The sequence below is a fragment of the Pseudophryne corroboree genome, chromosome 6 (assembly GCF_028390025.1).
Source record: "Pseudophryne corroboree isolate aPseCor3 chromosome 6, aPseCor3.hap2, whole genome shotgun sequence".
Lineage (NCBI taxonomy): Eukaryota > Metazoa > Chordata > Amphibia > Anura > Myobatrachidae > Pseudophryne > Pseudophryne corroboree.
Window position 1 is genome coordinate 77,499,371 of NC_086449.1, and position 144,179 is coordinate 77,643,549.

Below are 144,179 nucleotides of genomic sequence, written 5' to 3' on the forward strand. Positions count from 1 at the left end.
TATAGTTATGTACAAAAGTAGATTATGAACATTAACTGTATATGCTGTAAATTACACATGTGGCGGGAATCCAGAGGATACCACCCACAAGAGCAGTTGGGGAAGGACATCGCCTACCTATTCAAATCCACCTATGACCTTTGCTGTAGTGTAGAGACACATCCCTGTGTCCAATGAACAATGTGATTACAGGGACCATTGTATTGTATATGCACGTTGTGTATAAAAAGACCACTGTTGCCTGGCCGGACAAAAAGACTCTGAAGGTTTTCTACCTGATAGCTGAGGACTGGTCCAGGACTCGCTTGCGAACGATTCCCCACGTATGTATATTCTCTGTAGCCATTATTCTCTATTATTCTGTTTAGATTTCCTTGTTAGCCTGTAGTGTATAACTTGTATCTGTTTACCCCTTTTCTCTGAATAATCCGCTGCGGTGTTAGAGCCCAGTGGTTTACCACAAACCGATGTTGTGTTTTCACTTTCCTGCAAAGGGCTTTTAGCGTATTAATCGGTATGAGGTGTATGCACTGCGGGTACTTCATACCGCCAGCGCTACTTAAGGTTTTAAGGTATTACATCGTTACAGTACTAGGCTGCTAAGGTTTAAAGTATAAGCATATCCTTACATTGTTTCATTACTTAAGGTTTTCTGTATATCACTCTGTGTGCGTCCGCGCCGTGTGCGTATCAATACGTTACTCAGTACGCAAATAGCGTGCTTAGTACGTAGCGTGAATCCGTGTGCGTACGTGCCGCATGTGCGTCGCGCCCACGGCACAGCGTCTGATACGCTAAGTGCGTATCAATACGGTACTCAGTACGCAAATAGCGTACTTAGTACGTAGTGTGTGTAATAAGTTTAGCGGCCATAGCGGATCCACGGTAATAGTGTATAGCTTTATGTTTTAAGATAATATTTGACATTGTCAATTGGGGGCATCATCCGGTCCTCCTCATATCCGCAGCCTAGCAGGACAAGGCAGACTTTATCTATCAGCAAAGGGCGGGAAGGTATAAAGGTATCCCCTGTTAGCCTTCTCATGGTAAGGTGGATACACTGGTGCTGATTAGATAAGCGTCTGCTCCGCATGGTTTGTAGGGATGCTGGTGGAATCCGAAAGGTAAGAACGTAAAGTTTTTGTTTTTTAAGTCTGTGAATTTCTGTTTGGTGCCAACTGCGCACGCAACACACGTAACACACGCACACACCTGTATTTTATTTGTGTATTTTACATATCTACCCGCTTGTTGCCATTAGCATTGATTATTAGACCCGTGCTGAGAAATTTGTTGCTATTTAGTTAAAAATATAGAGTAATATTTAAGGGAGTACGTGTAAAACACACACACAGCCTGGCCTAGTTATAAAGGTTTATACAGGAGATACTGTGTGGTGTTTAGGAAGCGATTATAGTTAAATATCGTTTACATTTATAGAAATGTGGTATTTGTATTACTGCGGACGTATACGGCCATTGTACACGTGTTTCGGAAAAACGTTCGAGACTGAGTACGCAACGTAAAGGCCTACACACGTGGCGTATTTTACGCAACGTGCGTACAGATACGCCCACTTATTACAAATCACACAATAGCATTGTTTCAGTTTAGGCGATACGGTAGCCACGCGACAATAGCACAAATTTGTTCAGTTTCCAATATTTAGTTTAAAAGAACCTTCTCTTTTTGTGTCACCTCTGGGACTAGGCTGTTTCACCTGAATGAAAGTTAATTTTCTGTACAGAAAAATCAAAGTGTATATGAGTGAACGAGCGTGAGTGTGCAAATAAAGGTTTTGTGAACCCAGAATTCGGGATCCCGTAGAAGACCACATCAGGTGAGTGGACACTTGGTGGCGTGGGAGTGGATTTCTCACGTTAACATTGTATAAGGTATAAAGGAGCAATTAGTATAACAGCAGACCAAGAGGTCAGCGAAGTCAGAAATCCGCTGACTAAGTCAAGCGAAGCTCTGAAAACCGTGGCCTGAGAAAGGTCAGCGGTGAGAGCGCAGCCCCGGGGGTTTGCGTAGTACCCATATAGGCCCGCTCATATACGCTCCGGCTGAGGTTTCGCAGCCTAAACAATCGATTCCATTGGTCGTATAGCGGATAAGTAACAGTTACTTATACGCAGTGCGAATGTACCGCGCGTTAGTGTGTGCAATAGTTAGTTCAACTTGATACCCATTACGCCATTTGCGTAAAATTGCGGGATCATAGACGCTAATTGTAAATGCAGACGTGATTTGTGTAACAGGTTTTTTTTTATTTTAAGGGAGTTTCTCTGGTCACTCAGGAAATCTCCAACAACTGATATTTACTGGGAGGGGTAAGTCACTCCCACACGCTCTCAGTAAATAGAGGTTACGCAGGGCCCTAGGTTGGGTACGACCAGCATTGGGCACAGTGTGTGGGTCTACTGGCCAACGTGGGCGTGAGTGGGTGAGAGCGCTCGGAAAACTTTCACCGTCGCCTTAACCTCTGAGTAATTTGGTTTTTGTAGGACTAAGACAATACCTGCAAAGAATGGGGGCCAGTTGCTCAAGTAAGGGACGATCAACCAGGGTTCAGGTTGATATTCCGCGGCCCAAAGGGTCGGCGAGGTACATAATGTGTGAGAAATACGGATCACACGCAGAGGTTTTATGCAATGAATGGGAACGTATGACTGTGGAAGATAGGGAACTGTTCCCTAAGGTAGGCAGTTTTAGTCCTGAGGTGTTGCAAAATTTAAGGAGAAGGATATGTCTGATAAAATCCGGAAAACAAAGGATTAGACATTATGATTGTTTACAGTTATGGCAACAGGAGGGTGAGATACAACGGGGATTAGCTCAAGCAGCTGGTTCCAACCCTAGCCGGAAACTGATAGCAACTGCACCACCACCACCGTACATTACAGGGGAGAAAATGGCTACAGAGAATGGCATACTGATATATACGATAAGAGTGCACTTAATAAATTTATTAATGATGATAAGAGTAAAGTAGATAAATGTATTAATGCTAATGCTAACCCGTGCAAGTTGTATCCCATCTTAAACTTCCCTCAGGACTGCGACCAAGAAGATGAGCCCAGCACGATATCGGCACTCTCTCTAGCAGCCACCATACAAGATATTAAAGTGGGCACAGCCCAACCAGTAAGAGCAGTAGCAAAGGCCCCTAGCGGAGGGACAGGTGAGGTTGTGTCCACAGGTAAGTACGGTACAGTACATTATGCAGAGACAATTGCACCTCACATTGTAGAAGCAACCCAGAATGATGTAATTGAACTGAATCCTGTCAGGGTGATCGCAGTCCCCAATGGGAAGACTGACGCTCTGGGAATCACTGCCGTCAGGAACATTGCTATGCATTGCCCCTGGTCCCGGACAGAATTGAGGACAATTATGTCTGAATTTCCCGATCCCAGGAAAGATCTAGCCGCATGTCAGAGGTTTATTAGAGAACTAGGTAACGCCACCGAACCCAATAACAAAGATTGGCGGACAGTGCTAAGGGCATGTTTGCCCTCCAATATTGACCCTGTGAAATTCATTGCTGACTGTAAATTAGATGCAGAATTACCTCTCACTGATGAATACAATCAGGAGAACGTAAAACAGATCAATCTGCAGTTAGGAGTATATTTCCCAACTGTTGTCAAGTGGAATAAAATCTTCTCCATTGGACAAAAAGAAGGTGAAACTGCTTCTGACTATTTCCATCGAGCACTGCAGGAAATGGCTAGATATACTGGGATCGAAGACATTAAGGATAATGTACATCATAGGGAGGTAGCAGTGTCCGTATTAATGGACGGGTTAAAGGAAGTGTTGAGAACCAGGGTACAAAACACTCAACCTAGCTGGAGAGGTATCTCGGTGGCTGCGTTAAGAGAGTCCGCTATTGAGCATGATCGGAACATCATTAGGCACAGGGAGTCACAGGGGGATAAACTGATGACAGTAAGTATAAAAGCCCTGACAACGAAGCCACATCAGCCTAAACCCCAGACCCCTGGTGGTAAGTCGTATATGGTAAAATGTTTTAACTGTCAGAGAGAATGACATTACGCACAAAACTGTAATTTTAAAGACCCACATAAGGTATATCGACCCCCTAGACCAGAACATGACACACAGTATGACGCACGTAATTGGGATCAGGGACCGCAGAGGAGAAGTTATGAACCGCATGCAGGGGAAACAAAGAGGTACCCACCAAAGAGAGACTGGCAGGTCTCTGAAAATTCTCAGTTACCCCCCTCACATATTGTAGCTGCCAGCGCGCTGCGGGGGGGGGGACACCACACACCATAGGGGTAGGGCCACACCTGTAGTCTGCAGCCAGTGAAATTAATTGCGAGCCTTGGAAGTGAACCTGAGGTCACAATTGATGTAGCTGGTAGATCACTACCCTTGCTTGTAGATACGGCGGCGGCCAAGTCAGTGTTAAATTCAACGGTAGGTATGAAAACCACGGGTAAAACAATTTCAGCAATGGGAGTAACAGGAGTAGTACAACACTACCCTTTAAGTAAACCAGCAGAGATTACGATAGGGCCTTTGCAGACCAAGCACTCCTTTTTGCTAGCTGCATCGGCTCCGACTAATCTACTTGGGAGAGATTTACTGTGTAAGATGGGGTGTGTCATATATTGTACTCCTGAAGGTGTTTTCTTAGATATACCCGAGAATCACGCTCAGGAAGTGCAGGATATGTTAGACTCCCCACAAAGGTTAATGTCACACACTGCTGTTACAGACAGGTGTCCATCCAAGGTAGAGGAAATGATCTCCCAGATACCGGAGTCCCTCTGGACCAAAGATGGACAAGACACTGGATTGATGGCAAATGTAGCTCCAGTAGTAGTGCAAGTAAAAGATGGTAGGATAGCTCCAAAAATCCCACAGTATCCTCTGAAGCCAGAGGTGGAGTTAGGAGTGTACCCAATCATAGAGCGCTTGCTGCAACAGGGCATCCTAGTTAGGACGTCCAGCACTGCCAATAGTCCCATCTTCCCTGTGAAAAAGAGTGGGGGGAGGGGTTACAGGCTAGTGCAGGATCTAAGGGGGATCAACAAAATAGTTGAGAGCCAATTCCCCGTAGTGCCAAATCCAGCTGTCATCCTTATGCAAATCCCTCCTACTGCGAAATTTTTCACTGTTATTGACCTCTGCTCCGCCTTCTTCTCGGTCCCTCTGCACCCTGACAGCCAATACTTGTTTGCATTTACATACAGAGGAGTACAGTACACCTGGACTCGTTTACCACAAGGTTTCATTGACAGCCCAAGTATTTTCTCTCAGGCTTTGCATGACTGTTTACAATCCTTTCAACCTGAGAGCGGATCAGTATTAATACAGTATGTAGATGACTTACTGCTGTGTTCTGATTCACTCGAATCGTCCTTGAGAGACACGAAACAGCTGCTGTTTCACCTTTCTGATACGGGACACAAGGTTTCAAAGGACAAGTTGCAGTTATGCCAGACCAAGGTAAAATATTTGGGATATTGCTTAACACAAGGACTGAGACACCTCACCGCTGATAGAATACAGGCGATTCGCGACATGACTCTGCCACAAACCCAGCAACAGATCCGCACTTTCCTAGGAATGTGTGGGTATTGCCGAAACTGGATCCCAGAGTTCTCCATACTGGCTTTACCTTTACAAGAGATGGTCTCGTCAAACAAACCGTATCGGATATCGCACACAGATGAGTCCGAACTGGCATTTGAGAGACTCAAACAGTGCCTATCACAGGCACCAGCATTAGGTATGCCAGATTATGGGAAACCCTTTGAATTATACGGTACGGAGAGTGCTGGGTGTGCGGTAGGTGTTTTAACCCAGAGACATGGTGATGCCAGCAGGCCGGTAGCTTACTACAGTGCACAATTGGACACCGTAGCACGGTCTCTCCCCACATGCTTGCGAAGTGTTGCAGCGATAGCATTGCTAGTGAGTAAAAGCGAAGATGTAGTGTTAGGACACAACCTGACCATCCATGCACCTCATGCAGTGTCAGCCTTACTGAATTCTGCCCAAACCAGACACGTCTCATCAGCACGGTTTACAAGGTGGGAATTAGCACTAATGGCCCCTGTAAACATCACCATAAGGAGATGCAGCGCACTAAATCCTGCAACGTATCTCCAAGGTGTGCCTGGACAGGCACAAAGGGTGGGGGATGAGAGTGATGGTGAAGGAGGATTTAGTACAGACACTGACACACATGATTGTATGGAATATTTGAACCAAATTTTCACTGCAAGGCCCGACATTAGTGACAACCCACTGGAAGGCGTAGATTTTACCTTTTACACTGACGGTAGTTGCCACAGACAGACGGACTCGGGAGACTTGTGTACTGGATACGCAGTCGTAGATGAAAAAGGTACCATAGAAGCGGAACCACTGGGCCCACCTCACTCAGCACAAGTTGCTGAGTTGGTCGCCCTAACCAGAGCGTGTGAATTGGCTAAGGGTAAGTCAGCCAATATCTACACGGATTCTAGGTATGCCTTTGGAGTAGTACATGATTTCGGGGCCCTATGGCGCCTCAGAAATTTCATGACGGCAGCTGGCACACCCGTGGCGCATGCGACCCACATCAAAAGACTTCTAGCAGCGATACAAGAACCTGACAGAGTGGCTGTTATCAATTGTAAAGCCCACACGTACAGCCAAGACCCAGTGTCACTTGGTAACAGCCGGGCAGACGAAGCTGCTAAATCAGCAGCCAGCACCCCCATACAGACAGACATCACACAACTGATGGTATTCAATACCGTCAACACACAAAAATTGAGTGAAATGCAAAATTTGTGTTCCCCACAGGAAAAGGCAGTCTGGAGGTCAAAAGGATATGGCCAGGAGTCCTCAGGACTCTGGACAGATGGACATGGTAAGCCAGTAGCTCCCAGAGCATACCATCCAAGTTTAGCTGAGGCGGCACATGGACTGACTCATCTAGGCAAAGAGGGTATGTGCAAGTTGGTAAGAGCCTACTGGTGCGCACCAGGATTCTCTTCTCATGCGGGTAAGAGAGCAATGACATGCCTTACCTGCTTGAGGAAGAATATTGGAAAGTCAATACCAACAGAACCATCCCATATCCCGCCAACAGACGGCCCTTTTCAGGTAATACAGATTGATTTCATACAATTGCCACCCTGTAGAAATTTAAAGTATGTGTTGGTTTGTATTGATGTGTTTTCAAATTGGGTAGAAGCGTTCCCCGCTGCCACAAATACTGCTGTGTTTACTGCAAAGAAAATTGTGCAGGAATTTGTGTGCAGATATGGTATCCCTAGGATAATTGAAAGTGATAGGGGTACCCATTTTACAGGTGAAGTCTTTCAGGTAATGTGCAAATTAATGTGAATTAATAGCAAGCTGCATACTCCGTACCGCCCACAGGCGAGTGCAAAAGTAGAAAGAGTAAACAGCACTATTAAGAACAAGCTGAGCAAAGTGACGGCTGAAACTGGATTGTTGTGGCCAGAAGCTTTGCCACTTGTATTGTACAGCATCAGAACCACTCCCAGGTCCCCTCTTAACCTATCACCCTTTGAGATTCTTTTTGGTCGACAACCCCATGTAATGATTGACCCCCAGGATGATTTGAAATGCAATAATGAAGTGACTGTAAAGTATTTGGTTAAGATGAGCAAGCAGTTGAGGAATCAAAACAGCAATCTAAAGCTGGTGATTCCTGATCTGGCAGACAGTAATTGTCATGACATTGAACCTGGGCATTATGTAATGATTCGAAATTTTCTACGCTCAGCTTGCCTTATTGACTGGTGGGAAGGACCATACCAAGTCTTACTAACCAGCACGACAGCATTGAAGGTTGCCGAAAGAGAGACTTGGGTCCACTCGTCCCACTGTAAGAAGGTCGCTGACCCAGAGAAAGCCCGTGACAAAGAGCAGAGTGTAGAGGAAACCGTATCACTGGAGTGCCTGTTCCGGGAAGGTTGAGAGGCAGGACTGTTGTCACAGCACCTGAGCACAAAGAACTACAAGATCAGAGGCGGTTGTCGCACCAGTTTTCTTTCCCTTCTATTGTCTTCTTTACCTCCCATTACCACTCTTTCTTTCTCCTCCTGCAAGATGGACTTACCCCAAGAGACTGCGTTCCGGGTTTTCCTGTTGACCCTGTTGTTGACCAGAACAGTCTATTTCGGTGAGAGTACCAGAGAGGTCGAGAAAGGATCTGGAATGGGTTCTGATGACAAGGACGGATTAGTAGAATTCACCGAGCAAAGGCGAGTATCAGAAAACGATCTGGTAGTCATGACACTAGGAGACATTGTGAAGGGTTATTGGCTGAAGAAAATTGTATATGTAGAAATTGTGAAAACATAGTTGAGGACGGGTGCATCCAGAGATGTCAGTCCAGCCTTAATATCAACATGGACCGTCATCCATTGAGTGACTATCACTCATTAGTGGGTAAGGTTTTAAACCAAACAGAATGCTGGGTGTGCTCATAAGTACCTCAAGGTCAGAGCAAGTCAGGACTAGTACCGTATCCCTTAACAATAGATGAGGTACTTGAATTAAGGGGTGGGAGACCGGTGGACAAGAAATTTAATATTTCTAGGCCACCTAGTTTGAAGCTCCACCAATATCATGTGGATAGGTCCTTAATATGTTTCAACATTTCCAATCCCCGAAAGCCGGGAAATTGGGAAGTGACATGGAATAACCAAACCATGGCATTTTCACACAGAGCCGATAGAATGCCTGTAGACCCTGAACTTATACGCCAAATAGCCGACGGTGGGAGGTATTTTCGGTACAGGTATACTCTAGGGAGTAGGACCATGCGGGTTGGAGAAGTATCACCAGGATACTGTGCGCATATCATACAGCCTGATACGTGTACTGAACAGATGAAAGAGTTAGGGATAGGATTTTTCACCTGGAAGGTTTGCAATATGGTGATGTCATATTCTGTCCCATATGTTCTCCCCGATGATGCATATTTCATATGCGGGAGGAAGGCGTATAAGTGGCTTGCCCCAAACTCAGAGGGATTGTGTTACATTCGAAGAGTGTTGCCAGAAGTAATGACCATTACCCATAATAAGATGAAAGACGTTCACCGCAATGCTCAAGCTCCTTACACTCACACTCACTACGAACACATTGTTAAGAGACACCTTATAGATAGGACAGAGCACGCAGCCTCTGATTTGATCCACGAATCCACCGGGATTCAATTCCTACTCGCGTTACATATCACCCATACCGCCAGAGGAATTATACATTTTAGGTATATTCATGCGCTAGCGAACCTGATAGACAATATCACCGAGATGTATGATGACACCTTCAGGTATACTGGGAGGGAATTGCAAGCTTACAAAACGGAACTGAGCCAGCACAGGATGGTTCTCAATTACATCACAGCGGTGACAGGCGGGTATTGTGTCACCCTAGCAACTCAGTATGGTGTGAAGTGCTGCACGTATATTACAAACAGCACTGATGACCCAACCCAGGTCATAGATCAAAAGATGGATGATATCTTGCAATTGAAATGGGAGTTCCGAAGGAGACACAACCTTACCCTTACTGCTGTGATTACACATTATCATATGAATGTATTTGTGATATGTTTCTTATCTTCATCTCTACAACCTTCAGGTAGTGACACACATAGTCGACAGGTGATACAGATACATATATTAGCATTCACATGTTTCTCCCCCTCCATGTATCATCAACTAAATGTGCACCCCATTTGTTGGAACAAGAAGCCGAAAAGAGCTCGGTAGTGTTTGTTGGCCCACTTACAGACCCTTAATACGGGATAAGAAGGATTTAATGTATACTTCGCAATACCTCGAAGCTTATCTAGAACATGTACAGCACGATGATACATGCCCCCCCCAGACATGAAGTTCATACATACATGCTTTTACTATCCCACTAGGCCATACATTTCCCGCCTACTCCTCTCCTCCCTCCACCCAATCATTTATAGGTATTTCATATGTATTGTATATTTTTCTGCTTAATTGTTTAGATAGTGGCAGTTATTGTTGACTGCCATAGGGTCGACTGTCAAAGTCAAAAAAATATTGTTATACATATCCTTTGTTCTAACCCCTCATGCACATGCACGCTGCTCGTGCACCTAGTCCCCCGTGCGTGCACATATCCGCAAGTTGCGTAAGAGACGCTCCGGCGACTCGTGCGCATGATATGTGTATTTACGGCGGAGTTTGTGAGCATGTAGCGTGCGAATCGAACATAGCATATTTAACCCAAATAGTGCATTTTGTAGATATAGTTCCCTTAGATCATGTCAGCGAGTAATGTTAGTTTAAACAGTTCCTGGACAGAGAGATTCGTCTTTGCATGATAGGAAGGGTCAGATAAAGGTTGGTAGGTGATGTCTAGTATCCAGCTGTAGAGTATTTTAAGAGTAACATTCCGGTGTCAGTTAGGAAAAGATCGCTTGCTCCTGCGTATAGTTATGTACAAAAGTAGATTATGAACATTAACTGTATTTGCTGTAAATTACACATGCGGCGGGAATCCAGAGGATACCACCCACAAGAGCAGTTGGGGAAGGACATCGCCTACCTATTCAAATCCACCTATGACCAATGCTGTAGTGTAGAGACACATCCCTGTGTCCAATGAACAATGTGATTACAGGGACCATTGTATTGTATATGCATGTTGTGTATAAAAAGACCACTGTTGCCTGGCCGGACAAAAAGACTCTGAAGGCTTTCTACCTGATAGCTGAGGACTGGTCTAGGACGCGCTTGCGAACGATTCCCCACGTATGTATAGTCTCTGTAGCCATTATTCTCTATTATTCTGTTTAGATTTCCTTGTTAGCCTGTAGTGTATAACTTGTATCTGTTTACCCCTTTTCTCTGAATAATCCGCTGCGGTGTTAGAGCCCAGTGGTTTACCACACACCGGTGTTGTGTTTTCACTTTCCTGCAAAGGGCTTTTAGCGTATTAATCGGTATGAGGTGTATGCACTGCGGGTACTTCATACCGCCAGCGCTACTTAAGGTTTTAAGGTATTACATCGTTACAGTACTAGGCTGCTAAGGTTTAAAGTATAAGCATATCCTTACATTGTTTCATTACTTAAGGTTTACTGTATATCACTCTGTGTGCGTCCGCGCCGCGTGTATGTTGTACCCACGGCACGGCATCTGATACGCTAAGTGCGTATCAATACGTTACTCAGTACGCAAATAGCGTGCTTAGTACGTAGCGTGAATCCGTGTGCGTACGTGCCGCGTGTGCGTCACGCCCACGGCACAGTGTCTGTTACGCTAAGTGCGTATCCATATGGTACTCAGGTCGCAAATAGCGTACTTCGTACGTAGTGTGTGTAATAAGTCTAGCTGCCATAGCGGCTCCACGGTAATAGTGTATAGCTTTATGTTTTAAGATAATATTTGACATTATCAGGGTGTTACTGGCGCTGGGGAGGAAATTGACAAGGAGGATTCTGATGGTGAGGTGATTTGTTTAAGTCAGGCACCCGGGGAGACACCTGCTGTCCGTGGGACGAATATGGCCATTGACATGCCTGGTCAAATTACAAAAAAAATCACCTCTTCTGTGTGGAATTATTTCAACAGAAATGCGGACAACTGGTGTCAAGCCGTGTGTTGCCTTTGTCAAGCTGTAATAAGTAGGGGTAAGGACGTTAACCACCTAGGAACATCCTCCCTTATACGTCACCTGGAACGCATTCATCATAAGTCATTGACAAGTTCAAAAACTTTGGGTGACAGTGGAAGCAGTCCACTGACACTTAAATCCCTTCCTCTTGTAACCAAGCTCCTGCAAACCACACCACCAACTCCCTCAGTGTCAATTTCCTCCTTACACAGGAAAGCCAATAGTCCTGCAGGCCATGTCACTGTCAAGTCTGACGGGTCCTCTCCTGCCTGGGATTCCTCCGATGCATCCTTGAGTGTAACGCCTACTGCTGCTGGCGCTGCTGTTGTTGCTGCTGGGTGTCGATCGTCATCCCAGAGGGGAAGTCGGAAGGCCACTTGTACTACTTCCAGTAAGCAATTGACTGTCCAACAGTCCTTTGCGAGGAAGATGAAATATCACAGCAGTCATCCTGCTGCAAAGCGGATAACTCAGGCCTTGGCAGACTGGGTGGTGAAAAATGTGTTTCTGGTATCCACCGTTAATTCACAGGGAACTAGAGAATTGATTGAGGTACTGTGTCCCCGGTACCAAATACCATCTAGGTTCCATTTCTCTAGGCAGGCGATACCGAAAATGTACACAGACGTCAGAAAAAGAGTCACCAGTGTCCTAAAAAATGCAGTTGTACCAAATGTCCACTTAACCATGGACATGTGGAGCAGGGCAGACTCAGGACTATATGACTGTGACAGCCCACTGGGTGGATGTATTGCCTCCCGCTGCAAGAACAGCAGCGGCGGCACCAGTAGCAGCATCTCGCAAACGCCAACTCATTCCTAGGCAAGCTACGCTTTGTATCACCGCTTTCCATAAGAGGCACACAGCTGACAACCTCTTACGGAAACTGAGGAACATCATCGCAGAATGGCTTACCCCAATTGGACTCTCTTGGGGATTTGTCACATCGGACAACGCCACCAATATTGTGCGTGCATTACATGTGGGCAAATTCCAGCAGGTCTCATGTTTTGCACATACATTGAATTTGGTGGTGCAGAATTATTTAAAAAACGACAGGGGCGTGCAAGAGATGCTGTCGGTGGCCCGAAGAATTGCGGGCCACTTTCGGCATTCAGCCACCGCGTGCCGAAGACTGGAGCACCAGCAAACACTCCTGTACCTGCCCTGCGATCATCTGAAGCAAGAGGTGGTAAAGAGGTGGAATTCAACCCTCTATATGCTTCAGAGGATGGAGGAGCAGCAAAGGCCATTCAAGCCTATACAGCTACCTACGATATAGGCAAAGGAGGGGGAATGCACCTGACTCAAGCGCAGTGGAGAATGATTTCAACGTTGTGCAAGGTTCTGCAACCCTTTGAACTTGCCACACGTGAAGTCAGTTCAGACACTGCCAGCCTGAGTCAGGTCATTGCCCTCATCAGACTTTTGCAGAAGAAGCTGGAGAGATTGAAGGAGGAGCTAAAACAGAGCGATTCCGCTAGGCATGTGGGACTTGTGGACGGAGCCCTTAATTCGCTTAACCAGGATTCACGGGTGGCCAATCTGTTGAAATCAGAGCACTACATTTTGGCCACCGTGCTCGATCCTAGATTTAAAACCTACGTTGTATCTCTCTTTCCGGCAGACACAAGTCTGCAGAGGTTCAAAGACCTGCTGGTGAGAAAATTGTCAAGTCAAGCGGAACGTGACCCGTCAACAGCTCCTCCTTCACATTCTCCCGCAACTAGGGCTGCGTGGAAAAGGCTAAAAATTTCGAGCCCACCCGCTAGCGGTGATGCAGGGCAGTCTGGAGCGAGTGCTGACATCTGGTCCGGACTGAAGGACCTGCCAACGATTACTGACATGTCGTCTACTGTCACTGCATATGATTCTGTCACCATTGAAAGAATGGTGGAGGATTATATGAGTGACCGCATCCAAGTAGGCACGTCAGACAGTCCGTACGTATACTGGCAGGAAAAAGAGGCAATTTGGAGGCCCTTGCAGAAACTGGCTTTATTTTATATAAGTTGCCCCCCCTCCAGTGTGTACTCTGAAAGAGTGTTTAGTGCAGCCGCTCACCTTGTCAGCAATCGGCGTACAAGGTTACTTCCAGAAAATGTGGAGAAGATGTTCATCAAAATGAATTATAATCAATTCCTCCGTGGAGACATTCACCAGCAATTGCCTCCAGAAAGTACACAGGGACCTGAGATGGTGGATTCCAGTGGGGACGAATTAATAATCTGTGAGGAGGGGGATGTACACAGTGAAAGGGGTGAGGAATCGGACGATGAGGAGGAGGTGGACATCTTGCCTCTGTAGAGCCAGTTTGTGCAAGGAGTGATTGATTGCTTCTTTTTTGGTGGGGGCCCAAACCAACCAGTCATTTCAGTCACAGTCGTGTGGCAGACCCTGTGGCTGAAATGATGGGTTTGTTAAAGTGTGCATGTCCTGTTTATACAACATAAGGGTGTCCTGTTTATACAAAAAAAGAGGTGCAAGATGGAATTGTCCTTGGGCCCTCCGCCCAAGGACAATTCCATCTTGCACCTCTTTTTTCTTTCATTTTTCTTTGCATCATGTGCTGTTTGGGGACTATTTTTTGAAGTGCCAACCTGTCTGACACTGCAGTGCCACTCTTAGATGGGCCAGGTGTTTGTGTCGGCCACTTGGGTCGCTTAGCTTAGTCACACAGCTACCTCATTGCGCCTCTTTTTTTCTTTGCATCATGTGCTGTGTGGGGACAATTTTTTTTATCTGCCATCCTGTCTGACACTGCAGTGCCACTCCTAGATGGGCCAGGTGTTTGTGTCGGCCACTTGGGTCGCTTAGCTTAGTCATCCAGCGACCTCGGTGCAAATTTTAGGACTAAAAATAATATTGTGAGGTGTTCAGAATAGGCTGGAAATGAGTGGAAATTATGGTTATTGAGGTTAATAATACTATGGGATCAAAATTACCCCCAAATTCTATGATTTAAGCTGTTTTTGAGGGTTTTTTGTAAAAAAACACCCGAATCCAAAACACACCCGAATCCGACAAAAAATTTTCAGGGAGGTTTTCCCAAAACGCGTCCGAATCCAAAACATGGCCGCGGAACTAGTTATGTGCACCGGACATTTTTCGGGTTTTGTGTTTTGGTTTTGGATTCGGTTCCGCGGCCGTGTTTTGGATTCGGACGCGTTTTGGCAAAACCTCACCGAAATTTTTTTGTCGGATTCGGGTGTGTTTTGGATTCGGGTGTTTTTTACAAAAAACCCTAAAAAACAGCTTAAATCATAGAATTTGGGGGTCATTTTGATCCCATAGTTTTATTAACCTCAATAACCATAATTTCCACTCATTTCTAGTCTATTCTGAACACCTCACACCTCACAATATTATTTTTAGTCCTAAACTTTGCACCGAGGTCGCTGGATGGCTAAGCTAAGCGACACAAGTGGCCGACACCAACACCTGGCCCATCTAGGAGTGGCACTGCAGTGTCAGGCAGGATGGCACTTCAAAAAAATTGTCCCCAAACAGCACATGATGCAAAGAAAAAAAGAGGCGCACCAAGGTCGCTGTGTGACTAAGCTAAGCAACACAAGTGGCCGACACAAACACCTGGCCCATCTAGGAGTGGCACTGCAGTGTAAGGCAGGATGGCACTTCAAAAAAATTGTCCCCAAACAGCACATGATGCAAAGAAAAAAAGAGGCGCACCAAGGTCGCTGTGTGACTAAGCTAAGCGACACAAGTGGCCGACACAAACACCTGGCCCATCTAGGAGTGGCACTGCAGTGTCAGGCAGGATGGCACTTCAAAAAAATTGTCCCCAAACAGCACATGATGCAAAGAAAAAAAGAGGCGCACCACAGGTATAGAATGTAGATGGATAGTATACTTAATGACGACACAGAGGTAAGTACAGCAGTGGCCTTCCGTACTGCTATTATATAGTATACTGGTGGTCACTGTGTCAGCAAACTGCAAAACTAAAATGCACCACAGGTATAGAATGTAAATGGATAGTATACTTAATGACGACACAGAGGTAGGTACAGCAGTGGCCTTCCGTACCGTACTGCTATATATACTGGTGGTCACTGTGTCAGCAAACTGCAAAACTAAAATGCACCACAGGTATAGAATGTAGATGGATAGCAGTGCCGTAACTAGGCATTTTAGCACTGTGTGCAAGAAACGACAGTGGCGCCCCCCCCCCCATGTAAGATAGGGGCAGAGCGCGCCGTAGGCACGCCAATTTTTTTAGGGGCGTGGCTTCACGGGGAAGGGGCGTGGCCACAAAATAATAGCAATTCATACTACGGTGCACAGTAGTCTACATTATTCAAATTATGCTGCACAGTAGCGCCACTACACCAGGTAGAGCCCCTTTTATACATTACAGCAGACAGTGTCCCCCTTTTTACACATTGCGGCAGCCAGTCCCCCTTTTTACACATTGCGGCAGATAGACCCTTTTTACACATTGCGGCAGCCAGTCCCCCTTTTTACACATTACAGCAGCCAGTCTCCCTTTTAACGCATTGCGGCAGCCGGTCCTTCTTTTTACACATTGCGGCAGACAGCGTCCCCCTTTTTACAATTACAGCAGACAGCGTCCCCGTTTTTACACATTACGGCAGACGGTGTCCCCCTTTATACACATTGCGGCAGCCAGTCCCCCTTTTTACACATTACGGCAGCCAGTCCCCATTTTTTACACATTGCGGCAGCCTGTCCCATTTTACACATTGCGGCAGCCAGGACCCCATTTTACACATTGCGGCAGCCAGTCCCCATTTTTTACACATTGCGGCAGCCAGTCCCATTTTACACATTGCGGCAGCCAGTCCCATTTTTTACACATTGCGGCAGCCATACCCCTTTTTTACACATTGCGGCAGCCAGTCCCATTTTTTACACATTGCGGCAGCCAGTCCCATTTTACACATTGCGGCAGCCAGTCCCATTTTTTACACATTGCGGCAGCCATCCCCCTTTTTTACACATTGCGGCAGCCAGTCCCATTTTACACATTGCGGCAGCCAGTCCCATTTTTTACACATTGCGGCAGCCATACCCCTTTTTTACACATTGTGGCAGCCAGTCCCATTTTACACATTGCGGCAGCCAGTCCCATTTTTTACACATTGCGGCAGCCATCCCCCTTTTTTACACATTGCGGCAGCCAGTCCCATTTTACACATTGCGGCAGCCAGTCCCATTTTTTACACATTGCGGCAGCCATCCCCCTTTTTTACAAATTGCGGCAGCCAGTCCCATTTTACACATTGCGGCAGCCAGTCCCATTTTTTACACATTGCGGCAGCCATCCCCCTTTTTTACACATTGCGGCAGCCAGTCCCATTTTTTACACGTTGCGGCAGCCAGTCCCATTTTTTACACATTGCGGCAGGCGGTGTCCGAGAGAGAGAGAGACAGAGAGAGACAGAGAGAGAGAGAGAGAGAGAGAGAGAGAGAGAGGGGGGGAGGAATATACTTACCTTCTCCCCGCTGACAGGCTCCTCGTGCTGCTCCCTCGGTGGCGGCAGTGAGATGAGAAGGAGGAGGAGGGAGGGGGTGCAGGGAGCCGCAGCAGCGCTATGTTATTGGTAGTAAGCGCCGCTGCAGCATCCCCCTCTCCTTCTGTATTGGCTGCCGGGCAGCCAATACGGAAGGAGAGGGGGATGCTGCAGCGGCGCTTACTACCAATAACATAGCGCTGCTGCGGCTCCCTGCTCCCCCTCCCTCCTCCTCCTTGTCCGCTGCCTCCGGCGCTGGTCTCTCCCCTCCAGCGCGGCGCACGGCGCACACAGAGGCGGCATGTAATGAGTCAGCCCCCTTGGCACACACGTAGTTACGGCTCTGATGGATAGTATACTTAATGAATGACGACACAGAAGTAGGTACAGCAGTGGCCTTCCGTACTGCTATATATAGTATACTGGTGGTCACTGTGTCAGCAAACTGCAAAACTAAAATGCACCACAGGTATAGAATGTAGATGGATAGTATACTTAATGACGACACAGAGGTAGGTACAGCAGTGGCCTTCCGTACTGCTATATATAGTATACTGGTGGTCACTGTGTCAGCAAACTGCAAAACTAAAATGCACCACAGGTATAGAATGTAGATGGATAGTATACTTAATGACGACACAGAGGTAGGTACAGCAGTGGCCTTCCGTACTGCTATATATAGTATACTGGTGGTCACTGTGTCAGCAAACTGCAAAACTAAAATGCACCACAGGTATAGAATGTAGATGGATAGTATACTTAATGACGACACAGAGGTAGGTACAGCAGTGGCCTTCCGTACTGCTATATATAGTATACTGGTGGTCACTGTGTCAGCAAACTGCAAAACTAAAATGCACCACAGGTATAGAATGTAGATGGATAGTATACTCAGGGCTGTTTCTAGGCAATTTGGCTCCCAGTGCGAGATTTCAAAATGCGCCCCCCCCATGGCATAAAAAAATGTCCGTCCCCCCCCACCTAGATTTAAAAAAAACTTGTGCGCGCACCCGACAGGGGGGGCGTGGCCTCATCTAAATGGGTGTGGCCTCATTTAAATGGGCATGGCCTCGTCTGAAGAGACTACCTCACAATCCAGTTTTTGACTCTGCTCCAACAGATCACGACCACCGCAGGAAAAACAAATTCTACCATATTAAGCCCCACACAGTAATGCCCCCTGCACCATATTATGCCACACACCGCAATGCCCTTAATACATTAAATCCCCACACTACGGCAGGCAAGAGTCCCCATTTCACACATTACGGCAGGTGTCCCCATTTTACACATTGAGAGAGAGAATACTTACAGAGGCGAATACCGCTCTTCGGCCGCCTCACCAGTCGCTCCTCGCGCCGGCCTTTCCCTCTTCCTAACTTGTATCCCCCTCTGTACTCCGCTCGGGGGTGGGAGTTTCGCGGAGTGACGGGGTTGCGTCATGACATAATGATGCAACCGCGTCATTCCGTGAAACTCCGCCCCCCGAGCAGGTTACTCAGGGAGAAATAGGAGGGGGAAGCAGGGAGCCACAGTTAGTGCCGTGGCGGGCGCCCAGTGCGGTTGCACTGCTCGCCTGCCCCAAGAAACGGCCCTGAGTATACTTATTGACGACACAGAGGTAGGTACAGCAGTGGCCTTCCGTACTGCTATATATAGTATACTGGTGGTCACTGTGTCAGCAAACTGCAAAACTAAAATGCACCACAGGTATAGAATGTAGATGGATAGTATACTTAATGACGACACAGAGGTAGGTACAGCAGTGGCCTTCCGTACTGCTATATATAGTATACTGGTGGTCACTGTGTCAGCAAACTGCAAAACTAAAATGCACCACAGGTATAGAATGGAGATGGATAGTATACCTAATGAATGACGACACAGAGGTAGGTACAGCAGTGGCCTTCCGTACTGCTATATATAGTATACTGGTGGTCACTGTGGCAGCAAACTGCAAAACTAAAATGCACCACAGGTATAGAATGTAGATGGATAGTATACTTAATGAATGACGACACAGAGGTAGGTACAGCAGTGGCCTTCCGTACTGCTATATATTGTATACTGGTGGTCACTGTGTCAGCAAACTGCAAAACTAAAATGCACCACAGGTATAGAATGTAGATGGATAGTATACTTAATGAATGACGACACAGAGGTAGGTACAGCAGTGGCCTTCCGTACTGCTATATATAGTATACTGGTGGTCACTGTGTCAGCAAACTGCAAAACTAAAATGCACCACAGGTATAGAATGTAGATGGATAGTATACTTAATGACGACACAGAGGTAGGTACAGCAGTGGCCTACTGTACCGTAATGCTATATATTATATACTGGTGGTCACTGGTCAGCAAAACTCTGCACTGTACTCCTCCTATATAATATTATACTGGTGGTCCCCAGTCCCCACAATAAAGCAGCACACTGAGCACAGATATGGAGTGTTTTTCAGGCAGACAACGTATACTGGTGGTCACTGTCAGCAAAACTCTGCACTGTACTCCTGCTATATAATACAGCTGCTCCCCAGTCCCCACAATTAAGCAGTGTGAGCACAGATATATGCAGCACACTGAGCACAGATATGGAGCGTTTTTTTCAGGCAGAGAACGGATAACTGGTGGTCACTGATCATCAAAACTCTGCACTGTACTCCTCCTATATACAGCTGCTCCCCAGCCCTCCCCACAATTAAGCAATAGTGCACAGCACAATCAAGTTCAACAATAACGGAGAGGACGCCAGCCACATCCTCTCCCTAACATTTCCAATGCACGAGTGAAAATGGCGGCGACGCGCGGCTGCTTATATAGAATCCGAATCTCGCGAGAATCCGACAGTGGGATGATGACGTTCGGGCGCGCTCGGGTTACCCGAGCCATACGGGAGAATCCGAGTATGGCTCGGACCCGTGTAAAAAGGGTGAAGTTCGGGGGGGTTCGGTTTCCGAGAAACCGAACCCGCTCATCACTACGCGGAACCGAATCCAAAACCAAAACACAAAACCCGAAAAATGTCCGGTGCACATCACTAGTTCTAAGATATTTTCCCCTCTGTTAAGTTAAATAAATAAAGATGTATATAATACAGACGAGCAGGAATTCTAGGCATATACTATCCTTATATGTGCAGATACATATATACAATACAAACATCTCTACGTGAACTCTGGAGGAAAAGTGATAATGGATCTTTTTAGTCAATCGCTAGAAGAGGAGGAGAGTAGCACGTGCTCCTCTGCGGAGCTTGCGATCTAAAAGCGATTGCATTGCTTCACTATCTGTGATTCTCTTTCCTGGAGGACTGTCACCTGGATACTCCCCGTTCTGTTCCAATCTCACTGTTTGCACCTCATCAGCTGTTCACTCTCCCAAACTCTTCCCTGGTATATTACACCCAGTGACCTATCCTCTTTATTTTCCCCTTCATTTAACTTTGTAGCTCTATTTCTCTCACACACAGTCTGATTCTCCTCCCTCCCTTTAACCCCTTTGCAGTCCAATCCTACTTCACTTTTATCTCCCTGTCTCCCTCATTCCCTGTTTTTCTCTATCAGCCCCGTCTCCATTCCTCTCTTCCCTCTTATGCTTTCTCCTCCCCCTCTCTGTGCCATCATCACTCCAAAAATCCAAAGTTGGAAAATGTGACACACTCCTGATATCTCTCATTGTGTAAATATATATATATATTTCATCTTTCATTTTTTTTTTTTTTTAATACCAACACGTTGACATCAGAGGGAATTCTGTTCTTCCATTGGCCAGGGATTGGACCAATCTCTCATTCTTTCTCCAGACACACATCTCCCAGGGAATGAGACATTTAAAAACTTGCAGGAAAAGTATAGAGAGCATCTTCTGACGGAGCGAGGCAACAGAGACAGATCAGCCAACATGTCTACTCACTTTAACAGAGGCCCAGCCTATGGACTCAGTGCGGAGGTTAAGAGCAAGGTGAGGATTTTGACCCAAGAGCGTACACTCTATTCCCAGCTGAGACATATAATGTAATATATACATATAATGTAAAGTCAGTAATTGCTGTTACTGTACATTATGCAGCTATTTTTAATATGTGTCTATTTAACAGTCACAAAAAGTCAGTTCCTGAGTGATCCCAAGAGCTGACACTTCACTTAGTTAATTGTTTGTTACATTGTGGTGGGAATCAAAAATTTTAATTTGATCTGGTCGAAGGACAAACATTTTGTTCATATAAAGTCTTCTTTCCGCCCTATTTACAGAGACAAGCCTTTATCTGTGTGTCTGTCGTGAGCTGGTCTAAAGAGCCGACGCAATTTTATAATACTTTTCTATTGAGCTAACACTCTAGTCAACCATATCGTTGCTTCCACATTTGGGTATATGACACTTGACTAATCTGTTGATAAAATAGTTGAATAAACAGAATGTGTAATTCAAAGAGCTGATAATCTATTCAGATATAGTGATATATTGTGTCATTTTGAATATGGTGTGAAATTATCCTGTTACCGGTATTATGTATAACTGTCATAAGAGCTAAATTCACATTACTCCTAACTGACCCTCTGATATCAAGCTGTAATAAATCCATATACCCTAACCTGGACTCTTACGCACAAATCATTTCAGACAACTAAATCTAGCAGAGCGTATTCTTTATAGAGAATAGTCTACAGAGCTGGCACTTTATTGTACCTGCCACCTGTTCTTAGAGGCTGACACTCAGTTCAGGTGGCTGATGTAAATATTATACAAAGTAGATTGTTGTGAATACATGTCTGACCTGAGGAGCTAACATTCTAATCCCATAGGTACCTACCTGCCTGGAATGAATGGCTGATGGATGATAGCTGGCTAGTACTGTATATTATAACTACGCTACATCCTTTTTTCATTGGGACTCTAAGTATCAATTTGCCATTACTCTGGGAAATGTGCGGCTAATAGATTGTGTTGCTTAGTGTATAAACAGGGGTCCCAAACACAGAATCCAGAACTGCGGTTGGGATGCGACTCACAGGCGGTACCCCTCTGTTTTATTAGTGTATATAAAATTTAATCTGCAGATCTGACACTTTATAGAAATTGTTGACTTTTGATACCTGATCTGCAGAGCTGACAGTCTATCAATGATGGTCTAGCTGAATTGGCGGCAGTACTAACAGATCCCCATGAGATGACTCTGTGGCTTTGTAGTAGAATAATAAACCTGTTTGCTGAGAGATGCTTTGTTGTAGGATAAGACAGGTGATACTACTTTTACCGTCAGGGCAGAATCTCGGATCTCATCTGTAGCTACAAGACAACTACAATCTTTTATGTCAATTTTTAAATGTTAGTAAATGTCTGTTTTAGCCCTGGAAACCCAACACCGAACGAGAGTGATATTCATCGATCGATTAAAATGGTTAAAAATCACCCTTTAGTAAATATACCACCTAGTGTTGAGAATTCTCCATTTGGTGAAGGAACATACACAAAGCCGATTACAAGTGAAGTTAGTTGAGGTAGCGACAAATGAGACGGAGCACCACACATACCTCTACTCATCCCAGATACACCCACCACCTCCGCTGGTCCATGAAGTCTGTCAGATACCCCACACTCATATCCTCTAAAGTGCCCTCACAACCACTATAGACCTTGTATGATTCCCGAACCCGTCCTAAAGTTATTACAAAGTAAGCACCTCTTCCGATTTCTACAACCCAAAATCAACCAATGATATATAATATATATATATATATATATATATATATATATATATATATATATATAAAATCACCATCAAACCATTGCATTAATCTACAGCTTTCATTACCTTTGTTGGGGATGGGGACCTGAACCACGTTTCTCTCTGCCCTTTCATATCATACGCTATTTATAAAGATATTAGAAGTCACCATTTTGTGCTTGCCATTCTTCTAGTACAGTATGCAGACCTGGTGCTGTTCAGTTAACTTCTACCTTCCGTATTCATTTACCGTAAAACATCGTCTGGAGACAGAAAGTCCTCTTTGACGCACGTTTGACACCTAGTGCATCGCAACTCAGAGGGAAGAGAGAGCGCCTGTCCAGCCTGTGCCATATATGTAGCTACCTGGAAATATCTGTGTCTTATCTGGACTCACTCTGGCCGACTGAGCTCTAGAAAGGGTGTTGCCGCATTCATGGATAGAAGACTTAGGGGTCTATGTGCTAAGCCTTGGCGTGGAAAGTGGAAAGAGATAAAGTACCGGCCAATGTTACAGGCTGTGTTTGAGAAATTGGTTGGTACCTTTTCTCCCTTCCACTTTATCTCTCTCCAAGTCTCAGTACATAGACCACAAATGTACGCAATGGACAGTGAGCCAGCTCAGCACAACTGGAATTGAGGTTCTCCTGGGCCCACACCTGGCTGTAAGAAATGTGTCAGGAACTGATTTGCGGAGTGTATTTGATGCACTCACTTTCCTCCTCTTCACGTCTTCCTTGGATGTCCAACCTAGCTCCTGCTTGGCTAAGTTTCCACTCACCTCTCATCTGCCTGTCTTTGGACTTTGACTAATTCAGTCCATTCAGTAGTCACAGTAGCATCATCATCATCATACAGGACTAAAAGTCGGAAAAATCTCTATTGCCTCCAAGAGCTCATCCCAAAACAGTCACAGACTAGATCAATGGACCCTAGAACCCATTTCTCATACAGGTGTCACACATCTTGGTGACTGGTTGCAGCTGTGGCTCTACCACTATATGTTGAACAGAAGACAGTACAGCCGCCATGTCTCAAATGTATCAAACTTTCACAGGCACACTTACCCCCGGATGAGGTCCCCCAAGCCCTGTGGCCCCAACTATTCCAATTTTGTTTTGCCGTGTTTCCCTTTAAATATCATTGCCGGATAAAATTGTAGGGTCAAACCCACTGGCTGGTACATGTACCCCAATTTCACTTTTGTATTGTGGACAAAAATAATTCATCTAGCAGCCACGAACCACATAGATATGATATGCCTCTGCTAAAGTGCCTCATACCTCATCCCTCAGACAGCACCTCATTCAGAATATTCTCCAATGGGAGGTACCTAACTTTGGCCCTTCTCATTAACTTTAATAGAAGGAAGAGCAATGCCAAGGTGACAGGGTGAATTTACTGACTGCCAGTAAAGAAATTTAACATTTTCAACAATCCAGCAGAAAATAAAGAGGCCTGGATAATCACTTCTGATTTAAGTGGGCCAGTCCGGATTTCCCATTTTTCTGTTGGCAAATGCTGTCCTGGTTTCCCACTGAGGTAATGTTGGAAGTTACGCAGGATCCTAAGACATAAAGAAATGCCAACCCAGTATTGAATGAACCATAACCCCGTTAGTACTTGCTAAGGGAGTTCCATTCGGGATTATGAGGTCTATTTACTAAGGCTTGGATGGGTGTAAAGTGGATGGAGATAAAGTACCAGTCAATCAGCTCCTAACAGCCATGTTACAGGCTGTATTTAAAAAATAACACTTTGGAGCTGATTGTCTGGTACTTTATCCCCGTTTACTTTATCTCAATCGAAGGTTTAGTAAATAGACCCCTTAGTAAGCAGCTGCAAGGTGAGCCTTCCAGGCTTTGCTGAGTTCCCACTAGGTACATGCGCAGACGTATGTAGCGCACACGCACTACTCATTAGCCCATGGGCAGAGGTTGGCTGCCAGCAACAGTCACCATTCGTCAGAGAGGTAAGTTATGTTAAATAGCAGCAGCAAATTTGTGAGAATCACTGTGATATTAAGCTAAATATATTGGCGGTATCTAGTGTCGTTGTGCTATGGAGCCGCCAGATTACAATAATACCAAAAACAGATTTTTAAATAAAGTCATTTTTATAAAGTGTCCCAGTAAATTTAATATAGGAAGCTACACACTCCTGTAGATGGGTGTAGTATGGTATGCTGACGGCCGGGCTCCCGGCGACCAGCATACCGGCGCTTGAAGCCCGACCGCTGGCATACAGACAGCATGGCGAGCGCAAATGAGCCCCTTGCGGGCTCGTTGCGCTCTCCACGCTGCGGGCACGGTGACGCGCTACCAGCACCACGCTATTTATTCTCCCTCCAGGGGGGTCGTGGACCCCCACAAGGGAGAAAATGTGTCGGTATGCCGGCTGTCGGGATTCCGGCACCGGTATACTGTGCCCCGGGATCCCGACAGCCGGCAACCTGAAGACCACCCCCTGTAGATGATGGTACAGGGCATTTTAGGAACTTACTGTGACACCTATACTGCATAAGACTAACTGTCCTGATCCCAGCAGAATTTGGTAAGTCTCATTCACCACTGTTCTACATATTGGAGCAGAAGTGTCAGGATACCCAGCATTCACAGCCATCCACTGGGCAGCCAATACAGTAAGTTGGCAAGTATGAGTCAAACGAGAAAAAACGCAGGGCCGTAACTAGGGTGGTGCGATGTGCCACAATACACGTCAATTTATTCTTTTAATAAATCACGCTTGACAGCTTCCTCCTTTTTAAATCCCCGGCATCACCTGACTGCCCCCAGCTCTCCCTCTCATCCCTAAGCACCGTCAGTCACATGCTCCTTTATTTAAGGCACACATTATAAAATACTCTCCGACTTTCCATACAGGAGCGAATAGCTCCATGACTTAGGTGTCTGACTGTAATATGAAATGTCATGGGTTTGAATCCTGTGTATGACAGTATTTTGAAATGTGTGCATTAAATGAAGGAGGGTGTGCCTAAAGTGTGGCCACCTTGAAAAAGGCCCCTGGTAGGGTGTGCCATTGGGTATGGTAAAATAAATGTGGAACTTTTTTTTTTACAGTTTTTACACAAAGACTGGAGAGTGCATTCTTTTCCCCTCCCTGTGGATTACAATTGTATGCATTTGGATACCCTCCTTGGTTCTCCTTGGAGTGCACCACAGCAATTTACCATCTGACGGTGTGAGTGCGTCCCGCCCCATATTATTATTATATACAGTATCTATATCACTGGGTGCCAGGGCTCATCTTGTGTCCCTGTTTGAAACATTTAGGGGGGTGACAATGTTTATCTCTGGCCAGGGCACCAAAATGTGTAGTTATGGCTCAGAAAGAAGTGGATGGGGGGAGGTCCAGAATATTGGAAGCACTGGTTGTGCACCATGACATAAATGCTCTAGTTCCAATTCCGATGGGAGGAGATCTTGGGAGGTCTTCAGATACAAGAGAACTATGTGGCAGAGACATGAATGTGACATGTGACATGGGGTCTGCAGTCTCTCCCTCCCATCACATGTGACATGGGGTCTGTCCCTCCCACCACAGGGTAACACAGACAGGAGGGAGCTATGTGACATGGGGTTTGTCCCTCCCACCACAGAGTAACACATGCAGGAAGGAGCTATGTGACATGGGGTCTGCTCCTCCCACCACAGGGTGACACAGACAGGAGGGAGCTATGTAACGTGGGATCTGGCCCTCCCACCACAGGGTGACACAGACAGGAGGGAGCTATGTGACGTGGGGTCTGTCCCTCCCACCACAGAGTGACACAGGCAGGAGGGAGCTATGTGGCATGGGGTCTGCTCCTCCCACCACAGGGTGACACAGACAGGAGGGAGCTATGTGACATGGGGTCTGTCCCTCCCACCACAGGGTGACACATGCAGGAGGGAGCTGGCATTAATGGATGAGATATACCACACACAGCTGCAGCGTGACCTGTACAGAACGCATAGGACAGGGCGCTCTTCCTCCATCCTGACATGTAGACAGGGAACAGGTAAAATAACTCTGGTATAAACGACATATTTACCAGTCTGGGAGCGCACACTATGTAGACTTGGTTAATTTAACTCTGCGTGTTCCAGCCATGAACTGCAGGCTTTACAAAGTACATAATCTGCCCTGGAATAGAGGGCAGACCATATAAGGCTGCCTGTGCTCTCACATGAAATATCTCTACTATATAAGGGTATTGGTGAAATCGAGTCTATAAGGGGGATAAACCAGGTGTGAATTGACCCCCTCCTTCCCCTGACACTATGTGTTCACATCCCCCCCCCCCCCCCCCCCATTCATACTGTCTGCCCAACCTGTTAATTAGCAGCTGGTAATTAGCAGGGATCACGGAGCAGAACATTCCTGTATGGGAAATTCTCCATCGCCAGCCTCTGCAGCTATTCTTAGGAAGCTTTGTCACTTGGGGGGTAGTCTAAGAGAATATTTGGGTTCGCAGAGACTTTCCCCAGGACTGGGAGGAAAAGGGCCAAACATGAGATACTTATTGCCAGGGTTCTACAATTGCTGCCCCTGTATCTGTTTGGGAGAATTAAATGCAAAAACACATTATCTGTACAGTCTATGTAATGTAGCGGCTTAGATTATTATACATGGCAATATGAGCCTTGTGATGTATACTCAGGGTCATTATACAGTGCCGTGTGATCACTATCAGTGTATACTCAGCATCATTATACAGCGCAGTGTGATCACTATCAGTGTATACTCAGCATCATTATACAGCACAGTGTGATCACTATCAGTGTATAGATACTCAGTGTCATTATACAGCGCAGTGTGATCACTATCAGTGTATAGATACTCAGTGTCATTATACAGCACAGTGTGATCACTATCAGTGTATAGATACTCAGTGTCATTATACAGCACAGTGTGATCACTATCAGTGTATAGATACTCAGTATTATTATACAGCGCAGTGTGATCATTATCAGTGTATAGATACTCAGTATCATTATACAGCGCAGTGTGATCACTATCAGTGTATACTCAGTGTCATTATACAGCGCAGTGTGATCACTATCAGTGTATAGATACTCAGTGTCATTAAACAGCGCAGCGTGATCATTATCAGTGTATAGATACTCAGTGTCATTATACAGTGCCGTGTGATCACTATCAGTGTATACTCAGCATCATTATACAGTGCCGTGTGATCACTATCAGTGTATACTCAGCATCATTATACAGTGCAGTGTGATCACTATCAGTGTATACTCAGCATCATTATACAGCGCAGTGTGATCACTATCAGTGTATAGATACTTTGGGGGGAATTCAATTGTTTGAAAATGAAAAGTCAGTTGGACGTCTGATTGTAACTATCTAATAGACAGGAAAAAACAGACGCCCAACCAGCTTTTAAAACAATTGAATTCCACCCTCAGTGTCATTATACAGTGCAGCATAATCATTATCAGTGTATAGATACTCTGTGTCATTGTACAGTGCAGCATAACCATTATCAGTGTAGAGGTACTCAGTGTCATTATACAGTGCAGCATGATTATTATCAGTGTATATACAGATGGAGCCCTGCTCATCTATCCCTTTAATAGGATTAATTGAGCCAGTGCTGTCGGACATAATCCCCTGCTGTATTGTTCTCTCTGTATGGTATTGCCTTGCATCTGAGAACAATAGATGAAAGGCTTATGCTAATAAATCTTGGTGCACCTAGGCACAGCAGAGAAGGCTAGATGAGCGTGGCTCCAGCTGTATACTCAGCGTCATTATACAGTCCTGTGACAGCACTATTCTTGTATAGATACTCAGTATCATTATACAGCGCAGATATACCGACTCTGGGATCCCGAGGGAGGACACAATCCTGGCTTTGATATACCGACACCAAACGGGATGCCGCTGTCAAAATACTGACAGACGGAATCCTGATGGTCATGTTGCGCTCGGGGAGGTAGGCTTAGGCAGGAGAAGGGGGATTAGGGAGCAGGGATGGGAAGATTAGGATTAGGCAACTGGAAGGGGAGGGTTAGGGTTAGGCACCCAGAAGGGAGGGTTAGGGTAGGGAAAAGGTGAGGGCTAGGGGGCTTACTGGGGGGCTGTCGGGATTTTCATGGACAGGATGCCGCTGTCGGTATACTGACCGCCGGCATCCCGTCCATCGGTAAGACATACTGAACCCGTGCAGAGTGATCACTATCAGTGTATAGATACTCAGTATCAGTATACAGCGCAGTGTGATCATTATCAGTGTATAGATACTCAGTATCAGTATACAGCGCAGTGTGATCATTATCAGTGTATAGATACTCAGTATCAGTATACAGCGCAGTGTGATCATTATCAGTGTATAGATACTCAGTGTCATTATACAGCGCAGTGTGATCATTATCAGTGTATAGATACTCAGTATCATTATACAGGACAGTGTGATCATTATCAGTGTATAGATACTCAGTGTCATTATACAGCGCAGTGTGATCATTATCAGTGTATAGATACTCAGCATCATTATACAGCGCAGTGTGATCATTATCAGTGTATAGATACTCAGTGTCATTATACAGCGCAGTGTGATCATTATCAGTGTATAGATACTCAGCATCATTATACAGCGCAGTGTGATCATTATCAGTGTATAGATACTCAGTATCATTATACAGCGCAGTGTGATCATTATCAGTATATAGATACTCAGTATCATTGTACAGCGCAGTGTAATCACTATCAGTGTATAGATACTCAGTATTATTATACAGCGCAGTGTGATCACTATCAGTGTATAGATACTCAGTGTCATTATACAGTGCAGTGTGATCATTATCAGTGTATAGATACTCAGTGTCATTATACAGCGCAGTGTGATCATTATCAGTGTATAGATACTCGGTATCATTATACAGTGCAGTGTGATCATTATCAGTGTATAGATACTCAGTATCATTATACAGTGCAGTGTGGTCATTATCAGTGTATAGATATTCAGTATCATTATACAGCGCAGTGTGATCATTATCAGTGTATAGATACTCAGTGTCATTATACAGCGCAGTGTGATCATTATCAGTGTATAGATACTCAGTGTCATTATACAGTGCAGTGTCGGCCATCGTTGCAAAGTATCGATTTTCGGTACTTTGCGCATGTGCAGGGCCCATTCTGCGTATGCACGAACAGTTCCTGTGACACAGGACGCAGGACAGCATCAGGCTGACAATGATTGACAGTCTGCAGTCGTCTGGGGGGCGGCGATGGTTTCTCTTTGTGAAAACGGAGACACGTTGCCGCCATGTAGGGGTGTGGGTCTGGGATGAGGCCTGGGATCTCCGTTGTAAGGCGGCGATAAGCCGCCTGATGGTGGGAGAGAGATCCGATGCTGTCTCCTAGTACACGGCTGGGATCACTAGTGCAGCAGGAGGCGTCTAGTGACAGACGCCTCCTGCTGCAATTACATACAAGGAAGCAGCAGTGACAGCAAATCCAACCGCACCTGAGTGACCGCCTGTGATCACTGTCAGTATCATGATACAGCAGGGCTATGGATCTCAGGGTCGACAGTCATTAGGTCGACCACATTTGTTCAACATGGCAAAGGTCGACACAAAAAAGTTAGACACAGCATCTTTCTTTTTTTTGGTGTTGTTTTCGACGTCAAAGCACATGGAACACCAATTAGTGTACTGCTTTGCTCACCATGCTTTTTTCCAATCGTCGTACACATGGATAGAAAAGTATGAAAAAGTTGAACCCCTCCCCGCAAAATAAAGCGTATGAACCATATTAGTGTCGACCATTTGCACTTGTCAATCATAAGCACTGTCGATTTATTGGCACAAATATCATGTTGACATTTTGTTCATGTTGACCTAATGCGCGTCGACCATTAGTGGTTGACCTATTGACTGTCTACCTAATTAAGGTCGACCTAACATTCAGATACCATACAGCACAGCGTGATCATTGCTAGTGTCATTATACAGGGCAGAGTGATCACTATCAGTGTATAGATAGATACTCAGTATCATTATACAGGGCAGTGTGATCACTATCAGTGTATAGATATAGATACTCAGTATCTTTATACAGCGCAGAGTGATCACTATCAGTGTATAGATACTCAGTATCATTATATAGGGCAGTGTGATCACTATCAGTGTATAGATACTCAGTATCATTATACAGCGCAGTGTGATCACTATCAGTGTATACTCAGTATCATTATACAGTGCAGCGTGATCACTATCAGTGTATAGATACTCAGTACCATTATACAGCGCAGTGTGATCATTATCAGTGTATAGATACTCAGTATCATTATACAGCGCAGTGTGATCACTGTCAGTATATAGACAGTGCCAGATTAAGGTCCACAAGGGCCTGGAGCTGAAATTGTTGAAGGGCCTATTGTGTGCCACCACAGGGGCTTGACCAGTGCTGTGGTGGTGTGACTAATGATGTGATGGTGTGTCCTGTGCTGTGGGGTGGCATCCAGGGGTGTAAAGTCATTCCAGTGGCAAGTTAAAATTTGGAGCTCATGTGGTCCTCTATGTCCGTATGTGCCTACAGTATGCATATATGTGCTCCTCTGTCTTTATGTGCCTATGTCTGTATGTGCTCCTCTATGTCCATATGTGCCCTGCTATGTCTGTATGTGCCTATGTCATTGGCATTTCTATAATGAGTGCAGTGTGTGCGGTGCACATGGGCCCCTGAGTCCAGGGGGGCCCACACTGCACACACCACTCATTTCTCCTATACTTACCTTTCCGGAGTCCATCGCTGACCGTGTGAGGGCCCGCTCCTCTCCCATAGCCGTCGCACCGCTGCTAGCGCACTGACCACTAGAGACTCTGGCACAGTGCCAGAGTATACAGCGCATGCGCAGGACTCTGAAAAAAATGGCGCAGCGGCCATTTTTCGGAGTCCTGCGCATGCGCTGTAGACTCTGGCACTGTGCCAGAGTCTACTGCACTCAGAGCACTAGCAGCGGCGCGACGGCTATGGGAGAGGAGGCAGCCCACACACAGAGTCTGCACACGGGTCCCCTCCTCTAGAGACGCCCCATGGCCTATGTCCATATGTGCCCTGCTATGTCTGTATGTGCCTATGTCTGTATGTGCTCCTCTATGGGTTGGGTACAGGATCCCGACAGCTGGATGCTGGTGGTCAGAATACTGACACTTTTGGTAAGTAAAGTAACCCTGCCCCTTACCTTCTCCCTAATCCTCCCCTCATGCAACCTAACCCTAACCTTCCCCATCAACAGCCTAATTCTAACCTCCATTCCCGGAGCCTAACACTAACCTTCACCCTAGTGCCTAACCCTAACCTTCCCTGGCATACTTATATTAAAGTAGAGAGAGAGAAGGGGGGAAACACAGAGACAGAAAGAAGCGCGAGACACATAGAGGGAGAGAGGGATAGAGAAAGAGGAAGGGAGGGAGAGACAGAAAGAGAAGGGGGGACACAGAGAAAGAGAAGGGGAGAGTGGGATTGAGAGAAGGGGAAGAGAATGGGAAAAGAAAATGAGAGAAAGAGACACAGATGGAGAGAAGTGGGGGAGACAGAGAGAACAAGGAGACAGTGAGTGAGTGAGAAAGACAGAGAGAGAGAGAGAATGAGGAGAGAGAGAGATCGGCGGGAGACACAGAGATAGAGAACGTCGGGAGACACAGAGAGAGAGAGAACGGTGGGAGACAGAGAGAGAGAGAGAGCGGTGGGAGACACCGAGAGAGAGAGAAAGGCGGGAGACACGGATGGAGAGAGAGAGAGAATGGCGGGAGGCACAGAGAGAGAGAGAATGGCGGGAGAAACAGAGAGAGAACGGCTGGAGACACAGAGAGAGAGAACGGGGGAGACACAGAGAACGGAGAGACACAGAGAGAGAGAACGGGGGAGACAGAGAGAGAGAGAGAACAGGGGGTGAGAGGGAGAGAATGGAGGTGAGAGGGAGAGATAGAGAGAATGGAGGTGAGAGGGAGAGATAGAGAGAACTGGGGTGAGAAGGAGAGAGAGAACAGGGGTGAGAGGGAGAGAACAGGAGTGAAAGGGAGAGAGAAGGGAAGACAGCAATAGAGAGAGAAGGGGAAGATACAGAGATAGAGAGGGGGGGTGAAAGGTGAGTGGAAGAGAGAGAGGAGAGAAAGGGGAGAGGAGGGAGAGACAGAGAAAGAGAAGGGGAGAAAGAGAGAGAGGTGGGAGAGAGAAGAGGGAGATATGGAAATACAGAGAAGGGGATGAGTCAGAGAGAGAGAGAGAGAGAGAGAGAGAGAAGGAGGAGAGAGGGAGATGGGAGAGAGAGAAAGGGGAGAGACAAGGGAGAAGAGAGAGAACAGGGGAGAGGTGCGAGAGGGAGAAGAGAGAGAGGAGAGAGAAAGCGGAGGAGAGAGAAAGGGAATAAGAAAGGGGGAGTCAATGAGACACAGAAAGAAAAAGGGAGAGAGAAGGGGGAGAGATAGAAAGAAGGCTGGGGGACACAGAGAGGGTGCGAGAGAGAAGGGGGGAGATAGAGAAAGGGGAAGCAGAGAGAAAGAGAAGGGTGGAGGACACAAACAGAGAGAGAAGGGGAGACAGAGAGAGAGAGAAAAGGGTGGAAGACACAGAAAGAGAATGAGAAGGGGAAGAGAGAGAGAGAAGGGTGGGAGACAGAGAGCGCGAGAAGGGGGACACACAGAGAGCGAGAAGTGGGAAAAGACAGAGAGGGAGAGAGAGAGAAGGGTGAAGGACACAAACAGAGAGAGAAGGGGGAGACAGAGAAAACGGTGGGAGATAGAGAGAGAGTGAGAAGGGGAAGTGAGAGAAAGAATGGTGGGAGACAGAGCAAGAAGCGGGAGACACAGAGACAGTGAGGAAACACAGAGAGCGAGAGAGAGAAGGGGGAGACACAGAGGGGTCAATTCAATTCTGTGCGGATTAAATAGCGCTGGGAATTAGCTCCCGAGGCTATACAGTTCAGCGCGAAGCCACGAGGCCGGTTCTCACTGACTAAACATGGTGTTTTGTCGCAAGATCTGGCATTCTCAGACATAAGTGCCTGGGCGATACTGTTTCCACCACGCTAAGGTCAGAAATCAGCATTGCGTGAGGATTGTTGTTTTGATTCCTATTCGCATCCCCGTCGGCTGTCACTGCGTGCTGCATTGAATAGCTCCAGAAGCGAATTCCCGGTGCTATTCAATCTGCGCCGAATTGAATTGACCTCAGGGAGGGGGGGGGCAGAGAGGGTGGAGACAGAGAGAGAGATGGGGCAAGTCAGAAAGAGAGAGATAGCGAAGGGGCAGAGAGAGAGAGAGAAGGGGGAGACAGAGAGAGAGGAGAGAGAGACAGAGAGGTGGGGGTCACAGAGCAAAGTGGGGAGACAGAGAAAGAGAAGGGGTAGAGAGAGAGAGGAGAGAGAGACAGAGAGGTGGGGGGCACAGAGCGAAGTGGGGAGAAAGAGAAAGAGAAGGGGTAGATAGAGAAGGGGTAGACACAGAGAGAGGTGGAGTTGTGGGGGGACACAGAGAGAGAGAAGAGGGGAGACAGAGAAAGGGTTGAGACAGCCATCCCCTAAATCTTCCCCCTCCTCCTCCTGCCCACCTACAGGTAGCATTGTGTAACCCCTCTCCCCATCAGGACAGGCGGCATTTTGTACCTTTTGTGGCATTTTGTACCTCTTACAGCAGTTGATCCCCGCCAATATCGCTGGTAGCAGCGGGTCCTCATCTCTAGCTCCGGCAGCAGCGGGTCCCATCTGTAGCTCCAGCAGCAGCGGTCCCCGTCTGTATTGTAGCTCCGGCAGCAGTGGTCCCCGTCTGTATTGTAGCTCCGGCAGCAGTGGTCCCCGTCTGTAGTGTAGATCCGGCAGCAGCGGGTCCTCGTATTTAGCTGCTGCGGAAGCAGCGGGGCCCCATTATTTGGATCTCGCTCCTGTGAACCCCTGCTGCCCGGCAACAGCAGCGTCCCGAGGGGAGGCGGCCGGTGAGAGGAAGGGGAGGAAATGTAAGTGGAGGGGAGGGACTGGACCGCCTCGACCAGCGGCCAGGGTCAGCCACTGGATCTGCACGTTCCACTGCGCTGCACTAGTGGGGTGTATGTGGGCACTGGGTGGGTTGAACGGGTGAGGGAGGGAGTGGGCTCTCTCTCTTCAGGCAGCCATAGATGGTGACAAGAAAATATATATATTTTTATGGGCACCAAAGTCTACTAGCACAGTCTGGGCCTATTTTCATGGGGGGCCTGGAGCTGCAGCTCCACCCGCCCCATTGTTAATCCGGCCCTGTATATAGATACTCCGTATCATTATACAGCGCAGTGTGATCATTGTCAGTGTATAGATACTCAGTATCATTATACAGCGCAGTGTGATCACGGTCAGTGTATAGATACTCAGTATCATTATACAGCGCAGTGTGATCACTGTCAGTGTATAGATACTCCGTATCATTATACAGCGCAGTGTGATCACTGTCAGTGTATAGATACTCAGTATCATTATACAGCGCAGTGTGATCACTGTCAGTGTATAGATACTCCGTATCATTATACAGCGCAGTATGATCACTGTCAGTGTATAGATACTCAGTGTCATTATACAGGGCAGTGTGATCATTATCAGTGTATAGATACTCAGTATCATTATACAGCGCAGTGTGATCCCTATCAGTGTATAGATACTCAGTCTCATTATACAGCGCAGTGTGATCATTATTAGTGTATAGATACTCAGTATCACTATACAGCGCAGTGTGATCATTATCAGTGTATAGATACTCAGTCTCATTATACAGCGCAGTGTGATCATTATTAGTGTATAGATACTCAGTATCACTATACAGCGCAGTGTGATCATTATCAGTGTATAGATACTCAGTATCATTGTACAGCGCAGTATGATCACTGTCAGTGTATAGATACTCAGTATCATTATACAGCGCAGTATGATCACTGTCAGTGTATAGATACTCAGTATCATTGAATTAACAGCTGATAAAAATGTCTTGAAAATAAATTTATAAATCAGGCATACAGCCAGCCACCAGGCTTGCATCAAACTGCAGAAATACCCGAAATGAAGAGTTGCCAGCGTATTCCCCTACCACTATGCAATGACGACATCATCCCCTACCACTATGCAATGATGACATCATCCCCTACCACTATGCAATGACGACATCATCCCCTACCACTATGCAATGACGACATCATCCCCTACCACTATGCAATGACGACATCATCCCCTACCACTATGCAATGACGACATCATCCCCTACCATTATGCAATGACGACATCATCCCCTACCACTATGCAATGACGACATCATCCCCTACCACTATGCAATGATGACATCATCCCCTACCACTATGCAATGACGACATCATCCCCTACCACTATGCAATGACGACATCATCCCCTACCACTATGCAATGACGACATCATCCCCTACCACTATGCAATGACGACATCATCCCCTACCACTATGCAATGACGACATCCTCCCCTACCACTATGCAATGATGACATCATGATCATCCCCTACCACTATGCAATGACATCATCATCCCTTACCACTATGCAATGACGACATCATCCCCTACCACTATGCAATGACGACATCATCCCCTACCACTATGCAATTACATCATCATCCCCTACCACTATGCAATGACGACATCATCCCCTACCACTATGCAATGACGACATCATCCCCTACCACTATGCAATGATGGCATCATCCCCTACCACTATGCAATGACATCATCATCCCCTACCACTATGCAATGACATCATCCAATACACATCCTATGCAGCTCCACAGGCTGTAGGTTACCACCCTAGCATAATACATGGAATGACATAATAACTGAGAAAGCTCTGTGCTAGGGGGTATCAGTGACAGATGAGGAGGACCACTTATCCCCATTACCCACAGTCAGCCCCTAAATCCTGTCCTGCTGCGGGAGATAGAATAGAAATACAGAATACAGCACATTATGAGCCAGGTACAGAAGAGAGGAGACACAATAACCAGCTGTTACCACACATCACATACAGAAGCCTTCTGAAGTTGTGAGGAAGGGAACCCGTGACTGCATGCTGGGATTTGTCGTTCTCCAGCTGCCAGTCTCAGCCTAGTAACAAGTGGCAAAGCTACTGTAGCAGTGAGTGAACGCATGCACAGAGCCCACACCATGTTATGCTGAGCTCCAGGCAGCACCAGAGGTAACCACCACACTACTCACCCCGCACAGCAGCCCCCGCCTGGCCAGGTCACAGTCCCGCAGCCTCCGCCGCTCAGCAGGCACCAGAAAGTAATATGGGCGCCGGAAACTGTCCATGAGCGACTATGAAGCAATTTCAGCCAAAATTCCCAAGCCACGCCCACCGTCCCCACTTCTAACCAATCACTGCTTAGCACAGGAGAGACGCGTGCGGTACTGTGGCGTGGCCCGGCGGGTGCATGCAGAGATTTTTTCGCCTCACAGCGCAATGCCCCTCTCGCCCACACCTAGTTATGGCTCTGTCATTATACAGCGCAGTGTGATCACTATCAGTGTGTAGATACTCAGTATCATTATACAGCGCAGTGTGATCACTATCAGTGTGTAGATACTCAGTATTACTATACAGTGCAGTGTGATCATTATCAGTGTATAGATAGATACTCAGCATCATTATACAGTGCAGTGTGATCACTATCAGTGTATAGATACTCAGTATTACTATACAGTGCAGTGTGATCACTATCAGTGTATATATACTCAGTATCATTATACAGCGCAGTGTGATCACTATCAGTGTATACTCAGTACCATTATACACAGTGCCGTTTCTTGCGGCGGGCGAGCCGTGCAACCGCACGGGGTGCCTGCCGCGGCACTTCTTCAGCATTTTGAATCCCCCCTCCCCTCTCGAGTGCCCAGCTCGGGGGGCGGGGTTTCGTGGAATGACGCGTTTGCGTCATGACGTCACAACGCAATCGCGTCATTCCGCGAAACCCCGCCCCCCAAGCTGGGAACTCGGGAGGAGGGAGAAGCCGAAGGGGGAGCCGCGCAGACGAGGGAGAGGCGGCTGAAGAGCAGGAAGAACCGCTTCAAATGTAAGTCAGCCCCTCTCCCTCCCTCCCCCCCCACCACCTGCCGTACTGTGTAAAATGGGGACACTTGCCTGCCGCAATGTGTAAAATGGGGACACTTGCCTGCCGTACTGTGTAAAATGGGGGCACGTGCCTGGCGCAATGTGTAAAATGGGGACACTTCCTGCCGCAATGTGTAAAATGGGGACACTTGCCTGTTGTACTGTGTAAAATGGGGGCACGTGCCTGCCGCAATGTGTAAAATGGGGACACGTGCCTGCCGCAATGTGTAAAATGGGGACACTTTCCTGCCGCAAGGTGCAAAATGGGGACACTTTCCTGCCGCAATGTGTAAAATGGGGACACTTGCCTGTTGCACTGTGTAAAATGGAGGCACGTGCCTGCCGCAATGTGTAAACTGGGGACACTTGCCTGTTGTACTTTGTAAAATGGGGCACGTGCCTGCCGAAATGTGTAAAATGGGGACACTTGCCTGCCGCAATGTGTAAAATGGGGACACTTTCCTGCCGCAATGTGTAAAATGGGGACACTTTCCTGCCGCAATGTGTAAAATGGGGACACTTGCCTGTTGTACTGTGTAAAATGGGGACACTTTCCTGCCGCAATGTGTAAAATGGGGACACTTGCCTGTTGTACTGTGTAAAATTGGGGCACGTGCCTGCCGTACTGTGTAAAATGGGGACACTTGCCTGCCGTACTGTGTAAAATGGGGACACTTTCCTGCCGCAATGTGTAAAATGGGGACACTTGCCTGCCGTACTGTGTAAAATGGGGACACTTTCCTGCCGCAATGTGTAAAATGGGGACACTTGCCTGCCGTACTGTGTAAAATGTGGACACTTGCCTACCGTGTTGTGTAAAATGGGGACACGTGCCTGCCGTAATGTGTAACATGAGGACTTTTTTTTTTTATCCTGTGGTGGCCGTGATGATGAGATCAGATGAGGCCACGCCCATCTTAAAAAAGCCACGCCCATTTTAACGAGCCCACACACCCCTTGCCGGGAGCGCGCGCGCCTTAGGTGCGCGCATGCTTTTCCTCTTTATATCTATGGGGGGGGGGGGGGGGGCGCATTTTTTCTTATGTGAATGGGGGTGGGGGGCACATTTTTAAATCTTGCACTGGGAGCCAGATTGGCTAGAAACGGCCCTGATTATACAGCGCAGTGTGATCACTATCAGTGTATAGACATAGGTGTGCGCAGGGGGGGTGCCTGGTGCGCACAGGCACCCCCTAATGTCTGGCACCCCGATCTCACATGCCTGATGCAGCGATCACCGAGCAGGCTGATTACTGTCCCCTCTTCGCTGCACCCTGTCAGGACTGCATTACTGACCGGACGCCTGGGTTAATCAAGGGTGCCACTGCCACTGGCTTTCACTCTCCCGACTCTACCTCCATGTACAAAAACAGCGTAATGTGATGTGATTATGTCATGCTGCTTGCACGCCCACCCATCACACGCCCACCTCTCTCCTTCTATGTTATGCCAACGCCAGCCACTGATGAAGAGCAGCATGCAGCCAGCGTTCCTCTTAGGAAGACAAATTCAATACTGGCAGGCGGTCCGCAGCAGCATTGACACATCTCTTGTTTTTCCAGCAGCAGCAGTACTAGTCTGCGACTGTCAGTGTCAGTGAGTGACTGACTTGTAAGTAAGTTGCTGCAGCTTGCAGGGGAAAGAGAGGAGGAGCCAGACCAGGCTGAGTAGGAGCAGTGTAATTGCAGTGAGTGCAATCAGGGGTGTTTGTTTGGTGCACACCACAACATCTGACAATGTATCTGCTTTATTAGGATTGGTACAAGAGTGGATATTTTATATTGCGTTGACCGTCAATAGATGGTGCTAGACATACCCAAAAGGCGGTGCTAGACACACCCCTTCGATGGTGCACCCCCTAATAAAATGCGCTGCGCACGCCTATGTGTATAGATACTCAGTGTCATTGAGGGTCATTCTGACCCATTCGCTCGCTGCTTTTTAACGCAGCAGAGCGAACGGGTCCCTACTGCGCATGCGCCGGTGCCGTAGTGTGGCGGTGCATACCAGACGGCCGAAGGCCGTAGCAGGGATGCGATCACCTCTGCCTGATTGACAGGCAGAGGTGGTCGCTGGGCGGGAGGGGGCGGAATGGTGGCGTTTGGCCGCCGTTTCATAGGTGCGGTCTGGCCAACGCAGGCGTGGCCGGACCAAATGGGGGTGGGCCGCAGAGGCTGTGTGATGTCACACGCAGCCGCTGCGGGCCGGGGAGCGATGAGTAGCTCCCGGCCAGTACGCTAAAGCTGCGCTGGCCGTGAGCTACTCTTGAAGTGCAAAGGCATCTGTGGGGGAAGGGGGGCAGGGACTGACATGAGGGGCGGACTAGCCCTGTGCTGGGCGTCCCCCCGCATGTCAGGGAAGATGATCGTAGCTGTGCTAAATTTAGCACAGCTACGATCAACTCGGAATGACCCCCATTATACAGCGCAGTGATCATTATCAGTGTATATATACTCAGTATCATTATACACTGCAGTGTGATAATTATGAGTGTATACAATATATACTCAGTATCATTATATAGCGCTATGTGATCATTGTCAGTGTATACTCAGTATCATTATACAGTGCAGTGTGATCATTATCAGTGTATAGATACTCAGTGTCATTATACATTGCAGTGTGATCATTATCAGTGTATATATACTCAGTATCATTATACACTGCAGTGTGATAATTATGAGTGTAAACAGTATATACTCAGTATCATTATATAGCGCTATGTGATCATTGTCAGTGTATACTCAGTATCATTATACAGTGCAGTGTGATCATTATCAGTGTATAGATACTCTGTCATTATACATTGCAGTGTGATCATTATCAGTGTATATATACTCAGTATCATTATACACTGCAGTGTGATAATTATGAGTGTAAACAGTATATACTCAGTATCATTATACAGTGCTATGCGATCATTGTCAGTGAATACTCAGTATCATTATAGAGTGCAGTGTGATCATTATCAGTGTAATAGTAATAGCCTCTAAGTTCCGGAGGTGCAGGAATTTTGTGTGAGTCTGACGGTTTTTTGTTTGTTTTTTTAAACAGGTTTTGCCTTGTAAATGGTTGCTGCTTTACAAAAACGGGTAGACTCACACAAAATTCCGGCACCTCCGCAACTTGGAGGCTATTGCATTTAGCCGTATCATTGTACATTGTAGTGTGATTACTGTCAGCGTATAGATACTCAGTATCATTATACAGCATAACGTGACCTACTGGGTGCACTACTGTGCAGCATAATGTGACCTATAGTGCGGAATAATGGGACCTACTGGGTGCTCTGCCGGGCGGCATAGCATTACCTATAGTGTGGCATAATGTGACCTTCTGGGTGAAGTACGGTGCGGCATAACATGACCTACTGGGAGTATTACGGTGCAGCATAATGTGACGTACTGGGTGCACTATAGTACACGGTATTGCAATAATAACAGCTCTCCTTAATAAACGAATGGTGCCACTTGACAATTTTAGTATCATGTCCAGTGTGCTGTGAGTTAGACAAGGTTAAAAATCTCTGGTGTAAGGGAAGGGGAGATTTTTAAAATGAAGGGATCATCTTTCCACGTAGCATCCCCTATCCTGGCTTTCCCTGTAGCATCCCCTACCCTGACTTTCCCTGTAGCATCCCCTATCCTGACTTTACCTGTAGCATCCCCTATCCTGACTTTCCCTGTAGCATCCCCTGTCCTGGCTTTCCCTGTAGCATCCCCTATCCTGGCTTTCCCTGTAGCATCCCCTATCCTGGCTTTCCCTGTAGCATCCCCTATCCTGGCTTTCCACATAGCATCCCCTATCCTGGCTTTCCCTGTAGCATCCCCTGTCCTGGCTTTCCCTGTAGCATCCCCTATCCTGGCTTTCCCTGTAGCATCCCCTATCCTGACTTTCCATGTAGCATCCCCTACCCTGGCTTTCCCTGTAGCATCCCCTATCCTGGCTTTCCATGTAGCATCCCCGATCCTGGCTTTCCATGTTGCATCCCCTGTCCTGGCTTTCCCTGTAGCATCCCCTATCCTGGCTTTCCCTGTAGCATCCCCTATCCTGACTTTCCATGTAGCATCCCCTTTCCTGGTTTTCCCTGTAGCATCCCCTATCCTGACTTTCCCTGTAGCAACCCCTATCCTGACTTTCCCTGTAGCATCCCCTGTCCTGGCTTTCCCTGTAGCATCCCCTATCCTGGATTTCCCTGTAGCATCCCCTATCCTGGCTTTCCCTGTAGCATCCCCTATCCTGGCTTTCCACGTAGCATCCCCTATCCTGGCTTTCCCTGTAGCATCCCCTGTCCTGGCTTTCCCTGTAGCATCCCCTATCCTGGCTTTTCCTGTAGCATCCCCTATCCTGGCTTTCCCTGTAGCATCCCCTATCCTGGCTTTCCATGTAGGATCCCCTATCCTGGCTTTCCATGTAGCATCCCCTATCCTGGCTTTCCCTGTAGCATCCCCTATCCTGGCTTTCCATGTAGCATCCCCTATCCTGGCTTTCCATGTAGCATCCCCTATCCTGGCTTTCCATGTAGCATCCCCTATCCTGGCTTTCCCTGTAGCATCCAATATCCTGACTTTCCATGTAGCATCCCCTATCCTGGCTTTCCCTGTAGCATCCCCTGGCTTTCCATGTAGCATCCCCTATCCTGGCTTTCCATGTAGCATCCCCGACCCTGGCTTTCCATGTAGCATCCCCGATCCTGGCTTTCCATGTAGCATCCCCGATCCTGGCTTTCCAAGTAGCATCCCGTATCCTGGCTTTCCATGTAGCATCCCCGATCCTAGCTTTTCCTGTAGCATCCCCTATCCTGGCTTTCCATGTAGCATCCCCTATCCTGGCTTTCCCTGTAGCATCCCCTGGCTTTCCATGTAGCATCCCCTATCCTGGCTTTCCATGTAGCATCCCCGATCCTGGCTTTCCATGTAGCATCCCGTATCCTGGCTTTCCATGTAGCATCCCCGATCCTGGCTTTTCCTGTAGCATCCCCTATCCTGGCTTTCCATGTAGCATCCCCTATCCTGGCTTTCCATGTAGCATCCCCTATCCTGGCTTTCCCTGTAGCATCCCCTATCCTGGCTTTCCCTGTAGCATCCCCTATCCTGACTTTCCATGTAGCATCCCCTATCCTGGCTTTCCATGTAGCATCCCCTATCCTGGCTTTCCATGTAGGATCCCCTATCCTGGCTTTCCATGTAGGATCCCCTATCCTGGCTTTCCATGTAGCATCCCCTATCCTGGCTTTCCATGTAGCATCCCCTATCCTGGCTTTCCATGTAGCATCCTGGCTTTCCATGTAGCATCCCCAATCCTGGCTTTCCATATAGCATCCCCTATCCTGGCTTTCCATGTAGGATCCCCTATCCTGGCTTTCCATGTAGCATCCTGGCTTTCCATGTAGGATCCCCTATCCTGGCTTTCCCTGTAGCATCCCCTATCCTGGCTTTCTATGTAGGATCCCCTATAATGGCTTTCCATGTAGCATCCCCTATCCTGGCTTTCCCTGTAGCATCCACTATCCTGGCCTTCCATGTAGCATCCCCCTTCCTGGCTTTCCATGTAGCATCCCCTATCCTGGCTTTCCATGTAGCATCCCCTATCCTGGCTTTCCATGTAGCATCCCCGATCCTGGCTTTCCATGTAGCATCCCCGATCCTGGCTTTTCCTGTAGCATCCCCTATCCTGGCTTTCCATGTAGCATCCCCTATCCTGGCTTTCCCTGTAGCATCCCCTATCCTGGCTTTCCCTGTAGCATCCCCTATCCTGACTTTCCATGTAGCATCCCCTATCCTGGCTTTCCCTGTAGCATCCCCTGGCTTTCCATGTAGCATCCCCTATCCTGGCTTTCCATGTAGCATCCCCGATCCTGGCTTTCCATGTAGCATCCCCTATCCTGGCTTTCCATGTAGCATCCCCTATCCTAGCTTTACATGTAGCATCACCTATCCTGGCTTTCCCTGTAGCATCCCCTATCCTAGCTTTCCCTGTAGCATCCCCTATCCTGACTTTCCATGTAGCATCCCCTATCCTGGCTTTCCATGTAGCATCCCCTATCCTGGCTTTCCATGTAGGATCCCCTATCCTGGCTTTCCATGTAGGATCCCCTATCCTGGCTTTCCATGTAGCATCCCCTATCCTGGCTTTCCATGTAGTATCCCCAATCCTGGCTTTCCATGTAGCATCCCCTATCCTGGCTTTCCATGTAGCATCCCCTATCCTGGCTTTCCATATAGCATCCCCTATCCTGGCTTTCCATGTAGGATCCCCTATCCTGGCTTTCCATGTAGCATCCTGGCTTTCCCTGTAGCATCCCCTATCCTGGCTTTCCATGTAGGATCCCCTATCCTGGCTTTACCTGTAGCATCCCCTATCCTGGCTTTCCATGTAGCATCCCCTATCCTGGCTTTCCATGTAGCATCCCCTATCCTGGCTTTCCATGTAGCATCCCCTATCCTGGCTTTCCATGTAGCATCCCCGATCCTGGCTTTCCATGTAGCATCCCCGATCCTGGCTTTTCCTGTAGCATCCCCTATCCTGGCTTTCCATGTAGCATCCCCTATCCTGGCTTTCCATGTAATATCCCCTATCCTGGCTTTCCATGTAGCATCCCCTATCCTGGCTTTCCATGTAGCATCTCCTATCCTGGCTTTCCATGTAGCATCCCCGATCCTGGCTTTCCATGTAGCATCCCCGATCCTGGCTTTTCCTGTAGCATCCCCTATCCTGGCTTTCCATGGAGCATCCCTATCCTGGCTTTCCATGTAGCATTCCCTATCCTGGCTTTCCATGTAGCATCCCCTATCCTGGCTTTCCATGTAGGATCCCCTATCCTGGCTTTCCATGTAGCATCCCCTATCCTGGCTTTCCATGTAGGATCCCCTATCCTGGCTTTCCATGCAGCATCCCCGTATCCTGGCTTTCCATGTAGCATCCCCGATCCTGGCTTTCCATGTAGCATCCCCGATCCTGGCTTTCCATGTAGGATCCCCGATCCTGGCTTTCCATGTAGGATCCCCTATCCTGGCTTTCCATGTAGCATCCCCTATCCTGGCTTTCCATGTAGCATCCCCGATCCTGGCTTTCCATGTAGCATCCCATATCCTGGCTTTCCATGTAGGATCCCCTATCCTGGCTTTCCATGTAGCATCCCCTATCCTGGCTTTCCATGTAGGATCCCCTATCCTGGCTTTCCATGAAGCATCCCCTATCCTGGCTTTCCATGTAGCATCCCCTATCCTGGCTTTCCATGTAGGATCCCCTATCCTGGCTTTCCATGTAGCATCCCCGTATCCTGGCTTTCCATGTAGCATCCCCTATCCTGGCTTTCCATGTAGCATCCCCGATCCTGGCTTTCCATGTAGGATCCCCGATCCTGGCTTTCCATGTAGGATCCCCGATCCTGGCTTTCCATGTAGGATCCCCTATCCTGGCTTTCCATGTCGCATCCCCTATCCTGGCTTTCCATGTAGCATCCCCTATCCTGGCTTTCCATGTAGCATCCCCTATCCTGGCTTTCCATGTAGCATCCCCGTATCCTGGCTTTCCATGTAGCATCCCCTATCCTGGCTTTCCATGTAGCATCCCCGATCCTGGCTTTCCATGTAGGATCCCCGATCCTGGCTTTCCATGTAGCATCCCCTATCCTGGCTTTCCATGTAGCATCCCCGATCCTGGCTTTCCATGTAGGATCCCCGATCCTGGCTTTCCATGTAGGATCCCCGATCCTGGCTTTCCATGTAGGATCCCCTATCCTGGCTTTCCATGTAGCATCCCCGATCCTGGCTTTCCATGTAGGATCCCCTATCCTGGCTTTCCATGTAGGATCCCCTATCCTGGCTTTCCATGTAGCATCCCCTATCCTGGCTTTCCATGTAGCATCCCCTATCCTGGCTTTCCATGTAGCATCCTGGCTTTCCATGTAGCATCCCCAATCCTGGCTTTCCATGTTGGATCCCCTATCCTGGCTTTCCATGTAGGATCCCCTATCCTGGCTTTCCATGTAGCATCCTGGCTTTCCATGTAGCATCCCCAGTCCTGGCTTTCCATGTAGCATCCCCTATCCTGGCTTTCCATGCAGCATCCCCTATCCTGGCTTTCCATGCAGCATCCCCTATCCTGGCTTTCCATGCAGCATCCCCTATCCTGGCTTTCCATGTAGCATCGCCTGTCCTGGCTTTCCATGTAGCATCCCCGATCCTGGCTTTCCATGTAGCATCCCCGATCCTGGCTTTCCATGTAGCATCCCCTATCCTGGCTTTCCATGTAGCATCCCCTATCCTGGCTTTCCATGTAGCATCCCCTATCCTGGCTTTCCATGTAGCATCCCCTATCCTGGCTTTCCCTGTAGCATCCCCTATCCTGGCTTTCCATGTAGCATCCCCGATCCTGGCTTTCCATGTAGGATCCCCGATCCTGGCTTTCCATGTAGGATCCCCGATCCTGGCTTTCCATGTAGGATCCCCGATCCTGGCTTTCCATGTAGGATCTCCGATCCTGGCTTTCCATGTAGCATCCCCTACCCTGGCTTTCCATGTAGCATCCCCGATCCTGGCATTCCATGTAGGATCCCCTATCCTGGCTTTCCATGTAGCATCCCCTATCCTGGCTTTCCATGTAGCATCCCCTATCCTGGCTTTCCATGTAGCATCCCCGATCCTGGCTTTCCATGTAGCATCCCCTATCCTGGCTTTCCCTGTAGCATCCCCTATCCTGGCTTTCCATGTAGCATCCCCTATCCTGGCTTTCCCTGTAGCATACCCTATCCTGGCTTTCCATGTAGCATCCCCTATCCTGGCTTTCCCTGTAGCATCCCCTATCCTGGCTTTCCATGTAGCATCCCCGATCCTGGCTTTCCATGTAGCATCCCCTATCCTGGCTTTCCATGTAGCATCCCCTATCCTGGCTTTCCCTGTAGGATCCCCTATCCTGGCTTTCCATGTAGCATCCCCTATCCTGGCTTTCCATGTAGGATCCCCTATCCTGGCTTTCCATGTAGCATCCTGGCTTTCCCTGTAGCATCCCCGATCCTGGCTTTCCCTGTAGCATCCCCTATCCTGGCTTTCCATGTAGCATCCCCTATCCTGGCTTTCCATGTAGCATCCCCTATCCTGGCTTTCCATGTAGGATCCCCTATCCTGGCTTTCCATGTAGGATCCCCTATCCTGGCTTTCCATGTAGCATCCCCTATCCTGGCTTTCCATGTAGCATCCCCTATCCTGGCTTTCCATGTAGCATCCCCGATCCTGGCTTTCCATGTAGCATCCCCTATCCTGGCTTTCCATGTAGCATCCCCTATCCTGGCTTTCCCTGTAGCATCCCCTATCCTGGCTTTCCATGTAGCATCCCCTATCCTGGCTTTCCATGTAGCATCCCCTATCCTGGCTTTCCATGTAGCATCCCCTATCCTGGCTTTCCATGTAGGATCCCCTATCCTGGCTTTCCATGTAGCATCCCCGTATCCTGGCTTTCCATGTAGCATCCCCTATCCTGGCTTTCCATGTAGCATCCCCTATCCTGGCTTTCCATGTAGCATCCCCGATCCTGGCTTTCCATGTAGGATCCCCTATCCTGGCTTTCCATGTAGGATCCCCTATCCTAGCTTTCCATGTAGCATCCCCTATCCTGGCTTTCCATGTAGCATCCTGGCTTTCCATATAGCATCCCCAATCCTGGCTTTCCATGTAGCATCTCCTATCCTGGCTTTCCATATAGCATCCCCTATCCTGGCTTTCCATATAGCATCCCCTATCCTGGCTTTCCATGTAGGATCCTGGCTTTCCCTGTAGCATCCCCGATCCTGGCTTTCCCTGTAGCATCCCCTATCCTGGCTTTCCATGTAGCATCCCCTATCCTGGCTTTCCATGTAGCATCCCCTATCCTGGCTTTCCATGTAGCATCCCCTATCCTGGCTTTCCATGTAGCATCCCCTATCCTGGCTTTCCATGTAGCATCCCCGATCCTGGCTTTCCATGTAGCATCCCCGATCCTGGCTTTTCCTGTAGCATCCCCTATAATGGCTTTCCCTGTAGCATCCCCGATCCTGGCTTTCCATGTAGGATCCCCGATCCTGGCTTTCCATGTAGGATCCCCGATACTGGCTTTCCATGTAGGATCCCCGATACTGGCTTTCCAAGTAGGATCGCCTATCCTGGCTTTCCATGTAGCATCCCCTATCCTGGCTTTCCATGTAGCATCCCCGATCCTGGCTTTCCATGTAGGATCCCCTATCCAGGCTTTCCATGTAGGATCCCCTATCCTAGCTTTCCATGTAGCATCCCCTATCCTGGCTTTCCATGTAGCATCCTGGCTTTCCATATAGCATCCCGTATCCTGGCTTTCCATGTAGCATCTCCTATCCTGGCTTTCCATATAGCATCCCCTATCCTGGCTTTCCATGTAGGATCCCCTATCCTGGCTTTCCATGTAGCATCCTGGCTTTCCCTGTAGCATCCCCGATCCTGGCTTTCCCTGTAGCATCCCCTATCCTGGCTTTCCATGTAGCATCCCCTATCCTGGCTTTCCATGTAGCATCCCCTATCCTGGCTTTCCATGTAGCATCCCCTATCCTGGCTTTCCATGTAGCATCCCCTATCCTGGCTTTCCATGTAGCATCCCCTATCCTGGCTTTCCATGTAGCATCCCCGATCCTGGCTTTTCCTGTAGCATCCCCGATCCCGGCTTTCCATGTAGCATCCCCTATCCTGGCTTTCCATGTAGCATCCCCTATCCTGGCTTTCCATGAAGCATCCCCTATCCTGGTTTTCCATGTAGCATCCCCTATCCTGGCTTTCCATGTAGGATCCCCTATCCTGGCTTTCCATGTAGCATCCCCGTATCCTGGCTTTCCATGTAGCATCCCCTATCCTGGCTTTCCATGTAGGATCCTGGCTTTCCATGTAGCATCCCCGATCCTGGCTTTCCATGTAGGATCCCCGATCCTGGCTTTCCATGTAGCATCCTGGCTTTCCATGTAGCATCCCCGATCCTGGCTTTCCATGTAGGATCCCCTATCCTGGCTTTCCATGTAGGATCCCCGATCCTGGCTTTCCATGTAGGATCCCCGATCCTGGCTTTCCATGTAGGATCCCCTATCCTGGCTTTCCATGTAGGATCCCCTATCCTGGCTTTCCATGTAGCATCCCCTATCCTGGCTTTCCATGTAGCATCCCCTATCCTGGCTTTCCATGTAGCATCCCCTATCCTGGCTTTCCATGTAGCATCCCCTATCCTGGCTTTCCATGTAGCATCCCCGATCCTGGCTTTCCATGTAGCATCCTGGCTTTCCATGTAGCATCCCCAATCCTGGCTTTCCATGTAGCATCCCCTATCCTGGCTTTCCATGTAGCATCCCCTATCCTGGCTTTCCATGTAGGATCCCCTATCCTGGCTTTCCATGTAGCATCCTGGCTTTCCATGTAGCATCCCCAATCCTGGCTTTCCATGTAGCATCCCCTATCCTGGCTTTCCATGTAGCATCCCCGATCCTGGCTTTCCATGTAGGATCCCCTATCCTGGCTTTCCATGTAGGATCCCCGATCCTGGCTTTCCATGTAGGATCCCCTATCCTGGCTTTCCATGTAGCATCCCAGATCCTGGCTTTCCATGTAGGATCCCCTATCCTGGCTTTCCATGTAGGATCCCCTATCCTGGCTTTCCATGTAGCATCCCCTATCCTGGCTTTCCATGTAGCATCCTGGCTTTCCATGTAGCATCCCCAATCCTGGCTTTCCATGTAGCATCCCCTATCCTGGCTTTCCATGTAGCATCCCCTATCCTGGCTTTCCATGTAGGATCCCCTATCCTGGCTTTCCATGTAGCATCCTGGCTTTCCATGTAGCATCCCCAATCCTGGCTTTCCATGTAGCATCCCCTATCCTGGCTTTCCATGCAGCATCCCCTATCCTGGCTTTCCATGTAGCATCCCCTATCCTGGCTTTCCATATAGCATCCCCTGTCCTGGCTTTCCATGCAGCATCCCCTATCCTGGCTTTCCATGTAGAATCCCCTGTCCTGGCTTTCCATGTAGCATCCCCTGTCCTGGCTTTCCATGTAGCATCCCCTGTCCTGGCTTTCCATGCAGCATCCCCTATCCTGGCTTTCCATGTAGCATCCCCTGTCCTGGCTTTCCATGTAGCATCCCCTATCCTGGCTTTCCATGTAGCATCCCCTATCCTGGCTTTCCATGTAGCATCCCCAATCCTGGCTTTCCATGTAGCATCCCCTATCCTGGCTTTCCATGTAGCATCCCCTATCATGGCTTTCCATGTAGGATCCCCTATCCTGGCTTTCCATGTAGCATCCTGGCTTTCCATGTAGCATCCCCAATCCTGGCTTTCGATGTAGCATCCCCTATCCTGGCTTTCCATACAGCATCCCCTATCCTGGCTTTCCATGTAGCATCCCCTGTCCTGGCTTTCCATGTAGCATCCCCTATCCTGGCTTTCCATGTAGCATCCCCTATCCTGGCTTTCCATGTAGGATCCCCTATCCTGGCTTTCCATGTAGCATCCCCTATCCTGGCTTTCCATGTAGCATCCCCTATCCTGGCTTTCCATGTAGGATCCCCTATCCTGGCTTTCCATGTAGCATCCTGGCTTTCCATGTAGCATCCCCAATCCTGGCTTTCGATGTAGCATCCCCTATCCTGGCTTTCCATGCAGCATCCCCTATCCTGGCTTTCCATGTAGCATCCCCTGTCCTGGCTTTCCATGTAGCATCCCCTATCCTGGCTTTCCATGTAGCATCCCCTATCCTGGCTTTCCATGTAGGATCCCCTATCCTGGCTTTCCATGTAGCATCCCCTATCCTGGCTTTCCATGTTGCATCCCCTATCCTGGCTTTCCATGTAGCATCCCCTATCCTGGCTTTCCCTGTAGCATCCCCTATCCTGGCTTTCCATGTAGGATCCCCTATTCTGGCTTTCCATGTAGCATCTCCGATCCTGGCTTTCCATGTAGCATCCCCTATCCTGGCTTTCCATATAGCATCCCCTATCCTGGCTTTCCATGTAGGATCCCCTATCCTGGCTTTCCATGTAGCATCCCCGATCCTGGCTTTCCATGTAGGATCCCCTATCCTGGCTTTCCATGTAGGATCCCCTATCCTGGCTTTCCATGTAGCATCCCCTATCCTGGCATTCCATGTAGCATCCCCTATCCTGGCTTTCCATGTAGCATCCCCTATCCTGGCTTTCCCTGTAGCATCCCCTATCCTGGCTTTCCATGTAGGATCCCCTATCCTGGCTTTCCATGTAGGATCCCCTATCCTGGCTTTCCATGTAGGATCCCCTATTCTGGCTTTCCATGTAGCATCTCCGATCCTGGCTTTCCCTGTAGCATCCCCTATCCTGGCTTTCCATGTAGGATCCCCTATCCTGGCTTTCCATGTAGCATCCTGGCTTTCCATGTAGCATCCCCTATCCTGGCTTTCTATATAGCATCCCCTATCCTGGCTTTCCATGTAGCATCCCCTGTCCTGGCTTTCCATGTAGCATCCCCTATCCTGGCTTTTCCTGTAGCATCCCCTATCCTGGCTTTCCATGCAGCATCCCCGATCCTGGCTTTTCCTGTAGCATCCCCCGATCCTGGCTTTCCATGTAGCATCCCCTATCCTGGCTTTCCATGTAGCATCCCCTATCCTGGCTTTTCCTGTAGCATCCCCCGATCCTGGCTTTCCATGTAGCATCCCCGATCCTGGCTTTCCATGTAGCATCCCCTATCCTGGCTTTCCATGTAGCATCCCCTATCCTGGCTTTCCATGTAGGATCCCCTATCCTGGCTTTCCATGTAGGATCCCCTATCCTGGCTTTCCCTGTAGCATCCCCTATCCTGGCTTTCCCTGTAGCATCCCCTATCCTGGCTTTCCATGTAGCATCCCCTATCCTGGCTTTCCCTGTAGCATCCCCGATCCTGGCTTTCCATGTAGGATCCCCTATCCTGGCTTTCCATGTAGCATCCCCTATCCTGGCTTTCCATGTAGCATCCCCTATCCTGGCTTTCCATGTAGCATCCCCTATCCTGGCTTTCCATGTAGCATCCCCTATCCTGGCTTTCCCTGTAGCATCCCCTATCCTGGCTTTCCATGTAGCATCCCCTATCCTGGCTTTCCATGTAGCATCCCGTATCCTGGCTTTCCATGTAGCATCCCCTATCCTGGCTTTCCATGTAGCATCCCCCGAATCTGGCTTTCCATGTAGCATCCCCGATCCTGGCTTTCCATGTAGTATCCCCTATCCTGGCTTTCCATGTAGCATCCCCTATCCTGGCTTTCCATGTAGGATCCCCTATCCTGGCTTTCCATGTAGGATCCCCTATCCTGGCTTTCCATGTAGCATCCCCTATCCTGGCTTTCCATGTAGCATCCCCTATCCTGGCTTTCCATGTAGCATCCCCTATCCTGGCTTTCCCTGTAGCATCCCCTATCCTGGCTTTCCATGTAGCATCCCCGATCCTGGCTTTCCATGTAGGATCCCCTATCCTGGCTTTCCATGTAGGATCCCCAATCCTGGCTTTCCATGTAGGATCCCCGATCCTGGCTTTCCATGTAGGATCCCCTATCCTGGCTTTCCATGTAGCATCCCCGATCCTGGCTTTCCATGTAGCATCCCCTATCCTGGCTTTCCATGTAGCATCCCCTATCCTGGCTTTCCATGTAGTATCCCCTATCCTGGCTTTCCATGTAGGATCCCCTATTCTGGCTTTCCATGTAGCATCTCCGATCCTGGCTTTCCCTGTAGCATCCCCTATCCTGGCTTTCCATGTAGGATCCCCTATCCTGGCTTTCCATGTAGCAACCTGGCTTTCCATGTAGCATCCCCTATCCTGGCTTTCCATGTAGCATCCCCTATCCTGGCTTTCCATGTAGCATCCCCTATCCTGGCTTTCCATGTAGCATCCCCTATCCTGGCTTTCCATGTAGCATCCCCTGTCCTGGCTTTCCATGTAGCATCCCCTTTCCTGGCTTTCCATGTATCATTCCACGATCCTGGCTTTCCATGTATCATCCCCTGTCCTGGCTTTCCATGTAGCATCCCCTTTCCTGGCTTTCCATGTAGCATCCCCTGTCCTGGCTTTCCATGTAGCATCCCCTATCCTGGCTTTCCATGTAGCTTTCCACCGATCCTGGCTTTCCATGTAGCATCCCCTATCCTGGCTTTCCATGTAGCATTCCACCGATCCTGGCTTTCCATGTAGCATTCCACCGATCCTGGCTTTCCATGTAGCATTCCACCGATCCTGCCTTTCCATGTAGCATTCCACCGATCCTGGCTTTCCATGTAGCATTCCACCGATCCTGGCTTTCCATGTAGCATCCCCTATCCTGGCTTTCCATGTAGCATTCCACCGATCCTGGCTTTCCATGTAGCATTCCACCGATCCTGGCTTTCCATGTAGCATTCCACCGATCCTGGCTTTCCATGTTTCATTCCACCGATCCTGGCTTTGCAAAAAACAACAAAACAAAAAAACAGCTTAGAATGATGATGAATTTGCTTCGCTAGGAAGTGCAGTGTGGATGACAGGTTATATTAGCACACGGCCTGATCAGAGCTGGACGTAGCTGAGAGAATGCATGTTAGAGCAATAAATGGCAGATACATATGCATACATCGCTATTACCTGTGACGGCTTCTGTGATCCATCTACCGTTTATGCTGGAGACACTCTGAGGTGACCTAAAGTCCTTGCAAAAAAAAAAAGGGTCATGGGCGTGTTATTGGAGTGTCATGGGCGTGGTCACAGCACTGCACCTCAGCCTGCATTCAGATACGCCAACCTGACGCAGGTGGACTGTTGTGATGTGGATTTTACTCAAGCTGCCACCATGAAGAGTATCGAAATAGCACTCTTGCGATCTCGACACTTACAGCACACTTAAAATTCCACAGTTATTACACATATGTAGCATGAGCCTCTCCAGGCATGTGAGTTCATGGAGCACAGAGATAACTCTGATAAATTTTTAAGATTCATTGAAAAAATAACAGGTAAATAAACAAAACATACAGTTATAATATGCACAGACTGACTTCAAGTAAATAAAAAGGAATAAAAAGTCAAAACCCTAAATTATCTTACTCTGAAGTTTATGTGATCTGCGTGAGGGAGACCACATGAGGCAGAAGATCGGACCACTCCTTTCAAGAAACTGCTCCCTTGTAGAGTGAACACTGAGTAGCGTGGGCTTCTGATCCTTATAGTCCCACAACCACTCTTTCCCCAGCAGTCCCTACCCTTTCCAGGCTGAAAAGGACTGCTTTCTTTCTACTCACAAGATCTTTGTAGATGCAAATTAGGCTGTCTCCAGGGACACTAAACATATATCTCTCTAGCTTAAGAAATGTATTCTAGCTATCCAAGAAGTTGGGCAGATGGGCTCTCAAAGGGACATGGATTAGTAGGATATTTGGATCCCCCAACCTGGACAGTATTTTTATGTCAGGAAAAGCTGAACAAAAGACTGATAAGCTGACCCTCTTCCAATGAGCTGGTCTGCGTCCAAGGGCTTGAACAAGGGCTCCCTACCGTGAAAAGCCAACTCTATTTCCAAGAAAGTTTTAACCTTCAAAATATTCTTAGTTAACACCTCTCCACTTGGTTCAGCAAGTAGATTACCCAATGCAGATATAGGTGGTCATTCCAAGTTGTTCGCCCGATTTTCGCAGTGCAGCGATCAAGTGAAAAAACTGCAAAAATGCGCATGCGCATGGTACGCAGAGCGCATGCGCTAAGTACTTTCACACAAAACTTTGTAGATTTACACAAGCACGAGCGACGTTTTTTCATCGCTCGAGTGATCATAGTGTGATTGACAGGAAGTGGGTGTTTCTGGGTGAAAACTGGACGTTTTCAGGGAGTGTGCTAAAAAATGCAGGCGTGCCATGCAAAAACGCAGGAGTGGCTGGAGAAACGGGGGAGTGGCTGGCCGAACGCAGGGCGTGTTTGTGACGTCAAACCAGGAACTGAACGGACTGAGGTGATCGCAGTCTAGGAGTAGGTCTGGAGCTACTCAGAAACTGCAGGGAATTATTTAGTAGCAGTTCTGCTAATCTTTTGTTCGCTATTCTGCTAAACTAAGATACACTCCCAGAGGGCGGCGGCCTAGCGTGTGCAATGCTGCTAAAAGCAGCTAGCGAGTGAACAACTCGGAATGAGGGCCATAGTTTTGAAACTAGCAATTCACACCTCATATTCACATTCATGAAATATACATTTTGGAAGAACTATAATAATTCACATCATGGTCACGGCCGGGTTATAGGACCGTGAGCACAGTTTACCCAGGCCACATAGAATGCAAGTAATCATGAGACTTGACTTTGAGGAATCACTATGACCCATGGTGACGTCCACAGGTGTGTTAATGGGCGTGTTATAGGAGTGTAATGGGCGTGTCATTGGCATGATGTGGGAGTGTCATTGGCATGATAAGGAAGTGTCACAGGCTTGATATGGTATGATATGGGAGTACCATGGGCGTGATATGAGAGTGTTATGGGGTCTTATGGGCATGCTGCCAGCATCTTCCTCCCTCCTTCCCGCTGCTGCTGCGGGTGGCTCTGTTACAGGTGGCCGCTGCTGCCAGCATCTTCCTCCCTCCTTCCCGCTGCTGCTGCGGGTGGCTCTGTTACAGGTGGCCGCTGCTGCCAGCATCTTCCTCCCTCCTTCCCGCTGCTGCGGGTGGCTCTGTTACAGGTGGCCGCTGCTGCCAGCGTCTTCCTTCCTCTTTCCCGCTGCTGCAGTTGGCTATGTTACAGGTGGCTGCTGCTGCCAGCGTCTTCCTCCCTCATTCCCTCTGCTGCTGCGGGTGGCTCTGTTACAGGTGGCCACTGCTGCCAGCGTCTTCCTCCCTCCTTCCCGCTGCTGCTGCAGTTGGCTATGTTACAGGTGGCTGCTGCTGCAAGCCTCTTCCTCCCTCCTTCCCGCTGCTGCTGCGGGTGGCTCTGTTATAGGTGGCTGCTGCTGCCAGCCTCTTCCTCCCTCCTTCTTGCTGCTGCTGCGGGTGGCTCTGTTATAGGTGGCCGCTTCTGCCAGCGTCTTCCTCCCTCCTTCCCGCTGCTGCTGCGGGTGGCTCTGTTACAGGTGGCTGCTGTTGCCAGCGTCTTCCTCCCTCATTCGCGCTGCTGCTGTGGGTGGCTCTGTTACAGGTGGCTGCTGTTGCCAGCGTCTTCCTCCCTCATTCGCGCTGCTGCTGTGGGTGGCTCTGTTACAGGTGGCTGCTGCTGCCAGCCTCTTCCTCCCTCCTTCCTGCTGCTGCTGCGGGTGGCTCTGTTATAGGTGGCTGCTGCTGCCAGCCTCTTCCTCCCTCCTTCCCGCTGCTGCTGCTGCGGGTGGCTCTGTTATAGGTGGCCGATTCTGCCAGCGTCTTCCTCCCTCCTTCCCTCTGCTGCTGCGGGTGGCTCTGTTATAGGTGGCCGCTTCTGCCAGCGTCTTCCTCCCTCCTTCCCTCTGCTGCTGCGGGTGGCTCTGTTACAGGTGGCCCGGGCCGCTGCTGCCAGCATCTTCCTCCCTCCTTCCCACTGCTGCTGCAGTTGGCTATGTTACAGGCGGCTGCTGCTGCCAGCGTCTTCATCCCTCCTTCCCGCTGCTGCTGCAGTTGGCTATGTTACAGGCGGCTGCTGCTGCCAGCGTCTTCCCCCTCCTTCCCGCTGCTGCTGTGGGTGGCTCTATTACAAAATTATGATAATAAACGCAGCTCAGAATAATAGGCCTAATTCAGACCTGGTCGCCGCAACGGCAGCGATCGCAGGCTAAAGCCCTATTTAGTGTGCGCATCTCACTAGTGCAATCGCCTCTGCCTGATTGACAGGCAGAGGCGGTCGCAGGCGTGTCTGCAGCGTTGGGGGGGGGGGGCGTGTTGGCGATATTGGGAGGCACGGTACAGACAACGAAAGCGTATCCAGACCGTTGCTGGGGTGGGCCACAGTGGCTGTGTGACGTCACACGCAGCCGCTGCAACCCAAAACAAGCTAAGCTGCGTGGGCAGGAAGCTACTCGCCAGGTGCGAAAGCATCACTACTGTGCAATGCTTTCGCACCTATGCGGGGGTGGGGGGAGAAGGGCCTGGCATGCGGGGCGGACTAGCCCTGTGCTGGGCTTCACCCCACAGAGAGGATGTAATTAGATAGGGAAGCACTGAAGGTTATGTGGGAGGGTCTGGAATTTGATAGGCTTGTCTGAAGAGGTGAGTTTTCAGGGAACGTTTAAAGGTTGGAGACTAGAGGAGAGTCTTATTGTGCATGGGAGGGCATTCCACAGAATGGGTGAAGCCCGGATAAAGTCCTGTAATTGTGAGTGGAAACAAGTAATACGTGTGGATGAGAAACGTAGATCTTGTGCAGAGCGGAGAGGTCGGGTAGGGAGATATTTTGAGATGAGTGAAGAGATGTATGTTGGTGCAGTTTGGTTAATGGCCTTGTATGTAAGTAAAAGTATTTTATATTGAATACGGTAGAATACCGGTAACCAATGGAGGGACTGACAGAGCGGATCTGCAGACGATGAACGTCTAGCGAGGAAGATTAACCTCGCAGCTGCATTTAAAATGGCTTGTAGTGGTGAGAGCCTATGCTTGGGAAGACCAGTCAGGAGACTATTACAATAATCAATGCGGGAGATAATGAGAGCATGGATTAGAGTTTTTGCAGTGTCTTGTGTAAGATAAGGACATATTTTGTATATATTTTTAGAAACATGTAACATGATTTAGTGACAGATTGAATGTGGGGAACAAAGGATAGTTCAGAGTCAAGGGTGACACCTAGGCAGCGAGCCTGTGGGGTAGGGTAGATAGTTGCATTGTCAATAGTTATGGAGATATCAGGTTGGTAACTACTCTTGGCTGGTGGGAAAATAATTAATTCTGTTTTGGAAATGTTGAGTTTGATGTGGCGAGATGTCATCCAACATGAAATGGCAGAAAGGCATTCAGTGACACGGCCCAATACAGATGGTGATAAATCTGCGGAGGATAGGTAGATTTGAGTATCATCAGCGTACAACACACTTGCCTACCTGACCCCTTCATGAGGGAGAAAATGCTCTGTTCCTGGACTTTCCTGGTAATGTATGATTGCCATTACCTGTGGTGAAACACCTTTCTTATCAATTAACTAGCTCACCACAGGTGATGGCAATCATACATTACCAGGAAAGTCCAGGAACAGAGCATTTTCTCCCTCATGGAGAGGGTCAGGTAGGCAAGTATGGCGTACAAACAGTACTGGAATCCGAAGGAGCAGATTCGTTTACCAAGAGATGTGGTAAAAATAGAGAAAAGCAGAGGACCTAAGACTGAGCCTTGCAGTACTCCAACTGAGAGAGGTAGAGAAGAGGAGGTGTAATCAGAGAAGTGAACACTGGAGTGATTAGATATGTAGGATGAGAACCAAGTAAGGGCTGTGTCCTGAAGACCTAGGGATTGTAGTGTTTATATAGGCTGACCATATTATCCCTTTAACCTGGGACACTCATGAATTACACAGGTTCTGTGGCTGCTTAAAACCAGATAAAAAGCAGGCTTGTAGTCAGCCAGCCACAGAACCTGTGTAATTCATGAGTGTCCCAGGTTAAAGGGATAATATGAGAAGAGAGTGGTCAGCAGTGTCAAAAGCAGCAGAGATTTTTCCCACATCTACGATCAGCTCTGTTAACATACAATAGTAATAAGCAGGGCCGCCCTCAGGGTGGTGCTGGGGACACAGCTGTCCCGGGCCCAGCCTCTCAGAGAGAGGAGGGCCCAGGATGCTCATTTAGCCACCTGCCTGCCCGCCGCCGTCCCCGCTATTCTGCCGCTGTCCTCCGGCCCTCCAGCAGCTCTGTATTGAAAATGGCCACGCCACAGAGGAGACAGTTATTCAAGATACTAGAAGAGCCCTCTAGTATCTTGAATAACTGTCTTCTCTGTTGCGGCGGCCATGTTGGGAGGGATGTTTTCAATACAGCTGCAGGAGGACGGAGGAGTGTAGCAGAACAGCGGGGATGGAGGCAGGCAGGCAGGCAGAGGCATCAGCATCCTGGGACCTACGAACAGTGCACACGTATGTATATATGTATATATATATATATATATATATATATATATATGTGTATAATATATACACACACACACACACACACACACACACACACACACACACACACACACACACACACACACACACACACACACACACTAGGGCCGGCTCTTCCATTAGGCAGCTTTAGGCAGCTGCCTAGGGGCGCTGGCTCTTGGAGGGCGCCACTGAATTCACCAAGCAATAAACTGAAGAATGTCTCTGTACGAGACATCCTCATTTTACACTGCACTGGCAGCGGCTGCAGGTCTAATCAGGTACAGCTGCCGCTATGAGGCTGCGCTGCATAGTGCCTCAGCGCTTCCTCCGTGCTGACACGTGTATCGTCAAGTCATGTGAAGGCATGATGTAACTATGGCTCCTGAGGGGCGCCCCCACAATCGCTCCTCATAACCCTGATGCACCTCCTCCAGGCCCCTGGATCCCGGCTCTCCAGCAGCAAGCAGCACATGACTACAATTCATACTTGCCTACCTGACCCTCTCCATGAGGGAGAAAATGCTCTGTTCCTGGACTTTCCTGGTAATGTATGATTGCCATCACCTGTGGTGAAACACCTTTCTTATCAATTAACTAGCTCACCAGAGGTGATGGCAATCATACATTACCAGGAAAGTCCAGGAACAGAGCATTTTCTCCCTCATGGAGAGGGTCAGGTAGGCAAGCATGGTGCAGAGAGACCTTGCACCGGCCCTGACACACACACACACACACACACACACACACACACACACACACACACACACACACACACACACACACACACACACACACACACACAATAGAAAAGTGTTATTTTGTAAATTTAAAACCCTAATTTATGTAATGCACACTAACAGCATTCCCTTTATCACTGTAAACACCATCAGCTGCCTGTGATTGTGCGATTATCAGCTTGACCATCGGATATTTTGCTGCTGCAATCAGTACTTCCACAGTCAGCGTAGCTCTCTAGCTACCCATCCTGTGTTGTTAAGGTGTTTGCAATTTCTGCAATCTGTTTTGCATATATTGTGATTACAATACGTGTATTTAGTTTTTTATTTGATATTTTTTATGAATTTATACATGAAAAATATAAAATAAAAAACTAAATACATGTATTGCTTTCATGTGACTCCACCCAGTTTGAAGCCTGATATTTGGTATTAGGGCAGAGTGAGATTTGGTAATTTTTGTTTGGTCTTGTGTGTATACAGGAGACATTTTTTATGCACACACAGGCATAATTGACACTGCAGCTGAATTAAAGAAGATTTTACCATTTTACTATATTATTTTATTATACTATTATATATTGTACATGTTGTAATAAATAATTACCCGACGCCAAGAAACAAAAAGTGCTAAAGCGTTTCTATATTGTGATTACAATGCCCACTACACGCTCTGCATCACGGAAATTGCGGCCCATCCCACTGACACCACTCCTTTATCGTTGCTAAATGTGATCGCTACTGTGTGTTCGCAGTACCTATGTACAATCACGGAAACTAGACTTGGCGCGTGCGCACTGTCTTCTGTGTGGTTGTGTACACACGCGCAGTGTGCCAGTAATTGTTCATTTCGCGATTATTCGCATTTGCAACTGGTGCTGAGGCCCATAGACAGAAGAGGGAGCGGGCACTGGCATATTTATAATAGACGGGCACTGGCATATTTATAATAGATGCAGTGTGTGCAGTGCACATGAGACCCTGGGGTCCAGAGTGGCCCACACCGCTCACTCTGCAACCATTATTTTTAATACTCACCCTCCGGAGTCCCGCGGCACAGCAGCAACGCTGCAGGAATCACTGGGAAAATAGATCTCTGCTAATGCACGCCTCCTCTCCTGCCTACTGATTACTTCCTCCCACTCCTACCTCCAAGATTTTTCATGTGCTGCTCCATTTCTCTTGAATTCCCTACCTCTCCCCCTCAGACTCTCCACCCCTCTACAAAACTTCAAACGGGCTCTCAAGATCCACTTCTTCACCAAACCCAGCCAAATCTCATCCTAACCCTCTGTTCCACGCTCTCTATGTACCCCATCTGTCTCACCCCTGTCTGTCTACCCCTCCCCTTTAGAATGTAAGCTCTCACGAGCAGGGCCCTCTTCCCTCATGCGCTTATCCTTTTCTTACTCTAATAATCTTCAACTGCACCAAATCCAGCAGTCTTCTGCCACCTGATACTTATTCCAGTGTCATCTGCTGATGTAACTATGTTTATTTACCCTGTACTTGTCCTATATTGTCTTCAACTGTAAGTTGCTGTTTTCCTGTTTGATTATTTGTTTATGTACTCTGTAATTGGGTGCTCTGGAACCCTTGTGGCGCCATATAAATAAAGGATAAGGATAATAATAATAATCTGCACATGCGCTCTAGGCCCTGGGACAGCACTAGGGTGCAGACCTGAGGTTGCCCAAGCAGTGCAAAGGCAATCAGAAAGTGACCATGCCATTGAGTAGAAGAGTAGATCCACTGGGAGTGGTGGACAAAAAAAGTTACAGAGTACAGTTTGGAGGCACAGTAAGAATGTGTACTATCAATAGGGATGTTGAAATCACCCATGACAACAGTAAGGATGTCAGAGGAGAAGAAATGAGGAAACCAAAATAAAAAATGTGTAAGAAATTGTTGGAAAAAAATCCTGATCGCATGTTCCTTAAAAGATGTGAATATGAGCGATGGGTAGAACTGTGAATGTCAAATGCGGAGAAAGTCCAAACCCACATAATTTACTGCTTTCAACCTGGAGATGTGGGTCTAGTGGAGACCTTTGTGTAAAAGGGCTACAGGTGAGGCAGTGCCTGATTGTGTCAGCCATGTCTATGTTGTTGCCAGAAGGTTGAGGTTGTTAGAACAGGAGGTCATGGATGGAGGTTACTGTGCTAGACACAGAGCCTGCACTCCATTGGGCTCACTGAAAACAGACAGCACTAACACATAACAATGAACATTATATACCCTGTAACTTTGTGGAAACTTCACCAGTAGCCCATATAATATAAGCAGTGTATATGCAGTAATAGCACCCTGACTGCATGTACAGCACACAGTATATGCTGGTGTCTTAGAGGCAATGGAGTTGAGAGGTGGCAGAGCGAGTACTGGTTCTCTTATGATGATATAAAATCAATGGACAGCGCAGGTTCCCGCTTGTAGATATGAACCCATGCATTAACCCTACGGTCTCTCACATTAGCATAAGGCAGTAAATTAGGATTCCACCGCTGCCCACACTATCTTATTTCCAGGTAAATATGCTATGTTAATATTTACTTCTAATTTCATATTTATAAAGCAGTTCTAGTAATAAAAAATGATTAGGATAATTAGTATGTATTATTAGACAATGCTGTATTATCACTAGGTTATGCTTGGACAACCACTAGCACTGTGGCTGTCATGCTCTGCCAGCCTTTGTATGCTGGGACATGTGGTTCCCTCTGGTGTAGATACTCAGTACCACCATATAGTGCAGAGTACAGTAGACAGTGGACCCTCAGTGTTATGTACACAACAGGTAGGTAGGATGGGTGAGGAGCCCAGGATATGCACCGTTTGCAGTAATAGTGATACTCTGTGTCATTGTATGAAGGTATTCAGTATGATTTACCGACAGATGCCATACCGACGGTCATAATCCCGACAGCCATTGACCAACAGTCAAAATTCATTACGCCGACATGGTCAAAATGCCGACATAGTTAGAATACTGACATTTGGAATGCCGACATTTAAAAATACCGACATGATGTTTTCTTTTTTTTTGTGTGTGTGTGTCTATGTTGACATAGGTTGACATGAACACTGTGTAAGTGTACCGCTGCACTCGCCATGCTTTGGGCGCGGTGCCTCGCTGCGCTCGGCACACTGTTATATTCCCAGTCCCCATCCACTGGGATGGTAAAGTATGAACGAGTCTGTTTTGGGGCAAAAATGCCTTAATAACGCATGTCTGCATTTTGACACATCGGCATTTCAAATGTCGGTATTCTGACTATGTCGGCATTTTGAACATGTTGGTATAATAAATGTCGGTATTTTGACTGTCGGTCAATGGCTGTCGGGATTATGACCGTCGGTAAAACAACTGCTACCCGTATGAAGCAGTGTGTGCACTTTGGGTGGGTAAAGTTTCTTGTTGTCTTTTATGTCTTCTGCCTAGTTTGGTCAATTCCAGATATGTCAATGTTTAGGTTGGCAGAACAGAGAGGAAGAGGGGGGAGAATGTATATCTACTGCACTGCCTTCTCTCTGCTATTCCAAGAATGACACCACAACAGTGCTCTGGTATTATATCCCAGCCTTCTGCTCTCACTGCTATTCCTCAACTGCCCCTGCTCGGTATCTACCCCACTGTCTTCACTCCTCTATTCCAACACTGACACCACAATGGTTCTCTCTGTCATTATATCCCAGCCTTCTGTCCTCTCTGCTATTTCTCAACTGTCCCTGCTCTATATCTACCCCATTGTCTACATTCTGCTATTCCAACACTGACACAACAATGGTTCTCTCTGTCATTATATCCCAGCCTTCTGTCCTCTCTGCTATTTCTCAACTGCCCCTGCTCTATATCTACCCCATTGTCTACATTCTGCTATTCCAACACTGACACAACAATGGTTCTCTCTGTCACTACATCATCATCCCAGCCTTTTGTTCTCTCTGCTATTCCTGCTGCTCTATACCCCACTGTCTACACTCTGCTATTCCAATACTAAACCACAATGGTTCTCTCTTTCACTACAACATCATTCCAGCCTTCTGTTATCTCTGCTATTTCTCAACTGCCCCTACTCTATATCTACCCCACTGCCTTCATTCTGCTATTCCAACATTGGAACACAAGGGTTCTCTCTGTCACTACATCATCATCCGAGCCTTCTGTTCTCTCTGCTATTCCTACTGCTACTGCTCTATATCTGGGATGTAGTTTTGTGACCGGAATACTGACGCCTACATCCCGCCGCGTCTAAATCCCGACAGTCAGCATGCTGACTAGCAGGGACTATTCCCACTCGTGTGTATCCACGACATCCATAGAGTGGGAATAGAACCTGTGGCAAGCAGTTCCCCCCATCTTGTCAGCATTCTAGTGCCCGGGATCCCGGTGTCGGTATCCAGTTATATTCACATGGTCGACCATGTTATGGTCGACAGTCATTAGGTCGACCACTATTGGTCGACATTGACATGGTCGACATGGACACATGGTCGACACATGAAAATGGTTGACACATGAAAGGTCGACACATGAAAAGGTCGACATGAGTTTTTTAACTTTTTTTTCTTTTGGGGAACTTTTCCATACTTTACGATCCACATGGACTACGATTGGAACGGTAAAGTGTGCCGAGCGAAGCGGTAGCGGAGCGAAGGCACCATGCCCGAAGCATGGCGAGCAAAGCGAGCCATGCGAGGGGACGCGGTGCACTAATTGGGGTTCCCAGTCACTTTACGCAAAAAACGACACCCAAAAAAGTTAAAAAAAGCCATGTCGACCTTTTCATATGTCGACATTTCATGTGTCGACCGTTTTCATGTGTCGACCATGTGTCCATGTCGACCATGTCAATGTCGACCAATAGTGGTCGACCTAATGACTGTCGACCATAACATGGTCGACCATTCATACCGGAACCGTCGGTATCTACCCCACTGCCTTCATTCTGCTATTTTAACACTGACACCACAATGGTTCTCTATGTCACTACATCCCAGCCTTCTGTTCTCTCTCTGCTTATTCTCTACTGCGCCTGCTGTATATCTATTCCCACTACCGTCACACTACTATTCCAACACTGACACCACAAACAACTCAATATACACCCGAGGCTGCTGTTCTATTTCTCTACTACTTACGCTGTATACAGGGCCGGTTCAAGGGCGCTCTGCGCCCCGGGCAGGAAAAGGTGTGTGGCCTAATACAGGGGGCGTGGTCAGTTACGCCCCCTGTACATTGCTAGCGCCGCTTGAATGCTGAGCGGTGCGCGATGACGTCATCGCGCACCGCACAGCAAAAGGTCCTCTCCACGAAGGGAAACGCACCGCTCAGCAATTCACAGGAGGCAGACGGGGACGGCAGCGGGCAGCGGGCAGCGGAGGCGGGCGGGGGACACATCGGGCAGCAGTGGCGGATCTTGCCACGGTGCGGCGCCCTCCGGAAGGCGGCGCCCCGGGCAAAAGTCCTGCTTGCCCGTGGCAAGATCCGCTACTGGCTGTATATCATTTGTCTAAATTCTCCTGTTCTAACCCTACACCTCCCCCTTGCCTGGTATCTTTCTCTACTATTCCTATTATTTCAGCATAACCACAGCTCTGACACTACACCTCTCTCCTGCCATGTATCCTTCTCTACTATTCCTATTGTTACTGAATACCCACAGCCCCATTCTGCTCTGTAGCTCTGGCTACTATTCCTATTATTACAGCATAACCACTACTCACACTACATCTTCACTCTGACCTGTAGCTCCCAATTATGGGGGTAAATCCAAGTTGATCGCAGCAGGAATTTTGTTAGCAGTTGGGCAAAACCATGTGCACTGCAGGGGGGGTAGATATAACATGTGCAGAAAGAGTTAGAATTGGGTGGGTTATTTTGTTTCTGTGCAGGGTAAATACTGGCTGCTTTAATTTTACACTGCAAATTAGATTGCAGATTGAACACACCACACCCAAATCTAACTCTCTTTGCACATGTTAAATCTGCCTCCCCTGCAGTGCACATGGTTTTGCCCAACTGCTAAAAAATTTCCTGCTGCAATCAACTTGGAATTACCCCCACTATTCCTATTATTACAGCATAACCACTACTCTGACACTACACCTCCACCCTGCCCTGTAGCCCCCAATACTAATACTATTATTACAGCATAACCACTACTCTGACACTACACCTCCACCCTGCCCTGTAGCTCCCACTACTATTCCTATTATTACAGAGTAATCACTACTCTGACACTACACCTCCACCCTGCCCTGTAGCTCCCACTACTATTCCTATTATTATTACAGCATAACCACTGCTCTGACTCTACACCTCCACCCTGCCCTGTAGCTCCCAATACTATTCCTATTATTTCCGAGTAATCACTGCTGACACTACACCTCAACCCTGCCCTGTAGCTCCCACTACTATTCCTGTTATTACCGAGTAATCACTACTCTGACACTACACCTCCACCCTGCCCTGTAGCTCCCACTACTATTCCTATTATTACAGAGTAATCACTACTCTGACACTACATCTCCACCCTGCCCTGTAGCTCCCACTACTATTCCTGTTATTACCGAGTAATCACTGCTCTGACACTACACCTCCACCCTGCCCTGTAGCTCCTACTACTATTCCTGTTATTACCGAGTAATCACTGCTCTGACACTACACCTCCATCCTGCCCTGTAGCTCCCACTACTATTCCTATTATTACAGCATAACCACTGCTCTGACACTACACCTCCACCCTGCCCTGTAGCTCCCAATACTATTCCTATTATTACCGAGTAATCACTGCTGACACTACACCTCCATCCTGCCCTGTAGCTCGCCTCCCACTACTATTCCTATTATTACAGCATAACCACTGCTCTGACATTACACCTCCACCTTGCCCTGTAGCTCCCAATACTATTCCTATTATTTCCGAGTAATCACTGCTGACACTACACCTCCACCCTGCCCTGTAGCTCCCACTACTATTCCTATTATTACCGAGTAATCACTACTCTGACACTACACCTCCACCCTGCCCTGTAGCTCCCACTACTATTCCTATTATTACCGAGTAATCACTACTCTGACACTACATCTCCACCCTGCCCTGTAGCTCCCACTACTATTCCTGTTATTACCGAGTAATCACTGCTCTGACACTACACCTCCACCCTGCCCTGTAGCTCCTACTACTATTCCTGTTATTACCGTGTAATCACTGCTCTGACACTACACCTCCATCCTGCCCTGTAGCTCCCACTACTATTCCTATTATTACAGCATAACCACTGCTCTGACACTACACCTCCACCCTGCCCTGTAGCTCCTGCTACTATTCTTATTATTACAGCGTAACCACTACTCTGACACTACATCTCCACTCTGACCTGTAGCTCCCACTACTATTCCTATTATTACAGCGTAACCACTACTCTGACACTACACCTCCACCCTGCCCTGTAGCTCCTGCTACTATTCCTATTATTACCGAGTAATCACTGCTGACACTACACCTCCACCCTGCCCTGTAGCTCCCACTACTATTCCTATTATTACCGAGTAATCACTACTCTGACACTACACCTCCACCCTGCCCTGTAGCTCCCACTACTATTCCTATTATTACCGAGTAATCACTACTCTGACACTACATCTCCACCCTGCCCTGTAGCTCCCACTACTATTCCTGTTATTACCGAGTAATCACTGCTCTGACACTACACCTCCACCCTGCCCTGTAGCTCCTACTACTATTCCTGTTATTACCGTGTAATCACTGCTCTGACACTACACCTCCATCCTGCCCTGTAGCTCCCACTACTATTCCTATTATTACAGCATAACCACTGCTCTGACACTACACCTCCACCCTGCCCTGTAGCTCCTACTACTATTCCTGTTATTACCGTGTAATCACTGCTCTGACACTACACCTCCATCCTGCCCTGTAGCTCCCACTACTATTCCTATTATTACAGCATAACCACTGCTCTGACACTACACCTCCACCCTGCCCTGTAGCTCCCAATACTATTCCTATTATTACCGAGTAATCACTGCTGACACTACACCTCCATCCTGCCCTGTAGCTCCCACTACTATTCCTATTATTACAGCATAACCACTGCTCTGACACTACACCTCCACCCTGCCCTGTAGCTCCTGCTACTATTCTTATTATTACAGCGTAACCACTACTCTGACACTACATCTCCACTCTGACCTGTAGCTCCCACTACTATTCCTATTATTACAGCGTAACCACTACTCTGACACTACACCTCCACCCTGCCCTGTAGCTCCTGCTACTATTCCTATTATTACCGAGTAATCACTGCTCTGACACTACACCTCCACCCTGCCCTGTAGCTCCCAATACTATTCTTATTATTACAGCGTAACCACTACTCTGACACTACACCTCCACCCTGCCCTGTATTATTACAGCGTAACCACTACTCTGACACTACATCTCCACTCTGACCTGTAGCTCCCACTACTATTCCTATTATTACAGCGTAACCACTACTCTGACACTACACCTCCACCCTGCCCTGTATTATTACAGCGTAACCATAACCACTACTCTGACACTACATCTCCACCCAGCCCTGTAGCTCCCACTACTATTCCTATTATTACAGCGTAATCACTGCTGACACTACACCTCCACCCTGCCCTGTAGCTCCCAATACTATTCCTATTATTACCGAGTAATCACTACTCTGACACTACATCTCCACCCAGCCCTGTAGCTCCCACTACTATTCCTATTATTACAGAGTAATCACTGCTCTGACACTACACCTCCATCCTGCCCTGTAGCTCCCACTACTATTCCTATTATTACAGCATAACCACTGCTCTGACACTACACCTCCACCCTGCCCTGTAGCTCCTACTACTATTCCTGTTATTACCGTGTAATCACTGCTCTGACACTACACCTCCATCCTGCCCTGTAGCTCCCACTACTATTCCTATTATTACAGCATAACCACTGCTCTGACACTACACCTCCACCCTGCCCTGTAGCTCCCAATACTATTCCTATTATTACCGAGTAATCACTGCTGACACTACACCTCCATCCTGCCCTGTAGCTCCCACTACTATTCCTATTATTACAGCATAACCACTGCTCTGACACTACACCTCCACCCTGCCCTGTAGCTCCTGCTACTATTCTTATTATTACAGCGTAACCACTACTCTGACACTACATCTCCACTCTGACCTGTAGCTCCCACTACTATTCCTATTATTACAGCGTAACCACTACTCTGACACTACACCTCCACCCTGCCCTGTAGCTCCTGCTACTATTCCTATTATTACCGAGTAATCACTGCTCTGACACTACACCTCCACCCTGCCCTGTAGCTCCCAATACTATTCTTATTATTACAGCGTAACCACTACTCTGACACTACACCTCCACCCTGCCCTGTATTATTACAGCGTAACCACTACTCTGACACTACATCTCCACTCTGACCTGTAGCTCCCACTACTATTCCTATTATTACAGCGTAACCACTACTCTGACACTACACCTCCACCCTGCCCTGTATTATTACAGCGTAACCATAACCACTACTCTGACACTACATCTCCACCCAGCCCTGTAGCTCCCACTACTATTCCTATTATTACAGCGTAATCACTGCTGACACTACACCTCCACCCTGCCCTGTAGCTCCCAATACTGGCCCTCATTCCGAGTTGTTCGCTCGCAAGGCGAATGTAGCAGAGTTACACACGCTAAGCCGCCGCCTACTGGGAGTGAATCTTAGCTTCTTAAATGTGCGACCGATGTATTCGCAATATTGCTATCACAAACGAGTTAGCAGTTTTTGAGTAGCTTCAGACTTACTCTGCCTGTGCGATCAGTTCAGTGCTTTTCGTTCCTGGCTGACGTCATAAACACACCCAGCGTTCGCCCAGGCACACCCACCGTTTCCCCGGCCACTCCTGCGTTTTTCCCGGAAACGGTAGCGTTTTCAGCCACACGCCCCTAAAACGCCGTGCATCCGCCCAGTAACACCCATTTCCTGTCAATCACAATGCGAACGTCGGAGCGATGAAAAAGCCGTGAGTAAACTTACTTTCTTCATAGTAAAGTTACTTGGCGCAGTCGCAGTGCGAACATTGCGCATGCGCACTAAGAGAATTCTCACTGCGATGCGATGAAAATCTCCGAGCGAACAACTCGGAATGAGGGCCACTATTCCTATTATTACCGAGTAATCACTACTCTGACACTACATCTCCACCCAGCCCTGTAGCTCCCGCTACTATTCCTATTATTACAGAGTAATCACTGCTCTGACACTACACCTCCATCCTGCCCTGTAGCTCCTGCTACTATTCCTATTATTACCGAGTAATCACTACTCTGACACTACATCTCCACCCAGCCCTGTAGCTCCCACTACTATTCCTATTATTACAGAGTAATCACTGCTCTGACACTACACCTCCACCCTGCCCTGTAGCTCCCACTACTATTCCTATTATTACCGAGTAATCACTACTCTGACACTACATCTCCACCCTGCCCTGTAGCTCCCACTACTATTCCTGTTATTACCGAGTAATCACTGCTCTGACACTACACCTCCATCCTGCCCTGTAGCTCCTGCTACTATTCCTATTATTACCGAGTAATCACTGCTCTGACACTAGGGGGGTCATTCCGAGTTGTTCGCTCGCTAGCATATTTTAGCAGCATTGCACATGCTAGGCCGCTGCCCTCTGGGAGTGTATCTTAGCTTAGCAGAATTGCGAACGAAAGATTAGCAGAATTGCGAATAGAAAATTCATAGCAGTTTCTGAGTAGCTCGAGACTTACTCCTACACTGCGATCAGCTCAGCCCGTTTCGTTCCTGGTTTGACGTCACAAACACGCCCTGCGTTCGGCCAGCCACTCCCCCCGTTTCTCCAGACACTCCCGCGTTTCTCCAGACACTCTCGCGTTTTATCCTGGCACACTCCCAGAAAACGGTCAGTTTCCGCCCAGAAACACCCACTTCCTGTCAATCACACTCCGATCACTTCAACGATGGAAAGTCTTCGTTCGGACGTGAGTAAATCTACTAAGTTTTGTGCTAAAATACTTAGCGCATGCGCACTGCGTACCATGCGCATGCGCATTTTCGCCTTAATCGCTCCGTTGCGAAAATCGGCAACGAGCGAACAACTCGGAATGAACCCCTACACCTCCACCCTGCCCTGTAGCTCCCACTACTATTCCTATTATTACAGCATAACCACTGCTCTGACACTACACCTCCACCCTGCCCTGTAGCTCCCACTACTATTCCTATTATTACAGCATAACCACTACTCTGACACTACACCTCCACCCTGCCCTGTAGCTCCCAATACTATTCCTATTATTACCGAGTAATCACTGCTGACACTACACCTCCACCCTGCCCTGTAGCTCCCAATACTATTCCTATTATTACCGAGTAATCACTGCTGACACTACACCTCCACCCTGCCCTGTAGCTCCTGCTACTATTCCAATTATTACAGGGTAACCACTACTCTGACACTACACCTCCACCCTGCCCTGTAGCTCCCAATACTATTCCTATTATTACCGAGTATTCACTACTCTGACACTACATCTCCACCCAGCCCTGTAGCTCCCACAACTATTCCTATTATTACAGAGTAATCACTGCTCTGACACTACACCTCCACCCAGAGCCGGCCCTAACCAATATGATGCCCTAGGCAAGATTTTGGCTGGTGCCCCCTAGCACCACCGCTGGTTCCGTCTCTAACCTTGTACCCCCTATATTTTAAATAGGAACAGTTTGCACATTTGGCGCACAGCCCAAAAAGGGGTGTGTTTTTGCTGGCAAGGGGCATGGCCACGCAATAACCCCAATTCCAATTACGCAGTACTACAACTTTATTCACATATGATCATGCAATAGTGTCCATAATTCATATTACATCCCACAGTAGTATCACTTTACCTTATAAACGTTACTCCTCACAGTAGAGCCCCTTATTCACATTACATCACACTGAATTGCTCCTCATTCACATTACACCACACCCTATTGCTCTTTACTCACATTAGACGACACAGTAGTTCCCTTTCTATACGCAACGCCACATAGTAGAGCACCTTATACGCATAATGCCACACATTAGTAATGCATTTACACACATTCCACACAGTAATGCCCCTTACACATATGAGACACCTTATTAATGTCCTTATAAACATAATGCACCTTACACATTATGACAACCGTTATTAATGCCCTTTTACACATAATGTCCCTTACACATATGCCGCACATTATTAATGCCCTTATACACATAATGACACACATAGTGTCTCCTACACATTTGCTGCACATTATTAGTGCCCCCATACACATAATGACACACATACGGTAGTACCGTTACACATATGCCGCACATTATTAATGCCCTTATACACATAATGACACACATAGTGCCCCTTACACATATGTTGCACATTATTAATGCATTTTTACATGACACACATAATGCTCCTTACACATATTTCGAACACTACTGCACAACCAACCCACTCACATGCACATAGCACTCACACTGCCACTAACACTGTGACCTCTGCCTCTGCTTGGATACAGATGTGTCCTGATAAATATTGCCTCAATGCTAACGTCAGGGACACCTTTTTTATGAAAATGCATCTTATTTGTATTGCTATGTGGCTAGGATGCACATGCAGCTTCTGCTGATTAAAATGATATGCAGCATGCCGTGAGACTGTGGCTGTATCTGCATATAAAATGCTACACACAGAATATAGGCATGCTGCATATCATTTTAATCAGCAGAAGCTGCTGATGCCCCTAGGCATACCAAATGCCCTAGGCAATTGCCAAGTTTGCCTATGGCCGGCTCTGCCTCCACCCTGCCCTGTAGCTCCCACTACTATTCCTATTATTACCGAGTAATCACTACTCTGACACTACATCTCCACCCTGCCCTGTAGCTCCCACTACTATTCCTGTTATTACCGAGTAATCACTGCTCTGACACTACACCTCCATCCTGCCCTGTAGCTCCTGCTACTATTCCTATTATTACCGAGTAATCACTGCTCTGACACTACACCTCTACCCAGCCCTGTAGCTCCCACTACTATTCCTATTATTACAGAGTAATCACTGCTCTGACACTACACCTCCATCCTGCCCTGTACCTCCTGCTACTATTCCTATTATTACCGAGTAATCACTGCTCTAACACTAGGGGGGTCATTCCGAGTTGTTCGCTCGCTAGCATATTTTAGCAGCATTGCACACGCTAGGCCGCCGCCCTCTGGGAGTGTATCTTAGCTTAGCAGAATTGCGAACGAAAGATTAGCAGAATTGCGAATAGAAAATTCATAGCAGTTTCTGAGTAGCTCGAGACTTACTCCTACACTGCGATCAGCTCAGCCCGTTTCGTTCCTGGTTTGACGTCACAAACACGCCCTGCGTTCAGCCAGCCACTCCCGCGTTTCTCCAGACACTCCCGCGTTTTATCCTGGCACACCTGCGTTTTTCCGCACACTCCCAGAAAACGGTCAGTTTCCGCCCAGAAACACCCACTTCCTGTCAATCACACTCCGATCACTTCAACGATGGAAAGTCTTCGTTCGGACGTGAGTAAATCTACTAAGTTTTGTGCTAAAATACTTAGCGCATGCGCACTGCGTACCATGCGCATTTTCGCCTTAATAGCTCCGTTGCGAAAATCGGCAACGAGCGAACAACTCGGAATGACCCCCTACACCTCCACCCTGCCCTGTAGCTCCCACTACTATTCCTATTATTACAGCGTAACCACTGCTCTGACACTACACCTCCACCCTGCCCTGTAGCTCCCACTACTATTCCTATTATTACAGCGTAACCACTACTCTGACACTACATCTCCACCCTGCCCTGTAGCTCTGGCTACAGAGGCTGGTAGGGGTGGGTAGGGGGGGTTGGGTATGGGACTCAGGGTCGATAGTGTCTAGGTCGACACATATTAGATCGACACCTATTGGTCGACAGTGACTAGGTAGACACAGGAAATGTGTCGACATGTTAATTAGGTCAACATGAACAAGGTCATCATGGAAAAAGGTCGACATGAGTTTTTAATGTTATTTTTTTGTCGTTTTCTTCGTAAAGTGACGGTGAACCCGAATTAGTGTACCGTGTTCCCTTGCTCGCATGCTTTGGGCAAGGTGCCTCACTCCGCTGCACTCGGCACAGGTTACCGTTCTCAATTGCAGTCCACGTGGATCGTAAAGTATGAAAAATGAAAAAAAAAAAATGAAAAAAAAAGTGAAAAATTCATGTTCACCTTTTTTCATGTCGAACTGATGGTCGAGTCGACCTATTTACTGTGTCGACCTACTCAATGTCGACCAATAGGTGTTGACCTAATGTGTGTCGACCTAGACAGTGTCGACCTAGAGTCCGGATACCGGGGGGGGGGGGGATTACGGCTAGTCTCCTTACGAACTTGGTGTCGGAATCCTGACCTTCCGGATGTCACTGTCGGTATTTTGACTGCCGGCATCCCAGGTGCCGGGAACCCGATACAATCCTGTTAAATATTATTGAAATTATTTATGTAAATATAATCTTCAATGTTAAATTGCTGGAAGTATGTTTTATCTAGCTCAAAAAAGATATTTCATATGTGGAAAGTGCACTATTATAGCATTCAGGGGAAGATGTACTAAGCCTTAGAGAGTAATAAAGTGTGGAGAGATAAAGTACCAGCCAATCAGCTCCTAACTGCCATGTTACAGGACGTGTTTGAAAAATGACAATTAGGAGCTGGTTGGCTGGTACTTTATCTCTGTCTACTTTATCTCTCTCCAGGGTTTAGTGCATCTGCCCCTCAGTGACATGGATGATGGGGACTGTAGTCCTCCAATGATGTGTGAGCTGCTCTGGCTCAGCTGTAGTGTTACCTGGAAAATACTTCAGAATGTTGGCACCTATGTTCATTCGGGTAACATGTGACAACACGTCCAGATACAGAACACTTTGGCAATGCCCGACTGAGTTTTCCTGTCACTGGGATTCATATGGAATTAGTCTTATATAATATTGTGTTCTATTAATAGCCGGTCTGACACAACAATACAAGAGGCCACTGGTCCTATAGGTGCTGCTGTGTGGTCCTAGCAGCCTGGCATGCTGTGAATGTTGGCAAGCCTGCCTGGTAATTTCTCACATAGCTGTGTACTTGGTTCATGCTGAGATTTATTGGGTCATTGTTCTTTATATAAACCTCACAGATGCCAGAATTATGTCCCTAAGGCTGGAATTTGCCCTCCCCCTACCTTCTCCACCCACACATTCTTCTATACCCCCTACGTTCCTTCTTTCCCCATCCCTGCTGGCATTGTGTCTGAACGCTACACACATACAGAGTTTTCATTGAACATTCTCCTCACCCCTGGGTGTGCAATCAGAGAAAGTCACATGACATGGGCTCTAACACAGGTGTGCAGCCAGAACAAGTCACATGACGTGGGCACCCCCCACAGGTGTGCAACCAGAACAAGTCACATGACGTGGGCTCCCCCCACAGGTGTGCAGCCAGAACAAGTCACATGACCTGGCCTCCCCCCCACAGATGTGCAACCAGAACAAGTCACATGACGTGGGCACCCCCCCACAGGTGTGCAGCCAGAACAAGTCACATGACCTGGGCTCCCCCACAGATGTGCAGCCAGAACAAGTCACATTACCAGGGCTCACTGGTGAGAAACACCATTGCTGCCACTTGATAGTATAATACTGACTTTTCTTATACCCCTTTCAGACTGCAAATCCAGCTACAACAGCTGCTTGAAACCGCATTCACACTGCTGACTAAACCCGGGTTATTGAAGGGGCGTTCCTTTGCCTGTACTTTGAAATTACATCATCTCCAAGCGCCGGTGATCCGACTCTGCTGCTTTTAGAGGGCCCCCGGGTTAAAGGCTCGTGTGAAAGGGGTATCGGTAACCATGGAAACAAATTGTGGGCTGCACTGGTTGTTTCTATGGTTACAAGGGTTGCTAAGGAAAGTCAGTTGTTGACAAACTAGCAACTATAGAGGCAATTTGTGGGGTGTAAACTTTCTGATAATACAGCCTTAGGGCCTAATTCAGACCTGCTTGCACCTCTGCGAATTTGCAGAGTTTTGCAATCAGATTGTCGCCACCCAGCCAGAGTGTATAACCACCCAATGCGAAAAGCTTTGCAAACGCCAGTCAGCTGCAAATCTGTTTGCAACTCACTCACAATCAAATGATTTTTCCAGTCTGTGCAGAGCCCAGGACCTACTCCTACAGTGCGATGCAAACAGGCTGATCGGGGCCGGTGCTGACGTCACACACTTGTCTTGAAAATGCTTGGGAACGCCCACGTTTTTCCTGACATTCCCAGAAAGCGGGCAGTTACCGCCCCCAAACGCCCAATTCCTGTCAATCAACCTGCGTTTGCCTAGCGATAAAAAAAGACGCAGGTTTTTTTCCGCATTGTGGCCTCGCGCCTGCACATTACGATCCATACACATGTGCAGTCATTCGATAATCGGCCGCTGTGCCATTTCGCACAACAGCGATCAGGTCTGAATTAGGCCCAGAGGCCGCAGTGAGAGTTCCGTGTGCCACGTGCACCTAGATTTCCCTCAGGGAGTATAGAGAGGCAAGGCAGAGTGACAGTGCTTTGTATGTGTGGCTTGCATCTCCGCACATGAAGGTACAGTACAGTACACTTCCAGTTTGCGGATGCCGCAGGTGGAGGGCAGAACCACTTGTGCTGGGAGGATAAACAACATATACTGCGGTCCACACCATGGGGCTTATTCACATTTACACGCAACTCCATAATGAGGCTGGACCTTGCGATATTTAGCATTGCGCATCTGACTAAACTGTACATATGGAACTGTGAGCAACTCTGAGGCAATCAGAGTCATGTGTGCTATATACGCATCTCCACACGCGGGCGTAACTGGGTGTTCACACGTAGGCTGTGTTATGCATATTATGGCTGTTGGCATGCAGGGTATGTCCTGAGGGCGTGCTTTAGGCATGTAGGTTATGTTCTGCGGGCATGCAATGGGCATGTAGTGTAGTGTGTGTTCTGTGGGTGCGCTATGGGCATGTAGGGTGTGTTCTGAGGGTGTGCTATAGGCATGTAGGGTATGTTCTGCGGGTGTGCTATGGGCATGTAGTGTGTGTTCTGCGGGTGTGCTATGGGAATGTAGTGTGTGTTCTGAGGGCGTGCTATGCTCACGTAGGGTGTGTTCTGAGGGCGTGCTATGCTCACGTAGGGTGTTTTCTGTGGGTGTGCTATGGGCATGTAGGGTGTATTCTGTGGGAGTGCTATAGGCACGTAGGCTGTGTTCTGAGGGCGTGCTATGGGCGCGTAGGGTGTGTTCTGAGGGCGTGCTATGGGCACGTAGGGTGTATTCTGAGGGCGTGCTATGGGCACATAGGGTGTGTTCTGAGGGCGTGCTATGGGCACGTAGGGTGTGTGCTGAGGGCGTGCTACGGGCACGTAGGGTGTACTCTGAGGGCGTGCTATGGGCTTGTAGGGTGTGTTCAGAGGGCTGTGTATAGGTGACCGCACACACACATTAAGCGGATCTCTTGCACCAGGCATAGGGTCGGTGTAAGTGCGCACTGATAGTGATGACTGCTGCTTGCACAAGCCAATGGATGGGGGCTGTGCCACCACATAGATGCGGGCACCTCTGCATACCGGCACAGATCTGCATTTATGTCCGCGTTTGCACTTGCAGCCAGTCAGCTCTGGAAACGTGGACCAGTGTGTTTCCAGGGATCAGACGTTATTACAGTAAGTTATAGAGTACCCAACCACATTTTTTTTATAGGGAAAAAATATTTTTACGTGATATCTAACTTGTTATTAGTAAGTACCCAATAAAACCGCGTCCCCTTTCATCCTCCTACATCTGACTGCAAGAACACAGCTAACCTCAGACCACAGAGAATAACAAATCTCCCACATGATGCAGCATTGGGCCACACACTTGGGTGACTATATCGGACAGACCTGTCCATGGGGTACTCAAGTCTGGCGACCAGATTATATGGGGGTGTGTGCTAATGCGGTCATCAGGCATGTCAGGAGATAAGCCTGTTAGATAATGTAGAAATATACATGTATGCACTGGGCCCTTGTATGGCTCACCTCCTGCAGTGTAACCTTCGTAGTACACCCAACATGGCTGCCTCATCTGGTACACTTGTGGATGGGATGAAAAATACATGGACCTGGTGGTTACTCTGACCGTTAAGACATTACAAACAACCTTATTTTGTGTCATCTCTTCTAGGGGTAGACGGTTCCACCCAGGGTAATCCTACGCAGTGCACCCAAAATGGCTGCCGCACCTGGTACCTTGTGAGGGTGGAATACAAAACCATTTGAAATTATTACTCAACATGCCTGCACCAATCCTGCATTATGCTTATGTGTGCTCAAGGGGGGTCATTCCGAGTTGTTCGCTCGCAAGTGAATTTTAGCAGATTTGCTCATGCTAAGCCGCCGCCTACTGGGAGTGAATCTTAGCATCTTAAAATTGCGAACGATGTATTCGCAATATTGCGATTACACACCTCGTAGCAGTTTCTGAGTTGCTCCAGACTTACTCGGCTTCTGCGATCATTTCACTGCTTGTCGTTCCTGGTTTGACGTCACAAACACACCCAGCGTTCGCCCAGACACTCCCCCGTTTCTCCGGCCACTCCTGCGTTTTTTTCCGGAAACGGTAGCGTTTTTTCCCACACGCCCATAAAACGGCCTGTTTCCGCCCAGTAACACCCATTTCCTGTCAATCACATTACGATCGCCAGAACGATGAAAATGCCGTGAGTAAAATTCCTAAGTGCATAGCAAATTTACTTGGCGCAGTCGCAGTGCGGACATTGCGCATGCGCATTAAGCGGAAAATCGCTGCGATGCGAAGATTTTTACCGAGCGAACAACTCGGAATGACCCCCAAGGTTTTCTTTTATGTCTGTGTGTCTTGTCAATTGCTGTTTTACTTAAATCTTGTTGTGTATTATGGGGGTAATTCAGAGTTGATCGCAGCAGCAAATTTGTTAGCAATTGGGCAAAACTATGTGCACTCAGTGGCGTAAGTTTGTCCCAGTTGCCCTGAGGCAAGATAAATATTGGTGCCCCCCTATTTCCTATATTAAGATAAATATATGTATGTACAGTATGTGTGCGGATGTGTGTGTGTGTGTGTTTGTGTGTTTATGGAGTGTTCTGAAAAAAATGAATATACTGTTTTTATACATTTAATTGTCTTTTAGTGATGTGCACCGGACATTTTTTCGGGTTTTGTGTTTTGGTTTTGGATTCGGTACCGCGGCCGTGTTTTGGATTCGGACGCGTTTTGGCAAAACCTCCCTGAAAATTTTTTGTCGGATTCGGGTGTTTTTTTTACAAAAAACCCTCAAAAACAGCTTAAATCATAGAATTTGGGGGTCATTTTGATCCCATAGTATTATTAACCTCAATAACCATAATTTCCACTCATTTCCAGTCTTTTCTGAACACCTCACACCTCACAATATTATTTTTAGTCCTAAAATTTGCACCGAGGTCGTTGGATGACTAAGCTAAGCGACCCAAGTGGCCGACACAAACACCTGGCCCATCTAGGAGTGGCACTGCAGTGTCAGACAGGATGGTCGATTTAAAAAATAGTCCCCAAACAGCACATGATGCAAAGAAAAAAAAGAGGTGCACTGTGGTCGCTGGATGGCTAAGCTAAGCGACACAAGTGGCCGACACAAACACCTGGCACATCTAGGAGTGGCACTGCAGTGTCAGGCAGGATGGCACTTCCAAAAAATAGTCCCCAAACAGCACATGATGCAAAGAAAAATGAAAGAAAAAAGAGGTGCAAGATGGAATTGTCCTTGGGCCCTCCCACCCACCCTTATGTTGTATAAACAGGACATGCACACTTTAACAAACCCATCATTTCAGCGACAGGGTCTGCCACACAACTGTGACTGAAATGACTGGTTGGTTTGGGCCCCCACCAAAAAAGAAGCAATCAATCTCTCCTTGCACAAACTGGCTCTACAGAGGCAAGATGTCCACCTCCTCCTCATCGTTCGATTCCTCACCCCTTTCATAGAGATGAGCGGGTTCGGTTTCTCTGAATCCGAACCCGCACGAACTTCATGTTTTTTTTCACGGGTCCGAGCGACTCGGATCTTCCCGCCTTGCTCGGTTAACCCGAGCGCGCCCGAACGTCATCATGACGCTGTCGGATTCTCGCGAGACTCGGATTCTATATAAGGAGCCGCGCGTCGCCGCCATTTTCACACGTGCATTGAGATTGATAGGGAGAGGACGTGGCTGGCGTCCTCTCCATTTAGATTAGGAGAGAGAGAGAGATTGACCTGAGGCTGATACTGTAGAAGAGAGTGCAGAGTTTAGTGACTGACCACAGTGACCACCAGCAGTGCAGTTGTTTTATTGAATATATCCGTTCTCTGCCTGAAAAAAACGGTACACACAGTGACTCAGTCACATACCATATCTGTGTGCACTGCTCAGCCCAGTGTGCTGCATGCCTGCATCATCTATGTATATATTATATATCTGACTGTGCTCAGCTCACACAGCTTATAATTGTGGGGGAGACTGGGGAGCACTGCAGTGCCAGTTATAGGTTATAGCAGGAGCCAGGAGTACAAGACAGTCACATACCATATCTGTGTGCACTGCTCAGCCCAGTGTGCTGCATCATCTATGTATATATTATATATCTGACTGTGCTCAGCTCACACAGCTTATAATTGTGGGGGAGACTGGGGAGCACTGCAGTGCCAGTTATAGGTTATAGCAGGAGCCAGGAGTACATATTATATTAAAATTAAACAGTGCACACTTTTGCTGCAGGAGTGCCACTGCCAGTGTGACTGACCAGTGACCTGACCACACTGACCACCAGTATAGTTAGTAGTATACTATATTGTGATTGCCTGAAAAAGTTAAACACTCGTCGTGTGACTTCACTTGTGTGGTGTTTTTTTTTTTTATTCTATAAAAAACTCATTCTGCTGACAGACAGTGTCCAGCAGGTCCGTCATTATATAATATATATACCTGTCCGACTGCAGTAGTGATATATATATATTTTTTATATCATTATTTATCATCCAGTCGCAGCAGACACAGTACGGTAGTTCACGGCTGTAGCTACCTCTGTGTCGGCACTCGGCAGTCCATCCATAATTGTATACCACCTAACCGTGGTTTTTTTTTCTTTCTTCTTTATACATACATACTACTACATCTCTTTATCAACCAGTCTATATTAGCAGCAGACACAGTACAGTACGGTAGTTCACGGCTGTGGCTACCTCTGTGTCGGCACTCGGCAGTCCGTCCATAATTGTATACCACCTAACCGTGGTTTTTTTTTCTTTCTTCTTTATACATACATACTACGACATCTCTTTATCAACCAGTCTATATTAGCAGCAGACACAGTACAGTACGGTAGTTCACGGCTGTGGCTACCTCTGTGTCGGCACTCGGCAGTCCGTCCATAATTGTATACCACCTAACCGTGGTTTTTTTTTCTTTCTTCTTCATACATACATACTACGACATCTCTTTATCAACCAGTCTATATTAGCAGCAGACACAGTACAGTACGGTAGTTCACGGCTGTGGCTACCTCTGTGTCGGCACTCGGCAGTCCGTCCATAATTGTATACCACCTAACCGTGGTTTTTTTTTCTTTCTTCTTTATACATACATACTACGACATCTCTTTATCAACCAGTCTATATTAGCAGCAGACACAGTACAGTACGGTAGTTCACGGCTGTGGCTACCTCTGTGTCGGCACTCGGCAGTCCGTCCATAATTGTATACCACCTAACCGTGGTTTTTTTTTCTTTCTTCTTCATACATACATACTACGACATCTCTTTATCAACCAGTCTATATTAGCAGCAGACACAGTACAGTACGGTAGTTCACGGCTGTGGCTACCTCTGTGTCGGCACTCGGCAGTCCGTCCATAATTGTATATCACCTACCCGTGGTTTTTTTTTCTTTCTTCTTTATACATACATACATACTACTACATCTCTTTATCAACCAGTCTATATTAGCAGCAGACACAGTACAGTACGGTAGTTCACGGCTGTGGCTACCTCTGTGTCGGCACTCGGCAGTCCGTCCATAATTGTATACCACCTACCCGTGTTTTTTTTTTCTTTCTTCTTCATACATACATACTACGACATCTCTTTATCAACCAGTCTATATTAGCAGCAGACACAGTACAGTACGGTAGTTCACGGCTGTGGCTACCTCTGTGTCGGCACTCGGCAGTCCGTCCATAATTGTATACCACCTAACCGTGGTTTTTTTTTCTTTCTTCTTCATACATACATACTACGACATCTCTTTATCAACCAGTCTATATTAGCAGCAGACACAGTACGGTAGTTCACGGCTGTAGCTACCTCTGTGTCGGCACTCGGCAGTCCGTCCATAATTGTATACTAGTATCCATCCATCTCCATTGTTTACCTGAGGTGCCTTTTAGTTGTGCCTATTAAAATATGGAGAACAAAAATGTTGAGGTTCCAAAATTAGGGAAAGATCAAGATCCACTTCCACCTCGTGCTGAAGCTGCTGCCACTAGTCATGGCCGAGACGATGAAATGCCAGCAACGTCGTCTGCCAAGGCCGATGCCCAATGTCATAGTACAGAGCATGTCAAATCCAAAACACCAAATATCAGTAAAAAAAGGACTCCAAAACCTAAAATAAAATTGTCGGAGGAGAAGCGTAAACTTGCCAATATGCCATTTACCACACGGAGTGGCAAGGAACGGCTGAGGCCCTGGCCTATGTTCATGGCTAGTGGTTCAGCTTCACATGAGGATGGAGGCACTCAGCCTCTCGCTAGAAAAATGAAAAGACTCAAGCTGGCAAAAGCAGTAGCACCGCAAAGAACTGTGCGTTCTTCGAAATCCCAAATCCACAAGGAGAGTCCAATTGTGTCGGTTGCGATGCCTGACCTTCCCAACACTGGACGTGAAGAGCATGCGCCTTCCACCATTTGCACGCCCCCTGCAAGTGCTGGAAGGAGCACCCGCAGTCCAGTTCCTGATAGTCAGATTGAAGATGTCAGTGTTGAAGTACACCAGGATGAGGAGGATATGGGTGTTGCTGGCGCTGGGGAGGAAATTGACCAGGAGGATTCTGATGGTGAGATGGTTTGTTTAAGTCAGGCACCCGGGGAGACACCTGTTGTCCGTGGGAGGAATATGGCCGTTGACATGCCTGGTGAAAATACCAAAAAAATCAGCTCTTCGGTGTGGAACTATTTCAACAGAAATGCGGACAACAGGTGTCAAGCCGTGTGTTCCCTTTGTCAAGCTGTAATAAGTAGGGGTAAGGACGTTAACCACCTCGGAACATCCTCCCTTATACGTCACCTGCAGCGCATTCATAATAAGTCAGTGACAAGTTCAAAAACTTTGGGTGACAGCGGAAGCAGTCCACTGACCAGTAAATCCCTTCCTCTTGTAACCAAGCTCACGCAAACCACCCCACCAACTCCCTCAGTGTCAATTTCCTCCTTCCCCAGGAATGCCAATAGTCCTGCAGGCAATGTCACTGGCAATTCTGACGAGTCCTCTCCTGCCTGGGATTCCTCCGATGCATCCTTGCGTGTAACGCCTACTGCTGCTGGCGCTGCTGTTGTTGCTGCTGGGAGTCGATGGTCATCCCAGAGGGGAAGTCGTAAGCCCACTTGTACTACTTCCAGTAAGCAATTGACTGTTCAACAGTCCTTTGCGAGGAAGATGAAATATCACAGCAGTCATCCTGCTGCAAAGCGGATAACTGAGGCCTTGACAACTATGTTGGTGTTAGACGTGCGTCCGGTATCCGCCGTTAGTTCACAGGGAACTAGACAATTTATTGAGGCAGTGTGCCCCCGTTACCAAATACCATCTAGGTTCCACTTCTCTAGGCAGGCGATACCGAGAATGTACACGGACGTCAGAAAAAGACTCACCAGTGTCCTAAAAAATGCAGTTGTACCCAATGTCCACTTAACCACGGACATGTGGACAAGTGGAGCAGGGCAGGGTCAGGACTATATGACTGTGACAGCCCACTGGGTAGATGTATGGACTCCCGCCGCAAGAACAGCAGCGGCGGCACCAGTAGCAGCATCTCGCAAACGCCAACTCTTTCCTAGGCAGGCTACGCTTTGTATCACCGGTTTCCAGAATACGCACACAGCTGAAAACCTCTTACGGCAACTGAGGAAGATCATCGCGGAATGGCTTACCCAAATTGGACTCTCCTGTGGATTTGTGGCATCGGACAACGCCAGCAATATTGTGTGTGCATTAAATATGGGCAAATTCCAGCACGTCCCATGTTTTGCACATACCTTGAATTTGGTGGTGCAGAATTATTTAAAAAACGACAGGGGCGTGCAAGAGATGCTGTCGGTGGCCAGAAAAATTGCGGGACACTTTCGGTGTACAGGCACCACGTACAGAAGACTGGAGCACCACCAAAAACTACTGAACCTGCCCTGCCATCATCTGAAGCAAGAAGTGGTAACGAGGTGGAATTCAACCCTCTATATGCTTCAGAGGTTGGAGGAGCAGCAAAAGGCCATTCAAGCCTATACAATTGAGCACGATATAGGAGGTGGAATGCACCTGTCTCAAGCGCAGTGGAGAATGATTTCAACGTTGTGCAAGGTTCTGATGCCCTTTGAACTTGCCACACGTGAAGTCAGTTCAGACACTGCCAGCCTGAGTCAGGTCATTCCCCTCATCAGGCTTTTGCAGAAGAAGCTGGAGACATTGAAGGAGGAGCTAACACGGAGCGATTCCGCTAGGCATGTGGGACTTGTGGATGGAGCCCTTAATTCGCTTAACAAGGATTCACGGGTGGTCAATCTGTTGAAATCAGAGCACTACATTTTGGCCACCGTGCTCGATCCTAGATTTAAAGCCTACCTTTGATCTCTCTTTCCGGCAGACACAAGTCTGCTGGGGTTGAAAGACCTGCTGGTGAGAAAATTGTCAAGTCAAGCGGAACGCGACCTGTCAACATCTCCTCCTTCACATTCTCCCGCAACTGGGGGTGCGAGGAAAAGGCTCAGAATTCCGAGCCCACCCGCTGGCGGTGATGCAGGGCAGTCTGGAGCGACTGCTGATGCTGACATCTGGTCCGGACTGAAGGACCTGACAACGATTACGGACATGTCGTCTACTGTCACTGCATATGATTCTCTCACCATTGAAAGAATGGTGGAGGATTATATGAGTGACCGCATCCAAGTAGGCACGTCACACAGTCCATACTTATACTGGCAGGAAAAAGAGGCAATTTGGAGGCCATTGCACAAACTGGCTTTATTCTACCTAAGTTGCCCTCCCACAAGTGTGTACTCCGAAAGAGTGTTTAGTGCCGCCGCTCACCTTGTCAGCAATCGGCGTACGAGGTTACATCCAGAAAATGTGGAGAAGATGGTGTTCATTAAAATGAATTATAATCAATTCCTCCGCGGAGACATTGACCAGCAGCAATTGCCTCCACAAAGTACACAGGGAGCTGAGATGGTGGATTCCAGTGGGGACGAATTGATAATCTGTGAGGAGGGGGATGTACACGGTGATATATCGGAGGGTGATGATGAGGTGGACATCTTGCCTCTGTAGAGCCAGTTTGTGCAAGGAGAGATTAATTGCTTCTTTTTTTGGGGGGGGTCCAAACCAACCCGTCATATCAGTCACAGTCGTGTGGCAGACCCTGTCACTGAAATGATGGGTTGGTTAAAGTGTGCATGTCCTGTTTTGTTTATACAACATAAGGGTGGGTGGGAGGGCCCAAGGACAATTCCATCTTGCACCTCTTTTTTCTTTTATTTTTCTTTGCGTCATGTGCTGTTTGGGGAGGGTTTTTTGGAAGGGACATCCTGCGTGACACTGCAGTGCCACTCCTAAATGGGCCCGGTGTTTGTGTCGGCCACTAGGGTCGCTAATCTTACTCACACAGTCAGCTACCTCATTGCGCCTCTTTTTTTCTTTGCGTCATGTGCTGATTGGGGAGGGTTTTTTGGAAGGGACATCCTGCGTGACACTGCAGTGCCACTCCTAAATGGGCCCGGTGTTTGTGTCGGCCACTAGGGTCGCTAATCTTACTCACACAGTCAGCTACCTCATTGCGCCTCTTTTTTTCTTTGCGTCATGTGCTGATTGGGGAGGGTTTTTTGGAAGGGACATCCTGCGTGACACTGCAGTGCCACTCCTAAATGGGCCCGGTGTTTGTGTCGGCCACTAGGGTCGCTAATCTTACTCACACAGTCAGCTACCTCATTGCGCCTCTTTTTTTCTTTGCGTCATGTGCTGATTGGGGAGGGTTTTTTGGAAGGGACATCCTGCGTGACACTGCAGTGCCACTCCTAAATGGGCCCGGTGTTTGTGTCGGCCACTAGGGTCGCTAATCTTACTCACACAGTCAGCTACCTCATTGCGCCTCTTTTTTTCTTTGCGTCATGTGCTGATTGGGGAGGGTTTTTTGGAAGGGACATCCTGCGTGACACTGCAGTGCCACTCCTAAATGGGCCCGGTGTTTGTGTCGGCCACTAGGGTCGCTAATCTTACTCACACAGTCAGCTACCTCATTGCGCCTCTTTTTTTCTTTGCGTCATGTGCTGATTGGGGAGGGTTTTTTGGAAGGGACATCCTGCGTGACACTGCAGTGCCACTCCTAAATGGGCCCGGTGTTTGTGTCGGCCACTAGGGTCGCTAATCTTACTCACACAGTCAGCTACCTCATTGCGCCTCTTTTTTTCTTTGCGTCATGTGCTGATTGGGGAGGGTTTTTTGGAAGGGACATCCTGCGTGACACTGCAGTGCCACTCCTAAATGGGCCCGGTGTTTGTGTCGGCCACTAGGGTCGCTAATCTTACTCACACAGTCAGCTACCTCATTGCGCCTCTTTTTTTCTTTGCGTCATGTGCTGATTGGGGAGGGTTTTTTGGAAGGGACATCCTGCGTGACACTGCAGTGCCACTCCTAAATGGGCCCGGTGTTTGTGTCGGCCACTAGGGTCGCTAATCTTACTCACACAGTCAGCTACCTCATTGCGCCTCTTTTTTTCTTTGCGTCATGTGCTGATTGGGGAGGGTTTTTTGGAAGGGACATCCTGCGTGACACTGCAGTGCCACTCCTAAATGGGCCCGGTGTTTGTGTCGGCCACTAGGGTCGCTTATCTTACTCACACAGTCAGCTACCTCATTGCGCCTCTTTTTTTCTTTGCGTCATGTGCTGATTGGGGAGGGTTTTTTGGAAGGGACATCCTGCGTGACACTGCAGTGCCACTCCTAGATGGGCCAGGTGTTTGTGTCGGCCACTAGTGTCGCTTAGCTTAGTCATCCAGCGACCTTGGTGCAAATTTTAGGACTAAAAATAATATTGTGAGGTGTGAGGTATTCAGAATAGACTGAAAATGAGTGGAAATTATGGTTTTTGAGGTTAATAATAATATGGGATCAAAATGACCCCCAAATTCTATGATTTAAGCTGTTTTTTAGTGTTTTTTTAAAAAAACACCCGAATCCAAAACACACCCGAATCCGACACACTGGAGGGGGGGCAACTTAGGTAAAATAAAGCCAGTTTCTGCAAGGGCCTCCAAATTGCCTCTTTTTCCTGCCAGTATACGTACGGACTGTCTGACATGCCTACTTGGATGCGGTCACTCATATAATCCTCCACCATTCTTTCAATGGTGAGAGAATCATATGCAGTGACAGTAGACGACATTTCAGTAATCGTTGGCAGGTCCTTCAGTCCGGACCAGATGTCAGCACTCGCTCCAGACTGCCCTGCATCACCGCCAGCAGGTGGGCTCGGAATTCTTAGCCTTTTCCTCGCACCCCCAGTTGCGGGAGAATGTGAAGGAGCAGCTGTTGACGGGTCACGTTCCGCTTGACTTGACAATTTTCTCACCAGCAGGTCTTTGAACCTCTGCAGACTTGTGTCTGCCGGAAAGAGAGATACAACGTAGGTTTTAAATCTAGGATCGAGCACGGTGGCCAAAATGTAGTGCTCTGATTTCAACAGATTGACCACCCGTGAATCCTGGTTAAGCGAATTAAGGGCTCCATCCACAAGTCCCACATGCCTAGCGGAATTGCTCTGTTTTAGCTCCTCCTTCAATGTCTCCAGCTTCTTCTGCAAAAGCCTGATGAGGGGAATGACCTGACTCAGGCTGGCAGTGTCTGAACTGACTTCACGTGTGGCAAGTTCAAAGGGTTGCAGAACCTTGCACAACGTTGAAATCATTCTCCAGTGCGCTTGAGTCAGGTGCATTCCCCCTCCTTTGCCTATATCGTAGGCAGATGTATAGGCTTGAATGGCCTTTTGCTGCTCCTCCATCCTCTGAAGCATATAGAGGGTTGAATTCCACCTCGTTACCACCTCTTGCTTCAGATGATGACAGGGCAGGTTCAGGACTGTTTGCTGGTGCTCCAGTCTTCGGCATGCGGTGGCTGAATGCCGAAAGTGGCCCGCAATTCTTCGGGCCACCGACAGCATCTCTTGCACGCCCGTCATTTTTTAAATAATTCTGCACCACCAAATTCAATGTATGTGCACAACATGGGACGTGCTGGAATTTGCCCAGATGTAATGCACGCACAATATTGCTGGCGTTGTCCAATGTCACAAATCCCCAGGAGAGTCCATTTGGGGTAAGCCATTCTGCAATGATGTTCCTCAGTTTCCGTAAGAGGTAGTCGGCTGTGTGCCTCTTCTGGAAAGCGGTGATACAAAGCATAGCCTGCCTAGGAACGAGTTGGCATTTGAGTGATGCTGCTACTGGTGCCGCCGCTGCTGTTCTTGCTGCGGGAGGCAATACATCTACCCAGTGGGCTGTCACAGTCATATAGTCCTGAGTCTGCCCTGCTCCACTTGTCCACATGTCCGTGGTTAAGTGGACATTGGGTACAACTGCATTTTTTAGGACACTGGTGACTCTTTTTCTGAGGTCTGTGTACATTTTCGGTATCGCCTGCCTAGAGAAATGTAACCTAGATGGTATTTGGTACCGGGGACACAGTATCTCAATCAAGTCTGTAGTTGCCTGTGAATTAACGGTGGATAACGGAAACACGTTTCTCACCGCCCAGGCTGCCAAGGCCTGAGTTATCCGCTTTGCAGCAGGATGACTGCTGTGATATTTCATCTTCCTCGCAAAGGACTGTTGGACAGTCAATTGCTTACTGGAAGTAGTACAAGTGGTCTTCCGACTTCCCCTCTGGGATGACGATCGACTCCCAGCAGCAACAACAGCAGCGCCAGCAGCAGTAGGCGTTACACTCAAGGATGCATCGGAGGAATCCCAGGCAGGAGAGGACTCGTCAGACTTGCCAGTGACATGGCCTGCAGGACTATTGGCTTTCCTGTGTAAGGAGGAAATTGACACTGAGGGACTTGGTGGTGTGGTTTGCAGGAGCTTGGTTACAAGAGGAAGGGATTTAGTGGTCAGTGGACTGCTTCCTCAGTCATCCAAAGTTTTGGAACTTGTCACTGACTTATGATGAATGCGCTGCAGGTGACGTAAAAGGGAGGATGTTCCGAGGTGGTTAACGTCCTTACCCCTACTTATTACAGCTTGACAAAGGCAACACACGGCTTGACACCTGTTGTCCGCATTTGTGTTAAAATAATTCCACACCGAAGAGGTGATTTTTTTTGTAATTTGACCAGGCATGTCAATGGCCATATTCGTCCCACGGACAACAGGTGTCTCCCCGGGTGCCTGACTTAAACAAACCACCTCACCATCAGAATCCTCCTTGTCAATTTCCTCCTCAGCCCCAGCAACACCCATATCCTCATCCTGGTGTACTTCAACAGTGACATCTTCAATTTGACTATCAGGAACTGGACTGCGGGTGCTCCTTCCAGCACTTGCAGGGGGCGTGCAAATGGTGGAAGGCGCCACCTCTTCCCGTCCAGTGTTGGGAAGGTCAGGCATCGCAGCCGACACAATTGGACTCTCCTTGGGGATTTGTGATTTAGAAGAACGCACAGTTCTTTGCTGTGCTTTTGCCAGCTTAAGTCTTTTCATTTTTCTAGCGAGAGGATGAGTGCTTCCATCCTCATGTGAAGCTGAACCACTAGCCATGAACATAGGCCAGGGCCTCAGCCGTTCCTTGCCACTCCGTGTCGTAAATGGCATATTGGCAAGTTTACGCTTCTCCTCAGATGCTTTTAATTTTGATTTTTGGGTCATTTTACTGAACTTTTGTGTTTTGGATTTTTCATGCTCTCTATTATGACATTGGGCATCGGCCTTGGCAGACGACGTTGATGGCATTTCATCGTCTCGGCCATGACTAGTGGCAGCAGCTTCAGCACGAGGTGGAAGTGGATCTTGATCTTTCCCTATTTTACCCTCCACATTTTTGTTCTCCATTTTTTAATGTGTGGAATTATATGCCAGTATCAATAGCAATGGCCTACTACTATATATACTGCGCACAACTGAAATGCACCACAGGTATGGATGGATAGTATACTTGACGACACAGAGGTAGGTAGAGCAGTGGCCTACTGTACCGTAATGCTATATATTATATACTGGTGGTCAGCAAACTGTGCAAAACTTAAATGCACCACAGGTATGGATGGATAGTATACTTGACGACACAGAGGTAGGTAGAGCAGTGGCCTACTGTACCGTACTGCTATATATTATATACTGGTGGTCAGCAAACTGTGCAAAACTTAAATGCACCACAGGCATGGATGGATAGTATACTTGACGACACAGAGGTAGGTAGAGCAGTGGCCTACTGTACCGTACTGCTATATATTATATACTGGTGCTCAGCAAACTGTGCAAAACTTAAATGCACCACAGGTATGGATGGATAGTGTACTTGACGACACAGAGGTAGGTAGAGCAGTGGCCTACTGTACCGTACTGCTATATATTATATACTGGTGGTCAGCAAACTGTGCAAAACTGAAATGCACCACAGGAATGGATGGATAGTATATTTGACGACACAGAGGTAGGTAGAGCAGTGGCCTACTGTACCGTACTGCTATATATTATATACTGGTGGTCAGCAAACTGTGCAAAACTGAAATGCACCACAGGTATGGATGGATAGTATACTTGACGACACAGAGGTAGGTAGAGCAGTGGCCTTCTGTACCGTACTCCTATATATTATATACTGGTGGTCAGCAAAATTATGCACTGTACTCCTACTATATACTACAATGCAGCACAGATATGGAGCGTTTTTCAGGCAGAGAACGTATAATACTGGTGGTCACTGGTCAGCAAAACTCTGCACTGTACTCCTCCTAAATAATACTGCTGGTCCCCAGTCCCCACAATAAAGCAGTGTGAGCACAGATATATGCAGCACACTGAGCACAGATATGGAGCGTTTTTCAGGCAGACAACGTATAATACTGGTGGTCACTGGTCAGCAAAACTCTGCACTGTACTCCTCCTATAACACTGCTGGTCCCCAGAATAAAGATATGCAGCCCCCTGAAACAGAGTGAGAGGACGCCAGCCACGTCCTCTCACTATCATTTCCAATGCACGAGTGAAAAATGGCGGTGACGCGCGGCTCCTTATATAGAATCCGAATCTCGCGAGAATCCGACAGCGGGATGATGACGTTCGGGCGCGCTCGGGTTAACCGAGCCATACGGGAGAATCCGAGTATGCCTCGGACCCGTGTAAAATGGGTGAAGTTCAGGGGGGTTTGGATTCCGAGGAACCGAACCCACTCATCTCTTTCTCTATTGTCTTTTATTTTAAATCACACATTTCTTAGCAGTCATACCCAGGATTAGGACCCATAACCTGTTACACTAACAGCAGACACTTTACTGATAGAGCTATTTGCTTCTGTACAGGAAACATGAGAATTCTAACTATATGAAGTTACGTGTAATTGTCAGAGAAGTATCTTCATACAGTTAGAATTCTCATATTTCCTATACAGGAGAAAACCGCTTCATCAGTAAGGTGTCTGCTTCCAGTGTAGTAGGTTGTGGTTTCTAATCCTGGGTGTGACACTTGTAAAATGTGCATATTCAGTATAATAAAGAAGGTGTGATTTGTAAGGTGCAGGGACCAGTGAGGAAGTCGGTCACTGAAAAGACAGCAGCAGCTATCAATTAACTTTATTCAATGGTGTCACAGAATGGGAGGAGAGGTGCCAGGCGGCAGATGACTCCGTTGCCTCCCAGAGTTCTGCCTCTGTGTGCACTGCAGGTGGGGAAGATATAACGTGCAGAGAGTTAGATGTGGGTGGGTTATATTGTTTCTGTGCAGGGTAAATACTGGCTGCTTTATTTTTACATTGTAATTTAGATTTCAGATTGAACACACCCCACCCAAATCTAACTCTCTCTTCACATGTTATATCGGCTCCCCCCTCCTCCCCCACACCCTGCAGTGCACATGGTTTTGCCCAAGTGCTAACAAATTTGCTGCTGCGATCAACTCTGAATTACTCCCTATGGCCCTCATTCCGAGTTGTTCGCTCACTAGCTGCTTTTAGCTGGGAGTGTATCTTAGCTTAGCAGAATAGCCAACGAAAGATTAGCAGAACTGCTACCGAAAAAATTCATGCAGTTTCTGAGTAGCTCCAGACCTACTCCTACACTGCGATCACCTCAGTCTGTTTAGTTCCTGGTTTGACGTCACAAACACGCACTGCGTTCGGCCAGCCACTCCCCTGTTTCTCCAGCCACTCCTGCGTTTTTACCTGGCACGCCTGCGTTTTTTTAGCACACTCCCTGAAAACGGACAGTTTCCGCCCACAAACACCCACTTCCTGTCAATCACACTACTATCACTCGAGTGATGATGTAACGTCGCTCAAGCTTGTGCAAATCTACAAAGTTTTGTGTTAAATTACTGAACGCATGCGCACTGCGTACCATGCGCATGCGCATTTTCCACCTAATCGCTCCGTTGCGAAAAATGGCAGCGAGCGAACAACTCGGAATGACCACCAATGTGCATTGTTTTTTATGTCTGCAAACGCCTTGAGTCCTGTTGGAGAAAAAGAGCTATATAAATAAATATATTATTATTATTATTATGTTTATTATTACTGGCTATATACACACACACATTTTCATGTTTAGAATGCAACCTCATGGGTACAATTTTTTTTATGTATGTTCGGTCAATTTTCTTGCTATGGCATTTTTCCTTTATATTGAAAATAACTGTGCTGTAAAATGTTAGGTTACATAGCATTTACTCTGTTTATATTGGTAAGGTTGGTGACTGTGGCTTTCTGTCAGTCATGTGTTAAGTGGCCACATTATTAGGTGCCCGTTTAAAGCACTGTGTAGGTAAATTCTGACCCTACCACAGAAATCATACAGTTCTCCTGGGCTCCTGGGAGAGAATACAACAACTGAACCTCTTGACCCTGTATGCATCCTTTTATCCTTTGAGTTGCTGCCATGATTGGCTGATTAGATATTTGCATTACCATGCAGGTGTACTTAATCATATGGACACTGAGTGTAATGTTCCTATATTGTTGTTACATGCAGCTAGCTATATGGCTAGTAGGTGGCAGCATGGAACATAGGGCTTTCTTCCAAGGGAAAGTACAGGAAATATTGCATACTTACCTACTCTCCCGGAAGCCTTCGGGAGGCTCCCGTTTTTTGGGGCAGCCCCCCGCACCCCCGGAAGAGTTGGCAGGTCTCCCGCATCCTGCTCGCACCCTAGTGATGCGAGCAGGATGGAGAGATAACCTCCCGCATTCGCGGGTCCGTCGGGTGGAGAAGGGGTTAAAATTAGGCAAATCGCGTCATTTTAGCCCCGCCCCCTTCCCCGCGGACCCGCGAATCGCGACATTTCCCGATGCGGGGGCGGGGCTTAGTGAGGTCACAGTCCGCCCCCGCCCCCCGAAGACACCTGCAGCGTCTCCTCTCCGGGCTTCTCCCGGAGAGGAGACTTACAATGTAGGTAAGTATGAAATATTGCAACCTGTAGGGCAGTGGTAGACAACATGTTACTTGCCAGCTGCTATTGAACTACTCATCTCAGCTTGCCCTTCAACAGTTTTGCTGTCAAATCATGCTAAACCTGTGACAGGACATGCTGGGATGTGTAGTTCCACAGCAGATGCAGTGCCAGTGAACTGCAATAGCATACCCTCCAACATGACCCGCCCCACTAGGTACAAAATGCTCTGTTTCTGGACTTCCCTCTTAATTTATTTTCTCTAACGTCCTAGTGGATGCTGGGAACTCCGTAAGGACCATGGGGAATAGCGGGCTCCGAAGGAGGCTGGGCACTCTAGAAAGATCTTAGACTACCTGGTGTGCACTGGCTCCTCCCACTATGACCCTCCTCCAAGCCTCAGTTAGATTTCGTGCCCGGCCGAGGTTGGATGCACACTAGGGGCTCTCCTGAGCTCTTAGAAAGTTATAGTCTTAGAATTTGTTATTTTCAGTGAGACCTGCTGGCAACAGGCTCACTGCAGCGAGGGACTAAGGGGAGAAGAAGCGAACTCGCCTGCTTGCAGCCGGATTGGGCTTCTTAGGCTACTGGACACCATTAGCTCCAGAGGGATCGACCGCAGGCCCAGCCTTGATGTTCGGTCCCGGAGCCGCGCCGCCGTCCCCCTTACAGAGCCAGAAGCAAGAAGATGGTCCGGAAAATCGGCGGCATGAAGACTCTGTCTTCACCAAGGTAGCGCACAGCACTGCAGCTGTGCGCCATTGCTCCTCTCACACACTTCACACTCCGGTCACTGAGGGTGCAGGGCGCTGGGGGGGGCGCCCTGAGGCAGCAATAAAAACACCTTGGCTGGCTAAAATACCTCAATATATGGCCCCAGGGGCTATATATGAGGTAAATACCCCTGCCAGAATTCCATAAAAAACGGGAGAATAGGCCGCGAAAAAGGGGCGGAGCCTATCTCCTCAGCACACTGGCGCCATTTTTCCCTCACAGCTCGGCTGGAGGGAAGCTCCCTGGCTCTTCCCTGCACAGTAAGAGGGAAAAGAGAGGGGGGGGCATTAAAATTGGCACTGTATACAGTATATTATATAAAAGCTATTAGGGACATAACTCAGTTAGTCCCTGTATATATATAGCGCTCTGGTGTGTGCTGGCATACTCTTACTCTGTCCCCCCAAAGGGCTTTTGTGGGTCCTGTCCTCGTTTAGAGCATTCCCTGTGTGTCTGCGGTGTGTCGGTACGGCTGTGTCGACATGTTGAATGAGGAGGCTTATATGGTGACAGAACAGGCCGATATATGTGATGTCGCCCCCTGTGGGGCCGACACCAGAGTGGATGGATAGGTGAAAGGTATTAACCGACAGTGTCAACTCCTTACATAAAAGGGTGGATGACGTAACAGCTGTGGGACAGCCGGCTTCGCAGCCCGCGCCTGCCCAGGCGTCTCAAAGGCCATCAGGGGCTCAAAAACGCCCGCTCTCTCAGATGGCAGACACAGATGTCGACATGGAGTCTGACTCCAGTGTCGACAAGGTGGAGACATATACACAATCCACTAGGAACATCCGTGACGTGATCCCGGCAATAAAAAATGTGTTATACATTTCTGACTTTAACCCAAGCACCTCTAAAAATGGGTTTTAGGTTTGGGGAGAAAAAACAGGCAGTGTTTTGTTCCCCCATCAGATGAATAAATGAAGTGTGTGAAAGCGTGGGTTCCCCCGTTAAGAAACTGGTAATTTATAAAAAGTTACTGATGGCGTACCCTTTCCCGCCAGGTGGATAAGTTACGCTGGGAGATATCCCCTAGGGTGGATAAGGCGCTCACACGTTTGTCAAAAAAGGTGGCACTGCCGTCTTAGGATACGGCCACTTTAATAGGTACCTGTTGATAAAAAACAGGAGGCTATCCTGAAGTCTGTATTTACACACTCAGGTACTAGACTGAGACCTGCAGATAGTGCTGCTGCAGCGTGGTCGGTGACCCTGTCAAACAGGGATACTAGTTGGCAAACATAAAAACATATTAAAGACGTCGTCTTATATATGGGGGATGCACAGAGGGATATTTTGCCGGCTGGCATCCAAAATAAATGTAATGTCCATTCTGTCAGGAGGGTATTAAAGACCTGTCACTGGACAGGTGATGCTGACTTAAAAAGCGCATAGAGAGCCTTATAATGGTGAGGAATTATTTGGGGATGGTCTCTGGGACCTCGTATCCACAGCAACTGCTGGGAAGAAATAATTTTACCTCAGGTTTCCTCACAGACAAAGGTACAGTCCTTTCGGCTTCAGAAAAGCAAGCGGGTCAAATGGCGCTTCCTTTCTGTACAGAGACAAGGGTAGAGGGAAAAAAGCTGCACCAGTCAGCCTGTTCCCAGAATCAAGATTCTTCCCCCGCCTCCTGTGAGGCCACACCATGACGCGGGTGCTCCACAGGTGTAGCCAGGTACGGTGGGGGGCCGTCTCAAAAATTTCAGCAATTAGTGGGCTCGCTCACAGGTGGATCCCTGTTTCTTTCAAGTAGTATTTCAGGGGTACAAGCTGGAATTCGAGATGTCTCCCCCCAGCCGTTTCCTAAAATATGCCTTGCTGACAACTCCCTCAGGCAGGGAGGCTGTGCTAGAGGCAATTAATAAGCGGTATTCCCAGCAGGTAATACTCAAGGTGCCCCTACTTCAACAAGGACGGGGTTACTATTCCACACGGGTTGGGGTACCGAAACCGCATGGTTCGGTGTGACCCATTTTATATTTAAAATCCTTGAACACAAAAATTCAAGTTCAAGATGGAATCGCTCAGGGCAGTTATTCCAAGCCTGGACGAGGGGGATTACATGGTATCCTGGGACATCAAGGATGCTTACCTGCATGTCCCCATTTACCATCCTCGCCAGGAGTACCTCAGATTTGTGGTACAGGATTACCATTACCAAGTCCAGACACTGCCGTTTGGACTGTACATGGCACCGAGGGTGTTTTATCAAGGTAATGGCCGAAATGTTGATACTCCTTCAAAAAAAGGGAGTTGTAATTATCCCGTACTTGGACAATCTCGTTATAAGGGCGAAGTCCAAGGAGCAGTTGGTAGTCGGGGTAGCACTATTTTGGAAAGTGCTACAACAGCATGGTTGGATTCTAAACAGTCCAAAGTCACAGCTGGTTCCTATGACACGTCTACTGTTCCTGGGGATGGTTCTGGACATAAACCAGAAATAGTGTTTCTCCCGGAGGAGAAAGCCAAGGAGTTGTCATCTCTAGTCAGAGACCTCCTGAAGCCAAAATAGGTAGCGGTGCATCATTGCACGCGAGTCCTGGGAAAAATGGTAGCTTCCTACGAAGCAATCCCATTAGGCAGGTTCCATACAAGAACTTTTCAGAGGGACCTGTTGGACAAGTGGTCCGGATCGCATCTTCCGATGCATAGGCTGATAACCCTGTCTCCAAGGACCAGGGTATCTCTACTGTGGTGGCTGCAGAGTGCCCATCTTCAAGAGGGCCGCAGGTTCGGCATACAGGACTAGGTCCTAGTGACCATGGATTCCAGCCTTTGAGGCTGGGAGGCAGTCACACAGGGAAGAAATTTCCAGGGACTTTGGTCAAGTCAGGTTATTTCCCTACACATAAATATTCTGGACCTGAGGGCCATTTACAATGCCCTGAGGCCGGCAAGGCCTCTGCTTCAAAACCAGCCGGTACTGATCCAATCAGACAACATCACGGCAGTCGCCCATGTAAACCAACAGGGCGGCACAAGAAGCAGGATGGCGATGGCAGAAGCCACAAGGATTCTCCGATAGGCGGAAAATCATGTGTTAGCACTGTCAGCAGTGTTCATTCCCGGAGTGGACAACTGGGAAGCAGATCTTCTCAACAGACACGACCTCCACCCGGGAGAATGGGGACTTCCTCCAGAAGTCTTCCAATAGGATTGTACACCATTGGGAAAGGCCACAGGTGGACATGATGGCGTCCCGCCTCAACAAAAAGCTATAAAAGATATTGCACCGGGTCAAGGGACCCTCAGGCGATAGCTATGGACGCTCTGGTAACACCGTGGGTGTACCAGTCGGTTTATGTGTTCTCCCCTCTGCCTCTCATACCAAAGGTACTGAGAATAATAAGAAGGCGAGGAGTAAGAACGATACTCGTGGATGGCCAAGAAGAGCTTGGTACCCAGAACTTCAAGAATTTATATCAGAGGACCCATGGCCTCTGCCACTCAGACAGGACCTGCGGCAGCAGGGGCCCTGTCTGTTCCAAGACTTACCGCAGCTGCGTTTGTCGGCATGGCGGTTGAACGCCGGATCCTGAAGGAAAAGGGCATTCCGGAGGAAGTCATTCCTACGCTTACTAAAGCCAGGAAAGAGGTTACAGCAACTCATTATCACCGCATATGGCGAAAATATGTTGCATGGTGTGAGGCCGAAAGGGCCCCAACAGAGGAATTTCAACTAGGTCGATTTCTGCATTTCCTGCAAGCAGGAGTGACTATGGGCCTTAAATTGGGTTCCATTAAGGTACAGATCTCGGCTCTGTCGATTTTCTTTCAAAAAGAACTAGCTTCAGTACCTGAAGTTCAGACATTTATAAAAGGAGTGCTGCAGAGTCAGCCCCCGTTTGTGCCTCCTGTGGCACCTTGGGATCTCAACGTGGTGTTGAGTTTCTTAAAATCACATTGGTTTGAACCACTAAAAACCGTGGATCTGAAATATCTCACATGGAAGGTGGTTATGTTATTGGCCTTGGCTTCTGCCAGGCGAGTATCAAAGTTGGCGGCTTTGTCTTGTAAAAGCCCTTATTTGATTTTCCATATGGATAGGGCAGAATTGAGGACTCGTCCCCAGTTTCTCCCAAAGGTGGTGTCAGCGTTTCACCTGAACCAGCCTATTGTGGTGCCTAGGCTACTAGGGACTTGGAGGACTCCAAGTTGCTAGACGTTGTCAGGGCACTGAAAATATATGTTTCCAGAACGGCTAGAGTCAGAAAATCTGACTCGCTGTTTATCCTATATGCACCTAACAAGCTGGGTGCTCCTGCTTCTAAGCAGACTATTGCTCGTTGGATTTGTAGTACAATTCAGCTTGCACATACTGTGGCAGGCCTGCCACAGCCAAAATCTGTCAATGCCCATTCCACAAGGAAGGTGGGCTCATCTTGGGCGGCTGCCCGAGAGGTTTCGGCTTTACAACTTTGCCGAGCAGCTACTTGGTCAGGGGCAAACACGTTTGCAAAAATTCTACAAATTTGATACCCTGGCTGAGGAGGACCTGGAGTTCTCTCATTCAGTGCTGCAGAGTCATCCGCACTCTCCCGCCCGTTTGGGAGCTTTGGTATAATCCCCATGGTCCTTACGGAGTTCCCAGCATCCACTAGGACGTTAGAGAAAATAAGAATTTACTCACCGGTAATTCTATTTCTCGTAGTCCGTAGTGGATGCTGGGCGCCCATCCCAAGTGCGGTTTATCTGCAATACTTGTACATAGTTATGGTTAACTAAATCGGGTTATTGTTGAGCCATCTGTTGAGAGGCTCTATTGTTTCATACTGTTAACTGTGTTTCATATCACGAGTTGTACGGTGTGATTGGTGTGGCTGGTATGAGTCTTACCCGGGATTCAAAATCCTTCCTTATTGTGTACGCTCGTCCGGGCACAGTACCTAACTGAGGCTTGGAGGAGGGTCATAGTGGGAGGAGCCAGTGCACACCAGGTAGTCTAAGATCTTTCTAGAGTGCCCAGCCTCCTTCGGAGCCCGCTATTCCCCATGGTCCTTACGGAGTTCCCAGCATCCACTACGGACTACGAGAAATAGAATTACCGGTGAGTAAATTCTTATTATTGCCATCACCTGTGAAGAAACAGCTTTCTTATCATTTAACTAGTTCAACACAGGTGCTGGTAATCATAAATTAAGAGGGAAGTCCAGAAACAGAGCATTTTGTACCTAGTGGGGCGGGTCATGTTGGAGGGTCTGCAATAGCCCACCATGGGGGTTGATATTTTACCTGAGGACATATTTTTAAATTGCCTATAGGCACAACACTGGCAGCTGAAATGGGTGTGGCCACACTATGTTGGGGGTGTGGCTATGTGCTTTTGTTAGGTCTGAGCCCTGGTACTTTGTAAAAACCCCTCTCTCCTACGAACCTGTCCACCTATGGGGGTCATTCCGAGTTGTTCGCTCACAAGCTGCTTTTAGCAGCTTTGCACACGCTAAGCCGCCGCCTACTGGGAGTGAATCTTAGCTTCTTAAAATTGCGAACGAAAGATTCGCAATATTGCGATAAGACATCTCTGTGCAGTTTCTGAGTAACTCGAGACTTACTCTGCCAGTGCGATCAGTTCAGTGCTTGTCGTTCCTGGTTTGACGTCACAAACACACCCAGCGTTCGCCCAGACACTCCTCCGTTTCTCCAGCCACTCCCGCGTTTTTCCCAGAAACGGTAGCGTTTTTTCACACACTCCCATAAAACGGCCCGTTTCCGCCCAGAAACACCCACTTCCTGTCAATCACATTACGATCACCAGAACGAAGAAAAAACCGTGAGTAAAATTCCTAACTGCATAGCAAATTTACTTGGCGCAGTCGCAGTGCGGACATTGCGCATGCGCACTAAGCGGAAAATCGCTGCGATGCGAAGAAATTTACCGAGCGAACAACTCGGAATGACCCCCTATATTCAGTGCACATATCAATTCAAAAGGGAAAGGAAGCGGGTTTGGGGGCAGCTCTTTGAAAAGTGGTAACGTGCACGCTGTGTCCTGGTTTGGACCCGAAGTCTGGGACCCAAATGTTAGGAGATATGGGGGGTGATTCAGAGGTGATCGCCACAATGGCAGCTTTACGTGAGCGCACTGTGCTTGTGCATCTCACTGGTGCGTTCGCGCGGCGAGAGGAAGCGTGCCAATGGCGTTAGATCGCCGTTGGTGGAGCACTGTCCAGACAACGCAGGTGTGTTTGGACCGTTGCGGGGATGAGCCGCGGCGGCTGCGTGACGTCACCCGCAGCCAATGTGACCCGGAACACGGCGGGTAGCTGCCTGCCAGGGCAGTTAGGAAGGCAAGCAGGGAGCTACTTGACGGGTGCGAAAGCATCGTCGCCGTGCGATGCTTTCGCACCCATGCGGGGGGGGGGGGGGGGGGGAGGGGCAGGGCCTGAAATGCAGGGTGGACTAGCCCTGTGCTGGGCGTCCACCCGCATGTCAGAGAAACTGATCGTAGATGTGCTAAATTCAGCACATATACGATCAGCTCAAAATCACCCCCCATGGTTTGGAGACATTACTAAGTCTCTAATACTTTTCCAGTCATCTATACTGGTTTTATTTTAAGTCAAATCTGGATGAGACAGGAAAGAATAAGGGAGTAGACTAGTTGGGCAATGTGCAGTAAGGTATAAGCATCACAACTGATGTGCGGTGAGGTTAGTGGCTGGGGAGGCAGTAGCTAGTATCAGAGCCCGATTTACACACACATATATGATCCCGCCTGGCAGGGGCGGAGCCAGAATATTGTGGGCACCATAGCAACATTTTGAAGGGGCCCCTGTCCCAATACTTCTAGAGAGACCCTTCACAGCAATTGTATGCCCCATAGTAGTGCCCTAACTCATTTTCTGAACAACAGTAGTGCCTTAGGTCGTGTTATTGTAAGGCTGCCAGTACCACACCTGCTAGGCAGAGCAGTGATTGACAGTGTCCCGCGGTTGTGGAGGGAGGGGGGGGGGGGGTTGCAGTTGGGAGCCTTCCAACTGCACCCCCCTCCCCCCAACTGCGGGACACTGCGGCATGCGGGTGGGACAGCGGGACAGTTGGGAGGTATGCAGTACACGTTATGCCACACAGTACCCCCAATTCACATTATGACATGCAGTGCCCCCAGTTCATATTATGCCACATTACAGTGCCCCAATTCATATAGAACATTATAATATCCTCCAATTCATTTTATACCACATTACAATGAGCAGACCCCAAAGCAAAGGGTTGTAACTTGTAAGTGCCCTTATGTACCACCCAATGGTGAAAAATGTATATACGAGAGACACATGTACCTGTGACAGGGAATGTGGCCCCTCTCAGCTCTGGGCCCCATAGCAGCTGCACTACCTGCACCTATGGTAGCTACAGCCTTGTATATAACACATGTAACTGTGACAGGGAAGGTGGCCCCTCTCAGCTCTGGGCCCCATAGCAGCTGCAATCCCTGCACCTATGGTAGCTACAGCCTTGTATTTAACACATGTAACTGTGATAGGGAATGTGGCCCCTCTCAGTTCCGGGCCCCATAGCAGCTGCACTACCTGCACCTATGGTAGCTACAGCCTTGTATATAACACATGTAACTGTGACAGGGAATGTGGCCCCTCTCAGTTCTGGGCCCCATAGCAGCTGCACTCCCTGCACATATGGTAGCTACATTCTGCCCATCTGGCACTAATGATCCCCAGGGAATCAGCTCGTTTAGGGAAGCTGTGCTGAGGGAGAACATACATAATAAATATGGGGCAGTACTGATGGTGTAATGGTTAGCATTACTGCCTCACAGCACTGAGGTCATGGATTCGATTCCCACCATGGCCCTAACTGTGTGGAGTTTGTATATTCTCCCCGTACTTGCGTGGGTTTCCTCCGGGTACTCCGGTTTCCTCCCACAATCCAAAAATATATTGGTAGGTTAATTGGATCCCAACACAAATTAACCCTAGTATGAACGTGTGCTCGTGTACATGTGATAGGGAATATAGATTGTAAGCTCCACTGGGGCAGGGATTGATGTGAATGGGCAAATAGTCTCTGTAAAGCACTGCGGAATATGTGTGCGCTATAGAAATAACTGGTAATAATAATAATAATAAATAGCCAGATCAGTTTTGCATGCTTCTGTAAGGAGACACCACTGCCATCACCCTAGTGGTGTCAGTAGTCTGGTGTATACTGGCTTCTGACTGAGGTTCCCCGACTCCCTGCCCCTTATCTGGAGAACACAGCAGGTTGGAACAGACCATCCTCACCTTCCTCTCCCCTTCCTGTGCCTCTTTCTGCTGGTGGTGTCCTCCTCGCCATCTGGCACTTCGTGTCCCCATCTCTGCCCTCCCCCACTGCCAGGCAGAGTCTGACTATCAGAGCTGAGGCCGAGCTTGTCACTGCCTCACCTCTCATCTCTCCCTGCAATTCCTGGGAGCTCCCTAAGTTTGGAAAATGTTATTTATAATAATGATTACAATAATACAAAGAAGATGCTTATAAGTTATAAATATTTTCTTTGTATTATTCTAATCATTTCTATAGTCAAAACTCTGGAGTATGACAGATGAGGCTCTTCCTCCATCGCCTACCCTAACTGCGGGTCACTAGAGCAGCACTGTACAGGAGGGTAGGTAGTAATAAGGGAGGATGACAGATGAGGCTCTTCCTCCCATGAAGGCATGTCACTGGAGCAGCACTGTACAGGAGGGGAAGGTAGTAATAAGGGAGGATGACAGATGAGGCTCTTCCTCCCATGAAGGCATGTCACTGGAGCAGAGCTGTACAGGAGGGGAAGGTAGTAATAAGGGAGGATGACAGATGAGGCTCTTCCTCCCATGAAGGCATGTCACTGGAGCAGCACTGTACAGGAGGGGAAGGTAGTAATAAGGGAGGATGAAGATGAGGCTCTGACTCCCCTGATGGCACGTCACTGGAGCAGCACTGTACAGGAGGGGAAGGATAGTAATAAGGGAGGATGCAGATGAGGCTCTGACTCCCCTGACGGCACGTCACTGGAGCAGCACTGTACAGGAGGGGAAGGTAGTAATAAGGGAGGATGACAGATGAGGCTCTTCCTCCCATGAAGGCACGTCACTGGAGCAGAGCTGTACAGGAGGGGAGGGTAGTAATAAGGGAGGATGACAGATGAGGCTCTTCCTCCCATGAAGGCATGTCACTGGAGCAGAGCTGTACAGGAGTGTAGGTAGTAATAAGGGAGGATGACAGATGAGGCTCTGACTCCCCTGACGGCACGTCACTGGAGCAGAGCTGTACAGGAGGGGAGGGTAGTAATAAGGGAGGATACAGATGAGGCTCTGACTCCCCTGACGGCACGTCACTGGAGCAGCACTGTACAGGAGGGGAAGGTAGTAATAAGGGAGGATGCAGATGAGGCTCTGACTCCCCTGACGGCACGTCACTGGAGCAGCACTGTACAGGAGGGGAAGGTAGTAATAAGGGAGGATGCAGATGAGGCTCTGACTCCTCTGACGGCATGTCACTGGAGCAGCACTGTACAGGAGGGGAAGGTAGTAATAAGGGAGGATACAGATGAGGCTCTGACTCCTCTGACGGCATGTCACTGGAGCAGAGCTGTACAGGAGGGGAAGGTAGTAATAAGGGAGGATACAGATGAGGCTCTGACTCCCCTGACGGCACGTCACTGGAGCAGCACTGTACAGGAGGGGAAGGTAGTAATAAGGGAGGATGCAGATGAGGCTCTGACTCCTCTGACGGCATGTCACTGGAGCAGCACTGTACAGGAGGGGAAGGTAGTAATAAGGGAGGATACAGATGAGGCTCTGACTCCCCTGACGGCACGTCACTGGAGCAGCACTGTACAGGAGGGGAAGGTAGTAATAAGGGAGGATGCAGATGAGGCTCTGACTCCCCTGACGGCACGTCACTGGAGCAGCACTGTACAGGAGGGGAAGGTAGTAATAAGGGAGGATGCAGATGAGGCTCTGACTCCTCTGACGGCATGTCACTGGAGCAGCACTGTACAGGAGGGGAAGGTAGTAATAAGGGAGGATACAGATGAGGCTCTGACTCCTCTGACGGCATGTCACTGGAGCAGAGCTGTACAGGAGGGGAAGGTAGTAATAAGGGAGGATACAGATGAGGCTCTGACTCCCCTGACGGCACGTCACTGGAGCAGCACTGTACAGGAGGGGAAGGTAGTAATAAGGGAGGATGCAGATGAGGCTCTGACTCCTCTGACGGCATGTCACTGGAGCAGCACTGTACAGGAGGGGAAGGTAGTAATAAGGGAGGATACAGATGAGGCTCTGACTCCCCTGACGGCACGTCACTGGAGCAGCACTGTACAGGAGGGGAAGGTAGTAATAAGGGAGGATGCAGATGAGGCTCTGACTCCCCTGACGGCATGTCACTGAAGCAGCACTGTACAGGAGGGGAAAGTAGTAATAAGGGAGGATGCAGATGAGGCTCTGACTCCTCTGACGGCATGTCACTGGAGCAGCACTGTACAGGAGGGGAAGGTAGTAATAAGGGAGGATGACAGATGAGGCTCTTCCTCCCATGAAGGCATGTCACTGGAGCAGAGCTGTACAGGAGGGGAGGGTAGTAATAAGGAAGGATGACAGATGAGGCTCTGACTCCCCTGACGGCACGTCACTGGAGCAGCACTGTACAGGAGGGGAAGGTAGTAATAAGGGAGGATGACAGATGAGGCTCTGACTCCCCTGACGGCACGTCACTGGAGCAGCACTGTACAGGAGGGGAAGGTAGTAAAAAGGAAGGATGACAGATGAGGCTCTGACTCCCCTGACGGCACGTCACTGGAGCAGCACTGTACAGGAGGGGAAGGTAGTAATAAGGGAGGATGCAGATGAGGCTCTGACTCCCCCGACGGCACGTCACTGGAGCAGCACTGTACAGGAGGGGAAGGTAGTAATAAGGGAGGATGACAGATGAGGCTCTGACTCCCCTGACAGCATGTCACTCGAGCAGCACTGTACAGGAGGGGAAGGTAGTAATAAGGGAGGATGCAGATGAGGCTCTGACTCCCCTGATGGCACGTCACTGGAGCAGCACTGTACAGGAGGGGAAGGGTAGTAATAAGGGAGGATGCAGATGAGGCTCTGACTCCCCTGACAGCACGTCACTGGAGCAGCACTGTACAGGAGGGGAATGTAGTAATAAGGGAGGATGCAGATGAGGCTCTGACTCCCCTGACGGCACGTCACTGGAGCAGCACTGTACAGGAGGGGAAGGTAGTAATAAGGGAGGATGCAGATGAGGGGAAGGAAGGAACAACCCAAGATTCTCGGGCGCTTAGGTATGAGGTGCTATGCCAAGCAGCAGCCGTAAAGAGACGGGAAGTCACTCCCACAATATGTATACAAAAAAGCAGAATGAGGCTGCGCTAAATTATTGCATATAACAACAATGATATCTGATAATTCAATATTTAATATTAAAAATAAATAATAAGTATAAAAATATAAACCATTAATGGTAAGTTCCAAAAATAAGCGTTAAAAGATATACATAATACAATGAATAGAACCAGGGTTACCCAAAAGCCAGGAGTGAAAACAGTGTTGGAATGAGGAAGTCCGTTCCAGATTTTTTCCCCAAATGGTCAATATGTCCAGCAAATGCAGATTTAGGAGGTGTGTATATATCCAATAATGTGGCTTTACCGCTAGAGGGTATGTTGCTCCAAGACAGAGCCGGCCTTAGGCATAGGCAAACTAGGCAAATGCCTAGGGCATTTGGTATGCTTAGGGGCACCAGCAGCTTCTGCTGATTAAAATGATATGCGGCATGCCTATATTCTGTGTGTATTCCTGGAAATCACTGTAATGTAGCGTTTCGTATACAGATACAGCCGCAGTCGCACACAGAATATAGGCATGCTGCATATCATTTTAATCAGCAGAAGCTGCTTGTGCATCCTAGCCACATAGTAATGCAAATGAGATGCATTCTCATAAACAAAAGGCGCCCGACGTTAGCAGAGCTGCCAGCTGACTCATACCAGGCATCTCTTGCAGAACTAGCAGCGGTGCTAGGGGACACCAGCCAAAATCTTGCCTAGGGCATCATATTGGTTAGGGCCGGCTCTGCTCCAAGATGGTAAGTGGTGAGCTCCTCATGCAGTGCGGTGGGCAGAATTCAACAGTTCAGCCAAATTGCAGACACCCTCCGATGTGGATCTTGTGCTGGAATGTAGTAAGGGATGGTACGGACTTTCAAATGAAAATTCCTGGCATGGGTCCCTGTAATCTGACGCGTTTCGCTGCACTGGGGTGGCAGCTTTTTCTAAGGAATCTGGAACGGATTTCCTCATTCCAACACTGTTTTAACCCCAGGCTTTTGGGTAACCCTGGTTCTATTCATTGTATTATGTATATCTTTTAACGCTTATTTTTGGAACTTACCATTAATGGTTTATATTTTTATACTTATTATTTTTAATATTAAATATTGAATTATCAGATATCATTGTTGTTATATGCAATAATTTAGCGCAGCCTCATTCTGCTTTTTAGGATGCAGATGAGGCTCTGGCTCCCCTGACAGCATATCACTGGAGCAGCACTGTACAGGAGGGGAAGGTAGTAATAAGGGAGGATGCAGATGAGGCTCTGACTCCCCTGACGGCATGTCACTGGAGCAGCACTGTACAGGAGGGGAAGGTAGTAATAAGGGAGGACGACAGATGAGGCTCTGACTCCCCTGACTGCACGTCACTGGAGCAGCACTGTACAGGAGGGGAAGGTAGTAATAAGGGAGGATGCAGATGAGGCTCTGACTCCTCTGACGGCATGTCACTGGAGCAGCACTGTACAGGAGGGGAAGGTAGTAATAAGGGAGGATGCAGATGAGGCTCTTGCTCCCCCGCCTACACTGACAGCATTTCACTGGAGCAGCACTGTACAGGAGGGGAAGGTAGTAATAAGGAAGGATGCAGATGAGGCTCTGACTCCTCTGACGGCATGTCACTGGAGCAGCACTGTACAGGAGGGGAAGGTAGTAATAAGGGAGGATGCAGATGAGGCTCTTGCTCCCCCGCCTACACTGACAGCATTTCACTGGAGCAGCACTGTACAGGAGGGGAAGGTAGTAATAAGGGAGGATGCAGATGAGGCTCTGACTCACCTGACGGCATGTCACTGGAGCAGCACTGTACAGGAGGGGAAGGTAGTAATAAGGGAGGATGCAGATGAGGCTCTTCCTCCCCCCGCCTACCCTGACGGCATGTCACTGGAGCAGCACTGTACAGGAGGGGAAGGTAGTAATAAGGGAGGATGCAGATGAGGCTCTTCCTCCCCCCGCCTACCCTGACGGCATGTCACTGGAGCAGCACTGTACAGGAGGGGAAGGTAGTAATAAGGGAGGATGACAGATGAGGCTCTGACTCCCCTGACGGCATGTCACTGGAGCAGCACTGTACAGGAGGGGAAGGTAGTAATAAGGGAGGATGCAGATGAGGCTCTGACTCCCCTGACGGCATGTCACTGGAGCAGCACTGTACAGGAGGGGAAGGTAGTAATAAGGGAGTATAATACGCTTAGCTCCTTGGTGTAGTGAGCAGATGACTAGGTATGTAGAGGATGGAGATGCATCATGGACCAGCATTATACTGTACTGAGTGACAGAAATAATGGGGATGAGTGCTGGGAAAATGGACCATTATTTACATGGTGCTTTCTCTGCTTTCAGCTGGCTTCAAAGTATGATCCCCAGAAGGAGGCTGAGCTGAGAGAATGGATAGAGAGCACCACTGGGAGGAACATCGGAAACAAGTTCATGGAATCGCTGAAAGATGGAGTCATCCTGTGCGAGTGAGTAGGTTTATATTCTGTGTCTGCATTAGTGGCAGCTGGTGTCCCCTTAGGATGGCGGTCATTAGGTTGACATACATTGAGTCGACATGCATTAGGTCGACATGTACTAGGTCGGCATGGAAAAAGGTCGACATGAGTCTTTCACAATGTTTTCATTTTTTGACCTTTTTCATATTTAACGATCCACGTGGACTACAATTGGGAACGAAGCAAGGCACCGTGCCCAAAGCATGGCAAGCAAAGCGAGCCATGTGAGGGGTCACGGTGCACTAATTGGATTTCCCCGTCACTTTTAGAAGTAAATGACACCAGAAAAAGTTTTTAAAAAACCATGTTGACTTTTTTCCACGTCGACCTAGTGATCATGTCGACCAAACGTGGTCGACACAATGTATGTCGACCTAATGAACCACACCCATCCGCTCATGTGTCTATCTACCTGGAATTCAGAGTTCTCACTGTTACTCTGTCTTCTTCACAAGGAGGTTTCTGTTTCATCTGGTGTCTCATGGCCCAAATGAGTCTTAAAAAGTGATAAAGTGGAGAGTGATAGAGAGATAAAGTACCAACAAATCAGCTCCAAACTGCCATTTTTCAAACACATCCTGTTACATAGCAGTTAGGACCTGATTGGCTGGTACTTTATCTCTCTTTATCAGTCTCTACTGTAATCACTATTTAAGGCTTAATACATTTGGGCCAAAGAGAGGCTGGTATCTCTTCCTTCTCCATACAGGCGGCTGCTGACCCTTCTTGTGACTCACGAAAAGAGGCTGAAATCTCTTCCTTCTCTTTATAAATGAAGTCTACTGTCTCTTCCTGTGCCTCATAGAGAGGCTGACATATTTTATTGTCTGAGGCCCAGATGTACTAAGCCTTGAAAGTGATAAAGTGGAGAGTGATAAAGTACCAGCCAATCAGCGCTTAACTGCCATGTGACAGGATGTGTTTGAAAAATGACAGGAGCTGATTGGTTGGTAGTTTATCACACTCCACTTTATCACTTTTTAAGACTTTTTAAGGCTTATCACTTTTGAAGGCACATATATACTGCAACCTCACATAGGACCAGATATACCCTTAGTATATCTGGTCCTATGTGAGGTTGCAGTATATATGTGCTATATAAAGGGAGGCTGCAGGGTCTTCCTGTGCTATATAAATGGAGGCTGCAGGGTCTTCCTGTGCTATATAAATGGAGGCTGCAGGGTCTTCCTGTGCTATATAAAGGGAGGCTGCAGGGTCTTCCTGTGCTATATAAAGGGAGGCTGCAGGGTCTTCCTGTGCTATATAAAGGGAGGCTGCAGGGTCTTCCTGTGCTATATAAAGGGAGGCTGCAGGGTCTTCCTGTGCTATATAAAGGGAGGCTGCAGGGTCTTCCTGTGCTATATAAAGGGAGGCTGCAGGGTCTTCCTGTGCTATATAAAGGGAGGCTGCAGGGTCTACCTGTGCTATATAAAGGGAGGCTGCAGGGTCTTCCTGTGCTATATAAAGGGAGGCTGCGGGGTCTTCCTGTGCTATATAAAGGGAGACTGCGGGGTCTTCCTGTGCTATATAAAGGGAGGCTGCAGGGTCTTCCTGTGCTATATAAAGGGAGGCTGCGGGGTCTTCCTGTGCTATATAAAGGGAGGCTGCGGGGTCTTCCTGTGCTATATAAATGGAGGCTGCAGGGTCTTCCTGTGCTATATAAAGGGAGGCTGCAGGGTCTTCCTGTGCTATATAAAGGGAGGCTGCAGGGTCTTCCTGTGCTATATAAAGGGAGGCTGCAGGGTCTTCCTGTGCTATATAAATGGAGGCTGCAGGGTCTTCCTGTGCTATATAAAGGGAGGCTGCGGGGTCTTCCTGTGCTATATAAAGGGAGACTGCGGGGTCTTCCTGTGCTATATAAAGGGAGGCTGCGGGGTCTTCCTGTGCTATATAAAGGGAGGCTGCGGGGTCTTCCTGTGCTATATAAAGGGAGGCTGCGGGGTCTTCCTGTGCTATATAAAGGGAGGCTGCGGGGTCTTCCTGTGCTATATAAAGGGAGGCTGCGGGGTCTTCCTGTGCTATATAAAGGGAGGCTGCGGGGTCTTCCTGTGCTATATAAAGGGAGGCTGCGGGGTCTTCCTGTGCTATATAAAGGGAGGCTGCGGGGTCTTCCTGTGCTATATAAAGGGAGGCTGCAGGGTCTTCCTGTGCTATATAAAGGGAGGCTGCGGGGTCTTCCTGTGCTATATAAAGGGAGGCTGCGGGGTCTTCCTGTGCTATATAAAGGGAGGCTGCGGGGTCTTCCTGTGCTATATAAAGGGAGGCTGCAGGGTCTTCCTGTGCTATATAAAGGGAGGCTGCAGGGTCTTCCTATGCTATATAAAGGGAGGCTGCAGGGTCTTCCTGTGCTATATAAAGGGAGGCTGCAGGGTCTTCCTGTGCTATATAAAGGGAGGCTGCAGGGTCTTCCTGTGCTATATAAAGGGAGGCTGCGGGGTCTTCCTGTGCTATATAAAGGGAGGCTGCGGGGTCTTCCTGTGCTATATAAAGGGAGGCTGCGGGGTCTTCCTGTGCTATATAAAGGGAGGCTGCGGGGTCTTCCTGTGCTATATAAAGGGAGGCTGCGGGGTCTTCCTGTGCTATATAAAGGAAGGCTGCGGGGTCTTCCTGTGCTATATAAAGGGAGGCTGCAGGGTCTTCCTGTGCTATATAAAGGGAGGCTGCAGGGTCTTCCTGTGCTATATAAAGGAACGCAACAGATTATTTTGGGGTGAATGGTTTCAGCTTTTTTTTTTATATTTTGGACGGAGGTTAGATAGCAGTCATCTATGGCCTGAATCTTAAGGTCCTCCAGGGCAAGGGTGGCGGTGTCTACAGGTGGGTGACATTGGGCATACAGGCACTGCCATTGCTGTATAATAAAAAATAACATCACTCTTCTTTCCACAGATTAATAAACAAGCTGCAGCCTGGGTCCGTCAGGAAGATCAATGATTCTACACAAAACTGGCCTCAGGTAACTGGCATAGTCCCACACCCCAATACAGACAGGTCCCCGATGTGTCACATCTCCCTCTCCCCGATACAGGCAGGTCCCCTATGTGTCACATCTGCCCCTTCCCAATGCAGACAGGTCCCCAAGTGTCACAACTCGCCCTCCTTAATACAGACAGGTCCCCAAAGTATCACACTTCTCCCTCCCTCATACAGACAGTTCCCCAAGTGTCACAACTCGCCCTCCCCAATACAGACAGGTCCCCAAGTGTCATATCTCCCCTCCCCAATGCAGACAGGTCCCCAAGTGTCACAACTCGCCCTCCTCAATACAGACAGGTCCCCAAGTGTCATATCTCCCCTCCCCAATGCAGACAGGTCCCCAAGTGTCACACTTCCCCCTCCCTAATACAGACAGTTCCCCAAGTGTCACAACTCGCCCTCCTCAATACAGACAGGTCCCCAAGTGTCACAACTCGCCCTCCTTAATACAGACAGGTTCCCAAGTGTCACATCTCGCACTCCCCAATACAGACAGGTCCCCAAAGTATCACACTTCTACCTCCTCAATACAGACAGGCCCCCAAGTGTCACATCTTGCCCTCCCCAATACAGACAGGTCCCCAAAGTATCACACTTCCCCCTCCCCAATACAGACAGGTCCCCAAGTGTCACATCTCCCCATCCCGATACAGACAGGTCCCTGACGTGTCACATCTCGCCCTCCCCAATACAGGCAGGTCCCCAAGTGTCACATCTCGCCCTCCTCAATCCAGTCAGGTCCCCAAAGTCTTACATCTGCTTCTCCCCAATACAGATAGGTCCCCAATGTGTCACATCTCCCCTCCCCAATACAGACAAGTCCCCAAAGTGTTGCATCTCCTCCTCCCCAATACAGACAGGTCCCCGACGTGTGTCACATCTCCCCCTCCCCGATACAGAAAGGTCTCCAAAGTGTCACACATTCCCTTGTCAAAATAGTCAGGTCCCCAAAGTGTCCTATCTTTCCCTCCTCGATAAAGACAGGTGCCCTACGTGTGTCACATATTCCCACTCAATACAGCCAGGACCCCAAAGTATCACATCACCTCCTCCCCAATACAGACAGGTCCCTAAAATGTCAAATCTCCCCCTTCCTGCTACAGACAGGTCCCCAACTAGTTACATCTCCCATTCCCCCGATACAGACAGCCCCCCTGACGTGTCACGTATCCTCCTGCCCAATACAGACAGGTCCCCAAAGTGTACCATCTCCCCTCCGAATACAGAGAGGTCCTTAAAGTGTCACATCTCCCCTTCCCCTCTCCAATACAGACAGGTCCCTGACGTGTCACATCTCCCCCCTCCCAACCACAAACAGGTCCCCGATGTAGCACAAGATAATGTCACATCTCCCCCCTCCCCACCACAGACAGGTCCCTGATGTAGCACAATATCATGTCACATCTCCCCCTCCCCACCACAGACGGGTCCCTGATGTAGCACAAGATAATGTCACATCTCCCCCCTCCCCACCACAGACAGGTCCCTGATGTAGCACAATATCATGTCACATCTCCCCCTCCCCACCACAGACAGGTCCCTGATGTAGCACAAGATAATATTACATCTCCCCCTCCCCACCACAGACAGGACCCAGATACAACATCATATAAGCAGCCATGTTTCTCATTGTCACCATTGTCCATCTTTCCATCTCTGCAGCTGGAAAACATTGGAAACTTCATTAAGGCAACCACAGCGTATGGCGTCAAACAACATGATATATTTGAGGCAAATGATCTGTTTGAGAACACCAACCTCACCCAAGTCCAGTCCACACTTTTGGCGTTGGCCAGCGTGGTAAGTCACGGTAGACTCCGCCATACTCTCACACTCATCTGTCTCATGACTACTTACATAACGCTCAGAATAAAAGGCCTCTCAGTTTCTCAAGTCAGTATCAATATTTCAAATCAAGCCCATTCATTCACTTAGTCGTTTTGGTTTCTCTAAAAAAAAAAAATACAGTTTAGTGTCACCTTTACGTGTCATTTTTGTATATTACATATTACATTATACGTGTCACCTAGATATCACCTCCATCCTCTAAAGTGCAACATTTAGGTGCAAAATGGTTCCCATAAAAAGCATATGCTGGAACAGAGCATCGCAAGGCCCCAAAGAAGCAGCATGCCACACACTGGGTGGACCGTCTAGAATTCTAGATGCACCTGTGTAGATAAAATTTAGTTATATTTGGTAAACGAGACCCAGTGAAGAGGCTACGCATTATGCATCAAGCATGTTTTTATTCCATATGTGCCATCTTGTGGTTCATTTTGGAACTGCACAGAGACGTTTCACAAAGAGTGGTAATGGTCCAGTCTGAGATTAAAGCTGAAAAGAGGGCGCCCCATAGTGGTGGTGTTGTGTGCCCAGCAGCATTGTGCAGCGGTGCTAGAGAACTTTTCCGGTGGATCATATATACATCAGACCATGTGGTAACCAGCCCACACTGTTGTGTTTTGGGTACAAGCACTATCTATTGAGTGTACAATGTTTTTAGAGGTTTCTAAACTAAACTTTTACGCACTATGGGGGCAGCCCCCTTTCATCTTTTAGTGACAGAAATGTACCCGTGGGATTTCAGGTTGTCTAGGAGGTATATTTGGAACTAGTCTAATTGGTTGCTATGGGCATTATCTCCACTTCTAAAAACCCACACTTTAGTAAATATACCCCCTAAGCGTTCAGGGGCAGATTAATTAAGCTCGGTGAAGTGATAAATTGAAAGGTGATAAAGGACCAGCCAGTCAGCTCCTGTCATTTTTCAAACCCAGCCTGTTACATGGTAGTTAGAAGCTGATTGACTGGTACTTTATCACCTTCCACTTTATCACTTCACCGAGCTTAATAAATCTGCCCCTCAGTTCCAACATTTTCAGTCCTGTTTAAAGTCTTACTACAGTATATTAAGCTTTAGTCCATGGTATTTCTAATCTATCTGTGGTGCAAGAGAATGTGACCACATTATTTAAACAAAAGATGAATATACAAGTTTGTATAATTTTGTTTATTTTACCCTGAATTGTTTCTTTGTTTCATGTTGTTTTAATATGTTTATTATAGAACGTTATGTATTTTATAATAATATATAAATTGGAGCTTTTATATCCTCTCCCCTTACTGGTGAACAGTATATGCATCAATGATCTCTATGAAGGATCAGCCTGGAAGTGCAGGCGGCATTTTACAGACTTAGATGACGGAACAGGGAGAGGTGGAACATGCTGTAATCTCCATTGTCCCTGTTCCATAATCTAGTTCAGTAACGTGTTGGAGGGGAGGGGGGAGGGTTCGGCAGTGTGCTGTTGCTCCGCCATGCAGACCAAGGATGTTTACTATGGGCAGTACGGATGGTGTAATGGTTAGCATTACTGCCTCACAGCACTAAGGTCATGGGTTCGATTCCCACCATGCGTGGGTTTTCTCTGAGTACTCCGGTTTCCTTCCACAATCCAAAAATATACTGGTAGGTTAATTGGTTCTGAACAAAATTAACCCTAGTGTGAATGCGTGTATGTGTGGTAGGGAATATAGATTGTAAGCTCCACTGGGGCAGGGACTGATGTGAATGGGAAAATATTCTCTGTAAAGTGCTGCGGAACATGTGTGCGCTATATAAGTAACTGATAATAAATAAATAATAATCCTCTTATCTCTGCACCAACCTGCAAGCATATTAAGTGCATAGAGATGTCATCTAGCAGCCTTAACTAGCCCTGACATAACTCATTATTCCTCTAATCTCATGTCGTTTAAGGCCATGGCAAAAGGTGCCAAAGTCAGTTTCGGAGTTAAGTATGCCGACCCGCAGGAGAGGAAATTTAACCCTCAAAAACTCAAGGAAGGAAGAAATATTATTGGCTTGCAGGTGAGTGCTTACAGTAAGGCAATGAGTGCGTGTCTCCACAAGGCACCACTAGGGGGTGTTGGAGAGGATCAGTATTAAGCTGGCCATACACTGCAGGGACAGAGGAGGTGGTGATGGGCCAATGGTTGGAGCGCCTCCATTCACTACACAATGAGGATTTCCATTCACAGTCTGAACTGCACTCCGGTATATCGGACAGGTTTGAGAAAAGGTTTTCCAGATGTGCACGATCATCGTTCAGTACCATACACTGGGCCTGATTACAATTTGTACAATATTGGCAGCCGCAGGTAAGGGGCTGTGCAATACCGTACAGCTAAAATGCAAATAAAGCAGGAGACGTATGTAGGAAATAGACCCCTCCTGCCAACATCTGCGATCCGAGTGCTGCATCCAAATATGTGGCATTGGATCAACATTGTGACGCTGTTGCCAGTCTGTGTAAGCCTGAGCCTACTCAGACTGGCCATTGTAACTGGTCAGTCGGGCCTGACGACGCAGACCCTGGCCCGTTTTGTAGAATGGTCCAGGTCGCCACCCCACCCCCCAAAAAAAACAAAAAACAACAACAAACTCTGCAATATCTATCTATCTATCTATCTATCTATATATATATATATATATATATATATCATAGGCAGCACAGTTGGCATAGTGGTTAGTATTACTACCTCATAGCACTGAGTTCATAATTACAATTTGTGACCTATGCAATGGTTTGCTCACACTCCTAAAACATGCTGGTATGTTGTTTGGCTTCTGACTACAAAAATGAACCATGATGTGTATGTGCCCATGTGATAGGAAATATAGATTGTAAGCTCCACTGCGACAATGGCTGATATGAATGACTGCGCTGCAAAATATGCGAGGACTATATAAATATTCAGTTAGTAAAAAGAGACATGGGAGATGAAATGGTCATATTTCAATTAAGCCACAAGATGGCAGCACAGATGAAAAAAACAAACAAACAAGGACTGGCATAGATAGCACCCAGTCACCCCCACCCTTAAAAGCCCACTACCTCTAACCTGTAAATGTAGTGTCCTCTGCCATCGGCCAGTGTGTGCTGAGATAAGCTGACAATGTGGATTGTGTCAGACGTGTGATGTGTATACTTATTAGAACACTTGTCACCAGCTTCTAGGCAGTAGAACGCAGGAGGAGCCTGACAACCCGTCAGTATCTGGAAACACATTTGCAGATTCAGGACAAGTGTTCGCACTCCCTTGCTCTGTCAGACTTTCAGCCAATCTCCACTAGGGATGGACATCGCATTGTGATGGTTTGCAACCATCAAATGTTTTTGGTGCTATGGTAGTGGTTTTACTGTTCGATGGTGGCGTTCCGATGTTTGCCGCTACCTAATGGTAAACATTTGTTGGTGTAGCGATGGTCCCACCCAAAGTCCCATCCCCGGCCGCGATACTGCAGAGGGTTGCACATGCTCAAACAGGACTTTTTTTGCACATGCGCTAATCATATGATTCTTTTCTTCTTTCAAATTCTTTTGATGCGATGGTCAGTTTCTATCACATGGAAAGATTCGATGGCGGAAGCCCAGCCATCATTGGATGGAATTGGGGCTTCCAATGTCTATTCCTAGTCTCCACACCTTTAAACGAGCCCTCAAGTCTCACTACTCCACACAAGCCTAGCAGCCATCATAACCCAGCACTCCTGACCATCCACCTGCCCTCTCTCCCAGGTCATCCTCCTGGTTACTCCCTTCTTGCTGAGACTGTAAGCCCTCACGGCCTTATTGAGGGCCCGATTCAGACCTGGTCGCTGCTGTGCGTTTTTGCAGCAGTCTGCGATCAGATAGCCGCCCCCCATGGAGAGTGAAAACCCGCACCGTGCAAGTGTGTGATTGCATGTGTACAGTGTGCGAAAATTCCGCCACACATCGGACAGCTGCAAATCTGTCCGCAACTCACTCACCACCGAATGACTTTTCCATACTGTGCAGTCTGTGCGTATCCCAGGATTTACTCCTACAGTGCGATACAAACAGGCTGATCGGAGGTGATGTCACACACCCGCCCTGAAAACGCTTGGGCACACCTGCGTTTTTCCTGCCTGAAAACGGGCAGTTACCACCCACAAATATCCGCTTCCTGTCAATCAGCTCGTGAACACCCGTGCAATCAAAATTTTCGCACCATCCTGTCGCTGTTTGGAGATGCGCCTGTGCATTACGGTGCATACGCAGTCATTCGATAATCGGCCGCTGTGCAGGTCTGAATCGGCCCAGAGTGTCTCTATCCTCCCCTCTACAACAACCGTTGTTTGCTTATCTGTAAACTCTTTATCCAGTTTATGTTTGCAAAATGTATGTGGCTTTGTTTCCACTGTACGGTGCTGCAGACACAGTTTGGTGCCCTATAAATAAAAGTTACTAATAATACATTTCTCATGTCCGTTGGCAGATGGGAACAAACAAATTTGCCAGCCAAAAGGGAATGACTTCATATGGCACCCGTAGACACCTGTATGACCCCAAACTGGGCAATGACCAGCCCCTGGACCAAGCAACCATAAGTTTACAGATGGGCACCAATAAAGGGGCATCCCAGGTAAGTGGTGTCCTTTACTGCTCTGATTACCCAGTATCCTTTGCACCCTACACTCTGGCCATTTAATGTGCACCAGCTGCCTATAAGAAATTGAGCCAACTATCCAGTTCTCTAGGAAACTAACATGGCATAGGCATGAGGCATGTGTGTAGTGTGTGACTAATGTACCATCCCTTCTCTCCGCAGTCTGGCATGACGGCTCCAGGTACCAAGCGTCAGATCTTCGAGCAGAAGCTTGGCATGGAGCACTGCGACACCCAGACCATACCCTTGCAAATGGGAACAAACAAGGGGGCATCTCAACAAGGCATGACTGTGTACGGGCTCCCACGCCAAGTCTACGATGCCAAGTACTGCCTGGACGCCAACCTCGCTGAGGAAGACGGGCACTACGATAACAGCCATCAGTATTACAACTCCGAGTAACCGCATCCATTCCCAAAAAATAACCTCTACACACCCTCTTTTGTGCCAGTGTGTGCCTGCTACTGTGACAGAGAACGGTGTTCAATGCTGCCCATTCTGTGCCAGCATGTGCTAGTTGCTCTGGCAAAGGGGGGGTTAAATGCTACCCACTCTCCGTGTTTGCTCTTGCAGAGTAAGAATTAATGATACCCACTCTGTGCCAGCCTGCCTCCTGGCATGTAGATGCTACCCATCCCATACCTGCTGTTCTGGCAGAGAATGATAATCGTCCGACCCACTTTCTGCTTTCCTGGCAGAAAAGGGGTAAAACTGCCCTTTCTATGCCAGAAATCCCCCTCCCCCCCTCTGCTTTGGCAGTAAAGAGAAAAAAACCTATTTCTTACATGCCTGACAGGCTGCAGCTCGTCACCGTATTCTCCTATTTTCAGAACCAATAAAATAGCTAATTCTTCATGTTGTGTCTGCAGAGCATTGCTATAGTGTCACTTTTAGGTTGTCTAACAGAATTATTTTATTTCTTGTGCCCCTGAGCGGACAGTTTTGGGTGGGTTTGAGGGTATATTTATGCTACACACGTCACATATCTCTGTATGTAATGCATTCATGTGGATAAAGCAAAGCTCTGCAGCCTTAACCTGTTCCTTGTCTGTAGCTGCCAAGGCTATGTCGTAGCTTAGTGTCCGCAGAGCATCACTCCAGCCGTGGGTAGAAAGTTAAGGGGATTTAACAAGTGAAAGTGGTCAGGGCAGCGATGCTCTGCAGATTTAGGAGTCATACTCCCAACACCATCTACAGCAATGATGAGATAGGATGTTGTACAGGTCTCTGACCGGAGGGGCGGTTGCAGAATAATGCTCTGGCAGGTGAGAGGCTGACAGGGCAATACTCTTCGGTGATAATCACCCCCGTGACGGGTGCAATGCTCTGCAGAATACAACGTCATATCGTGCCTGGCTCTGTTTTGTGCATGTCCTCAGCCCCCTCTCAGCACCAGCTCACGTCTGCTCTGTTCAAGACCCGACTGCAAATATATTTCTATATATATTTCTAACTGGTTTCAGTGTGGTTTATTGGCGTGTGTGTGTCCCTGGAATAAATATTACTGCAGTGACACAGCAAATCAATAGGGTGCAGAACATACACACATTCCCATATTACTCATACAGCAACACACAGGAAAGCAGAATGTCCTGAGTCATAACTAACCTGTAGGGAGCAGATGTATATACAGTGGGGCACAATATGGAGGGAGGACAGCGCCTCACACTGGGAGACACACACATGACATAGGGAGCAGCACAACATGCTGTGAGACACACCCACAGTCCATGCTGCAGGGAGAGCGCAGACAATGGCACACCAGCAGTAATGACAAAGGGAAGAGAGGTTAGGACATGCAGTCGCTCAATACAGGACAGCAGAGTAGCTCGGTGGTTAGCACTACTGCCACAGCACTGAGGTCATGAATTCAATTCCCGACCAGGGCCTTACCTATGTAGAGTTTGTATGTTCTACCTGCGTGCTCCAACAAGTCTATTGATAGGATAATAGGCTGCTGACTAAACTGGAACTAGTTTGTGATCCGTGTGTTTGGGGAACTTACCCTATAAGCTCCAGTGGGAGAGAGACTGACCAATATGCTCTGTATAGCACTGTATAATGAGTGGTGCAATAGTGCACCATGCACAGAGCAGACACCTACAGGCAGCACGGATGGTGTAATGGTTAGCATTACTGCCTCACAGGACTGAGGTCATGGGTTCAATTGCTCCCATGACTCTGTGTAGAATTTATATATTTCCACCCACAATTCCCCAAAAAATTATATACCGATAGGGTAATTGGCTTCAGCCCCAAAAAAAAAAAAATTAAGCCTAGTATAAAAGTGTGTGCATATGTGTTTAGGGCAGACTAGATGGGCCAAGTGGTTCTTATCTGCTGTCACATTGTATGTTTCCATTATATGGCCAGTGAGGAGAGCTCCCATCCCATAACCAGTATAACGGAGGCCGTATTTCTCGTCAGTAAGGTGCTGACTTCTGGCACAAGCAGAAGTAGCACAGCTGCACCAAAAACATGTTACTGCTCTGATACAAGGCCTGAACTATTAGTAGAACTTGTAGCACCCCGACATCTGTGCAGCTCAAACACTAACAAACTGAAATAGTGGACATTATAGTCTTGTGAGCTACATGCAATGGGTCTAACAGAAGCCTGCTATGCACAGTAGATAACCTATCCCTACCCCAACCTACTGTATGCAGCTCCATCTATACAGAAAGTGTACACCATCCTCATACTGTAGAGCGGGAAACATCCCTACCTGTAACCACACCAGCTCCTAGTGATCCGGGCCCTGGCTCCTGAATACTGTATAATGCTGCATCTATACAGAAAGTGTACGTCATACTGCAGAGCGGGAGGAAGCATCCCTACCTGTAACCACACCAGCTCCTAGTGATCCGGGCCCTGGCTCCTGAATACTGTATGCAGCTGCATCTATACAGAAAGTGTACGTCATACTGCAGAGCGGGAGGAAGCATCCCTACCTGTAACCACACCAGCTCCTAGTGATCCGGGCCCTGGCTCCTGAATACTGTATGCAGCTCCATCTATACAGAAAGTGTACGTCATACTGCAGAGAGGGAGGAATCATCCCTACCTGTAACCACACCAGCTCCTAGTGATCCGGGCCCTGGCTCCTGAATACTGTATAATGCTGCATCTATACAGAAAGTGTACGTCATACTGCAGAGCGGGAGGAAGCATCCCTACCTGTAACCACACCAGCTCCTAGTGATCCGGGCCCTGGAGCCTGAATACTGTATAATGCTGCATCTATACAGAAAGTGTACATCATACTGCAGAGAGGGAGGAATCATCCCTACCTGTTACCACACCAGCTCCTAGTGATCCGGGCCCTGGCTCCTGAATACTGTATAATGCTGCATCTATACAGAAAGTGTACGTCATACTGCAGAGCGGGAGGAAGCATCCCTACCTGTAACCACACCAGCTCCTAGTGATCCGGGCCCTGGAGCCTGAATACTGTATAATGCTGCATCTATACAGGAAGTGTACGTCATACTGCAGAGCGGGAGGAAGCATCCCTACCTGTAACCACACCAGCTCCTAGTGATCCGGGCCCTGGAGCCTGAATACTGTATAATGCTGCATCTATACAGAAAGTGTACGTCATACTGCAGAGCGGGAGGAAGCATCCCTACCTGTAACCACACCAGCTCCTAGTGATCCGGGCCCTGGAGCCTGAATACTGTATAATGCTGCATCTATACAGAAAGTGTACGTCATACTGCAGAGAGGGAGGAAGCATCCCTACCTGTAACCACACCAGCTCCTACTGATCCGGGCCCTGGCTCCTGAATACTGTATAATGCTGCATCTATACAGAAAGTGTACGTCATACTGCAGAGCGGGAGGAAGCATCCCTACCTGTTACCACACCAGCTCCTAGTGATCCGGGCCCTGGAGCCTGAATACTGTATAATGCTGCATCTATACAGAAAGTGTACGTCATACTGCAGAGCGGGAGGAATCATCCCTACCTGTAACCACACCAGCTCCTAGTGATCCAGGCCCTGGCTCCTGAATACTGTATAATGCTGCATCTATACAGAAAGTGTACGTCATACTGCAGAGCGGGAGGTATCATCCCTACCTGTTACCACACCAGCTCCTAGTGATCCGGGCCCTGGCTCCTGAATACTGTATAATGCTGCATCTATACAGAAAGTGTACGTCATACTGCAGAGCGGGAGGAAGCATCCCTACCTGTTACCACACCAGCTCCTAGTGATCCGGGCCCTGGAGCCTGAATACTGTATAATGCTGCATCTATACAGAAAGTGTACGTCATACTGCAGAGCGGGAGGAAGCATCCCTACCTGTAACCACACCAGCTCCTAGTGATCCGGGCCCTGGAGCCTGAATACTGTATAATGCTGCATCTATACAGACAGTGTACGTCATACTGCAGAGCGGGAGGAAGCATCCCTACCTGTAACCACACCAGCTCCTAGTGATCCGGACCCTGGCTCCTGAATACTGTATAATGCTGCATCTATACAGAAAGTGTACGTCATACTGCAGAGCGGGAGGAAGCATCCCTACCTGTTACCACACCAGCTCCTAGTGATCCGGAGCCTGGCTCCTGAATACTGTATAATGCTGCATCTATACAGAAAGTGTACATCATACTGCAGAGCGGGAGGAAGCATCCCTACCTGTAACCACACCAGCTCCTAGTGATCTGGGCCCTGGAGCCTGAATACTGTATAATGCTGCATCTATACAGAAAGTGTACGTCATACTGTAGAGCAGGAGGAAGCATCCCTACCTGTAACCACACCAGCTCCTAGTGATCCGGACCCTGGAGCCTGAATACTGTATAATGCTGCATCTATACAGAAAGTGTACGTCATACTGTAGAGCAGGAGGAAGCATCCCTACCTGTAACCACACCAGCTCCTAGTGATCCGGGCCCTGGCTCCTGAATACTGTATAATGCTGCATCTATACAGAAAGTGTACGTCATACTGCAGAGCGGGAGGAATCATCCCTACCTGTTACCACACCAGCTCCTAGTGATCCGGACCCTGGCTCCTGAATACTGTATAATGCTGCATCTATACAGGAAGTGTACGTCATACTGCAGAGCGGGAGGAAGCATCCCTACCTGTAACCACACCAGCTCCTAGTGATCCGGGCCCTGGAGCCTGAATACTGTATAATGCTGCATCTATACAGACAGTGTACGTCATACTGCAGAGCGGGAGGAAGCATCCCTACCTGTAACCACACCAGCTCCTAGTGATCCGGGCCCTGGCTCCTGAATACTGTATAATGCTGCATCTATACAGAAAGTGTACATCATACTGCAGAGCGGGAGGAAGCATCCCTACCTGTAACCACACCAGCTCCTAGTGATCCGGGCCCTGGAGCCTGAATACTGTATAATGCTGCATCTATACAGAAAGTGTACGTCATACTGCAGAGCGGGAGGAAGCATCCCTACCTGTAACCACACCAGCTCCTAGTGATCCGGGCCCTGGAGCCTGAATACTGTATAATGCTGCATCTATACAGACAGTGTACGTCATACTGCAGAGCGGGAGGAAGCATCCCTACCTGTAACCACACCAGCTCCTAGTGATCCGGGCCCTGGCTCCTGAATACTGTATAATGCTGCATCTATACAGAAAGTGTACGTCATACTGTAGAGCGGGAGGAAGCATCCCTACCTGTTACCACACCAGCTCCTAGTGATCCGGGCCCTGGCTCCTGAATACTGTATAATGCTGCATCTATACAGAAAGTGTACGTCATACTGCAGAGCGGGAGGAATCATCCCTACCTGTAACCACACCAGCTCCTAGTGATCCGGGCCCTGGCTCCTGAATACTGTATAATGCTGCATCTATACAGAAAGTGTACGTCATACTGCAGAGCGGGAGGAAGCATCCCTACCTGTTACCACACCAGCTCCTAGTGATCCGGGCCCTGGCTCCTGAATACTGTATAATGCTGCATCTATACAGAAAGTGTACGTCATACTGCAGAGCGGGAGGAAGCATCCCTACCTGTTACCACACCAGCTCCTAGTGATCCGGGCCCTGGCTCCTGAATACTGTATAATGCTGCATCTATACAGAAAGTGTACGTCATACTGCAGAGAGGGAGGAATCATCCCTACCTGTTACCACACCAGCTCCTAGTGATCCGGGCCCTGGAGCCTGAATACTGTATAATGCTGCATCTATACAGACAGTGTACGTCATACTGCAGAGCGGGAGGAAGCATCCCTACCTGTAACCACACCAGCTCCTAGTGATCCGGGCCCTGGAGCCTGAATACTGTATGCAGCTCCATCTATACAGAAAGTGTACGTCATACTGCAGAGCGGGAGGAAGCATCCCTACCTGTAACCACACCAGCTCCTAGTGATCCGGGCCCTGGAGCCTGAATACTGTATAATGCTGCATCTATACAGAAAGTGTACGTCATACTGCAGAGCGGGAGGAAGCATCCCTACCTGTATCCACACCAGCTCCTAGTGATCCGGGCCCTGGCTCCTGAATACTGTATAATGCTGCATATATACAGAAAGTGTACGTCATACTGCAGAGCGGGAGGAAGCATCCCTACCTGTTACCACACCAGCTCCTAGTGATCCGGACCCTGGCTCCTGAATACTGTATAATGCTGCATCTATACAGAAAGTGTACGTCATACTGTAGAGCGGGAGGAAGCATCCCTACCTGTAACCACACCAGCTCCTAGTGATCCGGGCCCTGGCTCCTGAATACTGTATAATGCTGCATCTATACAGAAAGTGTACGTCATACTGCAGAGCGGGAGGAATCATCCCTACCTGTAACCACACCAGCTCCTAGTGATCCGGGCCCTGGAGCCTGAATACTGTATAATGCTGCATCTATACAGAAAGTGTACGTCATACTGCAGAGCGGGAGGAAACATCCCTACCTGTAACCACACCAGCTCCTAGTGATCCGGGCCCTGGCTCCTGAATACTGTATAATGCTGCATCTATACAGAACGTGTACGTCATACTGCAGAGCGGGAGGAAGCATCCCTACCTGTAACCACACCAGCTCCTAGTGATCCGGGCCCTGGAGCCTGAATACTGTATAATGCTGCATCTATACAGAAAGTGTACGTCATACTGCAGAGCGGGAGGAAGCATCCCTACCTGTAACCACACCAGCTCCTAGTGATCCGGGCCCTGGCTCCTGAATACTGTATAATGCTGCATCTATACAGAAAGTGTACGTCATACTGCAGAGCGGGAGGAAGCATCCCTACCTGTTACCACACCAGCTCCTAGTGATCCGGGCCCTGGAGCCTGAATACTGTATAATGCTGCATCTATACAGAAAGTGTACGTCTTACTGCAGAGCGGGAGGAAGCATCCCTACCTGTAACCTTACCAGCTCCTAGTGATCCGGGCCCTGGAGCCTGAATACTGTATAATGCTGCATCTATACAGAAAGTGTACGTCATACTGCAGAGCGGGAGGAAGCACCCCTACCTGTAACCACACCAGCTCCTAGTGATCCGGGCCCTGGAGCCTGAATACTGTATAATGTTGCATCTATACAGAAAGTGTACGTCATACTGCAGAGCGGGAGGAAGCATCCCTACCTGTAACCACACCAGCTCCTAGTGATCCGGGCCCTGGAGCCTGAATACTGTATAATGTTGCATCTATACAGAAAGTGTACGTCATACTGCAGAGCGGGAGGAAGCATCCGTACCTGTAACCACACCAGCTCCTAGTGATCTGGGCCCTGGAGCCTGAATACTGTATAATGCTGCATCTATACAGAAAGTGTACGTCATACTGCAGAGCGGGAGGAATCATCCCTACCTGTAACCACACCAGCTCCTAGTGATCCGGGCCCTGGCTCCTGAATACTGTATAATGCTGCATCTATACAGAAAGTGTACGTCATACTGTAGAGCGGGAGGAAGCATCCCTACCTGTAACCACACCAGCTCCTAGTGATCCGGGCCCTGGCTCCTGAATACTGTATAATGCTGCATCTATACAGAAAGTGTACGTCATACTGCAGAGCGGGAGGAAGCATCCCTACCTGTAACCACACCAGCTCCTAGTGATCCGGGCCCTGGAGCCTGAATACTGTATAATGCTGCATCTATACAGAAAGTGTACGTCATACTGCAGAGCGGGAGGAAGCATCCCTACCTGTAACCACACCAGCTCCTAGTGATCCGGGCCCTGGCTCCTGAATACTGTATAATGCTGCATCTATACAGAAAGTGTACGTCATACTGCAGAGCGGGAGGAAGCATCCCTACCTGTAACCACACCAGCTCCTAGTGATCCGGGCCCTGGAGCCTGAATACTGTATAATGCTGCATCTATACAGAAAGTGTACGTCGTACTGCAGAGCGGGAGGAAGCATCCCTACCTGTAACCACACCAGCTCCTAGTGATCCGGGCCCTGGCTCCTGAATACTGTATAATGCTGCATCTATACAGGAAGTGTACGTCATACTGCAGAGCGGGAGGAAGCATCCCTACCTGTAACCACACCAGCTCCTAGTGATCCGGGCCCTGGCTCCTGAATACTGTATAACGCTGCATCTATACAGAAAGTGTACGTCATACTGCAGAGCGGGAGGAAGCATCCCTACCTGTAACCACACCAGCTCCTAGTGATCCGGGCCCTGGAGCCTGAATACTGTATAATGCTGCATCTATACAGGAAGTGTACGTCATACTGCAGAGCGGGAGGAAGCATCCCTACCTGTAACCACACCAGCTCCTAGTGATCCGGGCCCTGGAGCCTGAATACTGTATAATGCTGCATCTATACAGACAGTGTACGTCATACTGCAGAGCGGGAGGAATCATCCCTACCTGTAACCACACCAGCTCCTAGTGATCCGGGCCCTGGCTCCTGAATACTGTATAATGCTGCATCTATACAGAAAGTGTACGTCATACTGCAGAGCGGGAGGAAGCATCCCTACCTGTAACCACACCAGCTCCTAGTGATCCGGAGCCTGGCTCCTGAATACTGTATAATGCTGCATCTATACAGAAAGTGTACGTCATACTGCAGAGCGGGAGGAAGCATCCCTACCTGTAACCACACCAGCTCCTAGTGATCCGGGCCCTGGCTCCTGAATACTGTATAATGCTGCATCTATACAGAAAGTGTACGTCATACTGCAGAGCGGGAGGAAGCATCCCTACCTGTAACCACACCAGCTCCTAGTGATCCGGGCCCTGGAGCCTGAATACTGTATAATGCTGCATCTATACAGGAAGTGTACGTCATACTGCAGAGCGGGAGGAAGCATCCCTACCTGTAACCACACCAGCTCCTAGTGATCCGGGCCCTGGAGCCTGAATACTGTATAATGCTGCATCTATACAGAAAGTGTACGTCATACTGCAGAGCGGGAGGAAGCATCCCTACCTGTTACCACACCAGCTCCTAGTGATCCGGGCCCTGGCTCCTGAATACTGTATAATGCTGCATCTATACAGAAAGTGTACGTCATACTGCAGAACAGGAGGAATCATCCCTACCTGTAACCACACCAGCTCCTAGTGATCCGGGCCCTGGCTCCTGAATACTGTATAATGCTGCATCTATACAGAAAGTGTACGTCATACTGCAGAACAGGAGGAATCATCCCTACCTGTTACCACACCAGCTCCTAGTGATCCGGGCCCTGGCTCCTGAATACTGTATAATGCTGCATCTATACAGAAAGTGTACGTCATACTGCAGAGCGGGAGGAAGCATCCCTACCTGTTACCACACCAGCTCCTAGTGATCCGGGCCCTGGCTCCTGAATACTGTATAATGCTGCATCTATACAGAAAGTGTACGTCATACTGCAGAGCGGGAGGAATCATCCCTACCTGTAACCACACCAGCTCCTAGTGATCCGGGCCCTGGCTCCTGAATACTGTATAATGCTGCATCTATACAGAAAGTGTACGTCATACTGCAGAACAGGAGGAATCATCCCTACCTGTAACCACACCAGCTCCTAGTGATCCGGGCCCTGGCTCCTGAATACTGTATAATGCTGCATCTATACAGAAAGTGTACGTCATACTGCAGAACAGGAGGAATCATCCCTACCTGTAACCACACCAGCTCCTAGTGATCCGGGCCCTGGCTCCTGAATACTGTATAATGCTGCATCTATACAGAAAGTGTACGTCATACTGCAGAACAGGAGGAATCATCCCTACCTGTTACCACACCAGCTCCTAGTGATCCGGGCCCTGGCTCCTGAATACTGTATAATGCTGCATCTATACAGAAAGTGTACGTCATACTGCAGAGCGGGAGGAAGCATCCCTACCTGTTACCACACCAGCTCCTAGTGATCCGGGCCCTGGCTCCTGAATACTGTATAATGCTGCATCTATACAGAAAGTGTACGTCATACTGCAGAGCGGGAGGAATCATCCCTACCTGTAACCACACCAGCTCCTAGTGATCCGGGCCCTGGAGCCTGAATACTGTATAATGCTGCATCTATACAGGAAGTGTACGTCATACTGCAGAGCGGGAGGAAGCATCCCTACCTGTAACCACACCAGCTCCTAGTGATCCGGGCCCTGGAGCCTGAATACTGTATAATGCTGCATCTATACAGGAAGTGTACGTCATACTGCAGAGCGGGAGGAAGCATCCCTACCTGTAACCACACCAGCTCCTAGTGATCCGGGCCCTGGAGCCTGAATACTGTATAATGCTGCATCTATACAGGAAGTGTACGTCATACTGCAGAGCGGGAGGAAGCATCCCTACCTGTAACCACACCAGCTCCTAGTGATCCGGGCCCTGGCTCCTGAATACTGTATAATGCTGCATCTATACAGAAAGTGTACGTCATACTGCAGAGCGGGAGGAAGCATCCCTACCTGTAACCACACCAGCTCCTAGTGATCTGGGCCCTGGCTCCTGAATACTGTATAATGCTGCATCTATACAGAAAGTGTACGTCATACTGCAGAACAGGAGGAATCATCCCTACCTGTAACCACACCAGCTCCTAGTGATCCGGGCCCTGGCTCCTGAATACTGTATAATGCTGCATCTATACAGAAAGTGTACGTCATACTGCAGAGCGGGAGGAATCATCCCTACCTGTATCCACACCAGCTCCTAGTGATCCGGGCCCTGGCTCCTGAATACTGTATAATGCTGCATCTATACAGAAAGTGTACGTCATACTGCAGAGCGGGAGGAAGCATCCCTACCTGTAACCACACCAGCTCCTAGTGATCCGGGCCCTGGCTCCTGAATACTGTATAATGCTGCATCTATACAGAAAGTGTACGTCATACTGCAGAGCGGGAGGAAGCATCCCTACCTGTAACCACACCAGCTCCTAGTGATCCGGGCCCTGGCTCCTGAATACTGTATAATGCTGCATCTATACAGAAAGTGTACGTCATACTGCAGAGCGGGAGGAAGCATCCCTACCTGTAACCACACCAGCTCCTAGTGATCCGGGCCCTGGCTCCTGAATACTGTATAATGCTGCATCTATACAGAAAGTGTACGTCATACTGCAGAGCGGGAGGAAGCATCCCTACCTGTAACCACACCAGCTCCTAGTGATCCGGGCCCTGGCTCCTGAATACTGTATAATGCTGCATCTATACAGAAAGTGTACGTCATACTGCAGAGCGGGAGGAATCATCCCTACCTGTAACCACACCAGCTCCTAGTGATCCAGGCCCTGGCTCCTGAATACTGTATAATGCTGCATCTATACAGAAAGTGTACGTCATACTGCAGAGAGGGAGGAATCATCCCTACCTGTAACCACACCAGCTCCTAGTGATCCGGGCCCTGGCTCCTGAATACTGTATAATGCTGCATCTATACAGAAAGTGTACGTCATACTGCAGAGCGGGAGGAATCATCCCTACCTGTATCCACACCAGCTCCTAGTGATCCGGGCCCTGGAGCCTGAATACTGTATAATGCTGCATCTATACAGAAAGTGTACGTCATACTGCAGAGCGGGAGGAAGCATCCCTACCTGTATCCACACCAGCTCCTAGTGATCCGGGCCCTGGCTCCTGAATACTGTATAACGCTGCATCTATACAGAAAGTGTACGTCATACTGCAGAGAGGGAGGAAGCATCCCTACCTGTAACCACACCAGCTCCTAGTGATCCGGGCCCTGGCTCCTGAATACTGTATAACGCTGCATCTATACAGACAGTGTACGTCATACTGCAGAGCGGGAGGAAGCATCCCTACCTGTAACCACACCAGCTCCTAGTGATCCGGGCCCTGGAGCCTGAATACTGTATAATGCTGCATCTATACAGGAAGTGTACGTCATACTGCAGAGCGGGAGGAAGCATCCCTACCTGTAACCACACCAGCTCCTAGTGATCCAGGCCCTGGCTCCTGAATACTGTATAATGCTGCATCTATACAGAAAGTGTACGTCATACTGCAGAGCGGGAGGAATCATCCCTACCTGTAACCACACCAGCTCCTAGTGATCCGGGCCCTGGAGCCTGAATACTGTATAATGCTGCATCTATACAGAAAGTGTACGTCATACTGCAGAGCGGGAGGAAGCATCCCTACCTGTAACCACACCAGCTCCTAGTGATCCGGGCCCTGGAGCCTGAATACTGTATAATGCTGCATCTATACAGAAAGTGTACGTCATACTGCAGAGCGGGAGGAAGCATCCCTACCTGTAACCACACCAGCTCCTAGTGATCCGGGCCCTGGAGCCTGAATACTGTATAATGCTGCATCTATACAGAAAGTGTACGTCATACTGCAGAGCGGGAGGAAGCATCCCTACCTGTAACCACACCAGCTCCTAGTGATCCGGGCCCTGGAGCCTGAATACTGTATAACGCTGCATCTATACAGAAAGTGTACGTCATACTGCAGAGAGGGAGGAAGCATCCCTACCTGTAACCACACCAGCTCCTAGTGATCCGGGCCCTGGAGCCTGAATACTGTATAATGCTGCATCTATACAGAAAGTGTACGTCATACTGCAGAGCGGGAGGAAGCATCCCTACCTGTAACCACACCAGCTCCTAGTGATCCGGGCCCTGGAGCCTGAATACTGTATAATGCTGCATCTATACAGAAAGTGTACATCATACTGCAGAGCGGGAGGAAGCATCCCTACCTGTAACCTTACCAGCTCCTAGTGATCCGGGCCCTGGAGCCTGAATACTGTATAATGCTGCATCTATACAGAAAGTGTACATCATACTGCAGAGCGGGAGGAATCATCCCTACCTGTAACCTTACCAGCTCCTAGTGATCCGGGCCCTGGCTCCTGAATACTGTATAACGCTGCATCTATACAGAAAGTGTACGTCATACTGCAGAGTGGGAGGAATCATCCCTACCTGTAACCACACCAGCTCCTAGTGATCCGGGCCCTGGCTCCTGAATACTGTATAATGCTGCATCATTACAGAAAGTGTACGTCATACTGCAGAGCGGGAGGAAGCATCCCTACCTGTAACCACACCAGCTCCTAGTGATCCGGGCCCTGGCTCCTGAATACTGTATAATGCTGCATCATTACAGAAAGTGTACGTCATACTGCAGAGCGGGAGGAAGCATCCCTACCTGTAACCACACCAGCTCCTAGTGATCCGGGCCCTGGCTCCTGAATACTGTATAATGCTGCATCATTACAGAAAGTGTACGTCATACTGCAGAGCGGGAGGAAGCATCCCTACCTGTTACCACACCAGCTCCTAGTGATCCGGGCCCTGGCTCCTGAATACTGTATAATGCTGCATCATTACAGAAAGTGTACGTCATACTGCAGAGCGGGAGGAAGCATCCCTACCTGTAACCACACCAGCTCCTAGTGATCCGGGCCCTGGCTCCTGAATACTGTATAATGCTGCATCATTACAGAAAGTGTACGTCATACTGCAGAGCGGGAGGAAGCATCCCTACCTGTTACCACACCAGCTCCTAGTGATCCGGGCCCTGGAGCCTGAATACTGTATAACGCTGCATCTATACAGAACGTGTACGTCATACTGCAGAGCGGGAGGAAACATCCCTACCTGTAACCACACCAGCTCCTAGTGATCCGGGCCCTGGCTCCTGAATACTGTATAATGCTGCATCTATACAGAAAGTGTACGTCATACTGCAGAGCGGGAGGAAGCATCCCTACCTGTTACCACACCAGCTCCTAGTGATCTGGGCCCTGGCTCCTGAATACTGTATAATGCTGCATCTATACAGAAAGTGTACATCATACTGCAGAGCGGGAGGAAGCATCCCTACCTGTAACCACACCAGCTCCTAGTGATCCGGGCCCTGGCTCCTGAATACTGTATAATGCTGCATCTATACAGGAAGTGTACATCATACTGCAGAGCGGGAGGAAGCATCCCTACCTGTAACCACACCAGCTCCTAGTGATCCGGGCCCTGGCTCCTGAATACTGTATAATGCTGCATCTATACAGAAAGTGTACGTCATACTGCAGAGCGGGAGGAAGCATCCCTACCTGTATCCACACCAGCTCCTAGTGATCTGGGCCCTGGCTCCTGAATACTGTATAATGCTGCATCATTACAGAAAGTGTACGTCATACTGCAGAGCGGGAGGAAGCATCCCTACCTGTAACCACACCAGCTCCTAGTGATCCGGGCCCTGGCTCCTGAATACTGTATAATGCTGCATCATTACAGAAAGTGTACGTCATACTGCAGAGCGGGAGGAAGCATCCCTACCTGTTACCACACCAGCTCCTAGTGATCTGGGCCCTGGAGCCTGAATACTGTATAATGCTGCATCTATACAGAAAGTGTACGTCATACTGCAGAGCGGGAGGAATCATCCCTACCTGTAACCACACCAGCTCCTAGTGATCCGGGCCCTGGAGCCTGAATACTGTATAATGCTGCATCTATACAGAAAGTGTACGTCATACTGCAGAGCGGGAGGAATCATCCCTACCTGTAACCACACCAGCTCCTAGTGATCCGGGCCCTGGCTCCTGAATACTGTATAACGCTGCATCTATACAGAAAGTGTACGTCATACTGCAGAGCGGGAGGAATCATCCCTACCTGTAACCACACCAGCTCCTAGTGATCCGGGCCCTGGCTCCTGAATACTGTATAATGCTGCATCTATACAGAAAGTGTACGTCATACTGCAGAGCGGGAGGAATCATCCCTACCTGTAACCACACCAGCTCCTAGTGATCCGGGCCCTGGAGCCTGAATACTGTATAATGCTGCATCTATACAGAAAGTGTACGTCATACTGCAGAGCGGGAGGAAGCATCCCTACCTGTAACCACACCAGCTCCTAGTGATCCGGGCCCTGGCTCCTGAATACTGTATAATGCTGCATCTATACAGACAGTGTACGTCATACTGCAGAGCGGGAGGAAGCATCCCTACCTGTAACCACACCAGCTCCTAGTGATCCGGGCCCTGGAGCCTGAATACTGTATAATGCTGCATCTATACAGAAAGTGTACGTCATACTGCAGAGCTGGAGGAAGCATCCCTACCTGTAACCACACCAGCTCCTAGTGATCCGGGCCCTGGCTCCTGAATACTGTATAATGCTGCATCTATACAGAAAGTGTACATCATACTGCAGAGCGGGAGGAAGCATCCCTACCTGTAACCACACCAGCTCCTAGTGATCCGGGCCCTGGCTCCTGAATACTGTATAATGCTGCATCTATACAGAAAGTGTACGTCATACTGCAGAGCGGGAGGAATCATCCCTACCTGTTACCACACCAGCTCCTAGTGATCCGGGCCCTGGAGCCTGAATACTGTATAATGCTGCATCTATACAGAAAGTGTACGTCATACTGCAGAGCGGGAGGAAGCATCCCTACCTGTAACCACACCAGCTCCTAGTGATCCGGGCCCTGGCTCCTGAATACTGTATAATGCTGCATCTATACAGAAAGTGTACATCATACTGCAGAGCGGGAGGAATCATCCCTACCTGTAACCACACCAGCTCCTAGTGATACGGGTCCTGGCTCCTGAATACTGTATAATGCTGCATCTATACAGAAAGTGTACGTCATACTGCAGAGCGGGAGGAAGCATCCCTACCTGTAACCACACCAGCTCCTAGTGATCCGGGCCCTGGCTCCTGAATACTGTATAACGCTGCATCTATACAGACAGTGTACGTCATACTGCAGAGCGGGAGGAAGCATCCCTACCTGTAACCACACCAGCTCCTAGTGATCCGGGCCCTGGCTCCTGAATACTGTATAACGCTGCATCTATACAGAAAGTGTACGTCATACTGCAGAGCGGGAGGAAGCATCCCTACCTGTTACCACACCAGCTCCTAGTGATCCGGGCCCTGGCTCCTGAATACTGTATAACGCTGCATCTATACAGAAAGTGTACGTCATACTGTAGAGCGGGAGGAAGCATCCCTACCTGTAACCACACCAGCTCCTAGTGATCCGGGCCCTGGCTCCTGAATACTGTATAACGCTGCATCTATACAGACAGTGTACGTCATACTGCAGAGCGGGAGGAAGCATCCCTACCTGTAACCACACCAGCTCCTAGTGATCCGGGCCCTGGAGCCTGAATACTGTATAATGCTGCATCTATACAGACAGTGTACGTCATACTGCAGAGCGGGAGGAAGCATCCCTACCTGTAACCACACCAGCTCCTAGTGATCCAGGCCCTGGCTTCTGAATACTGTATAATGCTGCATCTATACAGAAAGTGTACGTCGTACTGCAGAGCGGGAGGAAGCATCCCTACCTGTAACCACACCAGCTCCTAGTGATCCGGGCCCTGGAGCCTGAATACTGTATAATGCTGCATCTATACAGAAAGTGTACGTCATACTGCAGAGCGGGAGGAAGCATCCCTACCTGTAACCACACCAGCTCCTAGTGATCCGGGCCCTGGAGCCTGAATACTGTATAATGCTGCATCTATACAGAAAGTGTACGTCATACTGCAGAGCTGGAGGAAGCATCCCTACCTGTAACCACACCAGCTCCTACTGATCCGGGCCCTGGCTCCTGAATACTGTATAATGCTGCATCTATACAGAAAGTGTACGTCATACTGTAGAGCGGGAGGAAGCATCCCTACCTGTAACCACACCAGCTCCTAGTGATCCGGGCCCTGGCTCCTGAATACTGTATAATGCTGCATCTATACAGAAAGTGTACGTCATACTGCAGAGCGGGAGGAAGCATCCCTACCTGTTACCACACCAGCTCCTAGTGATCCGGGCCCTGGCTCCTGAATACTGTATAATGCTGCATCTATACAGAAAGTGTACGTCATACTGCAGAGCGGGAGGAAGCATCCCTACCTGTAACCACACCAGCTCCTAGTGATCCGGGCCCTGGCTCCTGAATACTGTATAACGCTGCATCTATACAGAAAGTGTACGTCATACTGCAGAGCGGGAGGAAGCTTCCCTACCTGTAACCACACCAGCTCCTAGTGATCCGGGCCCTGGAGCCTGAATACTGTATAATGCTGCATCTATACAGAAAGTGAACGTCATACTGCAGAACGGGAGGAATCATCCCTACCTGTAACCACACCAGCTCCTAGTGATCTGGGCCCTGGAGCCTGAATACTGTATAACGCTGCATCTATACAGAACGTGTACGTCATACTGCAGAGCGGGAGGAAGCATCCCTACCTGTTACCACACCAGCTCTTAGTGATCCGGGCCCTGGCTCCTGAATACTGTATAATGCTGCATCTATACAGAAAGTGTACGTCATACTGCAGAGCGGGAGGAAGCATCCCTACCTGTAACCACACCAGCTCCTAGTGATCCGGGCCCTGGCTCCTGAATAATGTATAATGCTGCATCTATACAGACAGTGTACGTCATACTGCAGAGCGGGAGGAAGCATCCCTACCTGTAACCACACCAGCTCCTAGTGATCCGGGCCCTGGCTCCTGAATACTGTATAACGCTGCATCTATACAGAAAGTGTACGTCATACTGCAGAGCGGGAGGAATCATCCCTACCTGTAACCACACCAGCTCCTAGTGATCCGGGCCCTGGCTCCTGAATACTGTATAATGCTGCATCTATACAGAAAGTGTACGTCGTACTGCAGAGCGGGAGGAAGCATCCGTACCTGCAACCACACCAGCTCCTAGTGATCCGGGCCCTGGCTCCTGAATACTGTATAATGCTGCATCTATACAGAAAGTGTACGTCATACTGCAGAGCGGGAGGAAGCATCCCTACCTGTTACCACACCAGCTCCTAGTGATCTGGGCCCTGGCTCCTGAATACTGTATAATGCTGCATCTATACAGAAAGTGTACGTCATACTGCAGAGCGGGAGGAAGCATCCCTACCTGTAACCACACCAGCTCCTAGTGATCCGGGCCCTGGAGCCTGAATACTGTATAATGCTGCATCTATACAGAAAGTGTACGTCATACTGCAGAGCGGGAGGAAGCATCCCTACCTGTAACCACACCAGCTCCTAGTGATCCGGGCCCTGGCTCCTGAATACTGTATAACGCTGCATCTATACAGAAAGTGTACGTCATACTGCAGAGAGGGAGGAAGCATCCCTACCTGTAACCACACCAGCTCCTAGTGATCCGGGCCCTGGAGCCTGAATACTGTATAATGCTGCATCTATACAGAAAGTGTACATCATACTGCAGAGCGGGAGGAAGCATCCCTACCTGTAACCACACCAGCTCCTAGTGATCCGGGCCCTGGAGCCTGAATACTGTATAATGCTGCATCTATACAGAAAGTGTACGTCATACTGCAGAGCGGGAGGAAGCATCCCTACCTGTAACCACACCAGCTCCTAGTGATCCGGGCCCTCGAGCCTGAATACTGTATAATGCTGCATCTATACAGAAAGTGTACGTCATACTGCAGAGCGGGAGGAAGCATCCCTACCTGTAACCACACCAGCTCCTAGTGATCCGGGCCCTGGCTCCTGAATACTGTATAATGCTGCATCTATACAGAAAGTGTACGTCATACTGCAGAGCGGGAGGAAGCATCCCTACCTGTAACCACACCAGCTCCTAGTGATCCGGGCCCTGGAGCCTGAATACTGTATAATGCTGCATCTATACAGAAAGTGTACGTCATACTGCAGAGCGGGAGGAAGCATCCCTACCTGTAACCACACCAGCTCCTAGTGATCCGGGCCCTGGCTCCTGAATACTGTATAATGCTGCATCTATACAGAAAGTGTACGTCATACTGCAGAGCGGGAGGAAGCATCCCTACCTGTAACCACACCAGCTCCTAGTGATCCGGGCCCTGGCTCCTGAATACTGTATAATGCTGCATCTATACAGAAAGTGTACGTCATACTGCAGAGCGGGAGGAAGCATCCCTACCTGTTACCACACCAGCTCCTAGTGATCCGGGCCCTGGCTCCTGAATACTGTATAATGCTGCATCTATACAGAAAGTGTACGTCATACTGCAGAGCGGGAGGAAGCATCCCTACCTGTAACCACACCAGCTCCTAGTGATCCGGGCCCTGGCTCCTGAATACTGTATAATGCTGCATCTATACAGAAAGTGTACGTCATACTGCAGAGCGGGAGGAAGCATCCCTACCTGTAACCACACCAGCTCCTAGTGATCCGGGCCCTGGCTCCTGAATACTGTATAATGCTGCATCTATACAGAAAGTGTACGTCATACTGCAGAACAGGAGGAAGCATCCCTACCTGTATCCACACCAGCTCCTAGTGATCCGGGCCCTGGAGCCTGAATACTGTATAATGCTGCATCTATACAGAAAGTGAACGTCATACTGCAGAACGGGAGGAATCATCCCTACCTGTAACCACACCAGCTCCTAGTGATCTGGGCCCTGGAGCCTGAATACTGTATAACGCTGCATCTATACAGAACGTGTACGTCATACTGCAGAGCGGGAGGAAGCATCCCTACCTGTTACCACACCAGCTCTTAGTGATCCGGGCCCTGGCTCCTGAATACTGTATAATGCTGCATCTATACAGAAAGTGTACGTCATACTGCAGAGCGGGAGGAAGCATCCCTACCTGTAACCACACCAGCTCTTAGTGATCCGGGCCCTGGCTCCTGAATACTGTATGCAGCTCCATCTATACAGAAAGTGTACGTCATACTGCAGAGCGGGAGGAAGCATCCCTACCTGTTACCACACCAGCTCTTAGTGATCTGGGCCCTGGCTCCTGAATACTGTATAATGCTGCATCTATACAGAAAGTGTACGTCGTACTGCAGAGCGGGAGGAAGCATCCGTACCTGCAACCACACCAGCTCCTAGTGATCCGGGCCCTGGCTCCTGAATACTGTATAATGCTGCATCTATACAGACAGTGTACGTCATACTGCAGAGCGGGAGGAAGCATCCCTACCTGTAACCACACCAGCTCCTAGTGATCTGGGCCCTGGCTCCTGAATACTGTATAATGCTGCATCTATACAGAACGTGTACGTCATACTGCAGAGCGGGAGGAAGCATCCGTACCTGCAACCACACCAGCTCCTAGTGATCCGGGCCCTGGCTCCTGAATACTGTATAATGCTGCATCTATACAGACAGTGTACGTCATACTGCAGAGCGGGAGGAAGCATCCCTACCTGTAACCACACCAGCTCCTAGTGATCTGGGCCCTGGCTCCTGAATACTGTATAATGCTGCATCTATACAGAAAGTGTACGTCATACTGCAGAGCGGGAGGAAGCATCCCTACCTGTATCCACACCAGCTCCTAGTGATCCGGGCCCTGGAGCCTGAATACTGTATAATGCTGCATCTATACAGAAAGTGTACGTCATACTGCAGAGCGGGAGGAAGCATCCCTACCTGTATCCACACCAGCTCCTAGTGATCCGGGCCCTGGAGCCTGAATACTGTATAATGCTGCATCTATACAGAAAGTGTACGTCATACTGCAGAGCGGGAGGAAGCATCCCTACCTGTAACCACACCAGCTCCTAGTGATCTGGGCCCTGGAGCCTGAATACTGTATAATGCTGCATCTATACAGAAAGTGTACGTCATACTGCAGAGCGGGAGGAAGCATCCCTACCTGTAACCACACCAGCTCCTAGTGATCCGGGCCCTGGCTCCTGAATACTGTATAATGCTGCATCTATACAGAAAGTGTACGTCATACTGCAGAGCGGGAGGAAGCATCCCTACCTGTAACCACACCAGCTCCTAGTGATCTGGGCCCTGGAGCCTGAATACTGTATAATGCTGCATCTATACAGAAAGTGTACGTCATACTGCAGAGCGGGAGGAATCATCCCTACCTGTAACCACACCAGCTCCTAGTGATCCGGGCCCTGGAGCCTGAATACTGTATAATGCTGCATCTATACAGAAAGTGTACGTCATACTGCAGAGCGGGAGGAAGCTTCCCTACCTGTAACCACACCAGCTCCTAGTGATCCGGGCCCTGGAGCCTGAATACTGTATGCAGCTCCATCTATACAGAAAGTGTACGTCATACTGCAGAGCGGGAGGAAGCATCCCTACCTGTAACCACACCAGCTCCTAGTGATCCGGGCCCTGGCTCCTGAATACTGTATAATGCTGCATCTATACAGAAAGTGTACGTCATACTGCAGAGCAGGAGGAAGCATCCCTACCTGTAACCACACCAGCTCCTAGTGATCCGGGCCCTGGAGCCTGAATACTGTATAACGCTGCATCTATACAGAAAGTGTACGTCATACTGCAGAGCGGGAGGAAGCATCCCTACCTGTAACCACACCAGCTCCTAGTGATCCGGGCCCTGGCTCCTGAATACTGTATAACGCTGCATCTATACAGAAAGTGTACGTCATACTGCAGAGCGGGAGGAAGCATCCCTACCTGTTACCACACCAGCTCCTAGTGATCTGGGCCCTGGAGCCTGAATACTGTATAATGCTGCATCTATACAGAAAGTGTACGTCATACTGCAGAGCGGGAGGAAGCATCCCTACCTGTAACCACACCAGCTCCTAGTGATCTGGGCCCTGGAGCCTGAATACTGTATAATGCTGCATCTATACAGAAAGTGTACGTCATACTGCAGAGCGGGAGGAAGCATCCCTACCTGTTACCACACCAGCTCCTAGTGATCTGGGCCCTGGAGCCTGAATACTGTATAATGCTGCATCTATACAGAAAGTGTACGTCATACTGCAGAGCGGGAGGAAGCATCCCTACCTGTAACCACACCAGCTCCTAGTGATCCGGGCCCTGGCTCCTGAATACTGTATAAAGCTGCATCTATACAGAAAGTGTACGTCATACTGCAGAGCGGGAGGAAGCATCCCTACCTGTAACCACACCAGCTCCTAGTGATCCGGGCCCTGGCTCCTGAATACTGTATAATGCTGCATCTATACAGAAAGTGTACGTCATACTGCAGAGCAGGAGGAATCATCCCTACCTGTAACCACACCAGCTCCTAGTGATCCGGGTCCTGGCTCCTGAATACTGTATAAAGCTGCATCTATACAGAAAGTGTACGTCATACTGCAGAGCGGGAGGAAGCATCCCTACCTGTAACCACACCAGCTCCTAGTGATCCGGGCCCTGGCTCCTGAATACTGTATAATGCTGCATCTATACAGAAAGTGTACGTCATACTGCAGAGCAGGAGGAATCATCCCTACCTGTAACCACACCAGCTCCTAGTGATCCGGGCCCTGGCTCCTGAATACTGTATAAAGCTGCATCTATACAGAAAGTGTACGTCATACTGCAGAGCGGGAGGAAGCATCCCTACCTGTAACCACACCAGCTCCTAGTGATCCGGGCCCTGGCTCCTGAATACTGTATAATGCTGCATCTACACAGAAAGTGTACGTCATACTGCAGAGCGGGAGGAAGCATCCCTACCTGTAACCACACCAGCTCCTAGTGATCCGGGCCCTGGCTCCTGAATACTGTATAATGCTGCATCTATACAGAAAGTGTACGTCATACTGCAGAGCAGGAGGAATCATCCCTACCTGTAACCACACCAGCTCCTAGTGATCTGGGCCCTGGAGCCTGAATACTGTATAACACTGCATCTATACAGAAAGTGTACGTCATACTGCAGAGCGGGAGGAAGCATCCCTACCTGTAACCACACCAGCTCCTAGTGATCCGGGCCCTGGAGCCTGAATACTGTATAATGCTGCATCTATACAGAAAGTGTACGTCATACTGCAGAGCGGGAGGAAGCATCCCTACCTGTAACCACACCAGCTCCTAGTGATCCGGGCCCTGGAGCCTGAATACTGTATAATGCTGCATCTATACAGAAAGTGTACGTCATACTGCAGAGCGGGAGGAAGCATCCCTACCTGTAACCACACCAGCTCCTAGTGATCCGGGCCCTGGCTCCTGAATACTGTATAACGCTGCATCTATACAGAAAGTGTACGTCATACTGCAGAGCGGGAGGAATCATCCCTACCTGTAACCACACCAGCTCCTAGTGATCCGGGCCCTGGAGCCTGAATACTGTATAACGCTGCATCTATACAGAAAGTGTACGTCATACTGCAGAGCGGGAGGAAGCATCCCTACCTGTAACCACACCAGCTCCTAGTGATCCGGGCCCTGGCTCCTGAATACTGTATAATGCTGCATCTATACAGAAAGTGTACGTCATACTGCAGAGCGGGAGGAAGCATCCCTACCTGTAACCACACCAGCTCCTAGTGATCCGGGCCCTGGAGCCTGAATACTGTATAATGCTGCATCTATACAGAAAGTGTACGTCATACTGCAGAGCGGGAGGAAGCATCCCTACCTGTTACCACACCAGCTCCTAGTGATCCGGGCCCTGGAGCCTGAATACTGTATAATGCTGCATCTATACAGAAAGTGTACGTCATACTGCAGAGCAGGAGGAAGCATCCCTACCTGTAACCACACCAGCTCCTAGTGATCCGGGCCCTGGCTCCTGAATACTGTATAATGCTGCATCTATACAGAAAGTGTACGTCATACTGCAGAGCGGGAGGAATCATCCCTACCTGTTACCACACCAGCTCCTAGTGATCCGGGCCCTGGAGCCTGAATACTGTATAATGCTGCATCTATACAGAAAGTGTACGTCATACTGCAGAGCGGGAGGAAGCATCCCTACCTGTAACCACACCAGCTCCTAGTGATCTGGGCCCTGGAGCCTGAATACTGTATAATGCTCCATCTATACAGAAAGTGTACGTCATACTGCAGAGCGGGAGGAAGCATCCCTACCTGTTACCACACCAGCTCCTAGTGATCCGGGCCCTGGCTCCTGAATACTGTATAATGCTGCATCTATACAGAAAGTGTACGTCATACTGCAGAGCGGGAGGAAGCATCCCTACCTGTAACCACACCAGCTCCTAGTGATCCGGGCCCTGGAGCCTGAATACTGTATAATGCTGCATCTATACAGACAGTGTACGTCATACTGCAGAGCGGGAGGAAGCATCCCTACCTGTAACCACACCAGCTCCTAGTGATCCGGGCCCTGGAGCCTGAATACTGTATAATGCTGCATCTATACAGAAAGTGTACGTCATACTGCAGAGCGGGAGGAAGCATCCCTACCTGTAACCACACCAGCTCCTAGTGATCTGGGCCCTGGAGCCTGAATACTGTATAATGCTCCATCTATACAGAAAGTGTACGTCATACTGCAGAGCGGGAGGAAGCATCCCTACCTGTAACCACACCAGCTCCTAGTGATCCGGGCCCTGGAGCCTGAATACTGTATAATGCTGCATCTATACAGAAAGTGTACGTCATACTGCAGAGAGGGAGGAAGCATCCCTACCTGTTACCACACCAGCTCCTAGTGATCCGGGCCCTGGAGCCTGAATACTGTATAATGCTGCATCTATACAGAAAGTGTACGTCATACTGCAGAGCGGGAGGAAGCATCCCTACCTGTTACCACACCAGCTCCTAGTGATCCGGGCCCTGGCTCCTGAATACTGTATAATGCTGCATCTATACAGAAAGTGTACGTCATACTGCAGAGAGGGAGGAAGCATCCCTACCTGTTACCACACCAGCTCCTAGTGATCCGGGCCCTGGAGCCTGAATACTGTATAATGCTGCATCTATACAGAAAGTGTACGTCATACTGCAGAGCGGGAGGAATCATCCCTACCTGTAACCACACCAGCTCCTAGTGATCCGGGCCCTGGAGCCTGAATACTGTATAATGCTGCATCTATACAGAAAGTGTACATCATACTGTAGAGCGGGAGGAAGCATCCCTACCTGTTACCACACCAGCTCCTAGTGATCCGGGCCCTGGAGCCTGAATACTGTATAATGCTGCATCTATACAGACAGTGTACGTCATACTGCAGAGCGGGAGGAAGCATCCCTACCTGTAACCACACCAGCTCCTAGTGATCCGGGCCCTGGCTCCTGAATACTGTATAATGCTGCATCTATACAGAAAGTGTACGTCATACTGCAGAGCGGGAGGAAGCATCCCTACCTGTAACCACACCAGCTCCTAGTGATCCGGGCCCTGGAGCCTGAATACTGTATAACGCTGCATCTATACAGAAAGTGTACGTCATACTGCAGAGCGGGAGGAAGCATCCCTACCTGTTACCACACCAGCTCCTAGTGATCCGGGCCCTGGCTCCTGAATACTGTATAATGCTGCATCTATACAGAAAGTGTACGTCATACTGCAGAGCGGGAGGAAGCATCCCTAGCTGTAACCACACCAGCTCCTAGTGATCCGGGCCCTGGCTCCTGAATACTGTATAATGCTGCATCTATACAGAAAGTGTACGTCATACTGCAGAGCGGGAGGAAGCATCCCTACCTGTAACCACACCAGCTCCTAGTGATCCGGGCCCTGGAGCCTGAATACTGTATAACGCTGCATCTATACAGAAAGTGTACGTCATACTGCAGAGCGGGAGGAATCATCCCTACCTGTTACCACACCAGCTCCTAGTGATCCGGGCCCTGGCTCCTGAATACTGTATAATGCTGCATCTATACAGAAAGTGTACGTCATACTGCAGAGCGGGAGGAATCATCCCTACCTGTTACCACACCAGCTCCTAGTGATCCGGGCCCTGGAGCCTGAATACTGTATAATGCTGCATCTATACAGACAGTGTACGTCATACTGCAGAGCGGGAGGAAGCATCCCTACCTGTAACCACACCAGCTCCTAGTGATCCGGGCCCTGGCTCCTGAATACTGTATAATGCTGCATCTATACAGAAAGTGTACGTCATACTGCAGAGCGGGAGGAAGCATCCCTACCTGTTACCACACCA

At 48.5% G+C, this 144,179-nt stretch overlaps 1 protein-coding gene across 2 annotated transcripts; it reads left to right on the forward strand.

Moving 5' to 3' along the window:
- The first annotated feature begins 20,925 nt into the window (after positions 1 to 20,925).
- On the forward strand, positions 20,926 to 119,389 carry CNN1 (calponin 1). 2 transcript variants are annotated; one of them, XM_063931240.1, is made up of 7 exons: positions 20,926 to 21,125; positions 108,332 to 108,453; positions 111,373 to 111,439; positions 113,122 to 113,259; positions 115,223 to 115,333; positions 117,766 to 117,912; positions 118,099 to 119,389. In XM_063931240.1, exons 1-7 carry the CDS (start codon positions 21,066 to 21,068, stop codon positions 118,336 to 118,338), a joined length of 885 nt encoding a protein of 294 aa, XP_063787310.1. In that variant the 5' UTR covers positions 20,926 to 21,065; the 3' UTR covers positions 118,339 to 119,389. The 2 variants fall into 2 exon arrangements, with proteins under 2 accessions (XP_063787310.1, XP_063787311.1); XM_063931241.1 differs by lacking the exon at positions 20,926 to 21,125 and adding an exon at positions 26,818 to 26,911.
- Positions 119,390 to 144,179: the final 24,790 nt, after the last annotated feature.

Bases quoted from the DNA above. Each gene is read 5' to 3' on its own strand.
- CNN1 (XM_063931240.1), top strand. From the start codon at position 21,066: ATGTCTACTCACTTTAACAGAGGCCCAGCCTATGGACTCAGTGCGGAG. The intron at 21,126-108,331 runs GTGAGGATTTTG...CTCTGCTTTCAG, and splicing joins GTGCGGAGGTTAAGAGCAAG to CTGGCTTCAAAGTATGATCC. The intron at 115,334-117,765 runs GTGAGTGCTTAC...GTCCGTTGGCAG, and splicing joins GAAATATTATTGGCTTGCAG to ATGGGAACAAACAAATTTGC.